We start from the raw sequence: 144179 nt of genomic DNA on the forward strand, positions 1-144179 counted from the left end.
TACAGTTTTATTCTAGGGAGCTGCGCAAACACAGTAAATGTCCCACCATAAAATCAGCTTGTTTCTGTGCAAACAATTTTCTTACTGAAACTCCAGCTGGTCGTGCTGATGTTATCGCAGGCAGTGCTCAGAGCTTGGCAAACCCTAGTGCATGAATTAACTGCAGTAATATGTGAATTCACGAGAGAACACACGCCTTACCAGATCACTCCCCTTCCTGCTCTCTCCATAAAGCCCTGTTCATTGCAAGATTTGTTTTACAGTTCTGCTAGTGTGCCACCGCTGAAGTTATCCCTTTAACTCCGTCTTAAAGCGAAATCATGGTCGTGTATCATAAACAGTTTGAAAGTGCCGGCCAGACGTCCGGGCTCCAGATCTGGAGAATTGAGAACATGGACTTGGTACCGGTCCCACCGAATTTGTACGGAAACTTCTATGTGGGAGATGCCTACTTGGTGCTTCATACCATAGCGAAGAATAACCGCAAGTACTATGATCTGCACTACTGGCTGGGTAAGTGCTATAGGTAGTGCTAGAAAGATATTGACAACAAGGTTAATATCTGCACAATATCTAAACATTGTTACAACCTTATTTCTCTTTTCTTGTACGGATTCGACTATATTTTTTCACCAATGTCCCCTTTATCATTATTGGCTGGCTTCATAAAACCATACAGGTGTGGGACCTGATATCCAGAATGCCGTGGACCTGGGGTTTTCTGGATAAGGGGATCTTCCTGTAATTTGGATCTCCATAACTTAAGTCTGCTAAAAATCATGTAAACATAAATAAACCCAAAAGGATTGTTTTCCCACCAATGAGGATCAATTATGTCTTAGTTGGACTCAACTACATTAAATGATTTTGTTATTACAGAGAAAAAGGAAACATGTTTTAAAATTTGGAATTATTTGATTAAAATGGAGTCTGGTATATGACCTTTACATAATTTGGAGCTTTCTGGATAACAGGTTTACAGATAACGGATACTGTATTATAAGCCACAGAGGAAAATTAAATAAAAGTTTGTCCTTCAGCTCTTGGATAAAGCTATGTCAATTTTTTATTTTGAGGCAATAAAGCTCAAATTCGATTTGCTTAAAAAGATGCAAACATTTTGCAGAAACAACTGATTCACCGACTATATTTTAAAGGTATGGGGAAAGGTTTTGCAGCAAAAACAAAATCATAAAAAGTGGTAGAATATCAAAATATGGTATTAGAAAAGTTGCGTGATTCTCCTGGTTTAATACCATCCATTACCTTTTCCGAAATTAGCAGGCAAATTCCATTTGTGATATTTATAAATATCTGTTGGCTTGGCTCCAGACATGTACATTGTTTTTATTGGTACTTCATGTAGTAACTCCAGTCCAACCCTGCACTATTGTATATATATTCCCAGAAGTATTTTGGCAGAAGTAAATACCAGCTTTGCACACTGTCATTTTAGCCTATTGTTCATTTGTTGGAGTTAGTTGGATACATGTCCCTTCCCAAGAAGTGATGCAGATTCCCAATTGGTTTGAGATCAGGGCTTTGGCTGGGCCATTGGTGGACATGCATCTTTTTTGGTCTTCATTTTTTTTGTTCTGCATTAAAATAATATGACCAATGGCTGCAGATGAAAAGAAGCTTCACAGGGTGATGTTACCACCATATTACGTCAATGTAGTTATAATTTTTTTTGTGGTGTGGGCAGTGTTAGATTTTCTCGGCACATATTGCTTTGAACCTTGGCTGCAAAAGCTCTGCCTTGATGAAATTTGACCACAGAATCTTTTCTTCACACTGTAACTGGGTCACTTTTAGGTTTATGGAGATCTCCAGACCTCCTTTCACATGGTTCTTTTTGAACAATGGCTTCTTTTGTGTCACACAAAATAAAGGGCAGGGCTGTGCAGAGTCCTTGATATGGCCGACCCATTGTTATATTTAGGGAAGCACCGAATCCACAATTTTAGGATTTAGCAGAATCCTGAATCCTTTCCGAAAGATTTGGCCAAATCCTTAACTGAATCCAAACCCAAAGGCAGGGCCAGACGGGCCCGGCGGGAGCCCAGGGAAAAAACCCGGTAGGCCCCGGCCCTAATGGGCCCCTGCCGGGCCAGACCCCTCTGCCAATCTCCAGGGCCTTCGCGCATGCGTGCTGTGTGGCTCCGGCTGTGCATGCGTGCAGGCACGGCTCCGGCTAAGAATGAGCGCTGCTCCACTGGGACAACCGCACCACCGTTATAGTGGGGCCAGGAGGTCCGGAGGGGGGCCCTGGACAGTAGTCCCGGTGGGCCTAGGGCCCGCTAGTCCGACTCTGCCCAAATGTGAAAGGTATAGTGTGGTGAAAGCATTCTGTTGTGGAGCAGACATTTGAGTAACGATGGACGAATATATTCGCCGGGGGCAAATTCGCAGTGATTTTCTGCGTTTTGCTGTCGGCAAGAAAATTTGCGAAACTGCATCAAAAAACTGGCATGTGTCAATATTATTCGGACGCCCATTGACTTTAATGCAGGCATCACAATTTACACAAGCATCAAAATTGACTCGAATTGATGCAGGCATCAAAATTCACGTTTCTCTAATTTTTCGCCGTTTCGTGAATTTCTCAGGACAAATTCGCCCATTACTGTAACTGAGGTTAAAGGCATGTCAGTCTAGTTACTGCAAGCCATTTCCAATATGCTACAATAAAGGGAAAGCTGCTTATGGAGCCAAATATATTTAGTATACCATTGCTTCATATATCACAGCAATCATTCCAAAAATTATGTGACAATGGTCTCTTTCTCTGTCAGTAATTCTTTGTGACGTCAACATGGTAATGGCACCAGACATTGCTTGTTCATAAACAGTCCCTTAGTATTTATTATAACATATAAAAATATATATGTTATATAAAAATACTAAGGAATTGGTTTACAAACATTGAAGAGGGTGGGTAATTTGTCCATCAGGTCACATGATGAGGACAGGGGGGCACAATAGAAACCACAGTTCGGGGAAGCTGTATTGACACTGCATTGTGGTGTATGTAAGTGTAAATATACAGCAGTTCTATGGAGGAAGTAGTTAAATTAGAGGTGTTATCTTACTTGAATATTAGATAGTTTGTTCAAATGTTAATTCTAAGGGAAGCCAAGCAGGCGTTTGGTCTGATAATTTTAACTTCATAAAGGTTCTTTTAATTAGTGTTTGTGTACGAAGGTAACCTTCCTAATAATGACATCAACAACCAAAAGTATGCAGATAATAACGCTCCCTGAACAGGATACATCAGCATGTTGAGAATAATGTGAATATAAAGCATTAATATACATAGGGGCAGATTTATCAAGGGTCAAAGTGAATTTGAGGGAATTTTCAAAGTAAAAAAATGCGAAATTCGAAGTAATTTTTTGGATACTTCGACCATCGAATAGGATACTACGACTTCGAATTTACTTCGAATGCGATTCGAAGTAAAATAGTTTGAATATTCGAATATTCTATAATCGAAGTACTGTCTCTTTAAAAAAACTTTGACTTCAATGGTTTGCCAAATTAAACTTGCCGAAGTGCTATGTTAGCCTATGGGGACTTTCTAATGCATTCTTTAAAGTTTTTGGAAGTCAAAGTAAAATCCTTCGATCGATCGATATAATCGTTTGAATTGTTCGATTCGAACGATTTAATCGTTCCATCTTACTTCGATCGCAGGAACCCCAAATTCAATGAAAAAACGTTTACTTCGATTCTCAAAGTCGAAGTAGTTTAATTCGATGGTCGAATTTCGAAGTATTTTTAACTTAGAAATTCGACCCTTGATAAATCTGCCCCATAGTGTATATTGTCCCTTTAAAGGAGAACTAAAGCTTAACTAAAGAAGTAGCTAGAAATGTCTGACATTATGTTTTGGGCTTCTCTACCAGCCCAAGGCAACCACAGCCCTTTAGCAGTAAAGATCTGTGTCTTCAAAGATGCCCCAGTAGCCCCCCATCTTCTTTTCTGCTGATTCACTGCACATGCTCTGTGCTGCATTCACTTACTGAACATAGGGTCCCACTCACATTATAAAATACACTTAGGGGCATATTTATCAAGGGTCGAATTTCAAATTGAAAAAAATTCGAAATTTGAATTCAAAAAGACCAACGAAATTAAGTTGAAGTTTAATTTGGCCAAATAGGTCAGTTTTCGACCGAATAGGTACGTATTCAGCCAAATTTGAATCATACGAATCTAAGGAATAGCGCATTCGATCTAATTCGATATGAAGTTTTTCCCCCCAAAAAACTTTGATTTTTCAGTCTACCAATTGACTCTAAATAGGTTCTAGGAGGTCCCCCCATAGGCTAAAACACCAAAATTTAAAAAATTTTCAAATTCGAATTGAATTTGGAATATTCCCTAGTCGAGGTACACAAAATTAGCTCAAAATTTTAATTTTTTCAATCAAAAATTTACCTTGACGTTTGATAAATCAGCCCCATAGAATAGAAAAGTCACAATATAAGGCTGATTAGTAATTAATACAGATAATTACTACATGGCAGCACAGAAACCAGTGCAATTAGCATCAGAATTTAATAATCAGCCCTGTAGCATCAGCTTATATTACAGACAAACTTCATTTTCTGCTGGATAATTAGTGACGAACCCTAAGCTTAGCTTCTCAACAGCTGCTCAGAGCCCATTGAGAATGTGAGTGTCACAGACACTTTCCAAGATGGTGACCTCCTGTGACAAGTGTGAAGTCCTGGATCATTGCTGCTATTGACAAGCTGAAACTTTAGGCTGATACAATTAGTTCAGTATATAAAATATGGCATTTTTAGCCACATTCATTTTTAGGGTTTAGTTCTCCTTTAAAGGACCTCTGCCTCCTTCACATACTGTCACTAGAATAGCCAGGGAGGAGAAATTGAACACCGCTGCATGGATGGTCGCCCTTTCGCCATTTTAGAAGAGGAGCGGAAGTGGAGTTATGGTAAGTTATCTCTTAATAAAGGCTTTGCAATTTAAAAGTTTTATTTGCCTTGGTGTTAATTTTTCGTTCTATACTAACGAACTTTGAAAAAAAAAATGTAATGTTACTGGTCCTTTAACTTAGTATGTTATAAAATGTCAATTTCTAAGCCACTTTTCAGTGGGGCTTAATTTTTTAATACTTTTTTTAATTATTTGCCTTGTTTCTTCTTCTGACTCTTTCCAGCTTTCAAATGGGGGTCACTGACCCCATCTAAAAAAAAATGCTCTGTAAAGCTACATAATTATTGTTATTGTTACATTTATTACTCATCTTTCTATTCAGGCCTCTCCTATTCATATTCCAGTTTCTTATTCAAATCAATATACAGTTTCTTGGGTAATTTGGCCCCCAGCAACCAGATTTCTGTAATCTAGAGAATAAAAAGCTAAATAATTCCAAAAACACAAATAATAAAAATAAAAAGCAATTGCAAATTGTCTCAGAATACTCTATTGTCTACATCATACTAAATAAAATATTTCTTTCTGTGACAACACAATGCATGTTAAAGGGGTTATTCACCTTTAAATTAACTTTTCATATGATGTAGACAGTGATATTTTAAGACAATTTTCAATTGGCTTTAATTCTTTATCATTTGTGGTTTTTGCGTTATTTTGCTTTTTATTCAGCATAGAAGAGGACCTGAATAGAAACATGAGTAATAAAAATTAACAATAACAATACATTTGTAGCCTTGAAGAACATTTGTTTTTTAAATGGGATCAGTGACCCCCATTGGAAAGCTGGAGAGAATCAGAAGAAGAAGGCAAATAATTCAAAAACGATAAAAAAGAAATAATTAAGGGCAATTGAAAAGATGCTTAGAATTCTTAGATGCTTCATTCTTTAACATACTCAAAGGTAACTTAAAGGAGAACCAGCACTTTAAATCTGAGGTTGCATGAAAGAAGGGAAAATAATTCAGAACAATAATATTTTGTCTCAAAATACCACTGCCTATTATTTCATTTTACAACTTCCCTTTTAAGTTTGGGAAATAGTTGACATTTCAACTTAGGAAATGTTGATGGAAATTTTCCAGTCTTTGTTAATCTCTTAGATTGTTACTTTTTTAAAGACGTGACAAATCAGACAGGCATAAATAGCCAGTGATTTCAGTCATTGGGGGTTAAAATTTGGGTACCCTTGTAATTTTGCTAATTTGAATGCATGTAACTACTGAATACTGATTACTGGCATCACCAAATTGGTTGGATTAGCTCGTTAAGCCTTGAACTTCATAGGCAGGTGTGTCCAACCATGAGAAAAGGTATTTAGGGTGGCCAATTGCAAGTTGTGCTTCTGTTTGACTCTCCTCTGAAGAGTGACAGCATGGGATCCTCAAAGCAACTCTCAAAAGATCTGAAAACAAAGATTGTTCAGTATCATGATTTAGGGGAAGTCTACAAAAATCTATCTCAGAGGTTTAAACTGTCAGTTTCAACTGTAAGGAATGTAATCATGAAATGGAAGGCCACAGGCACAGTTGCTGTAAAACCCAGGACTGGCAGGCCAAGAAAAATACAGTAGCGGCATATGCAGAGGATTGTGATAATGGTTACAGACAACCCAAAGATCACCTCCAAAGACCTGCAAGAACATCTTGCTGCAGATGGTGTATCTGTACATCGTTCTACAATTCAGCGCAATTGCACAAAGGACATCAACCAGAGTTGCTTGTTGTATGCAAAAGCTCATTCAGACAAGCCACAGTCATTTTGGAACAAAGTGTTTGAACTGATAAGACAAACATGTAGATATTTGTTCATAAGAAAAAGCGATTTGCATGGCAGAAGAAGAACACCGCATTCCAAGAAAAACACCCGCTACCTACTGTCAAATTTGGTGGAGGTTCCATCATGCTGTGGGGCTGTGGGGCTAGTTCAGGGAATGAGCCCTTGTTAAAGTCAAGGGTTGGATGAATTCAGCCCATTATCAACAAATTATTCAGGATAATGTTCAAACATCAGTCACAAAGTTGAAGTTCCAACAAGACAATGACCCTAAACACACTTGGAAATCTACAAATGCGAGGAGAAGTACAATATTCTGGAATGGCCGTCACAGGGTTGATTTGAAGCAGGCTGTCCATGCTCGGCAGCCATCAAATTTAACTGAACTGGAGAGATTTTGTATGGACGAATGGTCAAACATACCACCATCCAGAATCCAGACACTCATCAAAGGCTATAGGAGGCATCTAGAGGCTGTTACATTTGCAAAAAGGGCTCAACTAAGTATTGATGTAATATCTCTGTTGGGGTGCCCAAGTTTATGCATCTCTCTAATTTTGTTATGATGCATATTACATATTTTCTTTTGATCCAATAAACTTTTTGTCACTGCTAAAATACTACTGTTTCCATAAGGCAAGTTATATATTAAAAGGAAGTTTCTACTTTGAAAGCTCAGCCAATGAGCACACACACAGAATATTTGCTTCCTTATTTTAAATGCCCATGATCTAGATTTTGATGTCAGATAATGAAACTGACTGTTTATTGTATGTGTTCCTGCTACAGAGTTAAATGTGATGATATTATAATATTATTAATTTAAAACTCACATATAATGTCTATATGTATATAAATATATATATTTACACCAGATTTTTACACCAGAGCAACTAGATCACTAACTGAGTAAAGAATCATTTTTTTCAAGACAAAGGGGCCGATTCACCAAGGGTCGAATATCGAGGTTTATTTAACCCTCGATATTCAACTGGGAATTAAAATCCTTCGACTTCGAATATCGAATTCCAAGGATTTTAGCGCAAATAGTTAGATCGTACGATCGAAGGAATATTCCTTCGATCGAACGATTAAATCCTTCGAATCGAACGATTCGAAGGATTTAAATCCAACGATCGAAGGAATATCCTTCGATCAAAAAAACTTAGGAAAGCCTATGGGGACCTTCCCCATAGGCTAACATTGAGTTCGGTAGCTTTTAGATGGCGAACTAGGGGGTCGAAGTTTTTTCTTAAAGAGACAGTACTTTGACTATTGAATGGTCGAATAGTCGAACGATTTTTAGTTTGAATCCTTCGATTCGAAGTCGTAGTCGAAGGTCGAAGTAGCCCATTCGATGGTCGAAGTAGCCCAAAAACACTTGAAATTCGAAGTTTTTTTTACTTTGAATCCTTCACTCGAAGTTAGTGAATCGGCCCCAAACTGTTCTACACAAATAGAATGTGTTGCAGGTAATAGATAAGGATTTAGAAAAGAAGGGTTATGGACCTGGAGAAGAGAGTTGACGGCAGGAATAAAGGCAGTAGTAAAGAAAGGGGGAGACTATGGGATTGGATGAAATAGAGAACAGTCTAAGAATCAGAAAGAAACAAACATCAGTGCCCTCCTTTTTTCTATTTTTGGACATAGCAAGTAACACAGAGGGGATTTTTATTAAAGTCCAAATGGTAAAAACTTGAAAAATTTTAGGGTTTTTTTTACTATAAAATTTAAATTGTTAGTGGGAAAAAAACCTCGAAATTTTTTAGATTTTTTTTATACCCCGAGGCTACAAAAAGTCCAAATCCGAAAATACTCCATCTTCAACCTGTCAAGGTCCTGTAGAAATCAATGGAAGAGGTCCTATTTGCAATTTGAAGATATTATTGTCTGTGCTGGGTTTTGTACAATAATCCGAACATTTGGGGCTTTTCTGCTAATTTCCCAAAAATTCGTATTTGTATCTGAAAAAGTCGCGTTTTTTGTGCAACAATCCGAAAAGGTCATGGTTTTTGTCAATCTGATTTTTCGGTGGTTTTTGAATGATAAATAAGGGTAAATCGTAGTTTGGTCAGGTTTTTCTTTATTAATCAATCAGAAAAATTTGGATTTTAGTAAATAACCCCTAGGGTTTTAGTACAGGTATGGGATCCATTACCGGGAAACCCATTTTCCAGAAAGGCAGTCTCCCATAGACCCCATTATAATTAAATAATCCAAATTTTTTTAATGATTTCCTTTGTCTCTGTAATAATAAAACAGTACCTTGTACTTGATCCAAACTAAGATATAATTAATCCTTATTAAAGGCAGAACAAGACTATTGGGTTTATTTCATGCTTATATGGTTTTCTAGTAGACAAGATATGAAGATCCAAATTATGAAAAGATCCGTTATCCTGAAAACTCCAGGTCCTGAGCATTCTGGATAACAGGTCCCATACCTGTGCAGGTATATGATCTGTTATCCAGAATGTTCGGGACCTGAGATTTTCTGGATAAGTGATCTGAATGTATTGATCGGGGAGGCACATTTATCAAAGGTCGACTTTTGAAATTGTATGAATGTTTTTAAACTCTAATATATTTGAATATACTCGAAATTCAATTGTGGGGTTATTCAATAAATAAAAATTGAATCTCTAATAGTCGCTCTAATTTTACTGACTCGAAAACTTGAATAGAATTTGACTAAACTGTTTAAGCGATGGGTTGTTGTTGCCTTAGGCAAGAGTCATATGGGTAACTCAAAGGTTAATTCTACAGGTTGGATGTATGAGCAAAACCATCAGCAATCCAGGGGGTGAAACTGCTGCTTATGAACATATTATTCTGTAAATGATAATAAACGTGGGACTAATACTGAGTGTCAAACTGGTTTCTTTGCTTTGTTTCTCCAGGCATCACAACAGGTCTTTTGTATTCTACATTCAATTGCTTATTTACAGTAGGCAGCATTTAGGTTGTGTAACATGCGGATATAAGTATAGTATGCCTGCTTTTAGTTATGACTATACTTTTTTAATCAATAACTTGTTTGTGGTTACTTGCGGAATGCATGCCGACAAATGCTTTCATGTCCCATTTATAAAACTTCATCATATTGAAAGAAGAAACTTTCTAAATGCCATAAATTAAAAATTCTGCATTGTTTCAGTTTATCTTCCCTATCCCTCTCTCTTCATTCTGTCTTCATGCAGGAGTTTGGTGTCAGATACTCAATGACAGTTGGATCCAATATATATATATATATATATATATATATATATATATATATATATATATATATATATATATATATATATATATATATATATATATATATATATATATATATATATATATATATATATATATATATATATATATATATATATATATATATATGCATGTTTTTTTACTTTTACTCTATTATGATTGAGTTATTGATAATGTCTGATATGATACATTGTCTGAGTGATTATTTTACATTGCAGGAAAGGAGTGTTCTCAAGATGAAAGTACTTCAGCAGCCATATTTAGTGTGCAGTTGGATGAATACCTGGGAGGAAAACCTGTGCAATACAGAGAGATTCAAGGCCATGAGTCGAGTGAATTTGTTGGCTACTTTAAAGGTGGAATAAAGTACAAGGTGATAATATATTAACTAAAAATATCTAAATAAATCCGCACATCTCATGTACATCTTTTGGCCTGCATTAATGGTTTATATCTTCTAAATAGATACCATGTTGATAGTTTATGAAAGGGGTGGTTCACCTTTTTCGGTTAACTCTTAGGTGGTTATTTATCAAAATCCAAACTTTTCCCCCTATTGAGCTAAACATTTTCACAAAGATTTCTTGTGCGGGAAAAGACTCGAAAAAATCTGAATCGTGCAATTTTTTCGGATTTCTCGCCGAAACCTGTGACTTTTTCGGATTTGAAACAAGAAACCAGGAAATCTTCCAATTATTGAACAAAACCCAGCACAGCTCAGGATATCTTAAAAAGTCCTCGGGACACCAGCCATTGACTTCTACATGAACTCGGCAGGTCTGAGTTGGAGTACTTTTTTTATTCAGACGTTTACTAAATCTCAAAATATGTGTGGTTTTTTTTTCTACGAAAAAAAAATAGTTTTTTACCTTTAAAAGTCCAGACAAGAAAAAAACAGACTTTATTAAATAACCCCTTAGTATGCTATAGAATGGCTCATTCTAAGCAACTTTTCAATTGGCCTTCAATACAGCTTTCAAATGGGAGTCATTGGCCCCATACTGACCCCACATGGCCCACCTTACGCGTTTCATACCCTCCGGCACTTAGTCATAGATGTCTCACTTAGTCATAGGTGTCTCAGAGACACCTATGACTAAGTGCTGGAGGGTACGAAACGCATAAGGTGGGCCATATGGGGTCAGTATGTATCGTAAACTTTTTAAATTTTGAATACTAATAAATAATATTTTTTACTGAAAACAAGCCTTGGGATATATATCTTTTGATATAAATAATTTTGTGTGTTGAGTGCCCTTGGAACCAGGGCTTGTCACTCTGGCTATTTCTATAGATATACGGAAATCAGGTGTATGGACTCCCAGTTACAAAATGATTTACTCTCCTATTCATATTCCAGTCTCTTATTCAAATCAATGCAGAGTAGCTCGGGTAATTTGGCTCCTAGCAATCAGATTGATGAAACTGGCAAACTGGAGAGCTGTTGAATAAAAAGCTAAATGACTCAAAAACTACAATAAATTAAAAAATGAAAACCAATTGCAAATTGTTTTAGAATATCACTCTCTACATCGTACTAAAATGTAGTATGAACAATCCCTTTAATGCAAAGTGTGCAAGTACTGTGCTAAAGTGTTCTGAAGCAATGCTTTGAAAATAATAATATAAAGCAGGGTGCAAACTGCAAAAAAAATGGTCGCTGTCTGCCATGTTTTGTTCACTTTGTACTGTGCCCTGCACATAGAAGAATTGGCACGGGTCTCTGTGTCCCCCATGTTAAATACAACATTACATATGTTTGGCAGAGCTATATTCATCTTCTAACTCAAACGTCAATTAGACAAGCAACCTAGGGGGCTCCAGCAGTGATCATAGGTCCCCCTTGCTCCCACCATAGCAATGACGACACTGCAGAGTGCAGCCAGATCCCAGACAGACATGCTCTATGAATGAGCACTAAGGGCTATACCATATGTGCCCCATAGTCTTCTTGCTCTTCTGTCTATGCTCTATGTAAATCCGGGAAAAAAATTGTTGCAAAAGTAAAAAATTTAATTTATTAGGTCAGACAACAGGCAATGTTTCAAGGCTCACTCTCGCCCGTTCTCAAGCCTGGCTCAGGCTTGAGAAAGGGCGAGAATGAGTCCCAAAACGTTGCCTGTAACAAACAGAGCAATGAAGATAAAGCTATAACAATATGCTTACTGAAAGTAGTTGTTCACGGTCCAAACACTTCAGTTCAGTTGTGTGCACAACTAAGGAGGTGGTTTCAGTTTAGCAAGATGTCTTTTGGAGATGCTAAATCTATTGGATGTACCAGTAGATACAAATGGTGTTTTTTTTTTTCTTTCCCCCCTAAGGCTGGTGGAGTTGCATCTGGATTCCACCATGTTGTTACTAATGAACTTGGTGCACAACGACTTCTCCATATTAAGGGAAGGCGAGTGGTCAGAGCTACAGAGGTGCCGCTTAGCTGGTCCAGCTTTAACAGTGGTGACTGCTTTATCATCGACCATGCAGCTGTAAGTAGAATAACCGTCATTTTATGTTATAGTAAACAGTAGACCCTAATAGCATTGTATTTGCCTGTGTTTATGCTTATATATTAAGGGTATATCAATTCCCCTTTTAAATAGAGAAGTACAGCATCAATCCAAAAATTCTTTAGGATAATGGCACATGGATCTCTTTCTTGTGGTGTTTATACAGTTCACCAGTGGAGAAAATCTGCTCATTTATTTGCACCCCTCAAGGGAGCTGCAAAATGGACCTGTGTGCCATTAGCCTAAATCTCACAGTACAAACATCATAGTGTTTTGATGCTTTGGAGATTGTTGTTGAATGACAATGATCCTTACAGGATCAAAATGCATTGATGTTTGTACTATATAATTAAAAGATTTAGGGACTAATACAGTGCTTCTCCTTGAGTGCTTTCTTAAAAGTGAATATGTAATATGTTATTAGTTCCCTGGGAATTGTCTCCTGGTTATTGAGTGAAGGTGCTTGGAACTGCTTATATCTATATGCAGGGCCGCCATCAGGGGGGGCATAGGGGGTACGAGTGTACCGGGCCCAGGCCTGAAGGGGGCGCAGCAGTGCTGAACTTTTGAAAGAGCCAGGCCCCCCTTGACAGCGCCAAAGCCTTGCCGCCTCCTTCTGAAATCCTGAATGCGTTAGTCCTGAAAAGCTGAAGTCTTGAATGTTTAAGTCCCGAAACAGCCGAAGTTCCAAAGCGGCGAAAAGACCCAAAACCACGAAAACTGCTGAAATTGAAGTCCTGAAGTGGAGAAAAGACCCAAAGTCACGAAAGGAGGCAAAGTTGAAGTCCTGAAGCCACGAGTTCAATTCCTCTGAATACCAATGTATTATTTTAATACTCTATAGGCCCATGCCACCAATGTTTTTTTTATAAATATGTTTTAGGGCACCAATTTTGTTTTAACTTCTAAGGGGGGCCCTGACACCAATGTTTTTTTTAAAAAAATATTCTTTGGGTCCCCAATTTTATTTTAACTTGTAAGGGGGGCCCTGGCGCCAATGTTTTTTTTTTTACCTATAGGGGGTGGCCTGGTCAACAATAGCTTTTTATAACGTGTGTGTGGGGGGTTAACTTTTTTAGTGCTGATGTCTGTGTGGTCTTTTAACTGTGATGTAGAGTGGGCGGTATCTGGGATGGTGCTTGTGGGTCGGGTGGGCCCTGGGCCCTGAAAATTTTGTTGTATAGGGTCCCGTGATTTCTAATGGCAGCCCTGTCTATATGTACAGTGTATAGTTGGAGAGCGCTGCTTTATGTTACACATTTAATCTCTGACTGCTAAATTAGTTACGGTAATGAAAAAAGGTGCAAGTAACATAACCATAAGCAATAATAATAATTTACTAGGTGATTGCCGCTAGTCATGGTCAGCAAATAGCACATGGAGAGCAATGAGTATGATCCAACAGCATTAGAATATGCAGAATATTTCCTCTGCGTATGTGTATGACTGTGTGCGTCATGTTATGGGGAAGCCAATTTATTAACAGTGGCAGAAAACATAGATCATATGATACCAGAATTATTTGCTTTACCATTTGCCATCTCCTATGAGAATTCTCCTTCATTCAGATCTCTTTATTGAATGAGCATGAGAGGGCAATATCAGTAATAATCCTTACAATCTACTGTATATTCCCTTAGTTTTCTTATAGGTTGCGTATGCAAAAACAAGCTTTTGCTCCACGTTTACATAAGAGAGAGCAATGTGCAAAAAAACAGTGCCTTGTTTGCACTCCCTTGATAATACACAAAGGGGGGTTATAAAATAGACTGATAGTAAAGTGCTTGTAGCTAACCTGTCTGTGAAACCTTTCAGTTTCATTCAATATTACTGGGAAAATCTGCACTTGGCCAGTAAAACACAACAACCAATAACATTAGCTTTGGTGCAAATCTGACCAGTGCTGGTAAATGATACTGAGTGGCTGCTGAGCCAGAGATACAGAAGTGTATGGATATAAAGCACATTTACATTTATATGTGTCAATAAAAAGATACACTGGTCAAAGCATTCGCTAACGACAGATAACTGCAATCATATGACACCTTATCAGATTTTGTTGTTTGCTTTATCATCTAACATCCTGCATGAGACTTCTGCTTGAGCACAAGAACAAGCTACTTGATCTGAATTTTACTTGCAAGCACTATATCCTTGCTTTAGGCTGGGTTCACAAAACTATACACGGGATGGATCCAGCCTGGTACTGGGTTATGGGCAGGCATTCCTAATGTGCCATGCAATCCACAGTACAGATATCTCAAAATTAGGGGCCCCATTTTAAGAAAAAAAAATAAAAAGTTTGTAAAAATGATTTCCTTTTCCCCTGTAAAATATAATTAATCCTAATTGGAAGCAAAACAATCCTACAGGTGTGAGATCAATTAGAATGGGATTGGTTGAAGTAAGTACACTGGGAGTGCATAATGTCCCATGCAATCCACAGTACAGGTATAGGATCTGTTACCTGGCAACCCATTATCCAGAAAGTTCCAAAATACGCGAAGACCATCTCCCATAGACTCCATTATAACTCCAGATAACGAGAATGTTTAAAAATGATTTCCTTTTTCTGTGTAATAATAAAACAGTAGCTTGTACTTGATGTTAAATAAGATCTAATTAATCCTTATTGGAAGAAAAACAAGCCTATTGAGTTTATTCAGTATTTAAACATTTTTTTGTAGACTTTAAGTATGGAGACCCAAATTGTGGAAAGATCCCTTGGGGCAAATTTACTAACTTACGAAAATTCGCCAGCGGCGGCTTGGCTCACAGCGCCACATTTCTCCAGGCGTAGATTCACCAGGACAACACATATTCACTAAAATCGAAGTTGCATCCAGGGCACCGAACGATTGCGAAGTAGCGCTATTGTTACTGCGCCAAGCAAAGTGATGTTGCACTAGCGTTGCCTAATTTGCATGCAGCGGGAAGTTAAAGTTGAATGGACGTATATGTTGCAGCAAATACATTACACTACACAAGCCCGGGAAACCTTAATAGAATAAAATAGAGTTGTTATATTGCCCTACACAGGATCCCAGTTTATGTGTTAGGAAATGTAGGGGGGAAGCCGGTTACACCAAAAAAAATTGACTATCTTTTGCAGCCTATCACCCTGAAAAAAGGAAGTCGTCAGCATTTTTTGGGACTTAGAACATTTTTCAACTATTTTTTGAGCAACTCCTATCTATTCTATTGAACTTTGTCTGGTCTAAAGTGGTGAAGGCAAGTCTGGCGCAAGAGGTAACGTTCAGTACTTACAATGGTGACTGGTATGTGGCCACAGTAGAAACACTGGTACCTGTATCATATACACAAAAACAGAGAACCATAGTCACTCTCCCATCACCATAGGCCTAAGTATATCCTTGCTAGTGCTGTGCACAAATGACTCTCCAAAAACACAAAGCCTCAAGCATATACATCAGGGTGTGGACTTGCCTTTAATAGAAGCCACAAACCAATGTCATAGAGAAGCACAACTCAGTCTCAAAAGGCGCAACTCAGAGTGAAATGTGCATATTTCTACTTTAACGGACATGTGACATAACCAGAACTTCCCTCTGGTTTTTGTAATGTTGTGTTGTAATGTTGGATTGTAGAAAGTTCTCTTTATCACCACTGCTCAAAAAAGCCCCTTTTGGATCAGATACATTAAGGAAACCATTCTGGGTATTCTTTGTAAAAGGCATAAAATATTGTAATCATTCTGAAACACTTGTGTAATAGGCCAATGTTGATACGTGTGTTTGCTACTAAATGTTTCCGTTCAGCTGATCTACAGATGGAGCAATATTCATGGGTGCAGCAAGTGCATGAAATGCTTTATTTAGTACAGTGAAACCTCAATTTTACACCCCCTGATTTTAAGTTTCCCCTCATTTTATATTGTTGTTTTGTGGTCCCACCTCTATATTATGCATAATACATTTCCCTGATTTTACATTTTCCTGGATTTTAAAACATTTTTTTCTGGTCCCCTGAAAAACGTAAAATGAGGGTTTTACTGTATTCATATTGCCAAATATTGTCATTGGCTGTATTAAGTACTGAAATACTGTCTGAAATAAAGTACTGTCTCTTCCATATATACCTTGTCCTACTGCAGCTTTCTAGCAACCCATTTCTCATCCATGAACGACTCCCTTTCAGATTCTCCTCCTGTTCTGCTCCATAGTTTCCCACTTTAACTTCTCCCTCTTTATCTTCTTCTGTTTCCACTTTCTATCCGACTCCTTTACAGTTTGTCATTAAATGAGAATACAGAAAAGAATGACTGAAATTGGCTGTGGAGAAGAGTTATGAAATTAGTATCACACAGTGTTTGTGTCTGTGTGTATGGCAGATATATATACAACAGAGAAATGTATTATAACACTGTGAATAGCAACAGGACTCCCAGCAGTAAGCCTTAAAGGAGTTGTTTGCCTTTAAATTAGCTTTTAGTATGATGTAGAGAGTGATGTTCTGCGACAATCTGCAATTGGTTTTCATTTTTTATTATTTGTGGTTTCTGTTTATTTTTATTCAGCTTTTTATTCAGCAGCTCCCCACTTTTCAATTTCAGCAATTAGGTTGCTAGGGTCTATATTACCTTGGCAACTGTGGACTGATTTGAAAAAGAGACTGGAATATGAATAGGAGAAGTAATGAATAGAAAGATAAGTAATGAAGAGTACCAATAACAATACATTCATAGCCTTACAGAGCATTTTTTTTTTTTTAGATGGAGTCAGTGACCCCCATTTAAAAGCAGGAAATAGTGAGAAGGCAAATAATTTAAAAAGTATGAAGACCAATTGAAAAGTTGTTTCGAATTCTTATCAACCATTAATAGCATATTAAAAGTTAAGCTAATGGTGAACCACCCCTTTAAGCACAGTCAGTGTTGAATCTGCAATTCCTAACACTAATCTTTCTGGCACCTCTTGTGTCTCTATGTGAAAACTTTTCCAAAACAAAGGTATTATGTTACCTCCAGGTCCCCAATCGATTTTGAAATACATAATCATTTTTTCTTGTGTTTTGTACTTTTTTTTTTACTCATTATGCAACACAAAAATGTTCATAGTGCAAAGATTTGGCCTCACTCGCTCTCCCAGTGGATGAAAGACAACAGTGCTTCCAAAGTTTTCAGGGAATGGAAAGGATCATGGCAAAAATAAATGCCCAAACACTGGCCATTATAATATGATAATATATATTAATAATTTAAATTCATCATCATCATTGTCATGTATTTATATAGCATCAGCAAGTGCATACCTCCAACTGTCCCGTATTTTGCGGGACAGTCCCGATTTTGACAGCTCAAGCAGCAGTCCCGGATTGTTCCTGAAATGTCCCAACTTTCTCTTTGATCTCCTGCACTGAACGGCCAGAAAAAGATACAAAGTTTCTAAAACATAATTGGCTTTTGGCAGAGAGCCCAGAATACATGGCAGGGGCACTTACATACATTTGTAACAATTTAAGATAAGCAAAGAAACAACTGTAACAATTTAAGATCAGCAATTCAATTGGGGAACTGTGACTTGCAGCTTAAAGGACATTTCACCTTCATTGGCAAAACTGTAATGACACATAAAAACCACATAAATGTGTTCAAACTTTCATAACCTGACAAATTTTGTAAAATGAACACGGTAATAGGAGGGTGTGACCGCAAAAATGGGCGTGGTCAAAAACCGTTTTCTACGCTCCGCTCTGAAAATCTTTTTGTCCCTCTTTTCTATTTCCAAAATGTTGGGAGGTGATACACTAATTTATAACAAACAGGGGTCTTAATTTAGCAAGCAAGGGTTACAGGTTACAATGAGATTAGAGGACCCTGAGCTATATGTTTTTATTTATTTATTTTATTTATTTTGCACAATGTTCTGCTACACTTATGTATAAGGAATCAGTTCTGGTTAAACACCGGATTATTTTCTAGCTCTGGGGCAAACCTTAATGCTTTAAAAAAAAAAATAATAAACTAAGTAAACATATAGTTACAGTTGTGTACTTAAAGGTAGAAGCACACAGTGCAACTCAGGTCATGTTCTGTGTTTCTCATAAAAATGGAAGGCCTAAAATTGAGAAGCTAGTTGGGAAGGGTCAAAACTTTAACAATATACTCCTCCAACCTGGAGAGATTAATTAAGCAACAGGTGAAGGACAGAACAGGTGAACAACAGGGTTGGTCAGGGATAGTCACATGGGACACACCTGTAGGGTATTAATTGTAAGCCTGCAGGGCTAGAGTCTCACCTGCTAGGGAATGGTTTTAAGACACTCCCACCCACTCAAAAGATATGAAAAAAAAAAAATAAGTATTGTCGCAACTTGGAGAGGCTTGTTTAATTTCAAGTTATGGTTAAGAAAATGATTGCTCCTGGCCAAGCATCAAGGCGTAGCCAAGAGAAAATAAATATAGGCGGCAGAAAGTTTTAGTACTCCGTTGCTGGCTAGGTGCCTATTTTTTGTTATATATAAAAAACAAACTGCCGCCACATTATCCACCCAGTCTCCGTGTCTTTATCATATAAAACAATTGTTTTTGCCATATCCAGCTTACTGATCCCATGCTGCTGTTACCAGATAGTGTTCCAGTAATGGGAAACATAAATCCGAAAAACGTAGATCCCCAGAACCTCCAAAGCACTGATGGGATGCTGTGAGCTGTAGTCATAATCTGTAAATCAGTCAGTAGATTGTGTCATGCCTGCTGCTGGGCTGATATGTTCTAAAGAATCCTCTGAGGAAGTTACAGTTGTTTCATGCCCCAGTAAACAAATAGTCTTGTGGTTGGAGACGATGTTATACTTGAAGAATTTCTATCACAGGGAACTGTAACTTTCACAAGCTCACGCTATGAGTATTGCTCCATTATTTGTGTGACAATATGCTTTGAACAAAAAGGAGGGAGCTCACATTTACAAAACCAATTCTTTTCAAATGATATACCACAAATAATATATTTTTTTAGCTATTTCCTATTGTTTTAGCATCTTTCTAAATGCTACATTTTAAAAATGAATTAAATATCTCATGCAGAATGGTGTGAGTTAGGTTGGTGACTTTCAACGCTGTTATAGGTTCTATACGTTTCTAGAAAGTCAGGGACCTGGCTTACTGAGCTACTACTGGGGAACGTTTACATTTGGGGGCAGATTTATCAAGGGTCGAAGTGAATTCGAGGGAAATTTAGAAGAAAAAAAATTCGAAATTCAAAGTCATTTTTTGGATACTTCGACCATCGAATAGGATACTACGACTTTGAATTAACTTCGACTTTGATTCGAAGTAAAAATCATTAGACTATTCGATAATCAAAGTACTGTCTCTTTAAAAAAACTTCGACTTCAATACTTCGCCAACTTAAACCTGCCGATGTGCTATGTTAGCCTATGGCAGGGATTCCCAACCTTTAGAACCCGTGAGCAACATTCCGAAGTAAAAGGAGCTGGGGATCAACACAAGCATGAAAAATGTTCCTGGGTGCCAAAATAATGGATGTGATTTGCCATTTAGTAGCCCCATGTGGATTGTCAACCTATATTGAGGCTCTAGTTTGGCAGTGCACCTGGTTTTTATTCAGCCAAAACTTGCCTCCAAGCCTGGAATTCAAAAATAAGCACTTGCTCTGAGGCCACTGGGAGCAACAACCAAGGGGTTGGAGAGCAACATGTTGCTCACGAGCTACTGGTTGGGGATCACTGGCCTATGGGGACCTTCGAAGTACGATCGGAGTATGATCGGAGTACGATCGTACGATGCAAAAAATCCTACGAATTCTACTTCAAATTTCTTAGTATTCAATTCGAAGGTCGAATTTCCAAGTATTTTCGAATTTGAAATTCGACCCTTGATAAATCTGGCCCTTAATTTTCAAACTAAAATTTTGGAAAAACAGTAAACAATATCAGAAAAGGTCATTATTTGTGGTGTACCATTAGGGAGTAGCAGAGAATACGAGCCACAACGTCAAGCGTTTGACAGTACAACTGGTTTTTTATGCAACCAAAAATTGCCTCCAAGCCAGAAATTAAAAAAGAAGCACCTGCTTTGAGGCCACTGAGAGCAACATCAAGGGGTTGTGAGCAACTGGTTGGCAATTACTGACTAAGGGACAGAATTTAGAGTTCATGGGAGTTTGTGAAAATTAATAAAAAAAATCCAAAAAAACTTGAAGGCTGCAAACAAGTTCAAATTGATCCCAGAACGTCCCCCATAGGCTAAAACAGCAATTCGGCAGGTTTAAGGTGGCGAATAGTCGAATTCAAATTCCTAAAGGGCCAGTACATGATAAATTTTGAAAATCGAATTAGAATTTTTTTAAAAACTGAAATCGAACGTTAACTATTCCCTAGTCGAATGACACTAAGGGGCATATTTATCATGGGTCAAATTTCGAATTGAAAAATACTTCGAAATTCAAATTTAAAAAGACCAACTGAAATTAAGTCAAAGGTTTTTTTTTGGTTGAATAGGTCAGTTTTCGATCGAATAGGTCCATATTCGGCCGAATTCAAATCGTACAAATTGAAGGAATACCGCATTTGATCGAATTCGATTCAAAGTTTTTCCCAAGATAGGTTTTAGGAGGTCCCCCATAGGCTAAAACAGCAATTCAGCAGGTTTTAGATGGGCGACGTCGAATTTTTAAAGAGACAGTACATAAATTTCAATATTCAAATTTTTGAATTTCTATCGAATTTGGACTATTCCCTAGTCGAAGTACACAAAAATTAGCTTGATATTCAAATTTTTTTCATTCAAAAATTCACCTCGACCTTTGATAAATTTGCCCCTAAAAAAGACTTCGAAAATTTGAATTTTCAATTCGACCCTTGATAAATCTGCCCCTTAGAGGAGGAGAAACCAGACTTAGTTTTAGTCTCTGGAAAAGGAAGGGCTGTTCTACTCATATCTGGAAGTCAACAGAAATTAACACTGAAACCACAGCAAACGATCCATAAAATAGGGAAAAGCAAAAACATAGCAATGCAGTAGAACTTGGAAAGAAGTTCAGGAAGAAGAATGCAGTTAGGTTTTAGTTAGAACTCCACAGTTTTATAGCAGTAATTAAGATTCTTTCAAGACAAACAGGTGGTGAAATTCGCAACTGGAAGACTCCCAAAGAAAGCCAAGGCATTTTGTGGTGCTAAAGCATTGTTTTTGTTGGCTTGCTTAACTTGTTTTTCTTGTAATTTCAGTAAACAGACATAGAAATCAACATGTTTTATGCCTCAGTCTTGTTCAAATAGAAAAAAACTCACCACGGAGTATAATCACAGATTGCTGGCTTTGGCTTATGTCAGACATGAATATTAGAAGGTGCTAGTTACCTATACAAATAATGTCACATCAAATGAAGTCTTTAAGGGTCGGGGCACATGGGCAGATTCAGGGGGGATTAGTTGCCAGGAGACAAATCTCCTCTTTTTCGGGGGGGACTAATCTCCCCGATTTGCCTTCCGCCGGCTAAAATGGAAATTGCCTGGGGGCAAGCACTCTGAGTACTTCATTTTCCGAAGTCGCCTGTAATTGCCTCACGAGGAAACTTCGGGCGACTTCTGAAAGAAGCGTTCCGAGTGCCTGCCCCCAGGCTATTTTCATTTTAGCTGTTGGAAGGCAGTGGAAGGCAGATCGGGGAGATTAGTCGCCCTGAAGAAGAGGAGATTTGTCCTGTCCCCAAATCTGCCCATGTTCCCCCGACCCTTAAACCTGATTAATTATGATTTCTTTATCTGTAATTCATTGCTGTTTATTACTCTAGTCACACTCAGGTGAGCGAGTGACACTGAACAGCACTGATTTGTGTGTAAGTGGCATGAATTAAAGTCATATTGTTTCTTCTAGGCACATTGCATTTAGCTATTGTGGTGTTCATGCAAATGGCCTGTAGATGTCACTGTGCTCATACTTATACTGTGCATACTTCCTGGTAGCTTAAAAGTGAAAGTTTCTGTTGTGTAATGCCTGCATGACTCTGCTAATAAAGCACTGTTATACTCTCATCCTCGGCTACCCAAAACATAATAGCTATTTTTCTTGAGTCCCACACATTTTATTTATACATCATTAAAGAGGAGCTATTATGAAAATGTAATATAAGTTTCAGCATACTAAAATAAACTTTATTAATACAATCAATAAAAAATTATGTACCATTTCTAAAATAATCAAGTTTATTTTTCCTCTCTCGGCATCTGTTTCTCTTCATTTTGTCTTCATGCAGCAGTTGGGTGTCAGATAATCATTGAAAGTTAGATCCAATATATCTTACAAGAGGGGCTCCTTTTGCCTAGAAGATATATTACAGCTCACTATTAAAATCGCCAGAAATCCTGTCTCTCTACATGCAGGATTTGTGCAAAAGGCAGTTATTTTGTTAGATTTTGTTTGTACTGGAAGATTTGAGTGAGCTCTACTTCATCTGCTAGGAAAGGAAGCCCCCCTATAAGATATATTGGATCTTTCAATGAATATCTTACACCCAACTGCTGCATGAAGACAGAATGAAGAGAAACTGATTCTGAGAGAGGAATAGTGACGATGAACTTGATTATTTCAGAAACAATGCAGAATATTTAATTGATTGTATTTAGAAAGTTTCTTATTTCAGTATGAGGAAGCGTATATTAAAGTTTAATTTTCACGATAGTTCCCCTTTGAAGGGACCAGAGGTACAGCTCTAGGCAAACAGAGCTTAAATTGTTATGCGAACAGGGGCAGTGCTGCCTTCAGCTGGAACATCTGTGGTCAAAATGCTCCTAGCTACCTGTCACCACTCCCATAATAATCAATGGGAATCTAATGCAGCCCCAACATTTCACATAGATCTGACAGGTCAACATCTGCTCAGAAAAATGAACTTGAACAATTGTGAGCAGAGTTCCACCTGTGACTGCTATATGTGCTTAAGGCATTATATTTGCAATTCATTCCTATGAGTAGAGGTGACGGGTTAGACAGGGACGTTTTGACCATCACTAGTTTCCACCAGAACTGTCCCATGTGATATTAACCTTCTAAATGGGGTAGCTTTTCCAGGAAAGAGGGACCCAAAAACCAAGTCTGCTGCTCCCAATTGACATCAGTGAGGTCTGTCTGAAACCTCCAGTTTTGCTGGTTCCCTGTCTGAAAATGCTCAAATATTTTTGTTGTGTTTCTACAGTGTGTCACTAATAATCTAGACACCATTTATATCTGTGCTCAGTGCTTTCAGTTCCTTTTTTCTATGATAATATACTTAACTTCCTCTTTCAAACCACCTACAAATTTAGTGGTTTTTGACCACTTTTTGATATAGCAGGAGAAGGTGCTATACCGAGCAATCTCTGAGTAGCTTCTTGGTATAATATAGTTGCTCTGTTTAGTCAATGATTGTCCTGCCCTTCAGAGCATGGACTGATTAAGGGCCATATGGGCAGAAGAGTAATCCAGTCAGGAGCACCAAGCTCAGTGATAACAAAATTAAACTTATGTTCAGTGGCCAGTCATTTAGGATTAAGAGGAAAACATTTGTCTTATTATTGTAAACAAGAAAAATTGACCCTAGGAAGCTCTATGCCCTGTTGACATGCCCCCATTACCCTTGAAGCTTTCACAACTATTGAACTGAAAATTAGCAGTAAATTCAAGGAAATGTGAACATGCGTATTGTTTACTGGTGATTTGGAAACATCACCAAAATTATACAAGAATCTATTCGGCAGTATGGGGTAGAGTGGAAGTCACTATAATATGGGAAGGGAAATGATTGATCTAGTGGACAGGGTAATTGCTGGTGCAGTATGGGGAGATTGACTGCTGCTGTTAAAATAAAGGCCAATGTATGATTACAGGCAAGGGGGCTCATTTTGGCTCAAAAATGATCAATTGCAGTTTTACTCTATAAACGATCCACTCAAGAACAGGAAGACGAGAGACAAAGCAAATGAGACACTTGTAGAGAAATTAGAGAAAAGACACCCCTTCTGTTCATGCAGTGCTGCTGGTGTAAAGGTCAAAGGCAAGAGTGAGGTTGTTACTGGCCAAGGAAACTGCTTTTGACCAAAGTTTGCCCTCAAGTGGAGCAAGAATTAAACCCATTTATTAAAGGGGACCTGTCACCCTAAAAAATTAATTCTAAATTCTTTTCTATAATGTTAGTTGAGCACTATATTTATTTTTTAAATGCTGTTTCCTTCAGTCTTGGAATTACACAATCACAGGTACTGTGACTTGGCACTTACACAGGTACTTGTGCCACTTTGTCCTTACGCTGTATAGTGATATGATTCTTATCCATGTATTCTATTCTGTTGATGGCAGTCAAGTCCGGACTGAGAATTAAATTAGGCCCTGGCATTTCAGGTACACAGAGGCCCACTCAGCCCACATAGAGGCCCAAACTGCCCCACCAGCCCACTAAATACTGACTTTCTATGGGACCTTATAGCAGCCCCTCTGGCATTTGCCAGAACCCAAGGATTGCCAGTCCGGGCCTGGTGGCAGTCCTGCTCTTTCACTGGAGGGGTGAAGGGCTTTATTGTAGAAGGATGGCCTGGTCTCCAGTTTCTTTCAAATATTTAGCATTAATACGGCATATAAGGCTGCTTGAAAATTGTTATTGAACATGGCATTGCAGGACAATATCTGCCAAAAATGATTTGTCTCCATTTGTCTGTTGCAGGTAATTTTTCAGTGGTGTGGATCTGGATGCAACAAATTTGAACGCATCAAAGCTGCACAAGTTGCTCATGGAATCCGTGATAACGAAAAAAATGGAAGGGCTCAAGTCATAGTAGTAGAAGAAGGAACCGAACCACATGAACTCAAAAAGGTATTTTTATTCTCTGGCTACACGGCAACATGGTTAGATTGACCAATACGGCTGTCCAAATGCTTAGCAAAATAGCCACGGAACAGCCTGTTTACACAGAGGACTGAATGGGAGGCATTGGAAGATCAGGGCCAATACTTGGGCTGTGATAGTTATTTAGTTTGGCTGAAATACCACCTGTAAGGTGCTTTAGTTTGAGCTCACAATGTACAATGAGATGTATGTGTATGTATGCAGATATCTTGCAGAAGCAACAGTCCCTATGTCCTTTTTGGTAGGTGACAGTTGACTGAAAAGGGTCCATCACATGCTAAAATCTGTAGGGATTCACATACTTGCTGCATATGCCAATATGTATTTAAAATGCATCAAATGAATCTGTACCACCAATCTCAGAGAAAATCAGCATAATACTATTAAAACAGGATTTTAAAAAGGGGGTAATTATGGTTTCATTTCTGTTTACTACTCTAGTCACACTCATGTGATTATGAGTCTGAATTTTGAATGTGATTTCTTACTAACAGAGCAAGTGACCCTGAACGGCACTGATTTGTATGTAGGTGGCATGAATTAAAGGCACAGGAAACAATGAGTCTTTATTTAGCTATTTTTCTTGCGCCCACACATTTTATTTATGCATCTCATGAACATCATTAAAGGAACCAGAGGTAGAGTTCAAGGCAAACAGAGCTGAAATTGTGCAAATTGTGCAAACAGGGGTGGTTCCCGGAGCCATTACAGGTGAAAATATTTGCTTAATTAATGTTTGCTTTTGTGAATGCCATCTGTCTACTGTAAAAAGATAACATTATCCAGGAATAAGGGCATAGTTAAAATATATCTCATGCCCAATGCTGGTGATATGTCATTATATATATATATATATATATATATATATATAGATAGATAGATATAGATATAGATATATATATAGATATATATAATATTTATTTTAGCTGCCGAAGTAGGGGGTCGAAGTTTTTTTTAAAGAGACAGTACTTCGACTATCGAATGGTCGAATAGTCGAACGATTTTTACTTCGAATCTTTCGATTCGAAGTCGTAGTCGAAGGTCAAAGTAGCCCATTCAATGATCGAAGTAGCCCAAAAAAAACTTCGAAATTCGAAGTTTTTTAACTTCGAATCCTTCACTCGAAGGAAGTGAATCGGCCCCTAAGGGGCTGATTCACTAAGGGTCGAATATCGAGGGTTAATTAACCCTCGATATTCGACTAGGAATTAAAATCCTTCGACTTCGAATATCGAAGTCGAAGGATTTAGCGCAAATACTGCGATCGTACGATCGAAGGATTATTCCTTCGATCGGACGATTAAATCCTTCGAATCGAACGATTCAAAGGATTTTAATCCAACGATCGAAGGAATATCCTTCGATCAAAAAAACTTAGGAAAGCCTATGGGGACCTTCCCCATAGGCTAACATTGACTTCGGTAGCTTTTAGCTGCCGAAGTAGGGGGTCAAAGTTTTTTTTAAAGAGACAGTACTTCGACTATCGAATGGTCGAATAGTCAAATGATTTTTACTCCGAATCCTTCGATTCGAAGTCGTAGTCGAAGGTCGAAGTAGCCCAAAAAAAACTTCGAAATTCGAAGTTTTTTAACTTCGAATCCTTCACTCGAAGTTAGTGAATCGGCTCCTAAGTCTGCTAAAAAAATGTAAACATTAAATAAACCCAATAGGATTGTATGCCACCAATATGAATTCGTTACAGTATAGCTTAGCTGGGATCAAGTATAAGGTAAATACATTTAAAAAGTATTTGCTTAAAATGGAATTTATGGAAGATGGTCTGCCTCTTTTTCGCAGATTTTTGGATGACGGGTTTCCAGATAACAGATCCGATACCAATACCACTTTTAGGTGAGGTGGATTATAGTAAAATGATACAAAAATGGCTATGGAATCCATGGCAGGCTGATGACCATAAAAATCCCATAAAGGACAGCTCTGTTAAAGGTAGTCCTTATTAGTCACAAGGACTATGAGCAACATGGAGCAAATAATATGAATGCCTATGGGTCATTATAGAAAAGTTACATTATTTTTTTAAATTTATATTTCATAAGAAAGAATTTTTTTTTACTGGCTGTCCCTGTTCTGCATTGACACTACTTCTGTATAAAGATGGATTTGAAATAATTTTGTGCTTAACCACAGCCTCCACTTCCTTGACAGAGGTAGCTACAGTCTATGGTGCATGCATGATGTGCATAGGTCTCAGAGTTTCTTTTTAACTCATCGTTCTGTATTGAAGGATAATGTGGCACCAGATTATTCCAATTTCATTAAAAGCTAGAACTATAAGATTGGATTGGAAGTATAACAAGGTCACTTTCTCTATCTGATTTCTATTTTCTTTATCTGGAGAGCACAACTTCCACAGATGAAGCCTCAGCCTGCATTCCATTACACTACTTTTAATATTAAGTAAAATGAACCTGCTGAACCTCAGTGATACTGTCATAATCCAATTGAATCCAGAGACAACAAAGAGTTAGTCTGGATATAAACAACATACACTTGATAAAGAGCAAGATTTCGAAACATGTTGTGTTTTGAATAAAGCCACCTTTTGCAGCAGATTTTCCTACACCTGGAGTTAGTCTGGATTACCACCAAGTTTGTAGGCCTCAAATTACCTATGTAACTATCTGAACCCAAAGGGCTTCAATTATCCTCCATACTAGGGTACTATTGTTAGTATTTATAGTGGACTTTTTTTCTGGGAAAATAGTTACTTTTTTTTACTAGGTGTCATGTACTGAATCCATATTCCAACTGTCACAGAAATTTGTGGTGAATACAAGTCAAAGTAGTCCCATCTGCAGCGATATCACCAATTTACTAACAGGCATAGAGAACAATTCGCTTGTGAAAGAGACCATCACTATCGCAGTTTCGCTCCCTATCACCAGGCGAATTTTCGCTCAGGTCAACGAACGTTACTCCACAAATTAAAATAATTAAAGGGATACTGTCATGGGGAAAAAATTTTTTTTCAAAATGAATCAGTTAATAGTGCTACTCCAGCAGAATTCTACACTGAAATCCATTTCTCAAAAGAGCAAACAGATTTTTTTATATTCAATTTTGAAATCTGACATGGGGCTAGACATTTTGTCAATTTCCCAGCTGCCCCTGGTCATGTGACTTGTGCCTGCATTTTAGGAGAGAAATGCTTTCTGGCAGGCTGCTGTTTTTCCTTCTCAATGTAACTGAATGTGTCTCAGTGGGACCTGGGTTTTAACTATTGAGTGTTGTTCTTAGATCTACCAGGCAGTTGTTATGTTAGGGAGCTGCTATCTGGTTACCTTCCCATTGTTCTGTTGTTTGGCTGCTGGGGGGGAAAAGGGAGGGGGTGATATCACTCCAACTTGCAGTACAGCAGTAAAGAGTGATTGAAGTTTATCAGAGCACAAGTCACATGACTTGGGGCAGCTGGGAAATTGACAATATGTCTAGCCCCATGTGAGATTTCCAAATCCATTTTCTCTTTTGAGAAATGGATTTCAGAGCAGAATTCTGCTGGAGCAGCACTATTAACTAATTCATTTTGAAAAAAACATTTTTTCCCATGACAGTATACCGTTAAGATAAAATGAAGCTACATCCTCCTCAGATTTATGTCAGTGACATCATATCCTATATGCCGCATAAAAGTTAAAAAAAAAACTGGAGTTTTTTCATATTTTAAAGCGGGATTGCCTTCAAAAGTTTTAACTATTAAAGATATTTGTGTTAACACTTTTTTACAACTATTTGAGAGGCATGCCGCATTTGTCTTAGGGTGGGCTCGTGTCTAGGGCATTAGAGGATTTTTTTTTTTGTCTTTATTATGAACTTTAGACATTTTTAATAAAATTTTTAATAATACTGTATTAAGTGGCCATTTCAAGCATTTGCATCAACATCACCGATAAAGACATATATACGACCTATATATACCCGTCCTGTTCAAATTGACCTAAGCGTAAGAGTACTAACGCAGTTTCGCTAGGCCGAATTGAATGCTAGTGAAAGATCAATAAGAAATGCTTGCGCTGATGAATTCACACTGAGACTAAACTTTGCATTTAAGTGAATTAGCATAGTGGTAACGAATTTACGCCTGACAAAGTTTGTGGTGTTTACGTAACAACTATATTTTATTGGAGTAGAAAGGTAATGAGGATGTCCTTTCAGTCGGGTTATCTGCTATGACGTAAGTGTCTGATATAATAAACTTTGATCGTTTTTTAAGTCTCAGTGTGCAATCCATATATTTATTTATACAACTAAGAACTGACACTGAAAGGACATCCTCATTTCTTTTCTACTCCAATAAAATATAGTTACGCAAAAGAGACAAAAGTCATCACGCAATCTGTTTCCTTCCATGCCTGTGCCTAACCCTTGTCTACTATTCAACGGTTCATACATATCTCCTAGTGTAGAGTCCTGCAGCGGGTCGGGTACCCGCAGGTTACCCGCAAAAACCTTCAGTACCCTGTGGGTTATGGGCAGGGTCGGACTGGGGGGCCCGGGGCCCACCGGGACTGCTGTCCAGGGGCCCCCCTCCGACCCCCCGCCCCCCTACTAAAACGCGTCGGTCCCGCAACAGCGCCGCTCGGCGCGCATGCATGCGCAAGAATGGCGTTCGGCGCGCATGCGCACCAGCGCCGTTCGGCGCACCACTCGGCGCGCATCGCCCGAAAAAAAAAATATTTTTGCCGATTGGAAATATCTATAAGGGTTCTGGCCCGGCGGGGGCCCACGAGGGTCGGGGCCCACCGGGTTTTTTCCCGGTATCCCGCCGGGCCAGTCCGACACTGGTTATGGGTAGAAGTTCCGAGTGCGGTTATAGACGTGGGTCGGTGGTTTTGCAGGTCGCGGGTCTTCTCAATAGCGATTTTATTCCTTTTTTCTGATCACGCCTACTTCCGATGGTGTCACTTCTGGTTTACAATGACAGTACTTCTGATGATGTCTCTTCTGGTTTACAATGACAGCACTTCCTGATTCTTGATGGTCAGTGGGTCCAAGTTGCGGATAAGGTACTTGTGGGTCAGGTAGCTGTTCCAAGTGGTTAAGAATGCGGGTTGCGGGTCCGGGTTGCTTATTGCAGGTTGCGGGTACGGGTTGGGTATGGGTTCCAAAAAATGGATCCGCGCAGGACTCTATCCTAGTGTATAGTGTCTCACCCGCAAGACACAAGTATTTACAGTTGTTAAATTGTTTTCTCTTATGTTGCCTGCACTATCTCCGAGTGTCAGCTGACCGCTCATTCAGCTTTTATGAGTGCTTTTTTACAACTTGTTCAATGACTATTGATTTGCTATTTGAGGAATGGAGATGCTGATCTACATTAAACATAAAAAAGATGCAGGATTGTGTCACTGGAAATGGCATCATGAATTGTGTTCATCTGTCAAACTCCTTTTGTGTCTCCAATAATAAGAGGAAAAGATGACCCATATATAAATGTCAATACTGTGTTTATTGCTAGGTCATGGTAGGACTGTGTGTTTGGGTGGATATGCATAGTTTACTGCTGTAACATAGTTGCAAAGATAACTTGGGTTGAAAAAAAGTCCATCAAGTTCAACCCCTTCAAATGACCCCCAGTGTAGATATATACACCTACAGACATGCACTACATACAGATCGTATAGAAACGTATATACCAATACCTATTCAAATTAACTAGGGGGCATGTTTATTATGCTGTATAAAATGAAGTTTGCTGAAAAAACGGTATAAAAAGCTGTGTCAAATAGATGGCGATGGTGTGTGTAATTTTATGCTATGCGAATGGCAGATTTTACGCTGTTATTTAACATTGCTTCCAGTGGAACTCAAGCTAAGAAAAAATGTGAAAAAAATGTACACCGTTTTTTACACAGCAAACCCTGACGATGTTTGGTGTCCTGCTGTTTTTATTACACAGTATAATAAATATGCCCCTACATTTTACAACCCCACTAGCCTTGCATATTATGCTTGTCAGAGAAATCATCCATGTTACTTTGGTTTTTGCCAACTATGATCTGAGACAGCATGCAGCACTTATTACAAAGAAGGGTCATCTATCACATGACCCAGTGCTCTATAGCTCCCCCCTGATACTGTACATTATGACATCAAAGGTCAAAGTGCAAAGAAATGGAACCTATGGGTCATAAATCACCACTGAATCCAGATTACAACCAGCCCCTCCACATTGACATGAACAAAGTTTCTTCTTGGCTTTATTATAGGCCCATTTATAAAGTGACTACATGACCAATATCTGTCAATATCTATAGAGCAAAATAGAAAATGACATGGTCCATTGAGGCAGCCTCTCTGGATGGGTCTGCATAATTATGCCACTATTATCATATTTTTGGTCCAGAGGCTAAAGGAAGGAGATTCACTTATGCCCAGGTTATACCTGCATAGGAGACAAATGGTCGATTACTGCTGGCTATCACTATTAATATTTAATAACATTTTCAAATATTTACAAATAAAATATTGTTAAATATATTTTTATATTCAACACACCACGCAACAGATCTGGAGATCCAGTAGTTGGCGTGGCTGGCAGCATGCCATTTTTACCACCTTCAGGTACCAATAAAATACAATGTAAAAGTCACCCATCAAGCTTCACTTCTCAGTTCTATAATCATTGACTTACTGCTCTCAGCAAAATTAGTGAAGCAAGTTCTGCAGCTCACCTAGAGGCTCTGCAGGTTTAAATCTGCATGCCTAGTAAATAAAAGTTCATTGTTCTATAAAGCCATAAAGATTAGTTACCATCTGTTATAGTACAAACACCCAGCTGTTTCTCACGCCAAAGTTTAACATAGACTTTGTGCTTTTCCTGATAAGTAAAATGTATAATATTATAAGGAGATGTCCTCATATATATAGGCACAACAGAGGCTCACACTCACAGGACTTACGAATGAAAATAAAGGTGTTTAGTCTGCAAAAATAACTGACGTTTTGGCTAGCTCACTAGTGAAACGTCAGTTATTTTTGCCAAATAAACGCCTTTATTTTCATTCATAAGTCCTTTGAGTGCGAGCCTCTGTTCTGCCTGCATACATTCGTTCAATATTTTTGCACCCAGGCATCATATACCTCTACACGAGTTGTGCTGCCAGTCTGCTGCATATATCTACTATATATATATATATATATGTTACTGTGTCAACGTCCTACAGTAGACTGCAAACACAACATCAATTATGATCCCAGATAAAATAATTATTGCTTACTCCTTTAACTGCCTTTTACTGTGACTTCTGTATCAGTGAGAAAACATTTTCTTTTGAATACTTTCTGCAGATTTTGGGAGCCAAGCCCCAGCTGCCTGCAGGAGATGATGCTGATGATATGGCTGATGATAACAATCGAAGAAATGCTAAGCTTTACATGGTAAGAATATATGTTGGCAAGCTAACACTTCTTGGACAAATGCAATGGAGTTTTCTTATGGAAAGGTGACAACATATTTGTTCCTAAAAGATATAATTTCTTGTAATGAGAATACAGAGCCATTATGTAACAGGAAACAATGTATATCCACTGCTTTACATATTATGTCCTTGTAAAATAGAGGATACATTATATTGTTACTGCAGTTTATGCTCTTATGGATCTACTCGGTCACACCAAAATAGAAAAATAAACAACAAAAAAATAAACTATTCAAAAATGTTAAAAGTTCCTAGGAGTGAATTATAAAGATTACCATAATGTAATAAAAAGCACACGGTATGTCCAGGTGTAATAACCCTTGGCAACCAATCAGATCTTTATCGCTGCTCAGTTGGTGGTTCACCTTCAAGTTAATATTTAGTATGTTATAGAATGGCCAATTCTAAGCAGCTTTTCATTTGATCTTCATTATTTATTTTTTATAGTTTTTGAATTATTTGCCTTCTTCTTCTGACTCTCTCCAGCTTTCAAATGGGGGTCACTCACCGCATTTAAACAACAAATGATCTGAAGGGCTACAGATGTATTGTTATTACTCATCTTTCTATTCAGGCCCCCTTCTATTCATATTCAAGTCTCTCGTTTAAATCAATATATGGTTGCTGGGATTTTTGGATCCTGGCAAACAATTAGCTGAAATATCAAACTGGAGAGCTGCTGAATAAAAAGCTGAATAACTCAAGAACTACAAATAATAAAAAAAAAATGAAAACCCAAAAGCAAATTGTCTCAGAATATTATGCTCTATATCTACATCATACTAATGGTTCACTTAAAGGTGAACCACCACTTTAATGCTGCCTAAATATTGGTTGTTATGGAGCAGCAGCAATTGTTGGTCCTTTTATTAAATAATCTATGTGTTCAAAGGCCTCTGAGCTGCTTTATTGCACAATTCCAGAGCCATATCATTCACCTCTGTGCCCTCTTCTACAGTTAAATGATTTAAGGACCCATGTACTGTTTTATTGCTGTATTCTTACACATCTTGCCCAATGCACTCTAGTGGTGCAATGGGAAGCTAATGAATGTAGTGTTGTGCAATGCAGTCATGTAATTGAATGACAGTTGGGCCACAAACATGTGATCTTGCAGTTTGGACAGTACTAAAATTGGATTTATATTATAGGGGTATTTTATTCACAATGCACTGGTCTATGCAGCATTACTCTGCACAATTGAGACAAAAGACATATGGCATAAAGTCACAGGGAGATAATGTAGCAAGTACACCCAACCCATATGGGAATCCAAAACAAATACACAAGAGCACAAGGTGAAATCCGCATTGTTTATTGTGTTACTGAACTATGTATTAGTAGTGAAAAAGTTAAGAGGTGTGTCACAATTTTACCTGTCCACAAGGACAGACACATGTCATGGTTTTCTTGAAACTGCAATATAAAGGCAGAGACACGCATGAAGATTCGGGGAGATTTTCTTCGGGCGACTAATCTCCCCAAGAAGCCTTTCCGCTGGCTAGAATCTAAATCGCCAGCGGGATGGCACTCGGAGTGATTAGTTTTCCGAAGTTACCCGAAGTTTCCTCGTGAGGAAGTGCCATCCAGGCTCGATTTAGATTCTATTCGGCGGGAAGGCAGTTTGGGGAGATTAGTCAACTGAAGAAGAGGCGACTTTCGCTAAGCGACTAAATCTCCCTGAATCTTCGCGTGTCTCTGGCCTTAAGTAGTTAACAAAATAAGCTGATTTGGAGCCCTTACACATTCGGTCAAGCCAGTGTTGTAAACAGAATCACTGGGCCCCACTGAAAAATCCTATTAGGGCCCCATTAATAAGACTTTTTTCATTAATGTACAGTACAATATATTGACACTGTTTGTCAGTCAAAGCTCATGTTTCTCTCTTGATACAAATATGGTTCTCGCAATTTAACAGGATAAACAGCCTCTAAAGGTTAAAGTTATTCCTTATTTTGGGTGGGATTCTTTCTCTGGCAATACAAACCCACAGTTCTCAGAGAGAAAGAGCTGGAAGAAAATAGACACAGTTCAGGAGGGGAGTGAGTTTACAAACCTAATATAGAGCTCAACTGTAAGTGGAAAAATCTTTTAAAAAAAAAAAAACACTTTCCCAAATCCGTCTTTACACATATGGCATTAATCTGGAAACAAACACAGTATTTTTAATGGTAAAAACTGCACAAATCCCACAGCAGAGTGGATATTTTTGGTCATAAACACAAGACAAGAAGAACTGTGTGCTGGGTATTACATGACCCCCCTCTGTGCCCATTAACACCAGAGCAGACAACTATATATATAACAGCCAATGGAGGGAAGAGAGTTGTTTAAATAAAGGGCTGAAACTTTGGGACTGTTTATTTATCATGATCAGATAATGGATTTCCTTGAAAATAGTACAGTACTTTCATTTAAGTTATTACTGGTTATTATTTGACTGTGGGCTGCTCTGGCTCCAGAACATCGTGGCATAATACAGGGTTTTTTGGTCACAACAACGACCTTTAGATTTCTCTGTGGGGTGCAGATTAAAATAACTGAATTTATTTAAAGATTTGCCTTTAGGCTAACATCACACGGGATGTGACTTCAACTTCCCTTTTCCTTTAAAGGAGAACTAAAGTTTAACTAAAGAAATAGGGCAGAAATAATTGGGCATTCTATATCAATTCAAGGAAATCGCAGTCTTTTAGCAGTAAAGATCTGTGCGCACCCAGTAGCTCCCCATCTTCGTTTCTGCTGATTCACTGGACATGCTCTGTGCTGCTGTCACTTACTGAGCTTAGGGACAGATACACAATATACTGAATATATATATATGCAATAGTAAGGTATGCCCCAGCACTCTCTTCAGTGTGTCAGTAAAAATCTCGGTGCTCGCTCCTTAGGAGACGCCGTCTCATCCCCTCGTATTATACACCATAGAAATGAATGAAGCAGCACTCGATTAATGCAAAAAGTGTATTAAAATTCAGTACATCACAAAGCGACATTTCGGACAGACTGTGTGCACGCAGTCTGTCCGAAACGTCGCTTTGTGATGTACTGAATTTTAATACACTTTTTGCATTAATCGAGTGCTGCTTCATTCATTTCTATGATATATATATAGAGAGAGAGAGAGAGAGAGAGAGAACAAAGAAATCGGCACTCATAGGTCTTTTGTGAAGAAAAAATTGTGTTATTCGAATAAACCCATTTTTTTCTTCACAGAAGATTTCTTTGCTCTATAGATTTTGATATATGTTCCAGCACCTAGGCATTTCCATTGTTTTCTGAGTGCACCTATCCAGTAGTTTGTTTTTATATATATATATATCACAATTAGTACCAGAATTTAATAATCAGGCCTGTAGCACCAGCTTTTATTACAGGCTAACCTCATTTTTTTTATTACAGGCTAATAATTTCTGCTTGATGATTTGTGTCGACCCCTAAGCTTAGCTTCTCAATAGCTGCTCAGAGCCCACTGAGCATGTGTAGTGTTCACTTACTACTATAGAAATGCTGAATATTTAGGCAGCTTCAATAAGTTCAGTATATAAAATATGGCGTTTCTAGCCATATTTAATTCTTAAAGTTTAATTCTCCTTTAATGTCATGAAATGTTGAATTAAAAAGTCAGATTTATAGACCAATTCAGTAAAAAAAAATCTAAACAGCCTTAATTTCTAGTACTAACTACTACTGCATTAGTATATCAATTTTGTTTTTCTATATTTGCCTCTTTTGGTCACTAGAGGTCACTCATGCAAGGAACAAATCATTTGCCTCATCTAAACATAATCACAACTTCAGGCCTCACAATAAAATGAAGATTTCTCCTAAACAAACGAATGAGAAAACTTCTGCTGTTTCTTTTTGAGAATTAGTCATTTTAAAAACAATAAAACAGCCCATACACTCTACAGCAGGGATCCCCAACGTTTTGAACCCATGAGCAACATTCAGAAGTGAAAGAAGATGGGGAGCAACACTAGCATGAAAAATGTTCTTGGGGTGCCAAATAAGTGCTGTGATTGGCCATTTGGTAGCCCCTATGTGGATTGACAACCTACATTGAGGTTCTGTTTGGCAGTTCACCTGGTTTTTATGCAACCAAAACTTGCCTCCAAGCCTGGAATTCAAAAATAAGCTCATGTTTTTAGACCACCGGGAGCAACATCCAAGGGGCTGGAGAGCAACATGTTACTCACGAGCTACTGGTTGGGGATCACTGCTCTACAGCAACCACTATAGAGAGGATTGATTATTTATCTTGGGACAGGTTTGGGTAAAACAATATAAAAAAAGGTGTGAGTTATTTATCACGCTTGCATTATTTGTGTGCCTTTTCTTTAAAATGTTTAATTGTGTTTTTTTAATGCTCAGATTGAGTAAGGTTCATTTTTGCACAGCGTTCCACAACTGTTTCTGAAATTCTGAAGAGCTGCATATACTTTTGATGACAATAAGACAAATCATATGTTGTTTTGTAGGTGTCAGATGCCAGTGGATCTATGAAGGTTTCGGTAGTTGCAGAGGAAAGTCCCTTTTCTAAAGGCATGCTTCTGTCTGAGGAGTGCTTTATTCTGGACCATTCAGGAGACAAAAAGATCTTTGTCTGGAAAGGTCAGACTTCCACTTTGTATCTTCTTCTCTGAGTCTCAAAACTGTAGTAGTTGGGTAATAAGTGTATTATCACTAAAAATATAATGTGTCACACGGGTGCAGATGATTTATTACCTGGAATCACAAATGTTATCTGTTTTATTATTACCTATTATTAAGCCATTCTGGCAGCGTATTTATTTGGATTATGCATTGTTGTCAGTTTTCTTTGAAAAGGGAAATATGCAGAAAAGCAAGTGATAGAATTAAAAAGACATGTATAATTAAGGCCAGTTTCTACAACATGCCAAGTGCACCAGGCACTCCTACACGCAGGGCAGCCATCAGGGGGGGACAGGGGGGAGAGTTGTAGGGGGCCCGAGGGTAAGGGGGGCACAGCCACGCCGCACTTTCATGATTAGCCAGGCCCCCCTGCTTTCTGAGAGCTGCTGACTTCAGGAAGGCAGGGTGAGAGCTCAAGGGGAGGTATCTTCTGTCCATTACTTCCCCTTATTGGTCACTGAGTTTAAGTCCCGGTTGAGCTTCTAAGGGATTGCATAGATGGGGTTTGAACTTCTCCTCCAGCTCATCCAATCACCATGCAGCTTTAACAGGACTTGAAATTCTGTAACCAATAAGGGAAGAAAATGTTGTCACTGGAAGAAGATGCAGCCACCTGTGCTCCCCTCCTCCCTTCTGTAGTTGGCAGCTCACTTACAGCAGGTGGGCCACACTAATGAAGTAAGGGCAACATGGCAGGACCCCCCTAAAGGTAACCCTTTGTGGTCCCTGTTGTGTGGTGGGGCCCTGGGCACCAAATTTTTTTTAAACTCCTGGGGGGGCAAGTTTTTTTTACATGGACGTTTAAGGGGGGGGGGCCCTGGCAACCATTTTTTTTCCCCATGTGGGGTCCTAGCCACCAATATTTTTTAATGGGGGGCCCTGACCACAAATGTTTTTTTGTATGTTATTTCTTTATTAACATGTGGGAACCATAGCCACCAATGGTTTTTTTTTTTTTAGTGGGGGGTGGATCTGTGGAGTGGGGAGGGCGGACCTGTACGTGGGGCCCAGGAAATTTGTTCTTATGGGGCCTTGCGATTTCTGATGGCGGCCCTGCCTACACGTCAGCAAGGATACTGCTGCAAATATGTTGCGAGATCATCGAGTTCTAGTACGTTTGATACATTCTCCCTTTTTCCAAAAGAACTGAGTAAGAACAATCCATAACCTGAAGCAGTAAGTAGTGATGGGCGAATTTGCGCTGTTTCGCTTCGCCGTTTTTGGCGCCGGCGACTTTTTTCGGAAAAAATTTTTTTTGACGCCGGCGAATTTTTACCGCGAATTTTCGCGGGCGCGAATTCGCGCCTGAATAAATTCGCCCATCACTAGCAGTAAGTTCTCACAATGGTATATTCATAGGAAATAATAAAACAGACAACATTTATTACCCAACATTTATTTAATAAAAAATGTATTATCCACCCAGTTGTCAATGACATTTTACCCACAGTATTCTCCTGGATCATTTTGGTCCTGTGTATTAAGCAAAGGATAGTTAAAATAAAACTGAATACTGGTCTTGTTGCCACTGCTGTCCATTATAATCCTACTGGAAGACCACATCAAATTATATGGAGCCCTTTAAACAACTGCAATTGGAGAGCATGTTTAAATGCAGTCAATCCCTAGTCAGTGTCATGGCGACTTTGTTTCTGCTTTCTAGCTGCAGTCAGAAATAACATCGCTGGCTCACTTCTCAAAAATAGATATGTAACTTCCACATGCACACATATTTCCCCTTTAATACTTTTCCCCGATACCCAGAAGGTCACACATGGTCTCAGTGTTCATATTACACAAAAAAAAATGGGCCCCTTACCCCAAAATTCTAAGGCAAGCTGAATAAATTGGAACTGATTCGACATACACCTATTCGTAATGTAAAACAGATATTCAGCTCCTCTTGGGGGAATGCAATAAAAGCTGTAAAAGCACATAAATAAGTACAAAAAACTGCTTGAAAATGACATATTTATAAATGATAATATAATAACTAGGAATGCACCGATTCGGTTCAGTATTTGGCCTTCTTCAGCAGGATTTGGCCGATCTGAATTCTTAAAATCACATGACATTTCATCACATAAACAAGGAATTCATTTTTTTAACAATGTTGTTCTCTTTCACCCTTTCCTTATTTGAATATGCAAATTAGGATTTGGATTGGGGGTTTCAAATCTCTCGTTAAGATGTTTCATACATTCAGTACACATATCTTCTGCTACATTGGCAGATGGGTGTCTAAATACTTTTGCACAAATAAATGCTTTCATTTTCTTGAGGGTGCGTTGCACTTAGGTGGGAGAATGAGAGTTAGAGAACAAGAGTGAATATTCTGAGGGACATAAGCAGATGTAGATTAAAAAAAACAGGGTCCCAAGCATACCCCCTTTTACTTGAAATGGACCATGCAGCCTCCAAAGTGAGTGTCTTTTCATGCAAAATAATGATTAAATTCTGCATGTGCACTCTACTGCCACATTTTTTTCTGGCTTCACTCTGTGCTAACCTTGTATTCGAGCCTGTTGGTGTGAAATCTATAAACCACTGGCTATTTATGTTGCTCATCTCCAAAATGTAACCCTTAAAGCAGTGATCCCCAACCAGTAGCTCGCGAGCAACATGTTGCTCTCCAACCCCATGGATGTTGCTCCCAATGGCCTCAAAGTAGGGGCTTATTTTTGAATTCCAGGCTTGGAGGCAAGTTTTGGTTCTATAAAAACCATACAGAGCCTCAATATAGGTTGACAATCCACATAGGTTCTACCAAATGACCAATCACAGTACTTATATGGCACTGCAAGAACATTTTTCATACTAGCGTTGCTCCCCAACTCCTTTTACTTCTGAATGTTGCTCATGGGTTCAAAAGGTTGGGGATCCCTGCCTTAAAGGATCAGTAACACCAAAAAATTCAAGTGTTTTAAATGAATGAGAATATAAAATAGTGTTGCCCTGCACTGGTGAAACTGGTGTGTTTGCTTCAGAAACACTACTATAGTTTATATAAACAAGTTGCTGTGTAGCCATGGGGGCAGCCATGATTCAAGCACAGGATACCCAGTAGATAACAGATAAGTTCTGAAGAATCCCATTGTATACTACAGAGTTTATCTGTTATCTGCTGTGTATCCTGTGCCTTTTTTTAACACTTTAGCTCAGCACTATATTATATTTTAATTACGTTAAAACACTTCCTTCAACTTATATTACTGCTACTGAATGTGGTGATTTCCAAGTTTTGGTTTTCCTCACAAGGAAACTTCGGACGACTTCGGAAATCTAATTGCCGCCTGTGATTAGCGCCAGCGTTCTTTTTTTCATTTTAGCCGGCACAGAGTGAGGGAAGGCGTTTGGGGAGATTGGCGACCAAATCTCCCCAAAACGCCCAGTGTGGCCTTACCCTTTTAAGCAAATAACAATGGCACTGGTTCTAGTAAATTAGCAAGTAGCTCTGAATAGTATCAATAGCCAAACAATGTGTTAAGGTGGCAATATACAAGGTCAGCAGTTTATCGTCCCATCTATGGGGCCCTCCGACAGGCTTTCCCAACTGATCCTCCTGGGCCCCACAGGTCATCCTTTAATTCCATATGTTTAAAATTGTTTGCGATAGAAAGAACAGTTATGTCAAATGGTTTCAAGTGCATCTTGGCCCTAAATAAAGCTTTTCATTTAAAACCAAATGGTACTTGTTCTGCCACAATGAAAACCACAGCCTAGATACAAAGTACTGAGAATGCTGGTGATTCATGGAATTAAAGGAGCATTCTTTAGTAATGACTAATTTGTTTTGTAGAGAAATTTGATTCGTTTCAGATTCACAAAAAAAAAATAGACTTTAATAAAGTAACTCATTTGGTTTGATCTGGTACGCCGAAAGCCTACAACTTTCATCATGACGTTAGTAATTATACAATAAGAAACCACATCTTACCATGTGCATTATAATGACACTTTCCCACAGTTAAAATCTTTTCAACCAATTTATGTCTCTCTGCAGCTTATAATAAGGCTGATTCACAAAAGGTCAATATTCCTCAACGCGCAGTTTTGTGCATTATTTAAGTTGCGTTATTTAAGGAACAATTCATCAAAGTATTTTCGCGTGCGTTAATAGACATATATCGCAAGCGTTAATTGTACATTTCTGCACAGCGGTATTCTAATCGCATTGCGATATTTATAGAATAGAATTAATCCCCAACGCATTATTCACTAACATCTTTTAAGCAATAAAAGTATAAAATAGTGCGATAATTAATGTTAAATTTAACACCTCACAGGAGTAGGCGTTACTAAACAATATCAGATGGATTAATAGAGGAAGATGTAGTGAGGAGCTGTAGGGCAGCAATTAAAGACCTTTATTAGAAAACTGGAACCTTACCTACAGCTAGGGATGTAGCGAACGTCGGAAAAAAAGTTTGCGAACATATTCGCGAACTTGCGTCAAAAATGCGAACGGTTCGCGAACGTCGCGAACCCCATAGACTTCAATGGGAAGGCGAATTTTAAAAGCTAGAAAAGACATTTCTGGCCAGAAAAATGATTTTAAAGTTGTTTAAAGGGTGCAACGACCTGGACAGTGCCATGCCAGAGGGGGATCAAGGGCAAAAATGTTTCTAAAAAATCCATTGTTGACACAGCGCTGCATTTTGTGCTGTAAAGGGCAGAAATCACACTACATTTCTAAACCTGTGTAATAAAATGCTTTAAAACGTCCGGCGTCTACATGCCAATCAAGTCGTGTAAAGGTTACAGCCTGTTCACACGCAAAGACGAAACGCGGTGCTTACTGCAACGCAAAAAGACGCAAAGAGCTTTAATGAATGATACCGTTAAGTGAGCAAATAATAGTTTTTAATTACTAGTTGCTTGTCACCTCCAGGATGTTCGTCCTGTTGGTGGCAATATTTCTGTAGTGGTGTGTTTAGCAGTCACCGTGCTTGTGCGCACGTGCACTGTCAGGCAGAGGTAATTCAATGTACAGTGAAGTGAACCAAAATACACTGATTCTGCAGTGTGGGCCCAGTTTTGGTCTACTTTATTGATCACCTGCGGTGACCATAAAAGATGCGATTTTGCCACTGTTGCAGAACCCTGAAAAATTAGGCATGTGTACTTTCCTGAAAAATTATGTTTTTTTTGTCGCAGCCACTGAACCAGAAGTCCAGAAACAATATGCCATATAAATGCTGAAAATATTAATTTTTTTTTGTCGCAGCCACTGCAGCACAGAGGCCAGAAAAAATATGCCATATAAATGCAAACAATATTAATTTTTTTTTGTTGCAGCCACTGCAGCACAGAGGCCAGAAAAAATATGCCATATAAATGCAAACAATATTAATTTTTTTTGGTCGCAGCCACTGCAGCACAGAGGCCAGGAAAAATATGCCATATAAATGCTAACAATATAAATTTTTTTTGTCGCAGACACTGAAGCACAGAGGCCAGAAAAAATATGCCATATAAATGCTGAAAATATTCATTTTTTTGTCACAGCCACTGAAGCACAGAGGCCATAAAAAATATGCCATATAAATGCTGAAAATATTCTGTTTTTTTTGGTCGCAGCCACTGAAGCACAGAGGCCAGAAAAAATATGCCATATAAATGCTGAAAATATTCATTTTTTTGTCACAGCCACTGAAGCACAGAGGCCAGAAAAAATATGCCATATAAATGCTGAAAATATTCATTTTTTTGTCACAGCCACTGAAGCACAGAGGCCAGAAAAAATATGCCATATAAATGCTGAAAATATTCAATTTTTTTGGTCGCAGCCACTGAAGCACAGAGGCCATAAAAAATATGCCATATAAATGCTGAAAATATTCAATTTTTTTGTCACAGCCACTGAAGCACAGAGGCCAGAAAAACTCAGGATTTACCTGGATTCAAATTAAACCAGTAGGGTTTGCACCCTAGTTTGTAACGGTGGTGGAGGGAGGAGGACGCTAAAGGACAGCTGTATGTGGAGTCATGAGGCGTGCAGAGAAGGACAGCTGCATGGGGAGTCAGAATCAGAAACTCAGCACAAGTCTTCCGGCGTGCAGTAACCCTCCGAGATCCACCCCTCATTCATTTTAATAAAGGTCAGGTAATCGACACTTTTGTGACCTAGGCGAGTTCTCTTCTCAGTTACAATCCCTCCTGCTGCACTGAAGGTCCTTTCTGAGAGGACACTTGAGGCGGGGCAAGACAAGAGGTTCATGGCAAATTGTGACAGCTCTGGCCACAGATCAAGCCTGCGCACCCAGTAGTCCAGGGGTTCATCGCTCCTCAGAGTGTCGATATCTGCAGTTAATGCCAGGTAGTCCGCTACCTGCCGGTCGAGGCGTTCTTTGAGGGTGGATCCCGAACGGTTCTGCCGCTGCCTTGGACTGAAAAACATTTGCATGTCTGACGTTACAGAGTGGCCAAAGTGCTTTGTCCTTGCAGGTGTGCTCGTGGCAGGATTACTGGCACCTCTGCCCCTGGAATGTTGATGAGTTCCTGAAGTGACATCACCCTTAAAAGCATTGTACAACATGTTTTGCAGGCTGGTTTCTAAATGCAGCATCCTTTCAGACTTGTGGTATGTTGGTAACATTTCTGCCACTTTATGCTTGTACCGAGGGTCTAGTAGAGTCGCGACCCAGTACAGGTCCTTCTCCTTAAGCCTCTTGATACGGGGGTCCTTCAACAGGCATGACAGCATGAAAGACCCCATTCTCACAAGGTTGGATGCAGAGGTATCCATCTCCGCTTCCTCGTTATCAAGGACTGCATCATCCACGGTCTCCTCCCCCCAGCCACGTACAAGACCAGGGGTCCCCAAAAGGTCACCACTAGCCCCCTGGGAAGCCTGCTCCTGTTGGTCCTCCTCCTCCACAAAGCCACCTTCCTCCTCTGACTCCACTTCTGACACCTCTCCCTGCGTTGCAGCAGGTGCCTGGGTTCGTTCTGGTGATTCCGACCAGAAATCGTGCGCTTCCTGCTCCTCGTCACGCTGGTCTACAGCCTCATCTGTCACTCATCGCACGGCACGCTCCAGGAAGAAAGCGAAGGGTATTAGGTCGCTGATGGTGCCTTCGGTGTGACTGACCATATTTGTAACCTCTTCAAAAGGGCGCATGAGCCTGCAGGCATCGCGCATAAGCACCCAGTAACGGGGTAAAAAAATCCCCAGCTCTGCAGACACCTTCCTGGACTGCCTGAGAACGTCCTGGAATCCTGGGTACTTTGAGACAAAACGTTGTACTATTAAATTCAGAACATGTGCCATGCAGGGCACATGTGTTAAATTGCCCAGTCTCAGTGCTGCCAACAGATTGCTTCCATTGTCACACACCACTTTTCCGATCTTCAGTTGGTGTGGGGTCAGCCACCGATCGGCCTGTGACTGCAGAGATGACAGGAGTACAGATCCGGTATGGTTTTTGCTTTCCAGGCACGTCATCCCCAAGACAGCATGACAACGGCGTACCTGGCACATCGAATAGCCTAGGGGGAGCTGGGGGTGCACAGGTGTGGAGGAGGAGGACCCAGCAGCAGAGGACGAAGAAGACGAGGTAGAGAGCGAAGGAGGAGTAGAGGTGGTGGCAGAACCGCGTGCAATCCGTGGCGGTGACACCAACTCCACTGTCGTTGTTGAGCTACACATTCCCTGCTTCCCAGCCATTACCAAGTTCACCCAGTGGGCAGTGTAGGTGACATACCTGCCCTGACCATGCTTGGAGGACCATGCGTCAGTAGTCATATGGACCTTTGGCCCAACACTAAGTGACAGAGATGCGGTGACTTGGCTCTGCACATGGTGGTACAGGTGTGGTATTCCCTTTTTTGAAAAAAAATTGCGGCTGGGTACCTTCCACTGCGGTGTCCCAATTGCTACAAATTTGCGGAAGGCCTCAGAGTCCACCAGCTGGTATGGTAAAAGCTGGCGGGCTAAGAGTGCGGACAAGCCAGCTGTCAGACGCCGGGCAAGGGGGTGACTAGCAGACATTGGCTTCTTACGCTCAAACATGGCCCTCACAGAAACTTGGCTGGGGGCAGATGACTGGGAATGGGAACTGGTGGTCAAGGTGGAAGGCGGAGTGGAGGGTGGTTCAGACGGGTGAAGGACAGCAGAGGTAGAGCAGTAAGATGCTGGACCAGAAGGAGGGTGGCTTTTAGTTTGCCTGTTGCCTTTGAGGTGTTGCTCCCAAAGTGCTTTGTGCTTGCCGTTCATGTGCCTTCGCATAGAAGTTGTACCTATGTGGCTGTTGGGCTTCCCAAGACTCAGTTTCTGACTGCACTCATTGCAAATGACAACGCTTTTGTCAGAGGCACACACATTAAAAAAATCCCACACTGCTGACCTTTTTGAGGCTGGCAATCTGGCGGTAACAGTAGAAGTCGGCGGCGTTGGCGGCAATGGCGGGTGCGTTGGCCGGCTGACCACAGGTGCCGATACATGTTGTTGCCCTACTGTTCCCTGCGAGCTGTCCTCCCTGCTTCTTCTAAGTCTTATTCTCCTACTGCCTCTCTGACTCTCCGTCTCTCCATCTGAACTATCCTCCTCTTCCTCTCTTCTACTGGGCACCCATAAAACATCAATCTCCTCATCCTCATTCTCCTCAGATGCATCAATTTCTTCTAACAGCTCACAGAAGGAAGCAGCAGCGGGGACCTCCTCGTCATCACTCATTATGTCCATCTCTGTTGTGTTCTCTGCCAGAATTAAATCTGGTGTAACGTCCTCATCTCCTTCATCTTCTTCTGCCAATAATGGTTGCGCATCACTCAGTTCAAGAAACTCATGTGAAAATAACTCCTCTGACTCCAGTGAAGAAGGGGCGCCGGTGGTGGAGGAAGTGTTACGTGGGGTGCCCATAGCAGTGGAGGATGAGGATGTTGTGGTAAAGTTAGAAACGGTAGAGGATGGGGTGTGCTGTGTAAGCCAGTCAACTACCTCTTCAGCATTTTGGGAGTTCAGGGTCATTGCCTTTTTAAAACTGGGCAATTTCCTAGGGCCACAGGATAGCATAGCAGCACGGCCCCTTGTGCCTCTGCGTGGCGGCCTGCCTTTGCCTGGCATTATTTTTAAAACAACAACAACAACAACTCAGGTGGTGTTTCTAGAGACGGTATTATTATTGATATTTAGACAGAATGTGAACAAGCTCACACAGCTAGATGGGAGTTGTTTGAAAATGAAGAAGAAGAACACACTGGGCAAACAAGGCCTACAAGGTCAACGTATACACTACTACAGCAGTGGATACGGAATATATTATTGCTGCCTGAAAAACGTCACTCGGGTGGTGTTTCTAGAGACGGTATTATTATTGATATTTAGACAGAATGTGAACAAGCTCACACAGCTAGATGGTTGTTGTTTGAAAATGAAGAACACACTGAGCAAATAATGCCTACAAGGTTAACGTATACACTACTACAGCAGTGGATACGGAATATATTATTGCTGCCTGAAAAACGTCACTCGGGTGGTGTTTCTAGAGACGGTATTATTATTGATATTTAGACAGAATGTGAACAAGCTCACACAGCTAGATGGTTGTTGTTTGAAAATGAAGAACACACTGAGCAAATAATGCCTACAAGGTTAACGTATACACTACTACAGCAGTGGATACGGAATATATTATTGCTGCCTGAAAAACGTCACTCGGGTGGTGTTTCTAGAGACGGTATTATTATTGATATTTAGACAGAATGTGAACAAGCTCACACAGCTAGATGGGAGTTGTTTGAAAATGAAGAAGAAGAACACACTGGGCAAACAAGGCCTACAAGGTCAACGTATACACTACTACAGCAGTGGATACGGAATATATTATTGCTGCCTGAAAAACGTCACTCGGGTGGTGTTTCTAGAGACGGTATTATTATTGATATTTAGACAGAATGTGAACAAGCTCACACAGCTAGATGGTTGTTGTTTGAAAATGAAGAACACACTGAGCAAATAATGCCTACAAGGTTAACGTATACACTACTACAGCAGTGGATACGGAATATATTATTGCTGCCTGAAAAACGTCACTCGGGTGGTGTTTCTAGAGACGGTATTATTATTGATATTTAGACAGAATGTGAACAAGCTCACACAGCTAGATGGTTGTTGTTTGAAAATGAAGAACACACTGAGCAAATAATGCCTGCAAGTGCACTACTATTGGTGCACTACTATGAAGAACAGCAACAGCACTGTACACGTTAAAGAACAGTAAGATAAGTAAAAGAAAAAAAAAATATATGTATATTAAAAAAAATATTTTTCTCGGGTTGGTGCTGCTGAACTACTAGGAGCAGCACAGTAGCACACCAGTCCCACTCCCCAACACTGCTAGACTAATAGCACTGGGCTTATAGTAGCAACTAGCAAAGTAAAAAAACAAAAAAGAAAATAAAAGCAGTCCTTACAAGGACTATTGGGTTATTACAGCAGTCAGCAGATGAGATCAGAAGAGATCAGTGCCCACAGCAGGCAGCTACATACAGAGCACTGCAGTAGAAGGTAGATTACTAGCCAGCAAAGCTACCCTAAAATGTCCCTCAAATCCCTGCAGACTTCTGTCCCTCCAATACAGAGCAGTATCAAGTAGATTACTAGCCAGCAAACTTACTATCAACTGTCCCTCAAAGAAATCAGTGAAATCAGTAACAGCTCTCTCCCTACACTAGCTCTTGCAAGCACACACAGGCAGAATGAAAAAACGCTGCAGGGCTTCAGTTTATATATGGAAGGGGAGTGGTCCAGGGGGTGTGGGGGTGGTCCAGGAGGGAGAGCTTCCTGATTGGCTGCCATGTATCTGCTGGTCTGGGGTGAGAGGTCAAAAAAAAGCGCCAGGTAAGGCGAACCCAAAATGGCGAACGTCGCGCGACGTTCGCGAACATTCGGCGAGCGTGAACAGCCGATGTTCGCGCGAACAAGTTCGCCGGCGAACAGTCCGCGACATCCCTACCTACAGCCACTAACACATTTTCATGATATCTTGGGCAGATCCAGAATGCACTACGTTCTGCATCATGGAATTATATTGAGTTTCCCAGGGAAAGGAATGACTAGAATACTGTAAAAACAAACTTCTACTCTACCAGTGGCATCCCGAATGTCTTAGATAGATTGTACTAATAACTAGTGATGGGCGAATTTATTTGCCAGGTGCAAATTCACAGAGAATTCCGGCGAATATCGAAAACCGCTGTGGAAATTTGTCGTTTCGTGAATTTTGCGGGAAATAATAATATTATAGATAATACCCAGACTTGGGTTTGTAATGAGAAATCTGTTTTGCAGGCAAGAATGCAAATGCTGAAGAGAGAAAGGCTGCCATGAAGACCGCTGAGCAATTTATCCAGCAGATGAATTATCCTGCCACTACCCAGGTAACTCGTTTTCATAGTCATATAACATTAAGGGGCAGATTTGTTATGTGATGTAATAAACAGTGGAACAATTCGCCGCACATCACTGTTTAAAAGAATGGAGAAAAAATGGCATAATTTTTTTAAGAAAGTTTTTTAAGCTGGAACTTCCTTACAAAGGTCTGAAGCTGTGTAAAATAAGGGCGGAAAATCTGGCGTTGGCATTTATTATTATTATTTTATTATTAACATGTATTTATATAGCGCCAACATATTGCGTAGCACTGTAAAGTAAATGTGATTATACAACTACATCACATGAATTACATACATAGAATATATGGAGTAACAAACATCACAGTCAATACAGGTACAAAAAGGTGAGGAAGGCCCTATGCATAGGCATACAGTCTAAAGGGAAGGGAGTAATACACAAGGTGTGGGAGTGGGCAAGATCGAATTAAGTGGGTGAGAAATGTGGTATTGCGTTTGGTAGTTAAGCAGAGTGAGGGTAGGCTTCTCGAAAGAAGTGCGTTTTCAGAGATTTCTTGAAAGTAGAAAGGTTGGGAGAAAGTCGGACAGACCGTGGGAGAGCGTTCCAGAGGAGGGGTGCAGCCCTTGCAAAGTCTTGAATGCGAGCATGTGAGGAGGTAATGAGAGAAGAGTTGAGTAGCAGGTCAGTAGAGGAGCGTAGTAAGCGAGTGGGTGAGTATATAGAGATGAGTTTAGAGATGTAGGGTGGGGCAGAGTTATGAAGTGCTTTGAAAGTCAGTGTCATTAATTTGAATTTGATTCTGAAAGGTAACGGAAGCCAGTGCAGGGATTGACAGAATGGCGAGGCAGAGGAGGAGCGGTTGCTGAGGTGTATGAGCCTCGCAGCAGTGTTCATTATGGACTGGAGAGGTGACAGTCTCTGGAGGGGGAGGCCAATTAAAAGAGAGTTACAGTAGTCTAGACGCGATATGATGAGAGAGTGAATAAGAATTTTGGCAGCGTCTTGGGTGATAAATGATCGTATTTTGGATATGTTCCTTAGGTGGAAGTGACAAGATTTAATAAGTGACTGGATATGAGGAGTGAATGACAGGGCAGAATCTAGGATAACCCCAAGGCACCGGGCCTGGGGAGAGGGGGTGATAGTGGAATTGTTAACTATGATGGATACTTCGGGGATGCTACTGGTGTTAGTTCGAGGAAAGAGAACCATTTCAGTTTTAGAGAGGTTTAATTTAAGGTAGCGTTGTGACATCCAGGTAGAGATAGCGGACAGGCAGGAGGAGACGCGAGTTAGGAGTTCTGGGTTGAGATCAGGAGATGAGAGATAGATCTGAGTATCGTCAGCATAGAGGTGGTAGTGGAAACCATAAGAATTTATTAATTTGCCAAGGGAGGAAGTATAGAGGGAGAATAGTAATGGTCCCAGGACAGAGCCTTGGGGAACTCCAACAGAAAGAGGTAGGGGAGAAGATGCTACTCCATTGTAGGAGACACTGAAGGAACGATTGGTGATGTAAGAAGAGAACCAAGACAGGGCTGTGTCACGAAGGCCAAGTGACTGGAGGGACTGGAGGAGGAGAGGGTGATCTACAGTGTCAAATGCGGCTGAGAGGTCAAGCAGTATTAGTAGTGAGAAGTGATTGTTGGCTTTAGCGGTTAAAAGTTCATTAGTCAGTCGAGTCAGGGCAGTTTCCGTGGAGTGTTGTGGCTTAAAACCAGATTGTAGGGGGTCCAGCAGGTTATTGTCAGAGAGGAATGAGGTAAGTCGGTTGTAGACTAGGCGCTCAAGTAGTTTAGAGATGAAAGGTAGCAGAGAGATAGGTCGGAGGTTGTCAAGATTGGAGGGATCAAGAGAGGGTTTTTTCAGGATGGGGGTGACAAGAGCATGTTTTAGTTGAGAAGGAAACAGTCCAGTTGAGAGGGAAAGATTAAATAGGTGAGTTAAGGCTTTGATTAGACACGGATTGGTATTGCGGAGAAGTTTTGAGGGAATTGGATCAAGCGGGCAGGTGGTAAGGTGAGAAGAGGCCAGAAGCTTTGAGACTTCCTCATCAGTGACAGGGGTGAAGGAGCACAGGAGGGACTGGGGAGTGTGGAGGGAGGGTGGTGGAAGTCTAGGGGGGTTGAGTAGTGTAATGTCCCTTCTGATAGTGTCAATTTTGTTTTTGAAGTGCTCAGCAATATCTTGAGCAGAGACAGATGTGCATGGAGGGGGTGGAGAAGGGGAAAGGAGAGTGTTAAAGGTGGAGAAAAGTTGTGCTGGTTTTTTAGAAAGGGAGTTAATGAGTGAAGTAAAGTATGTTTGTTTGGCTTGGAAGAGGCTGGTGTTAAAAGAGCGCAGGGCAGATTTGTAGCTCCAAAAGTCTGATTCTGAACGGGATTTGCGCCAGCGACGCTCAAGTGCACGTGAGTGTCTTTGGAGCGCTTTTGTATGAGCAGTATGCCAAGGTTGAAGTGGTTTGGGTCTAGAACGTTTAGTTTTTAAAGGAGCAAGCTCATTTAGGGCAGTGGTGAGAGTACTATAGTAGACAGAGGTAGCCACATTAGGACATGAGATGGCTGAGATATTAGAGTGAAGAGAGTCAAAGGAAGAAGAGAGATGTGACACGTCTATAGCTTGCAAGTCACGGTAGGTACGTGTTTGGGGAATAGCAGGGGGTGAGGAGGGAGTTAGTGAGAGTTGAAATGTGAGCATATTGTGATCAGAGAGGGGAAATGGTGAGTTAGTAAAATTGGTGGTTGAACAGAGTCTGGTAAATATGAGATCCAGAGCATTACCATTGGAGTGAGAGGGGGAGTCTGAGCACAAAGATAAGCCTAGGGAGGAGGTTAGTGAAAGAAGTTTAGAGACAGAAGAGTTGTTAATGTTGTTAACGGGTATATTAAAGTCACCTAATATGATGGATGGTATGTTAGATGAAAGAAAGTAAGGAAGCCAGGCAGCAAAGTTGTCCAGAAATTGTGCAGTTGGTCCTGGTGGTCGATGGCGTACAATGTCACACACCTTGATGAGGTCGCCATTTATTTTACACAGCTTTTTACACTGTTTTTCCAGCCAATTTGCTTTTTACAAAATAATAGACAGGCCCCTTAATGTATAGAGAGAGGGCCCTCTGGTGTCCAGGAATGACCACACCATTTTCTCTGCAACCAGACAATGTGACAATGTGATTCTTATTGTCTGTAAAAAAAAATGTAATATTTTACATAGCAAGAAGTTGAACGTCTAAGTAAAACCTTTGTTGATGTTCTGGAATTGCCTAATTTTAATTTGTTATAGCTTTCAATTTTAAAAGTCTTATTCTAAAACATTAGAAGAGCAATTCATTGTAAGATAAACTTTGATTTCAGAATAAATGGCACAACGACATCGCCACCTAGCGGCACATAACGTTATTGGCTGCTTTATATTGATTGCGAGTTTATAAAACATCAAATTTCAGTACCAATTTTGCTGTTGTACAGACTGTTTTCAATTGTGTTGTCCTAATATAATAATTTAAATTTATATGGGAAACAAGTTTGACTTTGGAGCTGAAAAAAAATCTAGAAAGAAAAAAAAAGTGAACGTGACTTGTCTTAGTGACATTAATCACAAATGTCAAGATGTTTTTCATATCTGAATGGTCTGGAGTTTGCATTTGCAGCAGGGATAAGCAGAATGTCATACACAAAACAAAACTCAAATTGTGGTGTTCTCTTTTGATTAATTTAGATCCAAGTTTTACCAGAAGGAGGGGAGACGCCCATCTTCAAACAGTTTTTCAAAGACTGGAAAGAGAGGCACCAAAGCGAAGGATTTGGGAAAGTGTATGTGACGGAAAGAATTGCTAATATCAAACAGATTGAATTTGACGCTTCCAGGCTGCATGAATCTCCAGCGATGGCGGCTCAGCATAACATGGTGGATGATGGCTCTGGAAAAGTAGAGGTATCATCCCAAGTTGTTCTTATTTCTTTGTAGCTTATAAAATGGCAATTCCCTTACTGGTTACCACGCAGGCCCGGACTCAATCTGTGGGTTCTGGCAAATACCAGAGGGGCTGCTGTATGGTTCCATATAGTGGGCTGGTAGGGGGCCGTTTGGGCTGGTAGGGGCTGTTTTGGCCTCTGTGTACTTGGAATGGCAAGGCCTATTTTGACTCCCAGTCCAGGCCTGGTTACCAGTACCACCTGCTGCACATTATTATCCCTGGCACTTGTAAATAAAGACACATGACTTCTGAACAGCAGAATAATGATAAAGAATCTAAAATAGCACCTATCACCTTAAAATTGAGTGTGAGTTAATAGAGCCCACATTCTGGATGCAGGAAGCAATAGTATTTTTTTTTTTAAAAGCCCAATATTGAGATCACAGACACGGAATCGTCAATCACCCCCCAGGAGTCACCAAATCAATAGTCTGCTATCCACAAGTACTCTATAAGCGACAGGGATGATATTTTGGGTATGGTCCTTCACTCCTCTAAACCTGCCGTTTGTTAGTCATGGTACAATCGTATGATTGTCTTGTTCAATATCTATATATGTTAAGCTATGTCATTTATGGCATTTCCTGTTGGTCTTCCAAATTCCAAACAGATTATTTATATTATTTGTTTAATTTTGTTTTGTTTTTCTTTCTTTTGTGAAAATAAATAAAAACATTTATTAAAAAAAAAAAAAAAAAGCCCAATATTGAGCTCTCTTGCTTTCTCACTGGAGGCAAAAGCATATGCATAATGAGCAAGTACCCCAGTTTGCTTGTTATGTGCATGTATGTGATACAGATTGGGCAGGGCATGCACTTACTCTTTATGGGGCAAATTCACTAAGCGCCGAAGCGTTACTTCGCTAGCGTTTGTCATTTTCGTTACTGCACAAATTCACTAACGAACGCTGGCGTAGTTTCGCTAGTGTTACTTCGCACCCTTACGCCTGGCGAAGTTCCGCTAGCGACGTAACTACGCAAATTCACTAACTTGCGCAGTGTACTGAAAGCTACCTTTTACGCTAGACTTCCTTCGCCACCTCAGACCTGGCGAAGCGCATCAGAGTAGATAGGGATTGTTTCAAAAAAAGTCCCAAAAAACGCTGGCGTGTTTTCTACATTATGGGTGATAGGCTGAAAAAGATTGAAAAATTTTTTGGGGCTCCCCTCCTTCCCCCCTACATTTCCTGACTCATGGCAACTTACCTAGACAGTGGGCACATGTGTAGGGCAAAATAAAATTTTATTTGATGATTTGAAGGTTTTCTAGCCATTTGTAGTGCTGATACGTATTCCTCCATTGAAATTTGAATTTGGCGCCGTATGCAAACTAGCCTTCGCTAGCGTAACTTCGCTTTACATAGCGAATCAACGCCAGCGCAACTTTGCAACCTTACGATACCCCTGTGCGCAACTTCGGATTTTAGTGAATTTGCGGAGCGCTGGCGAAACTATGCCTGGCGAAGTGCGGCGAAGTTGTGCCTGGCGCAACTTCGAATCTTAGTGAATTTGCCCCTAAGTGTTTGCACCTTCCTGCAATGGGAGTTCTGCCCCGGTGTGTGTGGGCAAGATCACTTGACAGGGTGATTTTCTTACAAAAATTGCTGTTGTTTCCCCCATTCAAACAGTGGGTTCTGTTAGCCTGCACCTTCGATGGGGCAACCCATTTTTTGGTTATACATACCCTTCAAGTTTCCAATCTCATCACATAGAAAAATGGATTGATGTTTTGAGAATTATTTCCTTATTTTACATTATCTGGTGAGTGCGCTACAGTGAACAAAGTGCCCATTTACAGTATGCCTTCCATTACTGATGGACAGGTCACCCATGGGATGCTAAAGCTTAGCTATTTAGCTTTGAGTGGCTTGTAGGTATATATCACCCAGGGGTGCATCAGCTTTGATCTTTATAATTCAACAAATATATGAAACTACATCAATAAGAAAACAATTAGAATGATGTCACTAGCCGGTTAGAATGTAGACATCATGTGGTTATGTGATGTCATGAATGATAGAATACACAAATGATCACATATTTAAGTGCCATCTCCACTTCTATGACAACTTCCACAGACAGGGGTCTAGAAAACAAATCAGACCGCACTCACATTTCTGCCCAAATTTTTGATATTGGGTGCGCGTCCAGTAGCCCATTCACATTGGCTGCTCCAGAGTATACAAATTCCATCCAATGGACAGCACTCCTTTTTCCATAAAACCGTCTTTATTTTTCTTAGGACAGCAACATGCAACGTTTCGAGTGGCACTCCACTCTTTATCAAGCATAAATCACAATGTTAACACCTGGACTTAAATACCCTGGGGCACAGTGCCCCCTGGTGTCATCACACATTATAGCAAACATATGTCGACATCATAATTGTTACAAAGAATATATATATCTCTTCAATAATGGTTACAGAATATCAATAAACATGTATATATAATTTCCTGTTCTATTACAGATTCATTTATCTTAATTGAAAATAGACCAACTTATCTGTAGCATGTCCAATACAGATTGCAACCCAACCAGGGTAAGGAAATTTAAAATGTCCACATAACGACCTATAAAAATAAAATCAACTTCAAGTTAAAATCATTTCAATAAAAATGGATGAAGGTCATATTCATGGTTCAGACCGTTAGGGGCTAGTGTACCCAACCTTCTGATCCACTGGGCCTCCCTTTGTAATAATTCTTTATCACGGTCTCCCCCACGTCTTTTTCTTGAGACTGTATCCAATATTTGAAATCGCAGTTGACTTATAGTGTGACCACTTTCATTAAAGTGCTTAGCTAATGGCTGGTTCAATCCATTTCTGATTGCAGATTTATGTTCATTTAGCCTATCACGTATACACCGAATGGTTTTACCCACGTAAATTTTCCCACAGGGGCACTTAATACTATACACCACATACGTGGATGCACAGGTAAAGAAACCCCTAATGGGAATACGTGTACCTCTCAATGGATGGTAGATCCATTCTCCCTTTAGGACATTATTACAATGGCTGCAACCACAACATGGGAACGTCCCATTTTTTCTTGGTGCCAGTAAAGTCTGTGTATGTTTTATAGAAGGGCCCAAATCTGCTTTAACCAATTGTGTCCCTATTGTTTCAGCCCTTGTATAAGACATCACTGGTGGGGATTTAAGGGTAAGGCCACACTAAGCGATAGCGCGGCGATTTGACTTGCGGCGACTTTTCGCCGCGACTTTTAATCCGCAAACGCTGGCGAAACTTTGGCGCTGGCGTCTATGGGGAATCGCGCAAAATCGCCAGCGTAAAAACACACGCGGCGATCTTTTTTCTATTGTCGCTTGAAATCGCCTAGCGAGGCGATTTCGAGCGACAATAGAAAAAAGATCGCCGCGTGTGTTTTTACGCAGCGATTCCCCATAGACGCCAGCGCCAAAGTTTCGCCAGCGATTGCCGTTTAAAAGTCGCGGCGAAAAGTCGCCGCGAGTCAAATCGCCGCGCTATCGCTTAGTGTGGCCTTACCCTAAAGATATCTTTATTAGGGAAATTCCTAGTTAGTAAACTCCAATCCTTACGTATAATCTTTGAAATTTCTCCACTCAACATATTGTACTGATTAACAAATGGAATCCTTTTAAAGTTCTGCCTACTCTTATTGCTTTTTTCTCTTTTTCCTCTGACACTTATTGGAAGTCGCTCACCAGGATTATTTGGTAATTCTCTACTTTCCTGATCACCACATCCTTTTTCTATAATTTTGGTGGGATATCCTCTAGCTTTAAACCTTTCCTTCATCTCCACTACCCTCTCTAGTTGCTGTTCTTCATTTTTAACTATTCTTTTTACACGTAGTATCTGAGATTTAGGAAGGGATTTTTTCACATGCGGGGGATGAAAGGAATCATATCTTAATAGCGTGTTCTTGTCTGTTTGTTTTACATATAGGTCTGTGTCCAGGCCTCCCTGTGGAGTAGATTTAACCAATACATCTAAAAAGGGGATACTGACTAGATCACTGTGTGTAGTAAATTTAATTGTAGGAGTACATCCATTTAGTTCCTCAACAAAATCTATAAGGTCCGAATGTCGCCCCGTCCATATAGTGAAAATAACGTCTATGTAGCGATACCAGCATTTACAATGCTGCTGAAATTTTTGGTTGGTATAAACGAAATAATTTTCAAAGACATCCATAAATAAGTTCGCATAGGACGGGGCGACATTCGAACCCATAGCCGTACCCCTAATCTGCAGGAAGAAATCATCCTGGAACATGAAATAATTCCTACCAAGTACTATCTGTAACAAAGTAAGCAGAAACTTTTTTTGGGCCCCATCAAGTGTATCATCTCTATCCAGATGATGTCTGATAGCCTCCACACCCCCATCATGTGGGATGGAGGTGTAGAGGCTCTCGACATCCAAAGTGACCAAGATGGCGTCAACAGGAAGATCATTGATCAGGTCAATTTTATTTAGAAAGTCCCCAGTATCTCTAATATATGACCTTGTGTTGAATACATACTCCCTAAGTACTCTATCCAAAAATTTAGCAAGAGGACAAAACACAGAATTAACCCCAGCCACAATTGGCCTACCTGGGGGTTTGTCCAAGCTTTTATGAATCTTAGGGAGTATGTACAACACAGGTGTGATTGGATTTGTTTGTATCAAATATATTGCCAATTTATTATCAATGATCTCCAACTGTCTGGCCTGCTCCACACATTCTTTAATCGCCTTCTGGATACTAAAGAGGGGGTTGGTGGTTAACCTTTGGTATGTGCTAGTATCATTCAGCATCTCTAATATTGTATCGACATAAAATTTTTTATCCATGACAACCACCGCTCCCCCCTTGTCTGCTGGTTTAATTACACTATCTTTACGATTTCGTAAAGATGAGAGTGCCAATCTTTCATCTTTAGAAATATTTTCTTTCGGTAAACCAATTTCACTTTTTTTACAATCATTTCATCTTTTACCCCCTGTATATAAGTTTCTACTACATGGTTAGTTTTAGCAGGCATATATGTACTTGTATTATATAATCGCCAATCCTGTAAATAAAAAGTATTACAATAATCATTTATTTTTATATCCCTAGTATCATCAATATCATTTAATTCAGCAGATAATCGTATCCTCCTAAAGAAAGCTTCCAAATTTATGTCAATCTGAAAAAAATCTGGATAAGTAGTTATAGCAAAGCCCAGTCCCTTAGATAGTACCTTAATCTCAGTGTCCATAAGCTGTACTGAAGAAATATTCACCACCGCATTTTCCTCCTGCGGTATGGATGCCGTTTTTTGTCGGTGCTTTTTGCCTCCCCTCCTTCGTTTGCTCGGTCTGAGCCAATGCTTTCTTGCGAGCCATATAAAAAAGAAGACGCCGAGGAGGAATTAGATAGTTCCAGGTCAGCGCGCTGTTCGTGGCGTATCCCCTCTGTCTGGGGTCCTGGTCTCCAGTTAGGATCGTGTTGATTCCTCCTCCGCTCACCCGTTTGTGGGATCCACCTGTACACGCGGTTCTCCGTGTAGTCTGCCTCATCACGGAGGAATTTCCCCCGTTTCCGTGACTCCAGCTTGAGTCGGAAGAGGCGCAGACTTTCGTCGAGTTTGGACTGTGCAGTCTGAAACTGCTCCGCCGCAACTGTAGCTTTCACTTTGCGTTCCGCTTCCTCAGCTCTCAGTGCCACTGTCGGCATCTCTATTTAAGTCCAGGTGTTAACATTGTGATTTATGCTTGATAAAGAGTGGAGTGCCACTCGAAACGTTGCATGTTGCTGTCCTAAGAAAAATAAAGACGGTTTTATGGAAAAAGGAGTGCTGTCCATTGGATGGAATTTGTATACAGACAGGGGTCTAGCCAGGGTCGGACTGGGGGGCCCGAGGCCCACTGGAGCTGCTGACTATGGGCCCCTCCTCCTTGCAATTGCGCATGAGTGTGCACTGGGTTTTTTTTCACGATTGTGCGTGCGCATGTACTTTTTTTTGCCGCGACCTGAAGATAGTTTTTGCAGGGAGTGGGTGTGGCCAGGCGGGGCCCACAAGAGCCAGGGCCAACTGGGTTTTTTCCCGGTGTCCCGCCAGCCCAGTCCGACTCTGGGTCTAGTTTAGGGGGGAAAAAATGGCTGTTCATTGTGGGTTGAGTAAAAGACACGCGTCCATCAAGTTCAATCTATCTCTGTGGGTTATGAATGGCATTTCCTCCTTAGAATCACACTAGGATCTATTATCCATCATGCTTGAGACCTGGGATTTTTCAGATAAGCGATCTTCCTGTAAATTGGAGCACAATACCTTGTCTGCTAAAAATCATTTAAATCCCATTTGGATTGTTTTACCACATATGTGGATTCATGCAGCTTAGTTACAATCAAGAATATGGAACTGTATTATTTTTTATTTGTATTACAGAAAAAAGGCAATCTATGGGACTATGGAAGATGGCCTTCCTATAATTTGGAGCTTTCAGAATAATGGGTTTCTGGATAAGGGATCCCATACCTGTACATACTTTTTTTATTTCTTATGTAGTTCTTAGGGGTCATTTACAACCCCAGGGGGCGCAAGTGCAAGAGCGCACTTTTCACACTGTAATTGAGGCATCTGATCTTTTCTGTGCAAGTCCCATATTTTATTCCAATTTTAGCACTAAAAAGCTTATAATAAATCCAATGTTTACATATGAATAGTTACATGGAAAACCATCTGACATAAGGGATAATATCACTTTCTTTAATTTATGAAAGATTTTTTTGCATAATGCTTTAATTATTTGTTGTCTCTTAAATAACTTGAAGGTGTACGTGTTGATTCTCTAGATCTTCCGTGTAGAAAGTTGTGGTCGGGTTCCAATAGAGCCAAACACATTTGGCCAGTTCTACGGTGGAGACTGCTACATTATTCTTTACACATATCCAAAAGGACAGATCATCTATACATGGTAAGTTGTTGCACATGATGTTTAACAAAAGAATGTTGGTTTATTATATAAGGTCAGTCTCCACCGGTGTATAAAAAGCCTGGAGTGCAACAGGCCTTACTACTTCATCCAGCTTCTGGGCATCTTTACCTAAAAACTGGGCAGACACGGTTGCCAAGAGGCTTTTGGGCACATCACCTGCCTTCTGTAGTGTGTATTTCAAATCCCAGAATCCCGATTTGCCATTATAGGGATCCTGTCATGGGAAAACGTGTTTTTTTCAAAACGCATCAGTTAATAGTGCTACTCCAGCAGAATTCTGCAATGAAATCCATTTCTCAAAAGAGCAAACAGATTTTTTTATATTCAATTCTGAAATCTGCTTTCCCAGTTGCCCCTGGTCATGTGACTTGTGCCTGCACTTTAGGAGAGAAATGCTTTCTGGCAGGCTGCTGTTTTTCCTTCTCAATGTAATTGAAGGAGTCTCAGTGGGACATGGGTTTTTACTATTGAGTGTTGTTCTTAGATCTACCAGGCAGCTGTTATCTTGTGTTAGGGAGTTGTTATCTTGTTACCTCTCCATTGTTCTTTTGTTTGGCTGTTGGGGGGGGGGAAAGGGAGGGGGTGATATCACTCCAACTTGCAGTACAGCAGTAAAGAGTGATTGAAGTTTATCAGAGCACAAGTCACATGACTTGGGGCAGTTGGGAAATTGACAAGATGCCTAGCCCCATGTCAGATTTCAAAATTGAATATAAAAAAAATCTGTTTGCTCTTTTGAGAAATGGATTTCAGTGTAGAATTCTGCTGGAGCAGCACTATTAACTGATTCATTTTGAAAAATTTTTTTTTACCCATGACAGTATCCCTTTAAGGACCAGCCTATACAGCAGAATCATCTCTATTTAAATGGGAACCGCACCCAACAATTATTATTTTTCTTGGTCCAAACATTCTGTAAGGGATTCTGTAAGGCAAGTGGCAGTTGTGAGTATCCAAAATCACTGAAAATTGCACTTGCAGACTAAAATGACCACTACTTAGAGTTGCCACTTGTCTGGTATTTACAGTATACCATATATACTGAAAACACTAGGTGTCCCTTGTTTTTATCTAGAGCCCAGTACTTTCCCTGTAAAAACACCAGCTAGTGCTGGGGCAGGTATTACAACTTTACTGGACAAATTTGTAATTGTCCATTTTCTCTTCCCCACTGTGAAGTCATCAAGACGTACCTCCACCTTCAGAAAGGTGGCAACCCTACTCCTACTACTTTTTTTGTTTTACAATGAATACCTGGGAAAGATGCTTAAAGCTTCAGCTACCTAGATCCTACAAGATGAATTTATTCATTGTGACAAATAATATGGTTATTATCATTATTATGTCCTGTTGACTTATTATGTCCTGTTGACTTAGCCGCCCACATGCTAGGCCAACAACTATCCTGTTAGTGTACCAAGAAGCATCGGGAAGGACTGCATCAACATGCCGACTTGCTTTTCTGTCAAACTGATTTTCTAACCTGTCTAATAGATGTCTGCGTGATTTAGGCCCAGATATTGGTTGGGCAGATCATTGCTACACCAGTCAATAAACTGCTGATTCTGTCTGGAGGGGCTGAATTAGCAGCTTTTATTGGCCTCTGTATGGCCGCCATATGGAATATCTTCTTCAAGTATACTGATCAGAATAGATTACATATATTTGTGGGATTCTTCAATTTCAAAACAGGCAAATATACAAGGGTATTTCTTGTTACATTTATTGCCTGTTATGCTAAAAAAGTTCTAAAGGTCAGTGCATGTAAAGTACCTTTGTGTGGGTTTTATTGTTGTTTTTGGTTAACAAAAGGCTACGCAAATCATTAATGCACATATCCTATGTTTTCTTTGTTTAGGCAAGGAGCCAAGGCAACAAGGGATGAGCTAACGGCATCTGCTTTCCTCACCGTGCAGCTGGATCGCTCTATCGGAGATCAGGCCGTTCAGGTTTGTTGTGTTTAGCACCTCCAAGCTTCCATTAACATTACAAATGGCTGTAGAAAAAAATATATTCATAGCATCAAAAGTATAATATATATGCTATCAATTAATATATAATAATAATAATAATAATGATCATGTCATGTTGGTAATGATTATACCAAAATTTTAAAAGTTGAGTTGTTCATGTTAATTTATAACAGGACATATTGCTACTTCTATACACTCATACAAATATATGAGGGAATTGATTAAAAAATCTAGATAAACCCAACCTTTTAGTGTCATAATATGGTCATTCAGTGATACATAAGGGAATAGACCGTGGCAGACTGGGACACCAGGAACCCACCAAAAAACTTTAGACCAGGGGCCCACTCTCAGTATTATTATTCTTCCTCTCCTCACTCAACCTCTATTCTCCTAGTCTCTTTTCTTTACATACTATAATCTATTATTCCATCTATTTAGCCTCTTTGTTCCAATAGAAATAGGGAATGATGATGAAATAGGCCAAATGTTTAGCAGCATGAGGGACCACTGACAACTGGGCCCAGGAGTTTTCCTGGTATCCCGGTGGGCCAGTCCGACACTGGCAGAAGAAGACAGATGGATAGCAATTAGTTACAAATAATTTCCAAATGACTGCAAATATGAAATGAATGAATAATGGAAAGTTGGGTACAGTTATCTTTCTTTCATTAAGCAACATTGTATTTTTTGGGTTTAATTGATAATGGTTTGTTTTTATTTTCCCATTCCCACATCTGCATGGTCTAAAGTTTTTGAAGGGTAGGACTACCTGGGTTAAATCATGGAACCATATCCCAGGTAGCCAACTCCTGGCAAGTGAATCCAATCTGCCCAGTACAAATCCCTGATTCATTGTATTTATTATATGAACCTGAGTTAATTACATTTTCCAATATAGTGAGAGGAAGGACAGGTTAGAACATCTACAGGTGAGCCAGAATACAGCTAATCAGTAATCCCCCTGCAGTTATCCACAGGTGTTAGAGCTTGTCAGTTATGAATGTGTTGCTATTGAATTGTATTGTTAATTACTGGTGTCAAGGATATAATTACCATGAAAGTGAATAATCCCATACTGACATTTCAACAAATTCACACATGTGCTCAACTCATGTAAGGGCTCTAGACTCCCCATGTAGGGTTGCCATCCTACCAGTAAAACCCCAGCCGAGGCCGGTATCACAAATTTATAAGCAATATAGTTAGCTGGTAAACATTGTCTCCTTTCTCCCCTGGCCTGCCCAATTCCTGTCTATCTTGCCTTTTTTGGTCCTTCAGTTCCTGATCCGCCCCGCCGTGTGATTAACTTGCCCCCATACTTCATTGCTATTGCATTCACTAAGCTGCTGGACATAATAAAATACAGCAAGTTTAAACGGGCAGGTTTATAAACTGTGCTAAGGCAAAACGTAGATGGGTTGATTTGAGAATATCTAGTCCTTTCCTCCAGCAGGCACTATATCTAGTTGTTTCTAAGCAGGAGTTGCACACTGGGTTGTGCCTCAAGACAATTTTAGTGAAGGTGGTGGTGGTTTCATAGAGGGGAGGCACCAATGTGTTTGTGCCTTTCCTACAAGGTTTAAACTTTGCTGACATTGGAGGTGCCATCTTGCTTGCAAGAATCAGAGCAGTACTTTACAGTGAGTAGGTTCTGCTGTTAGCTGGTGGGAAATTGATCTCAAGGGGTAAATGCTTAGACATTATGGTTGGTACTGACACCAGGGCCGCATTAGAAATCGGCCCTGCCCACCCCCACTACAGGCCCTGCCCTGGACCCCACACCACAGTAAAAAAAAAAACACAGACATGGACGCCAAAACGACTGCTGAAAACCCATTGGTGGCCAAGGCCCCCGACTTAAAAGTTAAAAAACTATTGATTGCCTCTGCAATGGTAGTTTTTTTGGCGGCTTCGGCTCCTTTCCACGGCTGTGTCTCCTTGCCAGCCTCAGCTCTTTTGTGTCCTGCACTCTCTCAGGGGGGCCAAGATAATCCTTAAAATCTACCGGGCCCAAGATGATTGCCCCCCCTGATAGCAGCCCTTACTGGCACCAATCAACTCTAATTGCAAGGACATAAGTGATAAAAGAATCAAGCACTGTCTGTAATATGGAATGAGTGGGGATTTGAGAGTGGCTAGTGGACTGATACAGTCAGTTGCCCCTCTAATGTTTAGTAGTGGGATGCAGTTGTATTTCTTTTTACAAGCTAAGGATTTTACTTGGAGTAATTGTGAGTGTTGCTGCATTGCCATGTCTTGTTTTCTATATCCTCCCAGTTATGTCAGAATATGCCCCAGTTATGTCAGGCCATGACCCCCAAATGTTCCTTTTTACCAAATACAGTGCAAAATGTAACACAGATCAGGTGTTCATACTAAGGCTGAGCTTCAGGGGCGTAACTATAGAGGAAGCAGACCCTGCGGTTGCAGGGGGGCCCAGGAGTGTAGGGGGCCCAGGAGTGTAGGGGGCCCAGTGAGACCATAATTAATTAGCAATTTTAATATATCTTGGTAAAATAGGCCAACTAATAAATATTTTGGGGGCCTAAATTGAATTTGCTATGGGGCCCAGTAACAACTAGTTACGCCACTGCTGAGCTTCCCCACTGCTGTAAATAATTATTCTTTAGGTCAGTGGCACACATAGCGTTAAAAATGCCCTAGTCTGCTCTAGTACCTCCCGCACACCATATTGTGTATGTAATGACAAGCAGAGCAGAGTTGCAGAAACACAAAATTATGCATTTTTGTGCCAAAATCCACCCTGCTCATGTGTTGAAAGGCTGGTGTTACTATGCCAGCAGAGAAAACACTATAAGCGTGCAATTTGCCAAAAAATCTGTATATAATAATACATATCGTTGCTCTTGGCAAAAGCCATTGAAGTTTTATGTCCAAATCCCCTGGAGGGTGGACAAGTAGCTTTGTATACTAATCATTAGTATATGATAGTTACTCATGAGAACCTTCATCTGCGTTTCATTGATTAGAATTCTCTGTATTATTTACTCTGTCTTTATTTAACAGCGCTTGTTTCATTGTCTGCACTGTAAATATATACAAGGATATTAAGTGTTCGGCACCACAATGATGCTGTGCAAATAAAATGATACACACATCAAGCTCCAGAGGTGTTTGCAGTGATCTGTTTAATGTAAGCTGCCTTCTGAGGAAACTCCAAATAATAAATTCCCCTAATTTCAGGCTATATCTACTGTGTATTCAGCTGTGATGCTTCCAGCGACAGATTCGGAAGTATGATTAATTCATACTCCCGCAAGTAACATAATGTGGAATCTGGGTCAGTTATTGTGCATACAGTATTATGTTTGGCCACTAGATGTCACAAGGATTCTAAAATATATGTTCAACCTCTCATTCCACAATTTCCTTAAAATGTTTTTCTTCCTAAGTGGTTCCAGCTTCCTTTGCCCTGTCAGTCTAATGTTATTATAGCTGTTTTCTTCAGCCTTTTAGTTCAGCTTCACTCATCACCTGTTCCTCCCTTAAGGCCTCTAATCCGATGCTAAAACCAGGAATTTAGATTGATCATAAACCTTTTCTCTTACTACTCTTTCTGCTACTTTTTGCACATGGCGATTCTTGTTTTGTTAAAAATGAAGAAAAAAATTATATTTAGCCAAATCAGGATTGTATAGGAAATATTAGTGACTTAATGGGGTTTATTTATCAACACTGGGCAAATTTGCTCATGAGCAGTACCCATAGCAACCAATCAGTGATTGACTTTTTTCAGCCAGCTACAGGCAGAAGAATGAATGCAACAATTTGATTGGTTTCCGTGGATTACTGACCACAGACAAATTTGCCCATGTATATAAATAAAACCCATTCTGTTATAGGGATCCATTGGAACTAGAATTTCAGTACCTGTCACATTAAAGGTCCCTGGCCATTTCTGCACCAGCTGAGACTGACATCTTTTATAGGAAACCTTTTAAGTAGCAATGTCATGTTTAGCAATCCAACCCTTACCCATATGCAGACACATCTGTGTCCTGAGATTTCAAGAGTCTCCTGGTTTCCACCTTCTGATCTCCTGCACCAGCTGCTAAATCTCCCACATCACAGAGATGTTGCATGCCTAGTATCTGTAGGCCAGTGGGGCTACACGTACGCCCTTTATTTTTTGCCTGGCAGGTCTGGACTTGGAGTCAAAATAGGCCCTGGCATTCCAAGTACACAGAGGCCCAAATAGTCTTCCACCAGCCCTCTAAATAGTGACTGTCTATGGGACCTTATAGTAGCCCCTCTGGCATTTGACATCTGACAGACCAGGCCTGCTGGGCAGACATGGCAGAATTAGATATAAGGGTTTATAAATTAATTAAATTATAAGCAGAGTTATGGGAGGGTACTAGAGAGATGAGACACAGGAGTGCTCTTAGGGGTGTCACGGATCAGCCAAAGGGGTATTCCCTTTGGGGAATCCTTTGGCTTAAATGAGAGGCAGGAGTTCCATCAAATAGTACAGGAGCTGGGTATGCCCAAAGGAGATGCAGAAATGCACAGCAGAGAGGCTTAAATATCTGAACTCCTGAGATCCTAACAGGGTCAGACTGGGAGGAAAAAGCAGCCCTGGCAATGGTATCAAAGCAGCCCATGTATTCACGCACATACAAAGCATGATATATATTTCCAACCTCAGGGTTAACTAGAACTAGTGTTTATTAATATTTTAAGAGTCCATTACCATATAATCCCCAGCAATATTATACAGCCTATGTGCTGGAACTGGCCCTTTCAACAAATATTTCACCCTAGTTTCTATCACAACTATTCTATCAAATGGATTGGTGGCCCTATACTTACAGTATACACAGTGCTACACAATATGTTGGCGCTATATAAATACATGTTAATAATAATAATATTCAAAATGTTCCTTTGTGTGCCCCCAGCTAGGCCAGGCACCCTGGCAGATAATCGGACTTTAATTACCATGTGCATCTCAGGGCCAAAGTGTGGCATACTTGAAGAGACTAGGCTGCCTCATATAACAGCTCCTTTACATTTCCTTTACATTTCCTTTACATTTCCTTTACAAGTGAGTTGCTCAGTTACATATTAAATACAGACCTAATTTGCATTTTTAGGTGAGCAGCCTATTTACATTTTAAAGCCAGCAGCCTATCGGGCATTTGCCCAAACCCACAGATTGCCAGTCTGACCTGGATCCTATGGCCTGTGTATCTATACCTTTGGGACACCGTGGCCTCTGCATCAGGACTACTGTGCTCCAGTATTGTTGAGTGTTCCTGTATGTGTGGTGGTGAGTTGGTGGGGGTTTGGCTTGGAGCTATAAGAAGGCTTGGGGCTATAAGAATTCTAGAGCTCACATCTGGACCCTGTGTCTTCAGATGGAAAGCATTGTGATCTGTAAATACATGGATTAGTCATGTCCACTGATTTCTGTAGGCAAAATAAGGAGGTTTCTTCATTGAATAAGTGGCAGGTCTGGTCTGGCTGTACAGGATTGTATACATCAGATGCAGCCTGCAGATATACACTGAATTCCCTTAATATATGATGGTGTTCTGTGAAAAAGGATTTGCATAGATTTAGACATGAGGCTTTATTCACATGACCTTTGGCTCTATAACTCTAGTAGCTTGGGTTCCATTGTAACGGCTGAGAGTAGGAAATAAGAGGGCTAAGTTGGGGGGAGGCACAGAACTCAGGGACAGAGCCCCTACTGATTAACTATTGGTAATTAAAGTGACAAAGTGTTCATGTAACTTAGGGCAATTGGTCTCCTACAGAGCTGTCACCACATGCACTAAATTATTTTCAAAAGCCCTTTGTCTTGAGGAACATGCACTGTGTCCTCTTGCCATTGTTTGGGAGGGATTTCCAAATGGGATTAATATTCACATGAATAAAATGGATGCAAATCAGTCTGAGCAGAAACGAAAAATATGCGCTCAAGGCGATAATTCTGCCATTTAGCAAGGTCTCTCTCTCTTTTTTTTTTTTAATACCGGCCTTTGAAAGGTGGCAAAGGTAATGATTTAGGGTTAAATCCTGGAACATAAGGCTTTACAGAGAATGTTTAATCATATACAGCAGTCCCTGTCCCAGTGAAGCTTACACCAGAGCTGCAAAATAGTAATATTTGTCACTCAGAGTGGCATATTTTGGGTGAGCAAAACCATGTAAAGACTAGTGATGGGCGAATTTGTCCAGTTTCGGCATGAATTTTGAGAATTTCGCGTGAAATTTCACGAAATGGGCACAACTTTCGCCAAACAATTTTGACACCGGTGATGATTCGCCAACGTCAAAATGGCGGCCAGCGTCAAAGTTGTCGCCGACGCCCATTAAATTCAATGGGTGTCCGTTAATCGTCGCCAGCGTCTGATTTGTCGCCAACGTCGATTCAGTCGCAGGCGTAAAAAAACTTTGATGCCGGTGTCGGATCCGTCGCCAGCGTCAAAAAACTTTTTTCCGAAAACGCCCAAATTCGCCACAAATTCTCGCCTAGCGAATAAATTTGTCCATTACTAGTAAAGATTTTTAGTGGTGCTTTCCATGAATAGACAGCCACCAATGTTGACCCTAGGTGGCTGCTACTTATTCCATATAGTCCTACCTAAGGGATACTAGAGGTAGGGGAGTTCCTGATAAAAGAATTATTTCACTTAACTTAAAAAAGTGGTTTTAAAAAAAAGACAGTTTTCATATGAGAATACATTTAACAGTACTAGTAATATCAAGTGGTAGACTGAGCGAATGCATTTCCCCAGACGGCACTCTCAGCGTGAGCCCTTTTTATTCTCTCCCATTACAGCTCCCTAGCCTGCGCCATCTAATGAAATCAGCTTAGCATGCACTGTCCCTAATAAGTAGACGGAACTCTGAATAAGCTTTATAGAAATTGATTCTGTGTCTACGACTCAAAGATCAGAAAAAGTGCCTGGTAAGTTGCTTGGTTAGTAAGCGTGAGAATAACTATGGAATTTTGCTGAAGAACAAAGACAAAGTCATTTGATAAAAACCTAAGTTTCTAAGTATTTGCTGCTGTTATATGAAAGAATGTACTGAAGCACTTCAATATCCATTTCAGATATCTAATATCCTTCAACAGAATCATTGCAAGATCCCATATACCTTCTTCTTCATCTTATTGTTCCTTTGTTTATTGAACAAGGGAAAGTTGTGCTCACCACTAATTTTAAAACTATTAAGCGGGGGTGCAATGAGGCTGTGACCACAAAATACATATAGACAAATACAAGATTCCTCTGCACTCAACCCATTATCAATATATTTAAGACAGACAGTTTGTGCATACTGCTACTAAAAAATGCCTTACCCTTTAAACAAAACAGGGATTGTTTGTCCATATATTGCAATATATTTAAGCTGGACAACTACGTCAAAATCATCCCATATCTGGCCAGTCCTATGCTCAATTTTCATCTGATTCATTGAGAATTGTATTGCTTCATTATACATTTCATTATACATTTTACAAGGGGATTAAGTTTTACCTGTAACTTACTGGCTGCTTTCAAGGTTAAACTCCTTTGTTAAATGGAAATATTAAGATGTGAAATTGTAATTATCCCCAAATGTCTTTCCCAGTAGTTTCAGTGAATGTGTCATTGGTTCAGCGTTTAGGGTTAGCTTTGCCTCAGCTGCATAGTCACAGACTTCATTATGGCCTTTATTATTATTATGTTTTCAATTTATATAGACTTCATGTTTGCCAGCGCTTTATAGAGGTTTTCCATCATTAGTGTCAGTCCATGCTCCAGTGGTGTTTATATTTCCATATCACATTTACATACACACTAGAGTCAATTTGATCAGGAGACAATTAACCTGTCTGCATGTTTCTGGAGAACCCGGATACCCAGAGGAATTGCACATAAGCATGGGGAGAACATACACACTACGTGCAGAAAGTGATCAGGACTTAAAGAGATACTGACACCAGAAAATGAACCTTTTTTTTTACATCTACCATAAAATTGACTTTGCATGCTACTTATAATTTTGCCATAAAGTATTTGCCCAATGCTTTTACATTATCTATCTGACTCCCTGTGATCGCCTATGAGGGGGCTGCCATATTTGTGCAGCAAGAGTCCGTTAGCATTAGAAACTTTAACTGACAGGCTGAGATGGGACAGTCAGGTTGGCAAAACAGTCAGGTTTAGGAACTTCAACTAACAATAACTTACAAAAACAAACCTTTCAGCAAAAAACAATGACATGACCTATAGGCAACTTTTAATGTACATTCATATTTTAAAAAGTAGTTTTTAGTGTCAGTATCACTTTAAGTGAAGAGAAGAAAATATGAGCTCCTAACAAGAAGCTAGAGGGGGCATGGCGTCACATTATCATGTGCAAGACATAGTGAGAACAGACATACAGTACAGTATACCATAACACTATGCCAGTGCCCTAGATTAATGGGATTTTGTCTTGACTTTTAAGGTGTAGTTTTTATTTCTAAATGACCTGTTTACATTACAAATAATTTCTTGAACAAGCGTATTTTGTTTTAGCTGTAACATTGGTGTGTAGGTAGGGTTGCCACCTTTTTCAGACAGCTTTATTGTCCAGGGAAGGGTCCAAGAGGTGGAGGATCGTGATGTCAGAGGGGCGGTGTTGTCATGTCACAGGGGCAGGGTCATGATGTTGAGGGGCGGACCTGAGTTGTGGACGTGGAATCTGTAATTATTGTAGCTATAAAGGGAAGAAAGGGATGGTTAGGGGGTGCATCGAAAGGGAAAATGGGACCAGTTTGACTGGTGATCACAAATTTACAGGCAGCTACATTGCCGGTAAATTTGTAATACCTGCCCCTGCCTTAGCTGGAATTTTACCGGTGAAATACCGACCAGGTGGCAACCCTATGTGTTTACAACCATCTCAGATCATTGTGCCTGATCCTGTGGTTCCAGAAAGAGCCATCACTTCACAATGAAACTGCTTTCAGATAAGCCATTGTTTCTCCTACTCAGTGTAACTGGAGGAGTCACTGTGAGACTTGGATTTTTACTATTGAATATTTACTCAATTGAGTACTATTCTCATATCTACCTCTGAGCTGTTATCTTGTGTCAGGGAGCTGTTATCCAATTACCTTCCAATTGTTCTGTTTATAGGCTGCTGGGGGGGAAGGGAGGCGGTGATGTCACTCCAACTTGCAGCACAAAATTAAAGAGTGACTGAAGTTTATCAGAGCACAAATCACATGACTGAGGGCACCTGGGAAACTAGTCTAGTCCCATACTAGATTCAAAATTTAAAAAAAAAATCTTTTTGCTCTTTCGAAAAAACAAGTTGCAATGCAGAATTCTGGTACAGTAATAGAGCGTATAGGGATGTGTTTTCTTTTGCATGGCTACTGTATAATGTCTTAAAGTGGTGCTTTGTATTGTTATATAGCAGCAGTCTTTTCCAAAAGTTCCTACAGGTCAGACATCATTTATCTATCTGTCTGTCTAACTACTTATTAGTCTTATTGATCTGGCTTTTTGTCCATTTGGTGAACTTTCTGTCTGCCTATTTGTACATATTTGAGTTATCTTAATGTTACTAATTATTTGCATAAGTGTGCTTGCATTCTTTCCTTTGATATTAGGCATTAACTGTTATTGGTACCTATGTAAGTGACAAACATGATGCACTGAAAGGTTATAAGAGATGGGGCTGTGTAACTTTTCCATGGTTACTAAGATCTCTGCAAAGTGCCTGTTCTGCACAACCTTTGTTTTGTGATTGAATGCACTTTCTCAAAAGGACTGTGCGTCTCTCTTTCTTCCATTTTTGTGAAATACCTTTTGTTGTAAAGTAGGTCAGTCAGACATTATCATACAACAACCAGCTGAAAGTATATTTAGAATCAGTTGTGCTGGTGCCAAACAGGAGCACACACAGCTTGGGTCTGTATTCATGTAATTGTATTTTTCTTACTTGGGAAAATCATGGCCATATTATCCAGGCTTAGCGTACTTTTCTCATTTTTATTAAAGTTAAAAGTCTGCATTTTAACTTATAAAACATTTAATTTTTGGCTTTCTTTTCTAAATGTATTTTGTAATTTAAAACCAAATGAGTATATGGTAGACTAGTAACACTTGTACCTTTAAAAAGATTACCAATTCCCCTAAGATATGTTTATCCTACACATAATTATTTAATTAATGAAGAACAAAACATTTGCACTGTGCCCCTCCATGCATCACTCCAGTTCTTCTTACTGATGAAGCAGTTTACAATGCAGTGCAAACAGGAGTACTGGAATTCTCTCGATGGGCCCCATGGTGGGTGACCACTGGTGCAGGTGCACCCCCAACCCCCCTAGTAAATTATAATCATTATATATGTATGTTTTGATATTGATAATAATGTATTTGATCTAATTTATAGGTACGAGTTACACAAGGGAAGGAGCCGCCTCATTTATTGAGCTTGTTCAAAGACAAACCGCTTATTATATACAAAGATGGCACTTCAAGAAAAGGCGGTCAGGCACCACCTAGTGCTGTGCGGCTTTTCCAAATACGCAAAAACTTGTCAACTATTACCCGGATTGTAGAGGTGAGTCTCGTACTTTCTCTAACTATAATTTTCAGCTTATTACAGTGTAATGGAGTTATTTGTATTTAAACCATGCATGTCAGACTGATGGACATTAAAAGGTATAGTATTATGTTACCCTGTTAACATGAGTAGTACATGCGAGAGATACAAGGTGTTAAACACTACTATTTGCCATTGTAGTAAAGATAATCATTATGTGCCACTGTTTTTTACTGGCTAGGTGCACTACAAATTATCATGCATGGGCTTTAATTTTTAATAGTGCATAACTGTGGATGACAATGATCTATCTAAAATTTTCTATTTGGTGTGGTCAATAATGGACATTTTGACCAATTTTGATTTTGTTTTGGTGTTCAAAACTTTCATTTCGCATTGTCCTAAAGATAACATTTTTACATTTCTATAATGATTTTAACAGACCCTTATTTCTGATTTGACTGTCCCTAGCCCAGAGGGTCCTTGCAAATTCACCTCCCTCACGAGCGAATGCACCAGTTCCTGCCAGAGCACTGGGGATTATGCATGCAGGAGAGTTATAGAGCAGCACATCCTCAGTGCTCCTGAAAAAATTAGAATGTGGCTGGGCAGCATGCTGCTCCTAAAATCTTGCCGCCCTAGGGCCGGGCCTATTTTAAGCTAAAGTGTGTTTATTTTCAGGTCAGCCAACACTGAGAAATTTTTACATGTAGGGAAATGCCACATAGGGAGATAACGGGTGTTTTGGCCACTGCATTTGTCAGTAAACCACACAAGAGAACCCAGATGATTGAAATTACCCTTCATTGGTTCCTACTAGACTTACCTATAAGGGCAAGCACTGGCAGCTGTCAGGTGTGGATTTGGGAATATTCTGACAAATGCTTGTATACTCCTAAATGTACCATTTTTTCAATATGACCAGAATAAAGAGATTTTATACTGAAAATGTATTCAGCAATAATTTAAACTAGTTTAAATGATAACATGCTCTCCATAAACAACCCTCTCCATACCCCCCGTGTGTTTATCAAGATGGGCTCAGAATCACGGATGAGGAGTCTATCATTAGTATTAAGGAAAATCACCAGTAGCTTCCATTAATACTAATAACAGGCTCTTCTGCTGGGTTTGGATCCTTTTTGTGTCAGCTGGAAAATATGTCCTGTGTGCCACGAACCTTTTCCAAGGTATTTATGTATGTACTGGTAACCTGATTCACAACCTTCTCCTCCTTCCAAAATTGCTTGCAAGAACCAGGAAGTCAAAACTAGTGTCATTTGTTTTGTCTGCCCTGTTACTTTGAAAAATAACAAAAAGTCCTATATGCCTTAATTAAAAAAAATAGGCAAAAGTTATGATCAGCACAAGTACTATTCATTGAACTTATGTTGACCAAGGGGTTAAAGTGCACCTTTAAATTGCACTGCACATGTGAATGCCTTAAAGGCAGGATGTGCAGCTGCTGAGGAAGATGGATGTAACATTACACAGAGGGAGGTGGGGCAACACTTCTATCTTTAACCACATAATAAAAAGAAAGCTCCTTTGTGACAGAGCCACCTTAATTTGCATAGATGTTTGTGGGCAGCAAGATGGAAAACCAGACAAAATTCTGCACAGGAGACCAAGGGAGTCACAACACAACTAGGGCCAACCTTTGGATTGTCTGACAAACAGTCCATGGGTTAGGCCATCAGATATTGTCGGATTTCCCCAACCTCATGAATAGCCAAATACTGTTGGGCAATGGCACAAACTGGTGGATATATACAGTAGTATGATGTACTTGTGGTCCCTCTCTCTTCAAAATGTACTATAACACATTCTGAGAAAAGCCACTAGCTGATTCAATTATGCCTACATTCTGATAAGCTCACAGGACTGCCTCTACAAACGGCAGAAACCAATATGGGCCAAAATTGAGCCAAACGTTCCATATCTGTGAATGTGTAGCTACTTCTTTCCTGGCACAGGCAGGGCAGCCCATCCTCGTGCATAATACCTCCTATAAAGGAGCAGTACTACAATTCAGGACTTACTGCTATGAAGGGTCTAAAACTTAAAAGGAGAAACTGAGCTAGCCACTGCAATTTGGTATCTAAAGAGATACATAAAGCATTAGCTATGAAAAAAAAGAGATCAATTATGTAAATTGCAAAATATTTTTACCAGTTTTGCAGAAAAGTTGAGGCTAGACAGACTTGTACGCAATTTATTTGTGCCTAAGAATTTCTTTCTGAATTGTAGGTGTAGATTACTGAATGTGAGGTGAAGTCTATATTAACTAACTATAACATTACGCTTGCTGTTTCAGGTGGACGCAGATGCTTCTTTGCTGAACTCAAATGATGTTTTTGTTCTGAAACTAAAAAATAATTCTGGCTACAAGTGGATAGGAAAAGGAGCGAGTGATGAAGAGGAAAAGGCAGCTGAATACATAGCTAATGTCCTCAAGTGCAAAATTTCTAAAATAGCAGAAGGACAAGAGCCAGGTGCGTAATCTGTTTTTCATGGAACTTCTGGGTCACTCGCTCTGGGGCTCATCCTGGGCAGACACATAAATGGCAATATTATTTGCAGACTAAACCTAAATTGTGACTAAATGTATACACCAACTGAACAGTTTGCTGGATGGTGCCAGGAGCGCACTAAGTCCAAACAATTTAAGTGACAGTTTTACTGTCAATCTCATTCTAATGTATAAATATACTTTGTGTTGGTTATTATAAGGGAAATGGGGTCAGGCAGGATGGAAAGATAAACGCGTCATTAAGAGCGTTTGGCAAATGTTTTGTATTCTGGTCATTTTCAAGAAAAAATAGGGATAAACGTGACTGTAAAAACAAAAGTACAACTTGGCACTAACCTAGCTGTCTGTACACATAGAAGCTTAGTCTCTCTTATCTGCATTTTGCCGCCAGGTCCCCTCCAGGTTTTCATTAAGATGGTCATAGACGCACCAATAATATCGTACAGAACTTCATTTCTTACAATATTCGGTGCATCTATGGAGGGAGACGAGACGACCGATATTGGCAGAAGACTTGGATATCGGTTGGCGCGTTGATCAGGCTGGCCGGAAAATTTTGAGCGGGCACCTTTGAAGGCACCTGAACATCGGACACTGTTAGTGCTGAATTGTCAGATACAGATAGAATTCTATTTTTTCTACCTGTATATCTGACAATTCAGCTCTAACAGATAGCATTGAAAAGAACAGTCTTTTCTGTGACCAAATATCGTATCTGTAATGTCTATTGCCACCTTTAAGGTACAACTCAGATGTGATGGCACATGCAGCATTTTCTCCTCCAATCTTAAGGTTATACGTTTCAATTACAATCTTACTTGCCACCATTGCTCGCAGGAAAGAACATCCTTTTCACTACAAATGTTAAGAGCTGAATTGTCAGATATGCTGATGATTCAGCAGTAACCCTTGGCCAATGTTGGCGCACAATAAAAATTTCCTGTCTTGGCTGATCAATGAGACAACCAATATCCAGGCTTTTGCAGATATCGGTCTCCTTGTTTCCCACCATACATGCACCAAATATCATGTGAAATGAAGTATATGGATACCTTTAAGCTGTCAAGGTCACCAAACAAACAGATCTTGCTCTAATATGACCACCTTGGCCAATATCGAGGTGATCAGGCCAAACAATTGGATCACACCACTGTGAATGCAAGCAGTCAGTGCCAACGGGATTGCATTTTTACACCTGTCTAAGAGATATCTAGCTAATTTTTAGCAGGTATGAGTTGGGCAGGCCCATTAAAGGCCCCCATACACAGGCCAATTAGCAGTTGACTCAGTCCGTGTATGGTCACCTTTAGTTCCTTGATTTTGCCAACTACTATTGACTTGAAAGGGAAACTGGCAGTGGCAGTTCTAGTGCTTTTACTTCTTCTATCCATCCTTAATAATGTAGCCTTGTTGCCATTGTGGTAACATGGATTTAATATACTGTCATTTGTATAATGCAACAGAGAAAATAGAGTATTAACTTTTTAAATTAGTACTAGGAATTACTGTTGCCCCAAAATCATGGTTGAAATGGTCTCATTAAATATATGCTCCACTTTGTTGGAGAGACTGTAACCAAACAGGATCTCTAGAACACATCTTTTGGGAATGTCCTAAAATCCAAGGGTTATGGAAAGAAATGGAAGTTTTTCTTAAAAAGCTCCCAGTAAATCTCATCCATATTCCCCCTCACATGGCCCTTTTACATCTTAAGACTATGGACATGCCTCCCAAGGAAAGATTGATATTTAATCATATATTTGTAGTAACTAGATCCTATATCGCAGAAAACTGGAAGTCAAAAATTGTTCCTAAACTTGATGATATCCTAAAGAGAGTAGAACTTAACCTCCAAGCTGAAAAGACTTGGGCAATAAAATCAGGAAACCTTCAATCCTTTCTGGTAAGGGCATGTCTATGGTCTTCGGTTTATCCAGACACTAACTTATCTGAACTTTGATCTTAGGCCATATATCCTCTCACAGAGATACTGTTTTGTGGATTGACTCTGCATAATTTAGTAATTCGTGAAAAGAGTGAATTGTTCTTAATTCTCAGCAACTGATTCAAAAAGGACACTGTTATTTGTAGTTGTACTTGTTTTGTTACAATAAAAGTATATTTCCCCCACCATTGGGGTGTAATACAGATATATACTTATAATACTTTATTACCTTAAAAAATTATAGCTTTTCTAGAAAAATTTCCTTGACTTACTATTAATAGAGGTATTTAGTCAAACAATAAGGTTTGTTATAACAATGTTTTGAAATATAAGTTTATTACTAGAATACTGTATAAACATATTGTTTGTGACCAATTCTATACAAATGTTAATAATTAATGTGATTATTAATGTCATTATGTGTTAATGTAAAAACTTTTACTTAAAGTATATATTAGGCTTTTACCAAAAGCTGTAATTTAACTTGAAAAAAACCCCAATAAAAACTTATTGAAATTAAATATATGCTAAATTTCGGTACATTATTTCTTCAACAGGTGAATTTTGGAATGCTTTGAATGGCAAAAAAACATACCAGACATCCGCACTACTGGAATCCAAGTCCATAATTCACCCTCCAAGGCTGTTTGGCTGTTCAAACAAAACAGGAAGGTTTTTGGTTCGTATACATTTCCCTATTTTTAATATTGAAAAATCTTGGAAAATATTTATTTTAGGGATGCACCGAATCCCCTATTTTGGATTTGGCCGAACCGCCGAATCCTTCGCGAAAGATTTGGCCGAATACCGAACCGAATCCGAACCCTAATTTGCATATGCAAATTAGGGGTGCGAAGGGGAAAACATTTTTTACTTCCTTGTTTTGTGACAAAAAGTCACGCAATTCACCTCCCCACCCCTAATTTGCATATGCAAATTAGGATTCGGTTCGACCAGGCAGAAGGATTCGACTGAATCCGAATCCTGCTGAAAAAGGCTGAATCCCGAACCGAATCCTGAATTCGGTGCATCACTAATTTATTATAACATTTTTAATTTTGCAATGAAAATGTAGGAAATACAGATTATTCAAATGCTTTCAAATGAACTATCAAGACTGATAGAATAGTTTGGTTAAATCCTAGGAATTTTGGGAAAGATGTTTGAATTCAAAATGTGCATATTTTCATCAATTGCCCTTCATAATGAAGCTCGAAAGGTACTTGGTTTTCAAGAACTCTGTTCAATCCATCCATTGACTCTAAAATGCCATCTCTCATTGAGACTCATACTGTTTTGGATGCAAAAGTGTTAGGATTTTGGTCAATTTTCATGTTCTCCTCTGCTGTTAATGCAAGTCTCAAGATGCCCATACAATGCTGTGTCTGATTGTTTAGTGAAGTTGCTAAATCAGTGTACCATTGCTACCAGGGCTGATCCTATCAAATGTGGGGCCCAATTGGGACCATGTTGGCGGGGCCCCTAGACAAAGTGTTGCTGGCTACTGACACACCAAGTATTTAGGAAAATAAGGGCATACAGGCACAAAATAGAAAGGAAAGGGGCAGACAAGGTAAGAGAGTGATGAAATAGGGGCACATAATAGGGGCACACAGGGTAAGAGAGAGAAGGAGGAAATAGGAGAGTGGACTGGGCCAATTAATTTGGGGCAGGCTGGGCCGATTCAGCTTGGGAGCAGGCTTGGTTGGATTGGGGGCAGGCAGGGCCTATCAAGGTTGGAGGAAAGCTGGGCCTATGAGAGTTGGGGGCAGGCTAGACCTATGGAGTTGGGGGATAGGCTGGCTCATCAGAGTTGGGGGTGGGCTGAACCTATGGATTTGGGGATGGGCTGAACTCTCAAAGTTGGGGGCAGGCCAGGCATGCTGCCTGGCCTGCCCCCAACTTTGAGAGTTCAGCCCATCCCCAAATCCATGTGTTGAGGGAAATATTATCTGTGCTGCCCTGTGGTGCGGGGCCCCCAGAGGTGCGGGGCCCTATTGGGCCCAATTGGTCCAATAGGCCTAAGGCCGGCCCTGATTGCTACAATATTCATCCTCACTGGTGGGCCAAATAACGTCAATCTTTTTATTTTGCTCCCAGGCCAACCATTGGCTCACAAGAAGGGTCCATTTATATCGTAGGAAACTGCATCTATACTGATGTGGTGATTCCTCATTGCTTTCCTAAAATATTTGGTCAAGCCTCAATTAGATATTGATTAAGGAGGACAATGTTTTGCCCTCATACATGGGCAAGGGTGTGCAAATAGTTCAAGTGCAAAATAGCAACCAATATATTCCTATGCACGGGCAGCTTTATTATAAAATACATCAACACTTCAAAATTATTTTGGTGTGGCAGTTTAAATAATATTTGACTCATTTAAACTGCTGTGATATGATATTTAAACAAAATACATTAAACACAGGATGCCAATTACTTATGGAATAAAATACAACAGCAACGCTTGCTATGTGCTGCAGTGAAATAGTGTAATGGAAACGGGGGCTGTCGTTTCCCTAGGGAAATGAATGTTAATATTATGCACTGGTTATTTTTTGCGCCTGTGAAAGCTATAATATATTTTATTTAAACACATAGATTGAAGAGGTCCCAGGAGAATTTACTCAGGATGATTTAGCAGAAGATGATGTTATGTTGCTTGATACCCACGAACAGGTAACAAAACTATTTTTCTGTTGGGGACCTTCCCCATAGGCTAACATTGACTTCAGTAGGTTTTAGGTGGCAAACTAGGGGGTAGAAGTTTTTTCTTAAAGAGACAGTACTTCGACTATTGAATGGTCGAATGATTTTTAGATCGAATCGTTCGATTCGAAGTCGAAGGTCGAAGTAGCCCAAAAAAACATTCGAAATTCGAAGTTTTTTTCCTCTATTCATTCACTCAAGCTAAGTAAATGAGCCCCCAAATGTCACTTTAAGGCCATATTTAGAGGTGTAAAATCACTTGTAGTTTTAAAGCAGTGTTGTTCATTTTTGGCATGTGTACCTAAGTGTAAAAAAAACAGGTGAGTAAAATGGCAGCTTAAAAATCTTCCCCAAGATCAGCTGTTTTTACACAATTTTTTCACACCACTTTTCTAATGTCAGAAATGTTCAACACCCTTGTCCCATTAACTTAAAATGAGTTATTCAAAGTCTGATGTGGTGTAAAATAATGGCATAATTTCCTGCATTAGTCTGGTTTTAAAGAAAATACACACCTTTTTTACCCCTAACAGCAAGTCAAAACAAACCAGCAGCCCAAGAAGCCTCTTTATATATAAACAAACTCCTCCCTTCCCCCAGCTACAGCCTGTTAGGCTGTGAGCTAAGAAGAAGCTTATTATACAGAGGATTCTCAGTGGGTTATGATTTGTTTTGACCTTGCTTGCTGGGTTCGAGAAGTAGAATGTGGCTTTAGTTTCATTTCATCGCTGTCCCTTTATAAAGATCAAGCATAAAAGGTATAGATGAAGAATACTCTTCTTCACTCTCATTAACTCTCATGGAATTTTTGGGATTATTATGATGGGAAGGGAAAAGAAGAAAAAAAACCTCATAGGGGCTGATTCACTAAGGGTCGAATATCGAGGGTTAATTAACCCTCGATATTCGACTAGGAATTAAAATCCTTCGACTTCGAATATCGAAGTCGAAGTATTTAGCGCATAGTTTGATCGATTCCTTCGATCGAACAATGAAATCCTTCGAATCGAACGATTCAAAGGATTTTAATCCAACGATCGAAGGAATATCCTTCGATCAAAAAAAGTTAGCCAAGCCTAAGGGGACCTTCGGTAGCTTTTAGATGGCGAACTAGGGGGTCGAAGTATTTTTTAAAGAGACAGTACTTCGACTATCGAATGGTCGAATAGTCGAACGATTTTTTACTTTGAATCCTTCGATTCGAAGTCGTAGTCGAAGGTCGAAGTAGTCCATTCAATGGTCAAAGTAGCCCAAAAAAAACGTCGAAATTCGAACTTTTTTAACTTCGAATCCTTCACTCGAAGTTAGTGAATCGGCCCCATAATGTGCAAATATATTTATTGTAGATTTTTACCTGCCTGTATAACCGACAATATAAAGCAGAGTATTAGTAGACTAAGGGGTATATTTATTAAAGAGTGAAGTTAGAGATCGCCACAGTCCGCTAGAGTGAAATACCACTTCTCTCCATTCATTTTTATGGGATTTTTAAAGGAGTATTTATCAAAGGGCGAAAGTGAAAAGTTTTTGATAAATACGCCTTTAAAAATCCCATAAAAATGAATGGCGAGAAGTGGTATTTCATGCTAACAGACTGTGGTGATCTCTAACTTCACTAATATACCCCTAAATAATGCTTTTATAGTAAAATCTACATTTTTGGCTAACAAACTATATCAGAAACATTTTTTAATTTTGCACAGCCTATCTATTTACCTAGTTTTTATTTTTACACTGAACTGTTCCTTTAATATGCAAATTATTTTCAGGTTACAGCAAACACATTTTTTATGATAGTAGATATTGACCATCTAGGTTGCTAAAAGGAAGTCAAAGTGTGAGAAAAGACACATAATAAAGGAAAAAGTAAAATTAAGAAAAGGGTGGAGAATACAACATTTTCTCCATTGTGATATCTGATAATAGTTTTGTAACTGAAACCATACAGACATTCTCATAATTCATTTTCTGTTTTTCATCTGAAGGTGTTTCTGTGGATTGGAAAAGATGCCAATGAAATAGAGAAAAAAGAGGCCTTAAAATCGGGTAAGAGAAATAGAGACTATGGTCACCATTTATGTTTCAATTCCATGGAGCACATACAAACCCACCACACATTAAACACGTTATTGAAGGGTTAACATTTTGGACAGGAACTCTTGTTTATCCATAGTGCCCATAACCCTTCAGTTATAACACTCATGGGGGCAAATTCACTAAGATCCAGCGCTACGCAAATTCACTAAAATCCGAAGTTGCGCTCAGGGAGGCGAACGGTAGCGAAGTTGCGCTAGCTTTAATTCGTCAAGCAAAGCGAAGTTATGCTAGCGATGCCTAATTTGCATACGGCGCCAAGTTAAAGTACAATGGACGTATATGTAGCAGCAAATACATTACACTACACAAGACTGGGAAAGCTTCATTAAATAAAATAGAGTTGTTACATTGCCCTATTCATGTGGCCACTGTATAGTTTAGGTGCCATATGTTAGGAAATGTAAGGGGGAAGGAGGGTACCCCCAAAAAAATGTACGATCTTTTTCAGCCTATCACCCTTAAAAAGGAAAAGACGCCAGCGTTTTTTGGGACTTAGAAAAAATGTCAACTTTTTTTTGAAGCAAGCCCTATCTACTCTATTGCACTTCGCCTGGTCTCAGTTGGCGAAGGCAAGTCTGGCGCAAGAGTTAACGTTCATGAAAATCCGCAAGTTAGTGAATTAGCGTAGTTACGTCCCTTCGCCATAGCGCAACTTCGCCTGGCGTAAGGGTGCGAAGTAGCGCTAGAGTAGGTCCACTTCGCTAGCGAATTTACGCCAGCGCCCGTTAGTAAATCGGCGAAGAAACGAAATGACGTCACTCTGGCGAATTTTCGATAGCGTTAGCCACTTCGTGTTTTAGTGAATTTGCCCCATGGTGTATGAAGCCTTCTAAAAATAAATAAATAAATCTGAAAATAATCTGACTGTCCCATATCTATTTTCACAATTTTGAAGCTAAGACATAAAATGCCTCCTATTTCACAAGTGATTTAGTTAGGCTGACTTAGAATCTTCTTGCAGCACAAACTGATATATCAGGAAACAGCTTTAGCTCCCTTTGCAAAAGATCTTACATAGCACAATTGAAATCTTATCAGTGTTCAACCATGCACATTCTAAAAGCTGTACATCTTCAGTGGAACCTTTGAAAGCTACCGAGAATATTCGTATAACCAGGGTGTGACGGACAAGATAAAGCCCATAAAGCACTAATGCAGAGAAAACACATGGGGGTTGTAGGAAAAACTTAATAGGGATAGTCATCCAAGAGTGATTAAGCAGTCCATTTGAAAGCTGGTTGTCCCAAAACACCAGCACCCATATGCTCTAATCGAATATATTGTATTTCTACCTCTCCCGTACTTCCTACTAGGAAGGCCATGTTTAAAGAGATAATTGCTTGTATAGAGTCCTATTGTCCTAAAGACATTGGGGCAAATTTACTAAAGGGCTAATTTTTGCTGGGAAGGCTTCACCACACTTTGCGCAACTTCGGCAGACGTTAATTCGCAGTACATATGCTAATTCATGAAAATGCACAGTTGCCCCTCTGCAGCCGAACGCTGGCGAAGTTTCGCTGGTGTAAATTCGTCAGAGCACGCATTTCATAGTGAACTCGAACATTCTTTTTTGCCTAGCGAAACTTCATTAGTACACTTATAATTAGGTCAATTTGAATAGAGCGGGTACATATAGGTCTTATATGTCTTTATTAGTGATGTTGGTGCAAATGCTTGAAGTGGCCACTTCTTATTAAAAATGTTCAAGGGAGCAAAATAAAGACAAAAGTGATCTTCTATTGTCCTAGATATGAGCCCACCCTAAAAAAATGTGGCATGCCCCAAAATTGGTTGTAAAAAAAATTATGAAAAAATAGATATTTAAAGGGATACTGTCATGGGAAAAAATTTTTTTTCAAAATTAATCAGTTAATAGTGCGGCTCCAGCAGGATTCTGCACTGAATCGATTTCTCAAAAGAGCAAACAGATTTTTTTTATATTCAATTTTGAAATCTGACATGGGGCTAGACATATTGTCAATTTCCCAGCTGCCCCAAGTAATGTGACTTGTGCTCTGATAAACTTCAATCACTTTTTACTGCTGTACTGCAAGTTGGAGTGATATCACCCCTCCCTTTCCCCCCCAGCAGCCAAACAAAAGAACAATGGGAAGGTAACCAGATAGCAGCTCCCTAACACAAGATAACAACTGCCTGGTAGATCTAAGAACAACACTCAATAGTAAAAACCCATGTCTCACTGAGACACATTCAGTTACATTGAGAAGGAAAAACAGCAGCCTGCCAGAAAGCATTTCTCTCCTAAAGTGCAGGCACAAGTCACATGACCAGGGGTAGCTGGGAAAGATAACAACTGCCTGGTAGATCTAAGAACAACACTCAATAGTAAAAACCCATGTCTCACTGAGACACATTCAGTTACATTGAGAAGGAAAAACAGCAGCCTGCCAGAAAGCATTTCTCTCCTAAAGTGCAGGCACAAGTCACATGACCAGGGGTAGCTGGGAAATTGACAAAATGTCTAGCCCCATGTCAGATTTCAAAATTGAATATAAAAAAATCTGTTTGCTCTTTTGAGAAATGGATTTCAGTGCAGAATTTTGCTGGAGTAGCACTATTAACTGATGCGTTTTGAAAAAAACATGTTTTCCGATGACAGGATCCCTTTAACAGATACAACTTTTAAATGAAAAAACATCAGCTTTTTATATATATATATATATAACTTTTCGGCATATAGGATATGATGTCACTGACATAGGATTGAGGAGGATGTAGCTTCATCTTATCAGTTCGGCAGGTTTAACCTGGTGGAAAAAGGGGTAACATAATGGAAAATCTGCACTATAGTAAAATAGTGAAATTGCAGAGTAAAAATTCTACCGACGTTAGGGCGTGAAACTTTGTTAGCGATGTACTCTGCGGATTGAATTTTCGCTAGGGATGGCCACTTCGCCTTTTAGTGAATTTGCCCCATAATCTTGACTCATTTAGCAATGTCCGTCGTATCTGCTGCTGATCTGAATATTTTACCATCTTTGTTTTTTTTTCTCCAGCTAAACAGTATATTGAAACAGACCCTTCTGGAAGGGATAAAGGTATACCAATTGTTTCTGTGAAACAAGGACACGAGCCACCAACCTTCACTGGCTGGTTCATGGCCTGGGACAACAATAAATGGCAGAGATGAGAAAAGCTTCAGAACCCACAAAACATGAAAAAACTGGAACATCTCTTGCATTTTTTCGTGTGTGATTTAATATTATTGTGGGGGATGGGACAAAGATGCAGGTGCAGTGCTCGGACTAATGAAGTGCTTAGGCTTTTTTATATATATATGTATTTTATGCGGAAATTATTATCTCAAAATGAATAATACTAGAAGCTTGTTTACTATATTGTATTAAATGCAGTGTAATGGACCAAATGGAAAATGTATTAATGCCTTTAAAATAAAGCTTTACAGGCAACTGAAGGCAACAACAATTAGCTGCAATATGACTGCGCCTCTTCCTCATACAATAGACAAAGTAAAAAGAAATGAAGTTTTTATTTTCGATTTATTTCATCCCCCCTCCCCATACATATTAATAAATTTTCCCTTGTGAAAGTGCCTGTGCATACTTTCCTCATTACCCCGTGTTTAGATAATTCCCATCTAGTGATGGACGAATAAATTCACCTGGAGCGAATTGTGGCGAATTTCTGTGCTTCGCCGCCGGCGAATAAATTTGCGAAACTCCCGCAAAAATTTGCCTGCCTCAAAAATTTTAGACGCACGTCCGAAAAGTCCAAACTCGCGTCAAAACCGTTGTGCGGCAACACTATTCGGACGCCCATTGACTTTTACGCCAGCCTCAAAATTGACGTGAGCTTCACTTTTCGCGTTTTGCTAATTTTCCTCAATTTCGCAGGAAATCCGAAACATTTCCGGTGAATCGAAACCATTCGCCACATTTTAAGGTTAAATGATGTCTTGAAAAACACCTTAAAGCATATGTCAAATTATTTAAATGGGATGTCTCTATAATTGATAATAAAAATCAGTCTGTGTTTTCTAATTCAACTCACCAATATGGTAGCCTGTCACCCAAAAGAAACCAAATGATTTCAAAGAATAAGCAAACGAATTTCATAACTATGGGTATAACAGGACCTATGACTTTGGGGGCTTCATAATATCTGATAATGGCAGATCAGTTGTAATAAAGTCCAATAATCCAAAGATGTCTTTGAAAGATTAATATCCTGTTTAAACACGTTATGATACTGAAGCTTAAGCCGTGTAGGGCAGTATTTAAACATATGAATCTGAGGGCCTGTCCCTAGGGTGACACCTTTAGGGTGCCTACACACCTGCCACCAGATACTTGCAGCTGGGGGTACTTCTTCCTTTAGTGACAAGCACATGGTATACAAACTGTACTGTGCACACGGCAGTCACCAAAGCACAGAGGAGGGTGGTGGTCCGATCAGTAACAGACAAAATGCAGCCCTGTATCTAATGTGCTACATGTTCATTTTTTTTAAATGAATAAAGTAATTTGGAGAATACATTCCTCTTGTAAAACAAAACAAAATAAAACTTTTCTAAAATGTATTGTCTGTATATATTATACTTGGGTAAACTTGCAGATATCTGAGTTAATCTTTTATCAACAAAACGTTCCCTTTTCTATTGCCACGTTTGTATTGTTGCAATCGTTTTACTGTATTTTGATATATAATCGCAGTTATGTTTTTCTTTATGTTTTTTTTTAAATAATGACTGTTTCTTATAAATATTTTGTTCTGCAAAGACTGTGCATTTTCTTAGAGTATTAACATTCCATGTGTATTGGTTTTACTCAATAAAGTTGGCAGCTTCTAAAATTAGTGGATCACTCTTATTTTACTGTGATAGAGCTGAGTTTATTTGAAGGTGGGCGTATCCTTTTGCTAGTTACTAGTTAGCTAAAATATTTTTGGGGCTGCAGAAAGCTTTTGGACAAAGTCATGCCGTCATAGTGACAGGAGTACAGAAAAAACACTAGTATGCCAGGAATTCTACTTCAAATAAACTCACAATTTAAAAAAAAAACTTGATTGTTTGCTTATTTATGAAAAAATCTGAATTTAAAAAACTCGATTGAAAGCAATCATGAAAAAAATGGAAAACCTGGAATTTTTCATGTTTATAGGTTTTAAAAATGTGAATTTGAGAGTTTACAAACTCTAAATCTTTGATTAAAACTCGGACACCTGAATTAAAAAATGCCTTCAATTTTACCTAGGACAACTCTCACTGACTTGTACATGCTTTTAGATGGCAATATTGTTTAGCTTTTTTAGCCAAACATTCGAGTTTTTGAAAATATAATTTGAAGTTGTGAGGGAAAGTGCAAGAACAAGTCAAGGTCAGCAACAAGGTAAAAGCAGAAGAGGCCCAGTAAAGCACAGTGAAAATTTGAATTTTTGAATTTCAAATTAGAATTTTTGAGTTTTTTTATGGCCAAAACTGTCAAATTCGACTATGAAATTGTTAAAATTCAACTTGCGTTTTTTTTTAAATTTTAATTTGATTTTTGAAATTGATCATACACTGGCCCTTTAAGAACTCTAATTTGACTATTCGCTGCCTTAAACCTGCTTAATTGCTGTTCTAGCCTATGTGGGACATCCTGGGATCAATTTGGAGTTGTTTGCTACCTTTCTGAAAATAGAGTTTTTTTTGGAGAAAAAACTCAAATCTAATTCAATACATTTTTCAATTCGATCTTATTCACCCAAGAAAACAAATAGATTTTTTTAATAAATTGCAGTTGGTCGAATTTCGAGTTCATGGGAGTTTAAAATAACTCCCATGAACTCGAAATTCGACACTTGATAAATCTGCACCTTGATATAAAAAAAAAATATTCATCAAATTCCACAAGAAACAAATAACATGGGGCTAATGGAATCCCATTACCCACACCCGAAAAACCCACCTGACTGATACCTAAATCCACCAGCACTAATCTGAATCACTCATGGTAAAACCCATTTGTCGCTTCAGTCTCTCAAAAGCACTTGAAGTTGCATCATGAGGAAACTTCAAGCAATTCTGGGAGACTGAAGCGACACATGAGTTTTAGCACCAGCAATTCACATTATTGCCAGAAGATTTTACAGGAGATTAGTCGCCCGCAGAAGCAGAGATTTATATCTGGCGAATAATCTCCTGGTGTGTTATTACCCTTTCCAGGCACTATAGCGGCTAGTTGCTAAAAAACAAAAAACAAAGGTTGAGTGACAATTTGGAGCTATAGTTGCTCCAGTATTGTGTATTTTACACATGGTGACTTGAATGTTTGTCTATGGGAAAGGAACTATGGCAACTACTGTAGTCAACATGATTGGGGTTTTTAAAAATTGTGACTAATCACGCAGTGTGTCATTGCCCTTAGATTTAGGGTAAGGGAACACCTGGAGATTCGGGGAGATTTATTCACCCGATGATTAATTGCCTTTTCTTTGGGGCAACTAATCTCCCCGAACGGCTTCCTCCTGGTAGCATGCAAACTCGCCTGTGGCATGGCACTCGTTGCCTTACGAGGAAACTTTTGGAAATCGAAAGCGTCGTCCATTGCCGCAGGCGATTTTTCATTTTAGCAGGCGGAAGGCAGTTTGGGAAGATTGTCGCCCCGAAGAAGTGGCAATTAGTCGCCAGGAGTCTAAATCTCCCCAAATCTGCACATCTACCCCTGCCCTTAAGGACGGTGCCATGCTTGTCCTCTTTAGGGCAGTGGATGGCAGGGACATTTGTCACCTGCGGGCGACGAATCTCCTGATAATTCCATTGGAAATAATTGAAATAGCCTGTGGTTAAACAACGTATCGATTCATTCTTCCGAAATCACCCAAAGTTGCCTCGGAAAAAACTTTGGGTGACTTTGTGATATGCTGGTGTTACCTATTGCCTATGGAGACAAATTTTCCAGAGATTCGTCGACCGCATTCGTGCATAAATGGACAAATCTCTCCGTCGGCCACTGCCTTTAGGAGAAATTTGACCCCATTTTGGTTTTGAGGAAGATATCAAGTAAATTCAGTAAAACATGGCTAATAAGTCTGTGCAGGCACATACCGTGAGAGCCAATGTACAAGTGTCAGGCATCTGCATAAGGATAATTACCGCAAGCAATAACTATTCAAAAAGAGGCGGCAAGTCCTTATGCTACAAGGAACTAGTGAGTAAATTCCAGACAGAAATAAAAAGGAAAAGGGTCTTGATCACAGCAGTTGTCCTTGCCCTTCATCCAGAGCCCTTGCCCCCAGTCTGCCCTGGTCAATATTTGTCATAGTATGAAATAAATGATTGGCACATATTGCTTGAGCTACAGCAATAAAGAATGTTTAATTTCATGAGGCTTACTAGCTAAGCTGCTGCTGGACCAAATAACTGAACTTAGTGATATAACTAATATATCTAAGGCACAAAGAAATGGAGAGAAATTAAAACAAAAGCGCATACTACTTGACTCTGGATTTTTGTGTCAGAATCACAAAACAGGATTTGTTCACCTATAATAAAGGTCATATTCATAGACTGTGTTCATTTATTTATTGCTGCTTATTAGCAATTTCCCTGCATAATGCAATCAGCACTAGACACGCAGAGCTTGATGTTTCCATCTACAATCACTTTTACTGTGTTCTGCTTTGTGGCTGACGTCAGTAATACTTTAATTGAACCTTGGGGATACAATTAACAATTTACTATCTCAATGTGTTTTGCTTCCTACAAGAGCAGACTATATTGTTTTAATAGAATTAATGGCTGAATATAATTTCTTCCATTGTTAACAATACAATAGATATGTATTATAGTTTCAAACACTTTGGAAACCTTTGGAACACCCGTAACCAATAGCAGGTTATATGTTCTTTAGAGCAGTGCTGTACAAATGTTTATGTCCTGGACCAATTATTTGTCACTGCACATGTTCGAGGGCCGGCTTGTATTGAAATAATGATCTTATAAAATACGACTATGAAGCCCTTTAAAAATATTGGGGGCAATAAAAAGCCCCTTGTAGAACCACATTGGGTGCCTGGACCTCTAATTGGATAACCCTGCTTTATCATTATCTTTTATTGTTACCATTATTGTATTACATTCTGTACATCTCTATTTTCGGGGCAGATTTATCAGGGGGCGAACTCGAAGTAGAAAATACTTCGAAATTTGACCATCGAATTGAAAAACTTTGACTTCGAATATCGCAGTCGAAGTATTTTTCAGCAAAATTGCCCATCCTGCGATTAAAGTAAAATCGAAGGATTTCAGCGATCGATCGAAGGATTTTACTTCGACCTCTAAAGACTTAGGGGCAGATTTATCAAGGGTCAAAGTGAATTCGAGGGAATTGTCGAAGTAAAAAAATTCGAAATTCAAAGTAATTTTTTGGATACTTCGAATAGGATACTACGACTTTGAATTTGATTTGAAGTAAAATAGTTCAAATATTTGACCATTTGATAATCAAAGTACTGTCTCTTTAAAAAAAACTTTGACTTCAATACTTCGCCAAATTAAACCTGCCGAAGTCCTATGTTAGCCTATGGGGACCGTCTACAACACTTTTCTAAGGGGCATATTTATTATGTTGTGTAAAAAGCAGAGGGTAATAATAATACCACACATTGCCAGACTTTGCCATGTTAAAATGGTGTTAATTTTTACATGTTTTTTTTCCAAGGGGCATATTTATTATGCTATGTAAAAAACTGTAAGATAATAGACCACACATCTGCATTCTTCCCCTTATAAAAAACGGCGTAACATTTTTACGCACTTTTTTCTAATGCTGCTTCCACCGTAAAACATAACGGCATCAAATCTGGCATTTGCATGGCAAACTGTCATTTATTTTACACTGTTTTTTCAACAAACTTTGTTTTTTTTGTTTTTTACACAGCATTATAAATATGCCCCTTAGAGTGACTTCCCCTGGAAGAAATTAGATTAAATTAATGGCAGCAAATATGTTGTTCACATGGAGTAAAATTACGCAACTTTTAAAATCATTTTGTAGGGGCATAATAAATATGCCCCTAAGTGTGGGGTATTTCTACCTGATTTGGCAATTGTCAGTGAAAATGTTATGTGCAGGCACTCTGACATGGCCGCATGGAGCGCTGGAGGGGGGCATTTTTTTAAAAAAACTACTGTTACCCCCAACTGGAGAGGAGCTCTATTAGCCAGCACCTTTGGTTTTGGATAATATATTTTTCCAACAGGTGCCCTTTAAGAAGGCAGTTTATGAGAAGCTCCACTATGTATGCAAATGTATCAATATGTGTCTGGCCAGCTTAAGGTATATAAATACAATTACGTGGCAAACAGCAAAACACACTGGGCCTTAGAGAATAAAAATAATGCACTGTAAAAATACACTGTAAAAGCTTATTTTGTTTTATCCACATAGCAATGCAGCACTATACCACTACATAAAATAGCAATAACTCTTATGTATCCCTCAAACTACAATTTGTTCAAAATATGTCATCTTGTCCTTTAATATATCCCAGTTTAGTGAATCCCAGTTCTAGAGTAACACAGCTCTGTAGTCTCAAGTCTATTTGGGGAACTATATATTTATATATTAAGGGGCACATTTACATAGGGTCGAATATCGAGGGTTAATTAACCCTCGATATTCGACCGTCAAAGTAAAATCCTTCGACTTCGAATATCGAAGACGAAGGATTTACCGCTATTCCTGCAATTGAACGATTGAAGGAATAATCATTCGATAGAATGATTAAATCCTTCGAATCGAACGATTCCAAGGATTTTAATCCATCGATCGAAGGATATTCCTTCGATCAGAAAATTGTTAGGAAGCATATGGGGACCTTCTCCATAGGCTAACATTGGCCTCGGTAGGTTTTAGGTGGCGAACTAGGGGGTTGAAGAATTTTTTAAAGAGACAGTACTTCGACTATCGAATAGTCGAATAGTCGACCGATTTTTAGGGTTAGGGTTCGTTCGATTCGAAGTCAAAGGTCGTAGTTGAAGGTTGAAGTAGCCCATTCGATGGTTGAAGTAGCCAAAAAAAACATTCGAAATTCGAAATATTTTTCCTCTATTCCTTCACTCGAGCTAAGTAAATGGGCCCCTAAATATACAATATATATATGGAAAACAATGAAGAATTTGATATGGATGTTTAAGTGATCTGCTCAAAAGAGCCCCAAAGCATACATTAATGGTACAATTATATGCATGGAATTTGGTGCTCCAAAACCAAAACACCATTTACTGGGATCTGTTATTAATCCATCGTTCCTCTTTACTGATGTCTTGGCTCTGGCATTCATCTATTGCTATTCTACACAGGGTCATGATCTTTACACCGGCTGTTGCTGGCATGGAATGGAGTATTCAAATGAGCAGTGACCTAAAGGGGCTACATAAGGTAAACTCTCAGCAAAACCATTAATAGTAAAAACTGTGTGTGTGGCCCTACCAATCAGCAAAACAAAAAAGGCTGCTTCTATCCAAAGTGTGGGGAGAAGCAGAGAAGTGATGCTTGAGTTAACAATGTTCAGCAGGCAGATATTGTTGCATAGGAACTCTGACCGGTATAAGACAATATGCCCTTTAAACAAACATGTTTCTAAAAAAGCTTTCCATTTACGTTTTTTTCGGTATATCGCTTTACTTGTTTTTGCTTTTATTTGAGCTTGATGCTTTTAGATGGGGGTTAATTTTACAGCAACATAATAAATCTTGTCAGGCAGATTCTTCTTTTAGATTCTTCTAAGCAAGTGGTCGGTATTAAAAGTGGCCATAGACGCACAGATAATATTGTACAAAACAAATTTTCGTACCATATTCGGTGCGTGTATGGTGGGAAAAGAGCCGACCGATATCGGCAGAAGACTTGGATATCAGTTGGCTCATCGATTGGGCTGGATGGAAAATTTTAATCAGGTGAAGGCACCCAAACATCGTCTATTGTTAATGCTGAATCGTCAGATACAGGTAGACTTGTTTCTACCTGTATATCTACCTGTAAATCTGACGATTCAGCTCTAAATGTGTGTATTAAAACAAACGATCTTTCCCAAGAAAGATCGTGATTGTAACGTCTATGGCCTCCTTTAGTTAGTGATTGTCTGCAACTTGTAGGTTTGATGCAGACATAAATCTGTTGTGCAGCACTGCAGAATATGTAAATGCAAGTTAATAATAATGACACTTTGGGGCACATTTACTTAGGGTCGAATATCGAGGGTTAATTAACCCTCGATATTTTACTGTCAAAGTTAAATCCTTAGACTTTGATCGAACGATCGAAGGAAAAATCGTTTGATTTCGATCGAACGATTAAATCCTTTGAATCGAACAATTCGAAGGATTTTAATCCATCGATCGAACGATTTTCCTTCGATCACAAATTGCCTAGAAAGCCTATGGGGACCTTCCCCATAGGCTAACATTGAGGTTCGGAAGGTTTTACTTGGTGAAGTAGGGGGTCGAAGTTTTTTTAAAGAGACAATACTTCGACTATCAAATGGTCGAATAGTCAAACGATTTTTAGTTTGAATCGTTCGATTCGAAGTCGAAGGTCGAAGTAGCCAATTCAATGGTCGAAGTAGCCAAAAAAAAAACATTCGAAGTAATTTCTATTCTATTCCTTCACTTGAGCTAAGTAAATGTGCCCCTTGTGATGCACAACCAAGTAGCTGTGCATACAGGCTGCAAAATATTTACAGATTGGCAAACGGCAGACATAACATTTTGTAGCTGAAATTTTTCTCAAAATAAAAAAATGCATCAACAAAATTCTAGGGATTATATTAACTTACTTCTAATGATTTGAGAAGTGAGAATAAGTGAGTAAGGACCTAATTGTAGGATGGGTGCAATTGGCAATTTAAGTTATTTTTTTTTTTATTTAAAGATTTTTATTTTATTTCGTTCAGTAAAACTTTAACAAGCATATTATTAGCATACTTATGGACATGTAAGTAATGAAACTGTTGTCATTATCACAGATTGGCATAACATATTTGTAGGCCTTTCAATACATGTAACTCTATACGGCTAATAAACCTTCACATCTATCAAGTAAACGTGTCACTGTTTTTATTATCTGCATCTCCTTTAATTCAACCTGTGTTACATGGTCGGAAGTGCCTAATCCGTAAACGATGCTCTACTGTATGTCTCAAAGGGAGGAGAGGTAAGAAAAGAAAGGGAGAGTAACTGGGGGGGGGGGGCAGAGGGTGAGTGTAAAGGAGCCAAGTCCGTGAGTCAATTCGTTTCTGTCTGAGCTGTCTCATATTCTGCCCAGGGGAGCCATAAGAGACCATTTTGATATTCTTTACCCTGCAAATATGCTCTAATAGTCTCCATATTTCTTACCCAGTTCACTTTGGCAATTAGAGCCTGTTGGGTTGGGAGAGAGGTGCCCTTCCACTTGGACGCCCGTAAGGTTTTTGCAGCCGTAAGTATATGTGTCGCCAATTTATTGGATTCGGAGGATTTCAATGTGTCAATAGGCAGACCTAGAAGAAATGACAAGGGCTCGGGCTCAATGTGTCGTTTGAAAACAGCTGATAGGGTATGGGCTACCATTTTCCAAAATGCTCTAACTGTCTCACAGGTCCACCACATGTGATAAAATGTACCCCGTTCTCCACATCCCCCAAAACATTGTGGGGAGATGGTATTTTTCCATAGATGGGCCAGCTTCGATGGGGTAATGTATTGGCAATTTAAGTTAGATGGCCAAGCAGCCTAAATCTGGCCATACATGTAAAGATCCCTTCATTTAGCGAGGTCAACAAATTAGATGTTTTTACCAAGATGTCCACATTGAGGCCCTTGGGATCACAACGCATTACAAACAGGTTGTCAGGCAAGGACCTCATCAATAAGCCTATGCGGCCCTCACCCAGAAACATTTTGAAAGTTGCCTGATGGCATGTGGCTGATTTTCGGCCAGATACTCGTTGGAGTGGCCCATTGGAGGGCCCCATACACGACTCTGTCTGCCTGCCACTTTTCAGATGGCCTAAAATTGCTCTAAATCACCTGCTATCTGGCAATGACTATAAAGTAAAATACCTGGCTGTCCCAATACTGATTGTTTTTAGTCTGGAAAGCTCACCCAATTACATAGAACTAAGGGAAGCGGTAATATTCTTTGAAAAGTTCAAAGGTGCACAGAGAGTGAGGCAATGCCTGTATGCTTCTGTGTATTACAATGATTCTGTTATTAATACTGAATTAAAGGGATTCTGTCAGGAGAAAACATGTTTTTTCCAAATGCATCAGTTGATAGTGCTGCTCCAGCAGACTTCTGCTCTGAAATCTGTTTTTCAAAAGAGCAAACTGTTTTTTTTTATATTTAAGTTTGAAATCTGACATGGGGCTAGACCAGGCGTACCTGAATTTTAATAAAAGGACTACTTAGTGATGTTGTCCCATTCTGATCTACATCCAAAAAAGCATTAGCATTTTGTTCCATGGAAAATATAGATTAAACTGATGTGAAAATGTATATTGTTATATTTAAACACTTTATGTAACCTTAACAAAAAATATCTGAAGGAAAAGCATGAAACAGGAGGATGATTTAGACAAGATGTGTGTTCAGTGTCTTGAGATCTACGGATCACCAGCTAAAGGTCTACTGGTAGATCCCGATCTACCTTTTGGACACCCCCGGGCTAGACATATTGTCAGTTCCCCAGGTGCCCCAGTCATGTGACTTATGCTCTGATAAACTTCAATCACTCTTGTCTACTGGTAGATCCCGATCTACCTTTTGGACACCCCTGGGCTAGACATATTGTCAGTTCCCCAGGTGCCCCCAGTCATGTGACTTGTGCTCTGATAAACTTCAATTACTCTTTGAAGCTGCACTTCAAGTTGGAGTGATATCACCCCCCTCCCAGCAGCCCATCAGCAAAACAATGGGAAGGTATTCACCTCCCTGGAAGATAAAATCCATATCCCACTGTGACTACTTCAGTTACATTGAGTAGTAGAAACAATAGCCTGTCAGAAAGCAGTTCCGTAGTGCAGCACTGGCTCTTTCTGAAAGCACATGACCAGGCAAAATGTCCAATATTACAACTATATATTGCTCTATATATTGTGTAACAATACCATTGTGCCTAATCTCTTTATAAGCTCTTACACACAGACTACCTTATGAAAGGTCTGGTTTGTTGTCTGCTAACTTTTGAGCAGACAGGCAGACAGATTGAGCAGACAGGCAGCAGTGCCAAGGCTGAGTAATCCTGGCAAGTACTGGTAAATACAGCATGCTGCTTTTCCACAGTCAGTATTGTTAGCCACAGGAAAGCTGCACATGACAACTGAACAGCCGGGGAGATATCCGTTGTTCTCATAATAAGTGCAATGCCATTAGTATTACAAGATCTCGCCAGAGGTTGATTAACTTGGATTAAAAACTTGTCTACGCAAGTGTGCCGGGTCTACCAACCTAAAGCACATGATCCAGTGTTTTCAGCTTAACTAGTTGAACTACTTAGGGAAATCTGCCTGACAAGATTTATTATGTAATTTATTATGTGATTTATTACTATGTAATTAACCCCCATCTCAATATTTGATCTAGAAAGCCCAGTGGGACCCTGCCGGATGTTTATTTTAATACGTTTGCAAAACAGTGATCTTTCCAAATGGTTTGAGGTCCTAATTGATGTGGGGCCCAGTAAATTCTAGTTATGCCCCTGCCTGTAACTGGACATCTATTCAATTTTCAAAGCTAATCTTTGCAAGGACTTCTAATTTTCCTTCTGTTTAGCATTGTCAGTACAGATAAAAAATGATTAAAGGTGGCCATAAACGATAAGACCTCGCCAAACGAGTGGATTTTAACCCAATATGCCCACCAAAGGCAGGGTGATATCGGGTTAATCCAATTGTTCGGCCCTAGGGCCAAACGATTGGATTATAATGAAGGAAATGGGCGCCGATGGGTTGTAGGACAGCATCATCTAGAGATGTGATATTCAATCACATGAAAAATCAAACCTGCCCGATCGATATCAGGTCGATTTTTGGCATGATATTGATCGGGGAGACCCGTCGGAAGCTCCCCACACACGGGCAGATAAACTGCCGAATTGGTCTAAGAGCAGAGACACACGTGGAGATTTGGGGTGATTAGTCGCCCGGTGACAAATCACCTCTTCTTCGGGCGACTAATCTCCCCGAACTGCCTTCCCACCGGCTAGAATCTAAATTGCCGTCGGGATGGCACTCTAGTCTGTTTGTCTAAGGAGGGGAAAACTTTTGCCTTAACTATACCACTATATCATAGAGTTTGTAAACAGCCTGGCATGTCTGGATACGTATTGTTATTGCTTAAAACAACCCCCATTCTGTCATTTGTTCAGCAGAACTTGGCACTGCAGTCTCTGTTACATTGGAGTCTGTGAATAATATTTCATGTTACCTTGGCAGAGGAAACACTATAGCAACCAGACTCATTTTGTTTAGAGTGGAATTATGTCTATTTATACTAATGAAATTCTACAAGAAAATAAATTGAAATCGTGCACTGTTTTAATAGGGTGTAGTCTCCTTTACAATACCATAAATATAATGCCCTGTGAAGTGTTTATATGTGCTATAGTCCATAACTGACCTTAACCTTGAGATTATTTTATTTATTCCCAGACAAATATGTACCATTTGCCTACTGAATGACAGATCTCTAACCTTTAAATGCACTCTGATGGCACCAGTTCCTATTTATGGACAATTTCGGTTTTTCCAGAACTGTATTACTCCTGCTTCACTTTCTCCATAAATTGTTTACATTATAACCCTCTATTTTTCTGTCAAAGCAATTTTCCTGATTTTGTCCTAATATGGCAAAAGTGCCTAGCTGAAGAAAACTGTTCTGTTAGTGGATCTGTTGTTCTCTAACAAAGACAGATGATATTTAATCATGTGCAGCATACAGTACCTAAATAAATAAGAGCAATAATAGCAAACCGTGTTTTCATTGTATACTCAACACATCGAAACGATCAGTGAAGGCAAAATGATTAAATTATATAACCCTAAATTCTGTAATATTACACATTATATGTTAATATTGACAAAGTTAGGTGATTTTCTAACCATATTCTATCATTTAAATAGAGGAATGGGAATCCATTATCCAGAAACCCGTTATCCAGAAAGTTCCAAATTACGGAAAGGTCGTCTCCCATAGACTCTGTTTTATCCAAATAATCCAAATTATTAAAAATGATTTCCTTTTTCTGTGTAGCAATAATACCTTGTACTTGATCCAAACTAAGATATACTTAATCCTTATTGGAAGCAAAACCAACCTATGTTTACATGATTTTCTAGCAGACTTAAAGGTGTGAAGATCCAAATTACAGAAAGATCCCTTATCCAGAAAACCCCAGGTCCCGAGCATTCTGGATAACAGGTCCCATACCTGTACATATCTTGTTTTAATTGTTGCCTAATACAAAGCAAGATGCATAAGCATATGTTTAAAATCACATGTTACTTTAAGGACAGAGACACACGCGAAGATTCGGCGAGATTAATCGCCCGCCGACAAATCGGCTCTTCTTCAGGCGACTAATCTCCCCAAACTAACTTCCTGCCTGCTAGAATCTAAATCGCCAGGGGGATGGCACTCAGAGCGATTCGATTTCCGGAGTCGCCCGAAGTTTCCTCATGAGGAAACTTCGGGCGACTTCAGAAATCGAAGAAGAGGCCTGAACAAGAGGCGATTTGTCACCGGGCGACTAAATCTCCCAGAATCTTCGCGTGTCTATGCCCTAAAAAAGAAGTCGGCCACCTGAGACGGGGAGGGTTATTCTTTTTAAAATCCTGACATCTGGAAAATCTCCCATTTGCAGTAACTTCAATTGCCCAGGGAAAGAAAAGAGACGTTACATTTGTCATTTACCTGCTGTAGTGCTGCTGTAAATCACCAGATTCCCCCTTCCTTCCTAAACAAAATGAAAAGAAGAAGAGTCGAATAAAATAACTTCTTGTGTTATTTGTCAATTTATATGACTATCCTCAAATAACTTTTTTTTTAATTATAAGTATTGCTGATTTACAAAATGCTGAATTCTGCAGAAATAAAGGCATCCCAGGACTCATTTTTGTGGTCATGCAAAGGATCAGATTGTCGGCTGTTCGGTGTAAATGGGGCACCTCTTTTTCTATGGCCAAAAGAATAGAATGTTTCTTTGAAATCCAATGCAGACATCAGCTACAAATAAAAAATGTGTTATACAATAGAAAAGACTCTGTAAATCCTGCCGCCAGACACGGTCACTCATTTTTTCTTTAGTCCTAATCTTTCCTCGAGAATAGATCCTTTATTGTATTGTGTTTAGCCTCTGTAATTGCTATGTTTGTTAGGTATGTGGGAAAGCTGGTAGAGGTATGGGACCTGTTATCCAGAATGCTCGTGACCTTGGGTTTTCCGAGTAAGGGATCTTTGCGTAATTTTATACCTTAAATATACTAAAAAATGTTGAATCATTAATTAAACCCAACCTCTGATAAGAATTACAGTAATTATTTTTTAGATGGGATCAAGTACAAGATTCTGTTTTATTATTACAGAGAAAAGGGAAATAATTTTTTAAAATTTGATTCCCTGCCCTAATTTGAATATGCAAATTAGGATTCGGTTCGGCCTGGCAGAAGAATTTGGCCGATTCCGAAATCTGCTGAAAAAGGCCGAATCCTGCCGGAACCTGGATTCGGTACATCCCTAATTAAAATGGAGTCAATTGGAGATTGTCCATCCTGTAATTCAGAGCTTTCTGGGTAATGGGCTTACGGATAACTTATCCTATACCACTATAACTTGGTTACATCCATAGCAAACTTTATGTGCTGGTTAAATGGTAACTTGGAAACACCAAATCGAGTTATAGCACCCACCTGTCACTACCCATGTCTGCAAAAAGCAGAACGTCCCATGCTTTCAGTAGAAAACGGTGATATGGAAGTGGATTGTGACCACTGCAGTTCTCTCTAGCAGCACTCTGGTGCTTCAAATGCCATTCCAGTTGCCTAAATCTGCAAGTGTGGAGTGTTTTACCAATAAATGATGACTTGTGAATAGCATATAGAATAATATTAATGGGTGCTGAAATAATGGAGGATTAATTAATTAGATCAAATGATATATATTGGCCTATTGCTGGCCTGTATATTTTCTCTCTTTCATGGCATAGAGCGATGATTAATGACGCACTTCGCAGTCTTTTATCTCAGCAGTTTTTTACTTACCATTACAATCTATGCTTTTCACACTTGATTATGTGCAAGGGTCGAGCCTCACTTTCACGCTACAATCTTTCTTGTGCGCCTAAGGCTATGCAAAAACAACCAGCTCTTTACCTTTTGCCCTGCAGAGGTCAGACACATTAGTAAAGGGTCATGTAATTTTCTTCGGCATATATATATATACACATGTAAAAATCATATAGGCTGGGTGATGGGCCTACTATTAGAAACACATTCATTTGTCACAGTCATTTGATCACTTGCTATGATGCAATTACACCAAGGGGCAAATTTACTTAAGGTCAAATATCGAGGGTTAATTAACCCTCGATATTCGACTGTCGAAGTCGAAGGATTTAGAGATATTTGTATGATCGAACGAAATCGTTCGATTCGAACGATTTTAATCCATCGATCAAACGATTTTTCCTCGACCAAAAAATACTTATGAAGCCTATGGGGACCTTCCCCATTGGCTAACATTGACTTTGGTAGCTTTTAGGTGGTGAACTAGGGGCTCGAAATTTTTTCTTAAAGAGACAGTACTTCGACTATCGAATGGTCGAATATTCGAACGATTTTTAGTTTGAATCGTTCGAAGTCGAAGTCGTAGCTGAAGGTCAAAGTAGCCCATTTGATGGTCGAAGTAGCCAAAAAAATCATTTGAAATTCAACGTTTTTTTTCTTCTATTCCTTCACTCGAGCTAAGTAAATGTGCCCCTAAATGTCAAGTAGTCAAAGCATGAAAATGGTCCATCTAATGAGTCAATTCTGTGCATGCCTCAGATAATGTACAAAAATATGAAACATATACGTCACACCCTTTTCCGGTTTGGGCTTCAACTAGACGATATCACTTGAAATGGTAGTTTTCATTAATGGACAAATCACAATATACAAGAAGATTGAAAAGTACCCCCGCTTGATCAATTAAATCAAAGCAGTAACAATATAGGCTATCTTCTAGCCTTCTTCACTTGCCTATTGAATAACGATACTCTGGTAAAAAAACACTGATTGTCCACTAGGTTAAATAATGACTAGATAATTAAATAAGTTATTAAGTGCAGTGCATTAAATTACAATCATCCAACTATATCGGATGTATAAAGTAACACCATTAATTGAGTTAATTAATAATAAAGTGCTGTGCAGTATAATGCATTAAATTAGGAAACTTTAGGACCCCTTAATGATCTTTCCTACAATAGAACCATTAATACATAGGGGGGTCCCTTGACAGAGATTTATACCCTCCTTAATTAATTGTGTACAAACGTCGCTCTAAAGATAATACATTAAATTGCTACATTCAATTAGAGACTATTAATTCATAAAAATTAATTAAGTGCTACGGTGCTAAATTATTAAATAGTAAAACGTTTGAAAAAAAACGTTTATCGCTTGAAATGGTAGTTTTCATTAATGGACAAATCGTACTTAAAACCATAGTTTCACGATAAGCTCTGCCGTACGAGTCTTATAAATGTCTGTATGTCTATGGCCACCTTTAGACCAGAGCAGTTTGCCCATCAGTAGCCTGCTCTGTACACAATGGTTTTTGAGTTTCTTTGAAAATTTTTAGTGAAAATAAACCTTGTTTATTTCCAGGATATATTATACAATGAGGATGGAAAACGTCAGAATCCAAAAATCCAGCATCTCCGACTTGCAGAGGTTGTATATAAGTCAATGGGAGAAGTCCCAAAGATATCCTGATCTGTGCTGGGTTTCATACTAAGTTTTTGTGTTTTTTGGGCAAAAATCAGAAAAAAAAAAGATTTTTTGGGCGGAAAATCCGAAAAATTGGTACGATTCAAATTTTTTGTGCAATGTTCACAATATATTTAAGTTTTCCCCCGAACTGGAATTTTTCGGGAAAATGTATTGATGAATAAAGCGAAATAACCGTGAGGATTTGTTCGGAGTATATTTCAGAAAATGAGATAAATTTGGATTTTGATAAATTACCCCAATGACTCCAGGAACACTTTTCCACTAAAAAACCCTGTTTGGGGCGCCCAATAATAATAATGCATCTCTTTAACAACAAAGCACATCACTGATTACTGTATCCTCAGCTCTCTCCAGACCTGAAGCAGATATTATTTGCATCATGCTTGTTATATAAGCATAACACAGAGAACATGTTCCTTTTCAGCCCTGAGGTTTTCTTGTTAATGTCTGGCCACCTTGGGTACTTGAGATAATAAATGCAAAGCTAGTAAGAAAGGATGAGTGCTTATACATCACATCTAAGTCATATGCAGCATTTTTTTGCTGTCTTTTCTCATAAAATACCAACTTAAAACGCCAGGTGGTCTCTCATCTCAATTCCTATTACAGATAATGAGATAATAATAGGGATGATGCCTTTGATACTCATAAGCACTTCTGTCTGGAAACATGCCAGAATCAACATCAGTGTCATCATTCACACGTTAATAGGAGACACTTAGATCAGTGAATGCTTTGGGTGAAATTTTATAAAATTTGCAAAGAGTGGAACTTTGCGATTAAAAATTCGCCTGTTGCCATGTAATATTTTTCAATAGGCTTTTATTGCATTAGCGAATCTTAATTGCGCATTGCGAACCTTTAAAAGGTTTAAAAGGTTTGCGATTGCGTCATTTAATTACATACACTGTGAACGTTCGCAAAAGTAATTAGGTCGCAAACTTTGCGAGTAAGTCGTTGAGGTCTTTAATCAGTAAAAAATTGCGCAAACATGGTTGCTAGCGTTCTTAAGAGTCTTTCTGAACATTTTTTGTGCTAGCTAAACATATAACATTCCCCCTTGCTGTATATGCTGTAGTTGTTCCAGTACTATATATATGTCACATAACAATCCCAACATATAAAGCATCTGCGGTTATAGCACTAATGCTGTCAGCCCTTTACAGGAAGCAATTTATAGAGGCACTCACGCACATTATAGAATGGGTCAATGAAAGGCTACCAGGCAAAGTTCAGTAAAGGCAAAACATAATCACTGAAAAAGACTGCAGATAAAAAACATACATGAGCATTTAAGGGTCATTGCACACACACAGGGCCTTTATGATCATGATCCTCTATGGCAGGGATCCCCAACCTTTTTAACTGTGAGCCACATTCACTTGAAAAAAGAGTTGGGGGTGCCAAATAAGGGTTGTGATTGGCTATTTGGTAGCCCCTAGGTGGACTGGCAGTCTACAGGAGGCTTTGTTTGGCAGTACACCTGGTTTTGATGCAACTAATACTTCCCTCTTAATTAGGAATTAAAAACTAAGCACCTGCTTTGAGGCCACTGGGAGCAACATTTAAGGGGTTGTTGAGCAACATGTTGTTCGCGTACAACTGGTTGGGGATCACGGCTCTAAGGCAAGTGTCCTCAATCTTTTTTAACCATGAGCCACATTCAACTGTAAAAAGAGTTGGGGAGCAAAACAAGCATGACACGGGGTGTTCCAAATAAGGGTTGTTATTGGATATTTGGTAGCCCCTATGTGCACTGGCAGTCTAAAGGAGGCTCTGTTTGGCAGTATGTCTGGTTTTATGCAACCCACACTTGCCTCCAAACCAAGAATTCAAAAATAAGCACTTCTTTGAGGCCATTGGGGTTGGTGAGTAACATGTTGCTCCTAGGGTTGCCACCTGGCTGGTATTTTACCGGCCTGGCCGTTAAAAATGATGGTTGATGCCAATGTTATTAATAGGCAAACTTTTTTCCAGAAAAGGTGGCAATCCTTGTTGCTCCCGAGGCACTGGTTGGGGATCACTGCTCTTAAGGAAAAAATTCCATTTTTGACAGGGAACTGCACCAATGCATCAAAACAAAAACAATTGGGCATAGGTGTATGTTAACACATTGGATGCTAGTTGCATCACTCCCAATGCTCAGTGTTAAAACGATGGGATTCTGCTGCACCTATGGATGAACCTGCTGTGGCAACCCTGGAATTACCACCATATACAGGGTGGCATTTCCTCTGGTTTTTCCATGGCTGGTGGCATGTGATCGCAATACAGCAGAGGATGCAGTAAGCTCGCTATGGTGCTTGGCGCAACGATTTGCAAGTGGGAGGAGCATGTATGGACACTTAACATTAATCAATAAGCATTATGGTTATGTCCAAGTAGGGCAGTCATCAGGGGGGGACAGGGGGAGAGTTGTAGGGAGCCCAGAGGGTAAGGGGGGCCCAGTCACACTTACTTGATTAGCCGTGCCCCCCCAACTTTCTGAGAGCTGCTGACTTCGGAAAGGCATGGACATTTAACGGGCCCTGGCCACCAATTTTCTCATAATGTGGGGGGGGAGTCTGGCCACCAATTTTTTTTTCTCATGTGGGGTCCTAGCCACCAATATTTTTTAATGGGGGGGGGGGCCTGGCCACAAATGTTTTTTTATTACAGTGCTACGCAATATGTTGGCGCTATATAAATACATGTTAATAATAATTGGGGGCCCTGACCACCAATATCTTTTTATTTTTTATTAACATGTGGGAACCCTAGCCACCAATATTTTTTTTTTTTTACTGTGTGGTGGGGGGCGGACCTGTGGGGTGGGGAGGGCGGAACTGTAGGTGGGGCTTGCGGTGGGCTCGGCCAGAGGGCCCAGGAAATTTTGTCATATGGGGCCCTGTGATTTCTGATGGCGGTCCTGATCCCAAGCACATGTGATAGGCTGCATTCATAAATAACCCCTTTAGTCTTACAAAGGGATTCCCCGCCTGATCGCACTACCATATCTGATAGGCAGCAGGTCATTTCAATGAAAAGTAGCTTAAGCTGATGCACAGCCACCATATACAACACAAAAAAGGTACACTTCCTATGCATTTTCTGTCCTTTTTCTGACATTATTTATTAATTGCACTCCTGCATAATATTTAGTTATATGCAAACAACCTCACCAGTTTGTCTATAAAAACAGTATATTCCACACTGATATTATTTGCATTGGTATTTGCAAATTGTGGTAGTTTATAGGTGTGAATTGGCCTTCATCAGCTTTCATACGCAACTATTTTCTTTTCATCTTCGTTTTTTAATTGCTTCCATTTCACTCCCGCATACTCAATAGCTACAAGCAAAGAAGCTCGTCATTTGGTATTTTGTGTATACATACAGTATATTCCACACTGATATTATTTGCATTGGTATTTGCAAATTGAAGTACTTTATAGGTGTGAATTGGCCTCCATCCGCCTAGTTTAAACAATTGTTTGCCTTTGATTAGCTTAACAACACCCAGTGTGCCTACTGAATAGAATAAACATTACGCAGAAAGGAAATAAACAAAAGGCAGACAATTACACAATAGATATAGAACTAATACCCTGCAGAGACAGAAAAAAAAAAACAATGACATACAGTTTATCCCAATGGCATGCAGACTTTTCTAAGCTCTGTATTACTCTCAAAGAGAACTACAGTAATCACATTTCTACAGTAAACCACATCCCATTAACTTTCATGCAAAATGCGCTGACCAATAACAGACACTAGTGCTCTCAATTGGATATTGCATTCTTGACAACTAAATTCATCAGCACAAATCAGTTTAGTAAAGGGTGACAGTCGCCCAATTTGAGTAGTAGAACCCCACAGCTCTGTGTCCACTTCTAAAATAACTTATAGGGACATATTTATTCACTAACTAACTGATAAAACCTCTTCATTTGGTCCCTCCTAAACTGAGGCAGTTTATTGATCCCTCTATAGGAACCATCCAAATATTTGCCAAACTGATATCTAGGCAACAAGTGGGTCTATAATTTATTAAAACTCAATTTTTTCCCCATTATATAAAAAATGTAATTTCTGGCTTAATTTACTATAAATTCAGATCGAAAATTGTAAGTGTGGGAAAAGTCTAAATTAAATAGTGAGACAATTCAAATAGTGCAACTTTTTCAAATTGGCGCCAGAAAAACTTGGTTTATCAAAATATTGAATGGAAGCCCGCGTCAAACAGCCCAAAATTCTTGAAATTCATGAAGGCAAAAAACATGTTCTAATTGTAAAAGGGACCATCTGCCATTGATGTTTACATGATTTTGACTAAGCAGGAGTATTTTATGGATTCGAATTTTTAGCAGTTTTGGATTAAAAGATGGGCGAAAGCTTTAAGGACACCTGATGGCCAAAAACATTATCAGCAACCCTCCCGGTGAGGGTGGCCTAGCACTGGCAGGGGGCAATTTAAAAAAAACTACTTTTACCCCCCAACTGGAGTGTGGGTGCTACTAGACTGCAACTTTGGTTGGGGATAATGTTCTTTTGCCAACAGGTGCCTTTTAAGCGTGCAATTCAAGGCAAAGAACATATATTAGCACAGCCTGAACATACTGTAAATTGAAATCCATAAATAGTTTTATAATGCACCAGTCAATGTAAATAGATTATTAAATGCTATTCTTAACATACCCTTGGGTATTTACTGTAGTTGCCAATGGCCTACCTCTCAACCAGAGCCCAAGTTTTGGCCTTCTGTCTCTGGTAATTACTATCTGCTATTTGTCCTGTCAACCAGCAGGTTTATGTCATGGCTCTATAAAATACATGCCATTGACCCAACTGTTTGTATGTTTTGCTTTAATGAGCCACTGGTGCATGTGTGAGCAAATTTAGGGCAGAGTGGTGCAATGATAAGGGGAAGTAGAGCAAGCCATACTGATGGGTTATAGTCAACATGCTGTAATAACAGAAGACAGACACACAGCAGATACCTGAGTTGACAGTTAAGCTGTAAAGATGTAAAGATTTTTAAAAGATCTTTTCGTTATCGTGAGACCACGATTATCTCGAAACGATCGTTTAAATGTACAATTTGTCCATCAACTAAAGCTGGCCATAGATGTTGAGATATTTAAAAGATCCGATCCTCATCGTGAGACCACGATTTTCTCGGAACGATCGTACGAATTGACCATCAACTAAAAAGACCAATTTGCCAGGAAAACAAAGGGGAGCTGCCTGCTTGGCCCTGCAAACATAGATAAATTGCACTGGGACCGACAAAGATTTTTTGACCTGGCCGATCAATTTCCTGACAGATGTCGGCCAAAAAATCGTAAGCTGTACGATTGTTCGAATCCCACTAACCGCACGATAATTTCGAAGGATTGGTCGGACTTCCCTAAAATCGGTCGTTCGGCAAGCAGAATCGTCGTTTCTATGGGGAGCTTAAAAAGACCATTTCAAGCGATATTTGCCAGGAAAACTGAAGGTAGCTGCCTGCTTGGCCCTGCAAACATAGATAGATTGCACTGGAACATTTTTTAACCTGGCCAATCAATTTTCTGACAGATGTCGGACGAAAAATGGTAGGATGCACGATCGTTCGATTCCCACTAACTTCACGATAATTTGACGGATTGGTCGGATTGCACTGAAATCGGTTGTTCACCAACGAAAGATCTTTGTATCTATGGGGACCCTAACACTTCTGCTTCAGTGCAAGATGCTATAAATCAGATATATCAAACCTGTTAGAAAAGGGTTTCAAACGAGGAGGCCATTAGGTTGTTTTTAATCTACAGTGCATTCCTTAGCCAAAGACAAATGTGTGTGTTGTACTTTAACAAAGGATGCAGGCTGGACATCATGGGCGTACATGTTAAAATAAGGTTAAAGAGCTTATTGGAAATGTAGGACACAAAAAATTCAGTTTTAAAGGTTACACTCGTTTCATATTGAAAGTATTTTTTGCTTTTTAATGCAATCAGTTTGCTCTATCAGAGCCCTGCTAATTGCATTTTTGACATTCACAGAATTTTCATACGTGGCAGTTTTATGCTAAGTAACAGAAATGAAGTAAGTAATGTAATGATAGGAGCCTTGCCCTACATTTGGACTGTGGTGCATTCAATTGCGTTGTCATGAGTGCTTCATGGTTCATCACCTATCCTATTCAATGCTGGGTTGCTGCAGCTTCAAAAGGGATTCCTGCATAAAACACAAGTTGTTATTTTAATATGTTTATTAGAGTTTTACACATGAATTGCAAAAGAAAATGTAAACATTGGGAAGAGTGTTTCACATGTGCAACATGGTGTCGATCATCTCCTAAGTGGCCCTGTGCTGCTTTGTCCATGGGCGTCTACCTCCATCTATGTCCCATGAGTAGCCAGCTACAGATCTAGACATAAAAAAACCCAGAGACCCAGACTTAAGCCATATGGCTCCTTTGTCACATTACTTCAATCAGACTATAATTAGCAAGCAATCAAGAACCAGTTAGATATAAGAGACAGTCTGAGGGAATTCTATTGGGTGGATCAGGAAACCATTAAGGGAAGAGACACAGGGGCAGATTTGGGGAGATTAGTCGCCTGGCGACAAATCTCCTCTTCTTTGGGGCGACTAATCTCCCCGATCTGCCTTCCCGTCAGCTACAATGTAAATCGCTAGCGGGATGGCATTTGGAGCACTTCATTTTCAGAAGACGTCCGAAGCGCTCCGAGTGCCATCCCGCCGGCGATTTTCATTCAAGCCGACAGGAAGGCAGGGGAGGCAGTTCGGGGAGATGTCACCCTGAAGAAGAGGATATTTGTTGCCGGTCGACTAATCTCCCCGAATCTGCCCAGGTGTCTCTGCCCTAACATGAATTCCCATAGGGAGGAAGCACACCAGACACTTGGCTTTGCCTTTTAGAACATTTATTCCAGCAGAGTTGGCACAAGCTTTCGGGGTCAACCCCTTCCTCAGGTGCAATAAAAATCAAGTGAACACAATTACATTAAATAATAGAACTATCATGTGATACAATTTAACTCTTTAGTGCTTGATCCCATTCATCTTTATATAGTGAATGAGAAATTATGAGAAATTGGCTTGGAAGTAGCCTGAGGAGTTGAATGCACCCTATGGAAAGAAAGTAAGTGGTATGCCGAAGAAAATGTGTTTTGGTCTCTGCCCTAACATGCCATGAACGATGCAAGATTGTAACAAGTGAAAAAACTATATTGCACAGTTGTTAGGTCTAAATAAGGTCTAAAATTGACTAATGCAATTAACTGTGTTTTCCTGTGAACCAAAAACACCTAAAACTGACCTTGTTGCCCCAATAATCAAAATCAAATAAAAGCATTAGCACTGGCATTTTTATCAATTGCCACCTTGGTCGATTACCACCTGAAAATGGTTTATTTTAACTTTATAGTCTGCAATTGTTTGAAAAAAGCCAGGGCTGGGGCTTTCAGGCCATTGACATTTAACTCTACAGGAGACGAGATTGTCAATTTCTGAAAAAAAATATTTAACCAAGTCATCACTTGTTACACAATTTACATTCATGTATACAGGGGCTTCATTGGTGCATTGGTGTCACACTTTAAAACTACAGGTATGGAAACTTTCGTAATTTGAATATCCATTAATTAAGTCTCCTAAAAGAAATCATTTAAACATTAAATAAACCCAATAGGAATAGCTTGCCTTCAATAAAGGTCATCTATATCTCAGTGTTGATTAAGTACATGGCACTGTTTTAATATTCCGGAGAAAAACTGTTTTTAAAAAATGAATTGGATTACAACGGACTATATATATTTACCTGTCAGTTTGGCCCTCCATGAGTGTGTGTGATTTAAGGGCTAGTCCACACGGGGAGATAGCGACGCGTTTGCGGTCGCGGCGACAAAGCGCCGCGCCAGTCGCCGCGACCGGCGCAGGCGACAGTTTTGTATGGGCGCCTATGTAAAAACGCCTGTGCTAACCACACGAGGCGATGCGCTTTTCAACAGTCGCCTGAAAAAGCCTGGCGAGGCATTTTCAGGCGACTGTTGAAAAGCGCATCGGCCTCGTGTGGTTAGCACAGGCGTTTTTACATAGGCGCCCATACAAAACTGTCGCCTGCGCCGGTCGCGGCGACTGGCGCGGCGCTTTGTCGCCGCGACCGCAAACGCGTCGCTATCTCCCCGTGTGGAATAGCCCTAATTAGTCACACATTTAATTGACTGGAGCTTTTTATGTGTGACAAGCTAAATTCAGGGGCCACTGGTTGAATATTATAATGCTCCTACACTTACAAATAGGTTCTAACCTTGATCACTTTAGAACACAGACAAATACGCAAATGAAAAAAGGTGCTTGAAGCCAAATGTAATTAGCAGGGTATACTGATATAGATTAAATGATTATGCCCAGCTATATGAATCTGAATACATCTCAAAGGCCACAAGCTGCTGTAGTATTAACTGTATTAAGTGTTTATATGTGCCTAATTTTACAAATTAATACTTTAATATTTATTAGACAGATATTTTTTTTTTCGCTGCACAGTACTATTGGTTACTCTCTAAGCAACACAGATCTAGTGCCATATAAATAGGAGGTGCAGGAATATAAGACATTGATACTACATAGGGTTGCCACCTGTCCGGCTTTGACCCGGACATCCCGGTTTTCACAAGGGCTACCCGGGTCAAGACAGTCTGCCCGGAACTTCCCTGATTGATATGGCGATCAGCCAATCACTGATCGCCACTTCATAGCACATCATGTTGTGGTTTCTTCACTAATTTAAAGGAGAACTAAACCCTAAAAATGAATATGGCTAAAAATGCCATGTTTTATAAGTGTCAGCTTGTCAATAGCAGCAATGATCCAGGACTTCAAACTTGTCACAGGGGGTCACCATCTTGGAAAGTGTCTGTGACACTCACATGCTCAGTGGGCTCTGAGCAGCTGTTGAGAAGCTAAGCTTATGGGTCGTCAGAAATTATCAAGCAGAAAATGAGGTTGGCCTGTAATATAAGCTGAGGCTACAGGGCTGATTGTTAAATTCTGATACTATTTGCGTTGGTTTTTTTTTCTGTCATGTAGTAATTATCTGTATTAATTACTAATATATTGTGACATTTCTATTCTATATGTACTGTATATTGTAAATGGGTCCCTAAGCGCAGTAAGTGACAGCAGCACAGAGCATGTGCAGTGAATCAGCAGAAAAGAAGATGTGGAGCTACTGGGGCATCTTTAGAGACACAGATCTTTACTGCTAAAGGGCTGTGGTTGCCTTGGGCTGGTACAGAAACCCAAAACATAATCCACAACATTTCTAGCTTACTTCTTTGTTTAAACTTTAGTTCTCCTTTAATAAAGATGGAATACCATTTTCTACTAGGGGTGGTAAAAGTTAGGCACTCTCCAAGTGACTACTTACCTGACACCCCGGGCAACTTCGCATTTTAGTGAATTAGTGTAGTGGTAGCAAATTTTCACTGTGCAAAGTGTGGCGAAGCGTTCGCTGGCGACAATTCTCCCTTTAGTGAATTTGCCCCATAGACATCAACGGATGAAAAAAATTGTGGTGCTGCAAAAAAAAAAAAAAAAATGATGTGCCAAATAGAGCGACAAAAAATAATTTGATGCCCATAGACTTTAATGCAAAGCAAAATGGGTCAGATTCGCCCATCACTAATTGCCGCTTTGGTGGTGGAAAACATGACAGACTGCGCCAAAAGGTTGCACTTAAAGGGGTTGTTCATCCAAAAAAATGTCAGTTCAATTGTTTTCAGATTAATAATTTTTTTTTAAATATTTTTTTTTAATTAATTTCCATTTTTTATTTTTTACCGTTTTTCAAAATATAAGTTTAAAGTTTAATGTGCCTGTCTCTGGTGCTTCAGTCTGGCAGCTCAGTAATTCAGGTGCAGACTCTAAACTGTTACAATTTTGTAACAATTAATTGATACATTTCACAGCAGCATCTTTGTAATATTATCAACTATTGTATCAATTCTTACAGTTGCCTGTAATGAAATTCAGGGATTCTGCTCAGCAGGAATACATTTAACAAATGTATCAACTAAATGTATCAATTCAGTTTACAGGGTCAGCGACCCCCCTCCCAGAGCTGCTTTAGAAAAATAAAACTTTACATTTCCATATTAGAAAAATAGTCACACATAGAAAATATAAAGTAATTGAAAAAAGGGATTGTTCACCTTCCAAAACTTTTTTTCAGTTCAATTGTTCCCCAGAAATAAAGACTTTTTTCAATTACTTTTCATTTTTTATTTTTTACTGTTTTTTTCAAAATCTAAGTTAAAAGTTTAATGTTCATGTCTCTGGCATTTGTCTGGCAGCTCAGTAATTCATGTGCAGACTCTGAACTGTTTCCCTTTTTGCAACATTTAGTTGATCCATTTCTCAGCAGCATCTCAGGAGTATTAGCAACTATTGTATCAATTCTAACAGCTGCCTGTAATAAAACCCAGAGATTCTGCTCAGCAGGGACAAAGATAAAAAAAGTATCAATTTAGAAAGTTTACAGGGTCGCGACCTCCCCTCCCAGAGCTGCTTTAGAAGGTGAAACAGGTCCTGGTGAACAGGCCCGGACTGGGAATATTTGGGTTCTGGCAAATGCCAGAGGGGCTGCTATAAGGTGCCATAGAAAGTCAGTATTTAGTGGACTGGTGGAGGCTGTTTAGGCCTCTGTGTGGGCTTATTGGGCATCTGTGTACCTGAAATGCCAGGGCCTATTTTGATTCTCAGTCAAGACCTGCTGGCTGAACTATCTGAAACCAACTGAACTGAAAATGGTGTTGGAAGGTGAACAACCCCTTTAATATCTGCTCTAATCATTCATATTTACAACTTTGCCATGCCAATTTGCAGGGTTCTATACAGGCTTCATTATGCTGAATATGACATTTGAAAAGTATTCACATTATCAGTAGTAATTAATCGCACTCCTACTCTTGTGAGCCATCAATCACAGTCACTGATCCCACTGTCAGTGCTGTAAGTATAAAGGATTGGTGTATCACCATGGTCTGCCTAAGGGTTGGAATCATTGTGCATTGATTAGAATTGCAATCAATCAGTCATATTCTTGGTGACTCCTGCGAGTATTAGAAGAAAACACAAACTACTAAGATTTGTAGTATTAAGCACTCATATGTGACATAGCTGTGATTCCTCCATTTGGAATATTGGAACATATAATTGTCCTGTATTAAATGTGCATAAGGTTCATCAAGCGTTTAAACACTTATTTGTGTCAAATGCAGTAATAAATTAGGATTTATTAGCCATGTGGATATTAAATGATCATGTGCATTTATATTATAGAGACTATTATCCCTTGTCTGAGCTTGGTCGTGATCTATTGTGCAGCAAGGATATGTATGGTGCTTGGTCACATCACAACTGTTAGGCAATAGATACATTTCTAATGCAAAACAAGGACATTTGTCAGGGTTAAATGCCAAGCAAAGTCACTTAAGGAAGAATAAATTGCCCCACAGACTATTGCAGGCAAGCATTGACTATAATATTCACTAGTACACATTGTTAGCTATATTTTTTCCTTAGTTACATGTGAAAGTACTGGTCAGCATATTGTGCCTTGCAACCTTTGGATTTGTAAGACATGATGTCAGATGGTGTGATAAGTACTGTATTTTATCTGATTTTATGAACAACCAACCACAGTGGTGCTTTTGGGATATAATTGGTAGCCTCATATGCTCTTTTCCCAAACATGAAGACATGTCACCTTTTTAATGACTAGATCCCCAACTAGTAGATTGTGAGCAACATGTTGCTCTCCAAACCCTTCGATCCTATGTGGCCTCAAAGTAGGTGCTTATTTTGGAATTCTAGGCTTGGAGGCAAGTTTTGGTTGTATAAACCCAGGTGTACTGCCAAACAGAGCCTCAATGTAGGTTAAAAATCCACATAGGGGCTACCAAATGGCCAAGCACAGCACTTATTTGGTAGCCCAAAAACATTTCTCATGCATGTGTTGCTCCCCAACTCTTTTTACTTCTGAATGTTGCTCACAGGTTCAAAAGGTTGGGGATCCCTGACTTAGACCATGGGCCATAGTCTCTGCCAGTGTTTTTAGCCAATGGAGAAGTCCCAAAATGTGCCCATGGAGCCTGTCATTTAGTTAAATGGAATCTGACTTTCAATAGTATAGTAATAAAATACAGGTGTAAACCCCCAATACGTTTCTTTCTGGTCTCAATAAATAATTGTGCTAAACTGCAGCTCATTGGATTGTATTCTACATTGGGACATAGCCATGCATCCACGAGCAGATCTAGCAAAACAATTGCAGGTAGTGCCCCCACCATATGGTGCTATTAGCCCAACTCTCGAGGAAAGGAACTTTATATGGCAGGGAATTGTCAGTTCTCCCTCAGCTGTGACCTACAACACCTTTCCATGAGCCTTTTGATGTTGCTGTTTTCTTGAAACAATGCACAGAGCCTCTGGTACAATGTTATGTACACAGTCCTTTGACATGTGATGATACCAGTCCTGTTGAGATACATTGTTATCCTTTATTTATACAGTGCCAACATTGTTGTGCCATTATTTACTGAGATTGTTCATGACTCACATGTGACCCTGTCCTTTTGGATTTTACATGAATGATTAATACTACTGCTATACAATATAGCTTTACAATTTCAATAAAAAAGGTGACTGCTAAAATCATATTTAAAGGGGATCTCCACCCAAAGGCATCTTTGTAGCATAATTTTTGGCCTCCATTCTCCACACCCATAGCCTTCTTCTGCCCCACTTCTGCCTCTGCGCGCACCTTTTTATATACAGTACTGGCGCAGGCCGCCCCTTGGGAGAGTGCCGGGTTAGGGTCGGGTGCAAGTTTTTCTCAACCTGCACATCACTAGTAAACTACAGGTATGGGTTCCATTATCTGGAAACCCCTTATCCAGAAAGTTCTGAATTAAAATTATTTCCTTTTTCTCTCTAATAATAAACAGTACCTTGTACTTGATTCAAACTAATATTTAATTAATCCTTATTGGAGGCAAAACCCGCTTAATGGGTATATTTAATGTTTACATGATTTTCAAGTAGTCTTTAGGTATGAAGATCCAAATTACGGAAAGACCCATTATCTGGAAAACCCCAGGACCCGAGCATTCTGGATAATAGGTCCTATACCTGTACTAAAATACTGCTTTCAACTGAAATTTTATTTACAAATAACTTGAAGACCACAGAATACTTCTTATTAAAGGGATCCTGTCATGGGAAAACATGTTTTTTTTCAAAATGCATCAGTTAATAGTGCTGCTCCAGCAGAATTCTGCTCTGAAATCTGTTTCTCAAAAGAGCAAACTGATTTTTTTATATTTAATTTTGAAATCTGACATGGGGCTAGACATATTATCAGTTTCCCAGCTGCCCCCAGTCATGTGACATGTGCTCTGATAAACGTAAGTCACTCTTTACTGTTGTTCTGCAAGTTGGAGTGATATCAACCCCCTCCCCCCCCCGCAGCCTAACAACAGATCAATGGAAAGGTAACAAGATAACAGCTCCCTGACACAAGATAACAGCTCCCTGATAGATATAAGAACAGCACTCAAAAGTAAAAATCCAGCTCCCACTGCGACACATTCAGTTAAATTGAGTAGGAGAAACAACAGCCTGCCAGAAAGCAGTTCAATCCTAAAGTGCTGGCTCTTTCTGAAAGCACATGACCAGGCAAAATGACTTGAGATGGCTGTCTACACACCAATATTATAAATTAAAAAAAATTACACTTGCTGGTTCAGGAATTAAAGTTTATATTGTAGAGTGAATTATTTGCAGTGTAAACAGTGTAATTTAGAAATAAAAAATAACACCATAAAAATCATGACAATCCCTTTAAGTGTGTATTGGAATTGTGCTTAGGATTTCATTTTCTTTCATGATGCAAAAAAAACAAAACAAAAAACTGTTTTTCAGTGGAGATACCCTTTATAAGTTTAAAACCAATTTAAAAGTGTCTGGCAGCTAAACTCTCTGCAGTTAGCGGATGTTAACCTATTGCTGGTAGTCCTGCTTCTTAACTAGCGTATATATTACTGAGAATTTTCTGCTTGCTTAGCATTTATAGAGTTGGGTGATACCAGGAGGGCTCAGCTTGTTTGTTGGGGGAGGGTTTTTATTAGGCTACCCCCACTGTTATCCCTTCATTATCCGCATAATGACTTGGAGCAGCAGGAATTCTCTCATCCGCTGTGCATGGAAATTCAGAGAACCTCAACAGCAGGTGACAGTGAATGATTTTTGTCCCTTGGTAAAAAAAAAAAAAGCCTCCCGTCACCTCCTCCACTCTCCTCATGCCTTTCTTTTCTACTGACCATAAACATATGGTTTCTAGGGGAAAGCAAAACAGGATCTGTTTGAACTTGAGTGCCTCTTGGTGTCAATTTTGTATGAGCCTGAATGTCTCTTTACCATGTTTCCGGTCTGTTTGCTGTGTTAGCTGTTAGTTGTGCATGGGGAACTACAACAGATCTTGAGTCATCACTTGTGTATAGTCAGTTTACAGGACAAGTTGAAGTATATTAAAAGCCTAGACCAAATAAAGGCACTGCTGCGGGAAATAATTCCAGTGTCTGGAAAGTGAAGTAGAGTTTAGTTTAGTTTAGTCTAGTTTCAGTTGTATATCTTACTGTGTGTGTTTTTCCTTTTATTCCAAATGTTCAATTTATTCTTGGTTAACCTTTCATTGATTCTGTCTCATTTATTAAAGGAGTTGTTGACCTTTCAACATTTTTTCAGTTCAGTTGTTTTCAGATTTTCCCCCAGACATAAAAGCGGTGGTTCACCTTCAAACAACTAGATGTTTTCAGATAGATCACCAGAAATAACGAAATTTTCCAATGTCTTTCTATTTTCTATGTGTGATCGTTTTTCTAATATTGAAGTGTAAAGTGTCATTTTTCACCTTCTGAAGCAGCTCTGGGAGGGGGGGTCGCCGACCCTGTAACCTGTTCTAAATGGATACATTTAGTTAATACATTTCTTATCTGTGTCCCTGCCGAGCAGAATCCCTGAGTTACAGGCAGCTGTTAGAATTGATACAATAGTTGCTAATACTCTAGAGATGCTGCTGAGAAATGTATCAACTAAATGTTGCAAAATTGTAACAGTTTAGCGTCTGCACCTGATTTACTGAGCTGCCAGATTGTAACACCAGAGACACAAACATTCAACTGCCTCATGAGGAAACTTCGGGCGACTTCAGAAAACAAATCGCACCGTGTGATTAGCGCCGCCGATTTTCCATTTTAGCCAGCACAGAGTGAGGGAAGGCCTTCGGGGAGATTGGTCGCAGTAAAATCGAGGCGATTAGTTGCCAGACGACTAAATCTCCCGGAATCGCCCAGTGTGCCCTTACCCTAAATACAGCTAAAAGGCTCCAGGCCGGGCACCACTAGACAGGGCAGACTGTTCTCTCCCCGATATGCCCACCTTGAGGTGGGCAATATTGGGCTGATCCGATCGTGGGCCCTAGGGCCCAACGATCAGATTCTAACGAATGGTAATGGCCGGTCAGATTGCGGGACCGCATCAACGAATAGATGCGGCCGCGATCCGACAGGATTTTTAGTCCCATCCGATTGAGATCTGGGCGACTTTCGGTCAGATCTCGATCGGGGAAGCCCGTCGGGAGGCCCCATACACAGGCCAATAAGCTGCCGACTCGGTCTGTCGGCAGCTTTTATCGGCCCGTGTATGGTCACCTTTAGGCATAAAGTGGAATGGGCTACATGTCTGCAGGAGAGGGGTTTTTGAGGTTACGGTTTAAAAATGCAGTTAGTTAAATAGGATTAAATAAATACATGCCTGTCTGACACAACTGCAAGGGAGGCCTAAACTAAGAGATAAAATAAGTGTTTCTTTGTCTTTGAAATAGCCTTCCAGCGCTAGCCATAGAAACTGTTTGTACAGCACACTAAGCACGCCTTTAGCCTTGCCCCTGGCCCTTGACACATACGTCAGATCGGATTCACACAGTCAGATTAATATAGGACACGTCCATGATCAAATACAAACAGGGAAGGTTTAGGAAGCTGTCAGGATTTGCATTTGAGAAGACACAAAATATGTAGATGGAACATGTGAAGTTTGGTACTTACTGCTCATTGGAATAACGTATTTCAGAAAAAAACACATCACTTGCTTCTTAAGCAGATGGGAAACCAGTGCTCATTAATGTACTTTGTGCACAGTGGGAAATGTATTAGGACTGTAGCCATTTTTTTGGTGCTGCTAAAGCTTGCTTCATTCAACTCCAGTGTGGCCAATACAGCGATGCAGCCAAAACGGCTTTTGGTGCCATTATAACATGCTTCAGGCTACTCTAGTGATCTATATGCACCCTCTCCCTAATACCATCCCTGATTCTGGTGCTGCTATTGCATGTGACCTATATGAGCCTGCTCCTTAATATCAACCCTGAATCTAGTGCCACTATAGAATGTGACCTATATGAGCCCTGTCCTTACTACCAATCCGAAATCTGGTGCTGCTACAGTATATCATATAACCTATATGAACCCTCTTCCAAATACCATACCTGAATCTGGTGCCACTATAGCATGTGACCTACAGTATATAAGCTCTCTACCTAATACCATCCCTAAAACCGGTGCTGCTATACCATGTGACCTATACGAGCCCTCTCGCTAATACCATCCCTGATTCTGGGACTGCTTTTGCATGTGACCTATATGAGCCTGCTCCTTAATACCAACCCTGGATCTGATGCTGCTATAGCATGTGACCTATATGAGCCCTCATCCCAGTACCATCTCTGATTCTGGTGCTGCTATATCATGTAACCTATATGAACCCTGTCCCTAATGCCATCCCTGAATCTGGTGCCGCTATAGCATGTGACCTACAGTATATAGTGTATGCTCTCTACCTAATACCATACCTAAAACTGGTGCTGCTACAGCATGTGATCTACATGAGCCCTCTCCATAATACCATCCTAATACAATCTTTGAATCTGGCGCGGCTATACCATGTGACCTATATGAGCCCTCAACCCAATACCATCCCTGATTCTGGTGCTGCTATAGCATGTTACCTATATGAGCCCTCTCCTTAATACCAACCCTGAATCTGTTGCTGCTATAGCATGTGATCTATATGAACCCTCTTCCCAGTACCATCCCTGAATCTGGTGCCACTATAGCATGTGACCTATATAAGCTCTCTACCTAATACCATCCCTAAAACTGGTGCTGCTATAACATGTAGGGTTGCCACCTTTTCCATAAAAAAATACCGGCCTTCCTATATATTTAGAATTTTTCCCTATTAATAGCATTGGGATCAACCATCATTTTTACCGGCCAGGTGGCAACCCTAATAGGTCACCTCCTGTGATCTCCATGAGCCCTCTCCATAATACCACCCTAATACAATCTTTGAATCTGATGATGCTATACCATGTGACCTATATGAGCCCTCAACCCAATACCATCCTTAATTCTGGTGCCATTACAGCATGCTTCAGGCTAATCGTGTGTGCCCTGCCCAGTGATCTTTGCATCCTCTCCCTAATGCTATCCCTGATTCTAGGGCCATTACAGCATTCTTCATGCTAATCTGGTGTCCAGCCCAGTGATCTAAATAAGCCCTCTACCTAATACAGGCAACTATCTAATACCAGCCTGTGTGTGACTCCATCACATTCAATTGGCCAGTTTGGAGAAACTGAAAACCTCCTGACAGACGGAGCCACACTTCTGCAGTGATTCGCTAAGTCAAGCTCCAGTTAGTCCAATACTGGCCAGGTGTGTCAAAACAGGTCCCAGTATTTCAAGTACACAGAGGCCCAAACAGCCCCACCAGCCAACTAAATAGTGACCGTCTATGGCATTTGCCAGTATCTACAGCTGCCAGACTGGGCCTATGGGGCATCTGTTGCACATGGGGAATATGGATATAGCAATTGTAGGGTTGCCATCTTTTCGAGGAACTAAATACAGATGATCCCATGGTTTTTTTGGTTCTTTTTCTATTATCAAGCAATATTTTTACTGAGCAGGCAGGTAAAATACCAGGCAGGTGGCATCCCTAGTGGATGCTTATAAAGTGGAATTGCACATTGATGACAGTAAAAAAAACAACCCAACAGGCCAACACAATATGTTTGATATTCTATGCATCTTTCCAACACAGCAGCATACACTTATTAATAACGCTCAGTTTTCCTCTAGTTCTGTTACTGGCTTCGCTTGAGAAATCAGAAGCAGAAGAAAACATATGCAGCAGGGGAGATACTGCTTTCAGGCTACTACAACTGTATTCAGGACTTAAGGTGGCCATACACGGATAGATCCGCTCGTTTGGCGATGTCGCCAAACGAGCGGATCTCCCTCCGATATGCCCACTTGAGGTGGGCAATATCGGGCTGATCCGATCGTGGGCCCTAGGGCCCAACGATCGGATCCTAGCGTTCGCCAAACGGGCGGTCGGATCGCGGGACCGCATCAACGAACAGATGCGGCCGCGATCCGACGGGATTTTTAACCCCATCCGATCGAGATCTGGCCGAAAGTCGGGGAAGCCCGTCGGGGGCCCCCATACACGGGCCAATAAGCTGCCGACTTGGTCTGTCGGCAGCTTTTATCGGCCCGTGTATGGCCACCTTAACTTAAAGGGATACTGTCATGGAAAAATATGTTTGTTTTCTTTTTAAAAAGCATCAGTTAATAGTGCTGCTCCAGCAGAATTCTGCGCTGAACTTTCGTTTCTCAAAAGAGCGAACGGGTTCTTTTATATTTAATTTTGAAATCTGACATGGGGCTAGACATATTGTTAGTTTCCCAGCTGCCCCTTGTCATGTGACTTGTGCTCTGATAAACGTCAGTCACTCTTTACACGCTAAAGATCTTATGGAAGAGTCGTGTCGAGCCTAGACCTCCCCAAACATTGCTAGTGTACACTTGGCGGCAGAAGCAGCAGCCCTACACAGACTGCAGATAAACGCCGCAACTCCCCCACCCTGCCGATAAATAATACACTGACTCACTGGCTTCGCCTTTCCCTTTCTGTTACTTGGCGCCAACGGGAGGGGAGGATCTACATAAGGAGAGTGGCAAACGAACTACCCAATCCGGGATAGAGAAATGAATGCAAGGGAATGCACCGTCTCGTCCAATCCGGAGCGGAGTTGCGAGGAGGGCGTGGTTTGGAAAGCAGTCACTTGCCTGGTAATGCGCTTGTGTTCACAGACAGTGCTTGGAGCTGGGTGAGGAGCAGAACAGATGCTCGTGCCCTGCGGAGAACACTGCACCACGGCACAGACACGTACTGAAGGGCACCGAGCGGCTAGACTGGAGGTGTGTAATAATTACCGGGGGACACAGGATAGTTAGGCCCTTGATAAACACGGCGCTGTTCGCCGGGCGTGAGTCCGATTTTAGCGCATTGGAGGACACCTGCGTCCCTGTGATTAACCGAGGCTGTTGAGGAGTAGAAGGTAATGACGGACATGAACTGTTTCCCATGTTGTGTGCGCGGCCCACACGCTGCTGTTACTGTAAAATCACCCGGTACCGAAGCCCCATTGGTTCGGGCTAATCCTGCGCTACGTTTGGCCTGATTGCTGCGCGCGATACCGCCGCCTGTCGGTGCAAGAGAGAAGGCGCAAGGGGCAGTGTAAAACGGAGAGGCCATTTCCCCCGTGTGTCTCTAGAGATGACCTGTAACTGTCCGCTGCTTTACTGCGTCTGTTTTATACACTATTTATTTCCAAAGTGCGTCTTGTGGCTTTAGCAGCGACTCGGGGGTGAGATTTTGTCGTCTGTGTGTGTTTCATCATTGAAAGGCTTGTGAGCTATTCAGCTATTCACTTGAGCCATTTTGATGCAGTTGAATTGCACATGTGGCCCTAGAGCTGTTTTATTTCAGCAATTGATCCTCTTCTACATCCAGCCCTACAGTAACAACTGCACTTGCTGCCCCTGAATGTCCCTGCACACAAGACTTGCCTCTGAAAGTAAATACAGGCCAACACCCCTTCCCCTGAAGGCTCCAGGGATCTCCTGACTTACCTCTCCCTGCTTGGAGTTTAGCCTGGCTGCACATTTTCTCTTTGTGTTCTTGTACTCTCTCTAATTGCACAAAGTCCTTTCCTTGTACAGGTATAGGATCTGTTATCCGGAAACCCATTATTCGCAAAGTCCGTCTCCCATAGACTCCATTTTATCCAAATAATCCAAATGTTTAAAAATGATTTCCCTTTTCTCTGTAGTGATTAAACAGTACTGTGTACTTGATCCAAATTGAGATATAATTGATCCATATTAGAAGCAACCCCAGCCTATTGGGTATTTTTAATGTTTAAATGATTTTCCAGTAGACTTCAGGTATGAAGATCCAAGTTACGGAAAGATCAGTTATCCTGAAAACTCCAGGTCCCGGGCATTTTGGATAACACGTCCCATACCTGTACTTCATTATTCAGAGCATTTTCTTATTTGACATACAGGGTACTAACATTTCTTTTGTTATTGACACTACTATGAATGCATTGTATACAGTCACTTGCCCGCGAAACTTCTGTCGTACAAGCCTTGACTGTTTTAGCCCCATAATGGCCATTATTGAAAATGATATGTAGTGATAAGAAGTTATTATTCCCTCTGAAAGGAATATAATCACGCTTGCAACTTCAGAGAATGCCACATATATGAAAAGGAGAACCGGAGAGTCTTTTGAATCTTTTGCTGTAGTTTTATTGAAGCGCTACATGTTTATAACCACACGGGTCCTTCCTCGGGTGCAGTAAGGACATGTGTGGTCTGAAACATGTAGTGATTCAATAAAACTACACCAAAATGCTCTCCAGTTGTCCTTTTCATATATGTTTCCATTTTGGAGGTGGCTACTCTTTCTACTGTTGAAGAGCCAAATTAACATGCATCTAACGAGCTGTGGACCCAGCAGGAAACCCCAAAATCGACATTATTTCAGAGAATGTTGTATATCACTGGCACCTGCTGACAGTCTTGTCTTATGTAACCCAACTCCACACTTGTCTCATACCCCATTCTCCCTCTGAGTCATAAACTTAATGATCAATATCCTCTTCATCTCCAGGATCATTGTGTGAGTGTGTTTGCCATGTTCAACCTGTCCCCATTTAGACCGCTCTTGGGGATATGTTGGTATTGTATAAATAATAGAAAGTGATAGGGTTTTCCTTTGACAAACTGTAGTGGGTCTAATGGTCCCCATAGACGCGACGATTCTTCTTGCCGAACAACCGATTTTAGGGAAGCCCGACCAATCCTTCGAAATTATCGTGCGGTTAGTGGTATTCGAACGATCGTACATCTTACGATTTTTCGGCCGACATCTGTCGGGAAATTGATCGGCCAGGTCAAAAAATCTTTGTCGGTCCCAGTGCAATCTCTCTATGTTTGCAGGGCCAAGCAGGCAGCTCCCCTTTGTTTTCCTGGTAAATTGGTCTTTTTAGTTGATGGTAAATTCGTACGATCGTTCTGAGAAGATCGTGGTCTCACGATCAGGATCTGATCTTTTAAAAATCTCAACATCTATGGCCAGCTTAACACTCCGACTATGGTGTGTCCAGAATAAAAGTTAGATCTGGGTCGGTGCCATGCTAAAATTTGTGCCAGTGGGCAGGCCAGATCAGATTCCTATGTCCACTAGTGATATTCATTTCATTATTCTCTCTCGTTTAAACAAGTAGTTAATTGGAAGCCAATAACACGCTATTACTTTGAGGGGGTATTTATACATGCGTTGGACAGTGTCCTTCATCGACGCAGTAACAACATGCATTGTGGTCCACTTAGTTATAGATTTCACTTGTTTTCTGATACTTTAGTCCCCAGTGAACGGAATCTTGTTTCTAGCTGTACCACTTACAGCTAAAAAAAGTTCTATAATTAATTGACCATTCCTAAATGAAGTGCTACATATTAAACTATAAACTAAAACTAATTTTATATTTTCTTTTTGTTGCAGGTATCTCAATACACCAATACCAACAGAGGATTTTGTTGACGTTTGGATTTACCTTCCATGTGTTGTAGCTGACTATACGACACACAAAAATGGGAAATGGACTTTCAGAACAGACTCCAATTCTCTCAGGCTTATCTCCGTTTCAGGCTCTTCACATTGCCATTTTGGGTTTGGACTGTGCTGGAAAGACCACAGTGTTATACAGGTTACAATTCAACGAATTTGTCAATACCGTTCCAACCAAAGGATTTAATGCTGAAAAAATTAAAGTTTCCCTTGGTAACTCCAAAACAGTAACTTTCCACTTTTGGGATGTTGGCGGACAAGAAAAACTCCGACCTCTTTGGAAATCCTACACAAGGTGCACAGATGGAATTGTGTTTGTGGTGGACTCCGTGGACACGGAAAGAATGGAGGAAGCCAAAACTGAACTACATAAAATTACCAAGATTTCAGAAAACCATGGAGTACCTGTTTTAATTGTTGCTAACAAGCAGGACTTGAGGAACTCCCTGACTCTCTCGGAGATTGAGAAGTTACTGGCACTCAATGAATTTGGTTCATCCACTCCATGGCATCTCCAGGCAACGTGTGCCATCATTGGAGATGGACTGAGGGAAGGAATAGAAAAACTTTATGAAATGATCATTAAGCGACGGAAAATGCTCCGGCAGCAGAAGAAAAAAAGATGAACTTTACTTTTTGTAGGCATTGCTTTCTAGTAGTTCTGCTGTCAGATTTTGCCATCCTCAGGCCTGTATCCGATGTGCGGGCAGCCTGCAGTGATGCTGTTTAAGATTCATGTCGCCTTTATTTTCAGCTGTGCAGGCTTCTCTTGGAAGTTCTGCCATTCCAGCAGCACCGTGTCTCTCAAGTTTTCCTAAACACCAGGAAACCTAATGTACGTCAGAGGCTGAAACGCAATCTAGTCATTGTGAGTGTAAACTGTGAATGTGTGCAGGGTGTTGAAACAGCTGAGGGTGCCTTTGTCAAGAAGAAATTACTTTTTAAGGCAAAGAATAAAAAAAAAATGCTGTGTGTTTAAAATGGTGCAGTTTGGGAGGGAGCCACACAGAGGCTATGAATTCAACTGTAGTGAATGAAGCCACAAATATTCACATTTTCATACTCCATCACAACATGCTAACCATGGAAGGAACCAGCTTAATTACGTTCAGCATTTTTTTAATATGCTGTCACCTCACGGGGAGTGCTAGGCATTTGTTTTCACTATATCCAATTAAACTGGATGTTCCTTAAGCTGCCTTCAGGCAAAATTATCTTTTTATATATTCAACTGTTTCTTTTTCAGGGTTGAATTTAGGTAAATCTTGCTCTCTGGACTGCCACATTTAATATATCTCTAATTCAATTAAAAAGGTACCAAACACTATTCCACACTTGACAAAAGGCATGATTTTGTTAATATTGCTCTTCCAGATGTCCTTTCTCTCACCCACCCCTCCTCCTGTATTTTATTTCGATTTATTTTAATGTTACACTTGAATTTACATGGTGGAGCACTGTTACCGGTATTTTATTTTTGGAGGAAACTTGTTCTGTTTGACTTATTTCAGGGGGTATTTTTTTCATGAATTTCATAAATTTAATAGCAGTATTTTTTTTGAATGAATGAAACCTTTCTGCTTCATAGAATTTAATACTCTAAACTGAGGATGAACTAGTTTGCTCTCCAATGGGTGTAGGCCTATGTTTTCTGAGAAACCGCTGCAGACAGGGTCAATAGATAACTCTTTAATTAGTCTCTGGCATACAGGCCTTTTGGGTCACAAGTTGTGGTCCCCTTATAGTGGTAACCAGTACCTTTTCTGTCCTTGCCTTCCTTCTCTTGCAGTGGAAAGCACTTGGCCATATTGCTTATGTGTATCTCCTTATCACTTGCAGATATGGAAGTCACCATTCTTGTGATAGTTGCTTCCATGAGTCACGTGACCAAAGTACTGTCCAAGCAAGTCGTATAAATGGAGCAGCGAGGCAATGTTTGCTTTGACAACTGCTATATTCCCGTCTTGTATGAGCTCCTCATTTTGTCAGCCTAGATTTATACATTCCCTTTTTAGTGGCTTACTATTCCAGGGATTTTCAATGGACACTCCTCATGCACTGTTGATCTACTTGCTGAATGGTACCATAGATGAAACTCTGCTTCTAATATTGCCACCACACATTTAGGCCTCCCTTCTTGTATTGCTTTACTGAAGCAAACCTAATTTTGCTCTGTATTGCAAAAAAAAACAAGCACCCTTAGATTCACCATTGAACTTGACAATGAATTGTGGGAAAGTTTAAAAAAAAAAAAAAGCTGGAAACCTTTTTCCCAACTGCCTGTCCATATCCAAAGCCTCATTCTCAAGCTACCTTCAACTCTCCCGCTGGTTTGTTTGCACATCCATTTTATTATCATGTCTGCTGTCACGTTCATTATTTTTTATCAATGACAAACCGCACTTTACTGTTTTATAAGAATGAATGGACCGCTGGGTAAGACACTGATCAATTTGGATTTATTTGAATAGCTCCTAGCAGAGCATCTTTGTGTATTTCTATGTCGCTGCATTAGTGATATAAGTCACTGGTTCAGAAATGTCTATTTATAGAAATGTGGATATTGTCCTCTGATTCAATAAACACGTCTAATAATCTCCAGGAAAAAGGTGTGGTGTTTGTGTTTCCTCCTCCTTCTGCTTGTATTGTATCGCGGAGTTGAAATTTACAAATGCAGTATCATGTTTGCTCAGTTAAAAAACCTATTGATGGTTTTAAAAGAATCATGTCAAATAACGTCCTACGCATCCGAGTTGCGACATTTAATTATTCATCCTGATGTAGGTGTATTTGCTTAATATTCTATAGCCCGATTGTGCTGGTTAAATACTGTATAACTGTTATTCCAAAGCCGTTCCCAAATTCTGGGTGTGGGAGCCTAAAATCTTTGCATATTTATGGTACAGCCATATATATTGGGGGGGGGGGATTGTCAGCCTTTATGCCAAGAATGACTTTATTCTTTTGTTTTACAATAAGAAATTAAAGACCCTGAAGTCTCTGCCCTAAAGAGGTGCTCCCCCTCGTGCAACCATCTCTAGTTAACAATGGCTCTATCTAAATAAAGAATATTTAAGCGGCAATTTACAAAGCTTGTTAATCATTCCAGTTATTCCATGGAACTTCCTAAGGGCCACATTCATTAGCATTAATTTACCTGACTATGTATTCGATTCTAGGATAAGTAAATGCCTGTTAGAAACCTATACTGACATAGGTAGAATGTAAAAGGTACTTTTTAAATTCATTCCTAGGTCAGAACTGAACTCCGTACCTCAGGGCTGCAAGGAAACAAAACTAACCACAGTACCACCTCCAATTCAACAACCCTGATTATCTTACATAGATATTTACTTCACATGCTCGCGTTTCGCCTACGGGGAGTAAAGTACAGAGTTACTAAACACATGTTCAGATAATTCACATTTCAGCCTGCACGGGTGCAGAACGTTGTTTATAACTTGTGCTGGAGGCTGACACTACTTTGTGTGAATTGAGCCATAAAAAATTTTCTCTACCCTTTCCAGATGTTTCCTATTCTATTTCCACCCTCAGTCATGAACACTGGAAGAAAGTTAGTTAACAGCTGTATTAAATAGAACTTGTTTGTACGTGAAAGATGTACTGATCTACTATTATGCCCAGCTCTGTACAGTAGATGGTTTTAACAACACACTCCTAATTTATTACTTTTATTGCCATACATAGGCAATACTTATGCCTTTTGAACAATAACAACCATTACAGTACAGACATGGAATCTGTCACCTGGAAACCCATAATCTGGAAAACTTCAAATTATGGGAAGGCCATCTCCCATAGATTCCATTTTACACAAATAACTCAAATTTTGGATATTTATTTTTTCCCTGTAATAATAAAGCAGTACTTTGAACTTGATCCTTCCTAAGGTATAATTAATCCTTTTTGAAGGCAAAAAAAAATACTATTGGCTTTAATTAATGTTTAAATAATTTTTTTAGTAGACATATGTTTATTTATTTAGCCTTTTTTTTCAAAGTTTGAATTTATCTGACTATTTGAATCAAAAAGTCCGGCCAAACTAGAATCCTCGATTGGACCATATATATTATTAAAAAGGATAATTATTTTATTGGATCGGGGACAAACACGAATAAATCGAGCGCAAATCCGAATCTTTTTTTTTTTTTTTTTGTCGTGCTTACCCCAAAAAGCCATAATTCAGATTTTTGCCCGAAAAAAAGACTTTGTAGGTCCGGGATGGCGGATTTACAGATTCTGACTTTTTCCATCCTCTGGGTATAATAAATCTTGAGGGTTTTTTTTCCACTAAAAGTTCTTATTTTATAGTAAAAACAAACCCATTTTTTTTGAGTTTTTGGCATTCCTTAAGTATGTGGATCCAAAGATCCCTCATCAAGAAAACCCTGGGTCCTGAGCATTCTAGATAACCGATCCCATACCTATATTGCAATTTTTGTTTTCTTTTTACCATTGTTCTGTTTTGGTGAAAAATGTAATGGGTTTTATCCTTTTACTGAAAATGTATGCTGGAGCATAATTTGTAGAATCAGCCATTGTTCACTTAAATACCATTATCCCACTTCTAATTTAAATAGCACTGTTAAGTTTTACGCAACACTGTGCAGAGTTTGGTCATGGCTTAGTGACTGCCCAGTGGAACTTACACTCTAAGGTCCCTACTACATTCAAACTAGAGTGAATTTTATCAGATGCCAATTTTATCAGGAGCCAATTCACCCATGTAGAACATACAATTTGAAGTCTGGAACCAAATGCTTCAAGGCAGATGCCCAAATATGGATGTAGATCATAATGGGACAGCATCACTAAAAGTAGACCTCACATTAGTAAAGTATGGGCACTCCTGCTGTATACCATTGATAGCAATTGGTGGAAAGCTACATATTGCATAATCCCAATGTGTATAGATGGTAAATCATGGTTATAAAGCATGATATGCCTTTCTAATGCGGATGACCAAGGAAAAGTGCTCTCTGCAATGCTCTGGAACTGGCTGCGTTCTGCTTATAAAATGTAGTCTCCTGGTCTTCACAGGTCCTTCATCATTCTAACAACACTTGCAGGGGCCATGCACTTTCCTGGTAGCTCACAACCCAATTACTAGTGGCAAAATGTGATTTACACATTTGCCTACATAGGGTCCTCCAGAATCCTCAGACCGTGGGTGTCTCTGTGTTTGTGTACATTTAATTTGATTAACATGTTTGCCATTTGACTATAAGCTTCCAACAGCTCGACAAATCATATGTAAATTGTTCTCAAAATTCCCAGTGGTTATTTTTCCCCCTGCATTTAGTTTCGGTCTTTGTCAAACAAGACCAACAAGAAAAATGAGGTCAGTATCAGTAGCCTTGATGTGGCGCATTTTGATGTTCTTTCTGCCTATGTGTCTATATCTAGTAGACATGAACCCAACAACGCTGAGCATAGTCAAACATTGTTCCAGACTAATTTTGTTCAGCAATAGTCTCTGCTCTTGTGGAGCCAGGAGCATAGAAGTCAATTCACATTACTATGTACCCCAGTGATCCCCAACCAGTAGCTCGTGAGCAACATGTTGCTCTCCAACCCCTTGGATGTTGCTCCCAGTGGCCTCAAAGCAGGAGCTTATTTTTGAATTCCTGGCTTGGAGGCAAGTTTTTGTTGTATAAAAACCAGATGTACTGCCAAACAGAGCTTCAATGTAGGTTGACAATCCACATAGGGGCTACCAAATGGCCAATCACAGCCCTTATTTGGCACCCCAAGAACATTTTTCATGCTTGTGTTGCTCCCCAACTCCTTTTACTTCTGAATGTTGCTCATGGGTTCAAAAGGTTGGGGATCCCTGATGTACCCTATAGCTGCTAGCGACCAACATCAGTTTGTAGATATTTTGCTTTTTTTTCTCAAATGGATACAGTAAGAAACAAATCTACATGTCTGTGAGTTAGTGTTTTTCATTATATGTATTGAAGTAATTAGGACTAATCTACATACTGATCTGCCACAACCTGAATAACACTGAATGGATCCTCAATGCGAAAATAAACACACTTATGTTGAATGTGATCTATTCTCTCCATGCCACACATGCTTTAAATGCGAATTCCAAATTAACTTTGCTGCAGCTCAAGGACTTGGTGAATACCTTTTATGTTTATCTAACAAGGCTGTTATGAGAGTGTGATGAAACACGGCATGCTCAGCGCCAGAAAGGAAATTCAGGTTGTGGAACATACTCAACATAAGCATTATGACATTATGTTACAGATTTAACGCCTCATTGCAGTTACCTCTAGCAACCAATCAGCAATTACCTTTAAACAATGCACTCAATCCACACTAAACAGTCTACTGAACATAATGCCCTTGGTGCCATGGTATACTGTACAAATATGGATAATGTCATCATATTTCAGTATAGCAAGGCCAGAGCTATATTTATTCTGTCTTCATGCCCCCTGCCTTCATTCAAAACTGGAAAGCGTGATCACCAGAATTAATTTCCCAAAGTATGACTACTTAAAAAAAGAAACCTGGCTCAGTCACTTCCCCATTGGTGTTTTCCACCTATACAGTATGGGGCACATTAAGGGGCCGATTCACTAACTTCGAGTAAAGGATTCGAAGTTAAAAAACTTTGAATTTCGAAGTTTTTTTTGGGCTACTTCGACCATCGACTACGACTTTGAATCGAAGGATTCAAAGTAAAAATCGTTTGACTATTCGACCATTTGATAGTCGAAGTACTGTCTCTTTAAAAAAACCTTCGACCCCCTAGTTTGGCATCTAAAAGCTACCGAAGTCAATGTTAGCCTATGGGGAAGGTCCCCATAGGCTTGGCTAACTTTTTTTGATCGAAGAATATTCCTTCGATCGTTGGATTTAAATCCTTTGAATCGTTCGATTCGAAGGATTTAATCGTTCAATCGAAGGAATAATCCTTTGATCGTTCGATCGTACTATCTGCCCTAAATCCTTCGACTTCGATATTCGAAGTCAAAGGATTTTAGTTCCTAGTCGAATAATGAGGGTTAATTAACCCTCGATATTCGACCCTTAGGGAATCGGCCCCTAACTATTGGTCGAATATCGAGGGTTAATTAACCCTCGTTATTCGACCGTCAAAGTATTTACCGCAATTTGTTAGTTCGAACGATCGTAGGGAAAATCGTTTAAATCCGATTAAATCCTTTGAATCAAACGATTCAAAGGATTTTAATTCATCGATCGAACAATTTTCCTTCGATAAAAAAATACTTAGAAAGCCTAGGGGGGCCTTCCCCGTAGGCTAACATTGTACCTCGGTAGGTTTTAGTTGGCGAAATAGGTGGTCGAAGTTTTTTTTAAAGAGACAGAGACTATCGAATAGTCGAACGATTTTTAGTTCGAATCGTTCGATTCGAAGTCGTAGTCGAAGGCCGAAGTAGCCAAAAAAATACTTCGAAATTCGAAGTATTTTTTATTCTAATCCTTCACTCGAGTTAAATGAATGTGCCCCATAGTATTTGAAGCTTTGAGCCTGCTTATTTTAATTTTGCTGCCCCTTTACACATTGATTCCATCCAGAAAATATTGATTGAGAGCTATCTTAGACAACCATGGACAATACTTACATAATGGCACCATAATTAATTGAGGCACATTTATCAAAGGTTGAATTTCATATTCATGTGAGTTTTTAACAACTCCCCTTAACTCCCATAAATTTGAAATTCTACCAATCGAAAAATCAAATTTTTTAAACTTGGATGAATTAAATTAATTCAAATCTAATCTAATTCTCAGAAAAAAACTTGAATGTCAGGAAGGCTGCAAACAACTCCAAATTGATCCCTGGACGTCTCCCATTGACTTAAACAGCAATTCGGCAGGTTTTAGGTTGTGAATAGTCAAATTTGAAAGTGCCAGAGTATGATAAATCTCGAAAATCAAATATATATTTTCTAAAAAACTCAAATCGAATTTAAATAACGCCCTAGTCGAATTTGACAGTTTTGACCATTTTCAAGTCAACCCTTGAGATTATGGGTTAGTTTATGGGAACATTGCTTTCAGCAGAATGGGGAACAGTTGCTTCCGTTTGAGAACCTTTTGTTCACAGAGGCTTTTTCTCCAGAAACTACAGAAATCAAAATGTCCAATGTAAAATTACCTAAAGGGAAAAATATACTCAAGTTATATTTTCTAATTTTCCCTGAAACAAACCGTACAATATAACATAGTAGTGTAATGTGTGCACCAAATAATCAGACCTCTTCTGCATTTATGCACATGAATGGCTGCAGCTAAGTGATGTGCGGACTGACCCGAAACCATACGGATTTACTTACAGGTCAGGTGGGTTTGGGTTGAAATATGGGCAGCCGTTGCAGGTTCAGGTTGGGTGTGGGTTTTACAGGTTAGGGACGGTGCAAATTTTCACCTAACCCACGCATCACTAGTGCAGCTATATTGCTTGCCAGATCTGGGACTCTTTATGTACTCTTCGGGGCCGATTCACAAAGGGTCGAATATCGAGGGTTAATTAACCTTCGATATTCGACTGGGAATTAAAATCCTTCGACTTCGAATATCGAAGGATTTTAGCGCAAATAGTGCGATCGAAGGATTATTCCTTCAATCGAACGATAAAATCCTTCGAATCGAAAGATTCGAAGGATTTTAATCCAACGATCGAAGGAATATCCTTCGATCAAAAAAAGTTAGCCAAGCCTATGGGGACCTTCCCCATAGGCTAACATTGAGTTCGGTAGCTTTTAGATGGCGAACTAGGGTGTCGAAGTTTTTTCTTAAAGAGACAGTACTTCGACTATGGAATGGTCGAACGATTTTTAGTTCGAATAGTTTGATTCAAAGTTGTAGTCGAAGGTCGTAGTAGCCCATTCGATGGTCGAAGTAGCCCAAAAAACACTTCGAAATTCGGAGTTTTTTTTACTTCGAATCCTTCACTCGAAGTTAGTGAATCGGCCCCTTCAAGTGTTAAACAATGTAGAGACAGTCCTTCTACATGGTTCAAAAAGTGGCAAAACACTATATTTTTTACAGGAAAAAGTTTCCTTAAACAATTATTCTGAAAAGTTGTTTCACTTCTCGCAGGCATTGCTACAAATGATGTTAAAGAGGACATGTGGACATGGTCTCAGATGTCCACAACATGGTGATGATAATTAGAGATCATCATTATGGGATTATGGATCTTTTCAACCCTTTGTGCAACAATAAGGGGGAATGGCCAATAAAACTAGTCTTTCTTAATTTGCAAATTCCATTACAGAGACTGAATATACAGCCCCAAGGTCTCTCTTCCAGACCAAGGAATGTAAGGCAACACCATTCTTGAGTAGAAAATACTGAGGAATGATACAGTTTGGCTGCACGCTAAGGTGCATGTTAAGACTTCCATGGAATGTCAACAACAATATTTGCAGAATACAGATTTACAGATGCCTTAATTGCATGTGCTGGAGAAGCTCATTGGCTAATTGTCAATACATGAAACAATGCAGTGACTTAATCTCTGTTTTAGTTTCTGTTTCATATCTTTAATTACTTAAACTCCTTAAGGACCCCCAGTATCCAAATTGTTATTTCACCCTTCACTTTTAAAACTGATTTTAAAGGAAAACTACTCCCCCCATATTTGTTTTAAAGTGTTAGCCCCAACCCACATATACTCTGTTAAAGCCCAAAAGCCCCTGTACCTGGACTCAAAATACAGTGTTATATGGCGGAGTTGACAGCTGCCATGTTTCTGATTCCATATCTAAGAGGTTTATTTATGCTATGTACAATAGCAGCAGCACATTTACAGATACCACTACAGATGGATACAAGTCCTGCTCCCTAGAGCTAATTTAAAAGGATAGTATGATATGTATTATTATTGTAATGCTCCATATTATTATTGAAAAGTATAACATTTCCTCAGGACATAACAAAAATGTAAATTATAGGGATTTTTACAAACAGATGCAACGTAGTTATGAAATAAGTCTTTACAAAACATGTTCATCAGTTTGTGGAGTTGAGAATGGCTGCATATAGTCCCAGGTATTAAGTGCTGAATACTGCCAGGAGCAAGCCATTGGCTCCCGACTGTCAACAATAAATATTTGTGCATTTATGATTCATTTTTGAAAACCTGTTTTGGCAGGTCCTAAAGATGAGAATAAAAACCAGCAGCATAAATTAATATCAGACTAATTTCAGGCTAATCACAGCTAGTTACTAGGCTTTAAAAAGTGAAGCCAATTTAAGCACAAAAAAAACCAAGAGATATTAACGAGGATTTTCCTTTTAATAAGCCGACATATAATTTGGCTTTGTATAGTTTACAGACAATTACACCCTCTGACAAGATTTTGTGCAAAGAAATGTTTCAATTCCTCTTTGAAAGTTATTTGTTCTCTCGTTTAGTATATAAGGTGTGGGAGTTGCCACATTCTAAATGACTGTGCCACCATTGATGTAAAGAACGTGGTATACTGCAAGGCTGTGTAAAACACCGAACTTGAAAAAAGATTTTTAATATTTTTAACATATTAGGTGTTCCTGACCTAATATCGTACCAAAATCATCTGAAAACCCTAATAAGTCAAATTTTAGATTCTGCAGTACATTTACAGTAAATCCATTGTTCTTTGGCAAATTATTACAACCTTGCTAATCTTCCATAGCTTTCCAAGAATATACCAAAGAAGGTGTACCCTTATGCAGGGCAGCCATCAGGGGGGGACAGGGGGCAGAGTTGTAGGGGGCCCGAGGGTAAGGAGGGCCAGACCACTCCACACTTAACTTGATTAGCCGGGCCCGCCATCTTTTTGAGAGCTGCTGGCTTCGGGAAGCCATGGACGTTTAAGGGGCCCTGGCCACCAATTTTCTTATAATGTGGGGGGGGGGGGGCCTGGCCACCAATTTTGGCCACCATTTTTTTTTCTCATGTGGGGTCCTAGCCACCAATATTTTTTAGTGGGGGGGCCTTGGCCACCAATATCTTTTTAGTTTTTTACATGTGGGAACCCTAGCCACCAATAATTACTGTGTGGTGGGGGGCGGACCTGTGGGGTGGGGAGGGCGGACCTGTAGGTGGGCCTTGCGGTGGGCGCAGCCCAGGGGGCTCAGGAAATTTTGTCGTATGGGGCCCTGCGATTTCTGATGGCGTTCCTGCCCTTATGTGTTAATATATTTGGAGGCAATAGATGTCTACTTTGATCCCATCATCTGCTAACTTCTCTTTAGAACGCTAAGGGGGTTATTTACTGAGCTCCGAATGCAAAAATCACGAAAAATCTGTTATTTTTTTCTTATAAAATCCCAAATTTTCCAGAATTTATTAAACCCCAAGGATGGAAAACTCAGAATCTGAAAATCTGGCATCTCAGATCTGTGAAGGTTGCATATAAGTCAATGGCAGAATTCCCAATGGTTTTTTTGATGTGCGCTGGGTTTCTTGCAATACCCCGAATTTTTCTGAATTTTCGGGTGAAAATTTTGAAAAAAATTCGAAAATCGGATGAAAAAATCTGAAAAAAATTGTGAACATCTGAGGTTTTTTTTTACCGCAAAGCAAATTTTCTGGCAAATTTAATAATAAATAAGCGTAATAAACCTGAGTGAATTTGATTGGAGTTTGTAGCTGAAATATTGAGATAAATTCGGACTTTGATAAATAAAAAAAGGTAAAAATTATATTCTCACGCACTTCCTCTAGAAAATATTGTCTTTTTTATTGATTTTGCCCTTTGACACAATTTGATGTTTCACCCCTGCAGTCTGGCCATGCAAATATCTGGCCATAAAGTTTATGCTCTCATTTTCATATGAGATTCAAGTGGAAATACTGATCATTAGTTAATTTGATGTCTAGAATAACATCCTCCCTTGAAATAAATGGGCATGGGAAACAGCAGAACAGAAATGCCCCCCCCCCCCGCCATGATTCTTCATAATATTTGTTGTAAGCAAATGATAAAAATCAAGTGCAAAAAGGGTATATTTTTAATAGTACAAGTCTTTGTGTTTTTTATGTATGCACTAATCAAACTAAACAAAAACATTGACAAAAGAAAATCACCGTAAACAAGGAACTCACTTTACCAGCAATTAGAAGCAAAATGGATTAACCTGTTTTCCTGTAAAATGAGAAGTGTAAATGAAGTAGTGCAAATAAAGGGATGCGCTCTAACCACATTTGTGTTTGTGAGACTGTAGTATGGCAGTTTGTAAAAGAACTTAACCATTTGCAGTTCCACACTAGCTACACACGATGTCTAGGGTATTCATATGTATTACTGAGCCTTAATCTAGTTTAAATTAAATCACGTTTGTGAAATTGAATCTAGTCAAGTCATAGCACAGAGCCACGGGTTGAAGTGTAAACGTGTTGGAAGAGCAGTGACAATCTCATGCTTGTTTCTCCAAGTACCTCTTAAGGCAAGGAATCATGTGGTTCATCACTCATACCATCAAAGGCTCGGTGTCTGAATGTTTCCATGTGTGTGCAGTGCCCTTGGGAAAGACAGCTAAAATTAAACTGTGATAGTTCCGTGTTTATCTACACAGTAAACACATAGGGGCCCATTCATTAAGTTCGAGTGAAGGAATAGAAGAAAAAATAATTCGAATTTCGAAGTGTTTTTTTGGCTACTTCGACCATCGAATGGGCTACTTCGACCTTCGACTACAACTACGACTTTGAATCGAACGATTCAAACTAAAAATTGTTCGACTATTCGACCATTCAATAGTCGAAGTACTGTCTCTTTAAGAAAAAACTTCGACCCCCTAGATCGCCACCTATAAGCTACCGAAGTCCATGTTAGCCTATGGGGAAGGTCCCCATAGGCTTGGCTATCTTTTTTTGGTCGAAGGATAATCTGTCAGGTTTACCGTCTGATCCAACGAGGAAGGAGCAGGAACTTGCAGAATATGAACCCACAAGCGCCTCGCACAACACTAACCCACCTGGAGGGAACAGGGAGTAGTGATGTGGCGAGTAGCCAATGAGACGAACCAAGGCGAAGTACAGAGGGTTCAGGCAGAGGCGAAGTCAGGCAGGCCGAAGTCAGGGGTAGGCAGCGAAGAATCGTAAACGTCAGTGTCGGACTGGCCCCGCGGGATACCGGGAAAAAACCCGGTGGGCCCCGACCCTCGTGGGCCCCCGCCGGGCCAGAACCTTTTTTTGGAAAAAAATTTTTTTATTTTCGGCGATGCGCAGCGCCGAGTGGCGTTGTTGCGCATGCGCGCCGAACTGAGTTATTGCGCATGCGCGCCAAACGCCGTTGTTGCGCATCAAACGCCGTTGTTGAGCATGCGCGCCGAACGGCTGGGCCGACGGGTTTTAGTAGGGGGGCGGGGGGCCCCTGGACAGCAGTCCCGGTGGGCCCCGGGCCCCCCAGTCCGACCCTGGTAAACGTAGACAGGCAAGAAGATCAGGGCAGGCGGCAATAAGACAATCCGCAAACAGGCTAGGGTCAAACACAGAAGATCAAGTAGAATTCAATTGCTAGGGGTTCAGTCAGATAACCTAATAACCAGGCAATGAGTCACAGAAGAAGATAAGTTTAAATAGAGCTATTTGGCGCCAAACTGGCGTCCTCGCGCTGGCGTCGCGCAGCTGACGTCAGTGCGTCCGTCATTGGCGTCCATCGCTGACGCCCTTGCCTTCGCGTCGGCGTCCGTTGCCGGCGTCCAACACCGCGCGTCGGTGCGCATCGGTTCCCCGATGAGCGCGCCTGCGCCTGCGCCGGAAGGAACGCGGAAGCAGATCCTCGTATAATCCTTCGATCGATGGATTAAAATCCTTCGAATCGTTCGATTAGAAGGATTTAATCGTTCGATCGAAACGAACTGCGCAAAAATCCTTCGACTTCGATATTCGAAGTCGAAGGATTTTAATTCCCCAGTCGAATATCGAGGGTTAATTAACCCTCGATATTCAACCCTTAATACATCTGCCCCATAGACAGTGCCATAAATAACTTATTTAAGGATATTTGTTGAAAATCATTTATATAGGCACAGTGTTTGCACTATATATATATATATATATATATATATATATATATATATATATATATATATATATATATATATATATATATATATATATATATATATATATATATAAAATCCAAAAAGGTAAGGTGCACACTGGGATCCTTTGTAGCTTTTTTAAAAAAGATAAATTTTATTCAATACATGTTAAAAGGAGGTCAACGTTTCGGTCTGTTCCTAAGACCTTTATCAGATAAAGGTCTTAGGAACAGACCGAAACGTTGACCTCCTTTTAACATGTATTGAATAAAATTTATCTTTTTTAAAAAAGCTACAAAGGATCCCAGTGTGCACCTTACCTTTTTGGATTTTGTATGCAGCTGCAATTGGTAGCACCTGGGTCAATTGCTCCAGTGGTGTGCTGAACCGTTTGGATTGTATATATATATATATATATATATATACGTATATATATATATATATATATATATATATATATATATCCAGAACCAAAGCGAGCACACTCAGGTCTTATTAGTCCAATAAAAGTGTTTTTATTTAGCAAACAGAAGCTGACGTTTCAGGCTAGCACTCTAGCCTTTCTCAAAGCTGATATAGCTTTCTCAAAGCTGATATATGGTCCTAGAAATTAAAAAATAGCCCCATAGAAGTAAAACCTGTAGACTCACCAGTAGAAATTTGGGTTTGGGTGCCAAGCCTGAAACCTACAGCCAAAGGGAGCAGATTATGCCATATATTGAGAAGGCACTTAATGATTCCAACATCAACGGGTTTAAAAAACTTTTTTGAAGTTTATATGTCCATAAAAATAAGTTTTGTTTTACAAGCACTTAATCATAGGCTGTTAGCCAAACTTAGGCCAATAAAGCCTGCCATCTTGACCCAGTCTTAGTTGACAGCTTGTTGGCTTGTGTATGAGCATTGATATCTATCCGACAGGTTAGATAATCTGTTCTAGCAAGGACTGCATGGCACTTTGGTGCACTCCTCTTACAAACGGTTGGCATAGGCTGTATTAGGATCCAAACTTTGGTCTAGTGTGCATACAATCAGATCAACCAGATTTAGCTCAGTATGTGGATGGAGAAATTGACTAATAGATATACTTGTCTATGTATGCATTTTTACACAAACTTATATACACCCTAACTGTTCCTTTGTGTAATGACGGGAATACAGTATTTTACTAAAAATACTTCTGGTTTGTGCCCATCTCAGCATGATTCAGGGATCAATGCACATCAATTTCAAGACAGTTTGGAACTCCACTCCATTGCAATACATACGTTATTCAAAATATATTTGTATTTAAGTCTTTGCTTCAGGTAGAGCGTTAAGTATTCCCAGTCATATTTTTTTAATTGCTAAAGGTCATTTGTTGGACCATCTTGATTCATTTAGCCCATAAGAATCAAGCTTACAAAATCTATCTTTCATATACTGAGATATCATTTGCGAGAGCTAGTACTGTAGTGGCATGAAGAATGAGTAGTAGATAGATGTTACTGGGTTATGCTAGTGGGCATTCTGCCCATATTCTTATGACCCAGAAAATGGTGTTGCACTTATGTAGCCTATAGTTTTCCTTTTACATGGAAAAAAATACCATACACTTGGGGAGTTATTTTCTAAACTCTGAATGCCAAAAAACCTGAAAAATTCCAGTTTTTTTGTATAAAATTAGAATTTTTAGTGGAAAAAAAAATCAAAATTTATTATACCCCGAGAATGGAAAAAGTCTGAATCCGAAAATCCAGCATCTCAGACCTGCCAAGGTTGCATATACAGTAAGTCAATGGGAGAAGTTCCGAAGATTTTTTGATTTGTGCTGAGTTTCGTGCAATAATCTGACGTTTTCGGGGTTTTTGGGCAAAATTCCAAAAAAATCTCTTTTAGGGTGGAAATTCTGAAAAATTTGTAAAATTCGTATTTGTTCCTGCAAACAAAATTTTCAGGAAAGTGTATTAATAAATAATCTGAAAAATCCTGTGCAAGATTTGGTCTGAGTTTTTTCAGAAAATATTGAGATCAATTCGGACCCCTCAAGTTTGCCTTTTTGTAAAAGGAGTTTCCCAAAACCCCGTTTTCTCGTGATTGGCTTCCCCATCCAAACAATTTATTTTCATTTAGGTTTTGCCTGAAATCATGGCAAAAATGTACAGTAGAAAACCCAATTTTACAATTTCAGGGGACCAGAAAAAACATTGATCAGGGATAAGTATTATGGATTATATATTAGCGGGACCACTAAAAATGGTTTAAAGTGCAGGGTATGTAATGTATGTATGAGGTTTCACTGTATAGCAAATAGAATACTGTTCGTACATCTACAATTTTACCAGGAGGGGTTACTGGATGTTGAATAAAGCCAAAACATCTTACTGAAAAGGGATGTTGTTACAACTCAATCAGCAATTATTATAGCCAGAGATTAACAAGCAGATCACAGGTCATTAATGTTAAACAGAGTATGGTCCATAGACTGGGAACGAGCATGAGAGAGAAAAGGGAAATGGGAGGGTGGTTGCCCGGAAAACGACATTGTAATTATAGGTCTGTGAAAAGTAATGAAAACAGAAGAATGTGAGAAAGAGATAAAAGGGAGTAGCAGTGGCAGGAGAGACATTTGTGAAGTCACGGATAAGCCATCTAAACAATGCCGTGAGCTCAAAGCAAAGAGCCTTTCCTTCCTGCTCAAAAGACAACTATATATCAACGTAGCATGGAAAACCTTTGAGAAGGGGATCATTGAGAAATTGTCTCCACAATTTAGCAAACATTCTGTTTTCTGCCTCCAGTGCTTTTTCTTTATGTTTATAGTTTTACCATAATTTTCTTTTGGGTGTGTTTTCCCTATTTCAGAAAATTAGCAGCATTGACTGCTTTTTTTTTAAAAAAAAAAAAACTGCAGCTATATGGAGGAAGAGCTTTCAGCCTCTGTATCTGTAGTTCTGCTATCTCATGTGGTTTCACCATTTCTGTTTTTCACAGTCTCTGGACTATAATGAACCGTCTGCACAGGATGTAACTGCTTGGGGATGATAATGCAAAGAAAGGGGCTGGGCCGTAAATAGACTTAGATTGCTGCTTTGGGCGATGCTGGGTTCTCACGAAAACATGCCAGTTTTGCTAAAATTGCTGCTTATTCTTACACAAAAGATTACACTGTATATTATGTCATTTTTAGCATTTTTTCTACTTGATGAGTTTGCTTTGCTTTCCAAAGAACATTTCAATGTTAGTCTTTATTTACAGATACTGTACATAAATTAAATCCTGTTTCGTATGTTAACTGTATGATATTATTCCCTTTAATGCTAAGCATGGAAGGATAGCTTTTTGCATTGTTTTGCAATGTATATTTTCCTGTCCAGGGCACACTCTTTGTTGCATTTTGTGACTATCTCAGCACTATATTAATACAAAAAAGATTTAAAAACTATCACTCTATTTTAAGGTAGTAGAATGGAACTGCCATAGAACAAGAGGGAAAGGACACAAAATACAGACCTGAGGGTCAGGCCTCAGTGACGAAGGCTATGTTATAGGCAACTCTCAGGGCCTTATTTATCAAAATCCGTTTTTTTGGGATTTTTTAAAAAGTCCGACCAAACTAGAATGGAGCTTATTTATTATAAAAAAAACAATAATTTAATTGGATCGGGACAAACCCCGAAAAAATAGAGTGAAAATCTGAAACGTACAATTTTTTCAGAGTTTTTTCCTGAATCGCTCGACTTTTTCGGGATTTTTTCCGGAAAAGCCAGAATTTTTCAGATTTTTGCTCGAAAAGTTCGAAAGTCAGATGTTTGGGCTAATTCCAGCGCAGACCACAGAAAATTTCAAATAGGATAGGGACCTCTTCCATTGACTTATATACAACCTTGGTAGGTGCCAGATTTTCGGATTCAGACTTTTTCCATCCTCGGGGGAAAATTAATCTCTAGAAAATAAAGGTTTTTTTTCCCACTAAAAATTCATGTTTTATATAAAAAAACACACATTTTTGTTTTTTTGAGAAAAGAGGAGTGCAATTGCAGAAAATCTTTATGGTTTGGGGCAGTTTTATTGTCCAAGCCACTTAACTATTAATCCTTGTCTCTTCATGTGTAAGTTGATCTATGTCCATTGACCAGAAGCTTTGGTAGTCTCAGAATTGGTGCACAGGTTGACACACTTGCCTTTCAGAACTTTGCTATTCCTAACACACAGACGAACAAAAAGAAAGCCTTCTTCTGACATTGACGTGTCCTACATTCTCTTCATTATAATTAAAACAATTCTTTTCACCTGTAGCACAGACTGGCGCTTGACTGGTTTCCAGGTTGCTATTTTTAAGGCCACTGGAGAGCTGGTTACGAGTAACAATAAATGTAAGGTTTGCTCATGCAACAACAGTTTCATGAACTGTTTCCTGAATGGGCATGAGCTGTCATCACTACCATTGTTGAAATATTGTACCAATGGAAATAGTCACTGTGCTTATTTGCTTTCTATATGGTGGTTATTAAACTGATGTTCCTGTTTTGGGAAAAGACTACAGCCTATTGCAAATGGGGCTCAGTCTGATAATCATAATGAAAACCCCTAAAATCAGCTCAAAACTTTCCATAGCAAGAGATAAGAATCACTTTGTTTGTGGCAGACACTGGTAGTGAGAGGAGGCCTCTGTTTAGTAATTCCAAAGCAAGTGTTTCTAAACTGTTTCTGCATGTTATTGCTTGTGTCTGCCACAGGCAAACGTTCTCCTATACGTTACTATAGGGATGAGTGACAGCCACTGACAGGCAGTTTTGGGCATTTGCTTGTATGGGTTTCAGCTGTCAAAATATCCCATACACCACAGAAGCGGCTTATAGTCTTAAGATGGCCATAGACTCAACGATCCGATCGTACGAATCGTGGATTCGTATGATTTTCGAAACATGTGTGGAGAGTCCCGAAAATTGAACAAATGTTCAATACTCATCAGTGAGCTTAATTAACTACCTATGTGTATTGGGGTTTATTTATCAAAGACCGAATATTTTCTGAAAAAAACTCTGACCAAATCCGCAGGGGTTTGTATGGCTTATTTATTAATACACTTAATAAACTTGAAAAATAAGAATTTTACAAATGTTTTGGAATTTCCACCCGAAAACTCAGATTTTTGTTCAAAAACCCAGAAAACTTCGGATTATTGCAACATCGGCAGGTTTTTGCCTGCTTTTCGGATTCTGACTTTTTTCCATCCTCGGGTTATAATAAATTCCAAAAAAATTATAATTTTTCTTTCCACTAAAAATTCATATTTTATACTAAGAAAACACAATTTTTTCGGATTTTTGCCATTCGTTGTTTAGTAAATAACCCCAACACTGTTGACCTGTAGATTTCTGGCTCTCCTCCAGCATTATGATTCCAATTGACCATACTGAAAAACAAATTTTGGCAATAATTATGGTATATTCAGTGAATAAAATAGTAACTAAACCCCACATGTGCCTTCAGGTTTAAAGAAAAAGACATATGAAATGTCTGTTATAAAAAAAAAAGAACTGAATGTCTGCTTCTATGCACATAGCAAGTTTGCCATATGGAGCCTTACAGAAGCTTTAAACAGCTGATGAAGAGGGCAGCACGTGATTATTGAAGCTGTGACTCTTATCAAGTACATGACAATATGACAGAAACAAGTGTACCCAAAGGGCTGAGCATCATGGTGATAGGAAACACTGACACAATATGCTCTATATTCTACTGGACTCTAATGAGTCATGAATCACTGAGGTCTGAGGCATTCACATCAGCCTATAAACAATCTTGAAATGATTTACACTATATTTGCATTGCATTATGAGCTTGAATTGCATCATAATACTGATTGGATTGCATTGACTCTATTGCTTTGCACAATTATAGTTTAATCCGCCTGGTTTGTCATCTCTTTCATTTACCGCAAAAGGCATAGTTGCTATTGTCATGTTGCATTAACATATAACTATAATTTTAACATCAGGGGGCAAATTCATCAAGGGTCGAATTTCGAGGGGTTGAGCCTTTCCCATAGGCTTTTAAAGCAATTCAGTAGGTTTTAGGTGGCGAAGTAGGCAGTCAAAGTATTTTTAAAAGAGACAGTACTTCGACTATCGAATGGGCGAATAGTCGCAGCGTTTTTGCGCTCGATCCAGTACTTCGATTATCGAATGGCGAATAGTCGCATCGTTTTTCCGCTCGATCTATTCGAATCATTCTACTCAGGCGAATTTACGCCAAGTCGATAGTCGAGGAGCACAAAAAACTACTCGAAATTCGAAGTTTTTTTACTTCGAATCCTTCACTCGAAGTAAGTGAATCGGCCCCCAGGTGTAGATGAGCTACTTTCTTGCAGCGTGAGGTCTGGAGGCCCCACAATATGCTTTGGTACAGCCAATCATCTAGGGCTCCTTATGATGTCTACAGTCAAGGCGTGTGCAGGGCTAGACTATTAGCATTCAACCCCA

General features: G+C 39.6%; 2 protein-coding genes across 4 annotated transcripts; both read left to right on the top strand.

The window, feature by feature from the left end:
• The first annotated feature begins 221 nt into the window (after positions 1-221).
• Positions 222-86402, top strand: LOC108719676 (adseverin). The gene is made up of 16 exons (XM_041567490.1): positions 222-513; positions 10221-10375; positions 12324-12485; positions 25177-25326; positions 32668-32757; positions 37280-37412; positions 48748-48836; positions 52528-52743; positions 59604-59725; positions 61605-61695; positions 72133-72303; positions 74603-74780; positions 77321-77442; positions 79365-79442; positions 81458-81518; positions 84587-86402. Exons 1-16 carry the CDS (start codon positions 321-323, stop codon positions 84718-84720), a joined length of 2145 nt encoding a protein of 714 aa, XP_041423424.1. The 5' UTR covers positions 222-320; the 3' UTR covers positions 84721-86402.
• Positions 86403-120763: 34361 nt separating this feature from the next.
• On the top strand, positions 120764-126274 carry arl4a.S (ADP ribosylation factor like GTPase 4A S homeolog). 3 transcript variants are annotated; one of them, XM_018268652.2, is made up of 2 exons: positions 120764-121084; positions 123601-126274. In XM_018268652.2, exon 2 carries the CDS (start codon positions 123690-123692, stop codon positions 124290-124292), a length of 603 nt encoding a protein of 200 aa, XP_018124141.1. In that variant the 5' UTR covers positions 120764-121084; positions 123601-123689; the 3' UTR covers positions 124293-126274.
• The last annotated feature ends 17905 nt before the right edge of the window (positions 126275-144179 follow it).

The sequence above is a fragment of the Xenopus laevis genome, chromosome 6S (assembly GCF_017654675.1).
Source record: "Xenopus laevis strain J_2021 chromosome 6S, Xenopus_laevis_v10.1, whole genome shotgun sequence".
Taxonomy (NCBI): Eukaryota; Metazoa; Chordata; class Amphibia; order Anura; family Pipidae; genus Xenopus; species Xenopus laevis.

What these genes read in the sequence shown, in the direction of transcription:
- arl4a.S (XM_018268652.2), top strand. Translation starts at nt 123,690, where the DNA reads ATGGGAAATGGACTTTCAGAACAGACTCCAATTCTCTCAGGCTTATCT.
- LOC108719676 (XM_041567490.1), top strand. Translation starts at nt 321, where the DNA reads ATGGTCGTGTATCATAAACAGTTTGAAAGTGCCGGCCAGACGTCCGGG. An exon ending in AACCACATGAACTCAAAAAG is followed by an intron (nt 25,327 to 32,667) that starts GTATTTTTATTC and finishes TACTTTCTGCAG; the next exon opens with ATTTTGGGAGCCAAGCCCCA. An exon ending in GAAATGCTAAGCTTTACATG is followed by an intron (nt 32,758 to 37,279) that starts GTAAGAATATAT and finishes GTTGTTTTGTAG; the next exon opens with GTGTCAGATGCCAGTGGATC.